This window comes from Biomphalaria glabrata, chromosome 7 (genome assembly GCF_947242115.1).
Source record: "Biomphalaria glabrata chromosome 7, xgBioGlab47.1, whole genome shotgun sequence".
Classification (NCBI taxonomy): Eukaryota; Metazoa; Mollusca; class Gastropoda; family Planorbidae; genus Biomphalaria; species Biomphalaria glabrata.
The window spans coordinates 30,427,847-30,549,742 of NC_074717.1; the positions used below are offsets into that span (position 1 = coordinate 30,427,847).

Genomic DNA, 121,896 nt, shown 5'->3' on the forward strand with positions numbered 1-121,896 from the left:
TTCGGACTCTATTTCTGTCAGAAAATCTTTGAAAGTTCTGTGATTCAACGCTCTGTGAATTGATCACAATCATCATCACATGGTCCAGATTCAAAACCTTTCCACAGAGATTTTGTTGGTGAATGATGCAGTAAAGCCGCGGGGGTTCCTTTCCATTTGACTCAACAACTTTTTAAATAACTCTTACTGTCAGCTCGCTGTGACATCCAACCATAGAAATAGAAAACATTTCGAATTCTGCTGCTCTGTCTTTTAATTGTGAATGGAGATTTACCCCCAAATCTTCCACTGGCCTTATAATTGTCATGCGAGAAAGACTGATAGCTTCTACTGCATTCTTCTTTTCAGGACACATTTCTTCCATCACTGCTAACAAGCACTTTTTTTTACACATTCGCCATCGGAAAAAGGCTTCATTGCTCTACTTAAGATGTGAGCAACTCTGTAGATGGCCCTTATCGCCGACTCATTTTCTTGTCTCTTTTTGTTAAATCATCTCGTCAATCCCCCAATCTCTAGTCGAAACTTGACAATCTTGTCTTCGCGGCTCCAACCAAGAATGCCACCATATGTGTTTAGCTTCATAATGCCTTTTAATGTTATGTTCTTTAAAAACAGCCACACTTTCTTTACAAATCAAACATTCCACAAAAAAGTAAAGATCTGTCCACTTTTCCTGAAAGTTTCTACAGAGTCCACTTTTCGTTTCTTAGGCTCTCCCATGTCATTAAATCACAAACGTTAAACAATACGGTACCAATCGCTTTGATATCAAAAGAACACGACCCAAAACGATGCATCAATGATGCTCTGTGTTGCACACACAAGGTGTCAAGGAAACGGCTAGCTCAAGACAGTAGCGGAATTTTCCAAGAATTAAAAAAAGCTGTCCAGTTTTATCGCCATTGAAAAAAATAACAACACTTGTGTTCTTACAATAAAAAAATATTTACTATGAATACCAAACATAAAGATGGAATTCATCAAAGAATGAGTGAGAATCCTAACTTAAAGAGAATATTTTTTTCAACATTCTAATTTTTTTAATTTTTTCTTTTTTACATTTTGTTCCAATGCTTTGGCGAGCCGGATAGAAGCACGTCGCGGGCCTGATCTGGCCCGGGGGCCGTAGTTTGGGCATCGCTGGTATATACTATATACTAAATCAACTATTATGTGTATAGTATAGAAAATACGAGAAACATGCATATATGTAACCCTGCCGGACCAAGTAAGTGTATAGTAGTATAGACTATTTCTCCCAGGGTACAGTTGTTATAATTTGGGTTATTCCAATGACATAAATATAAACAGTGACATGTGAAAGAGAAAAGTTGCAAAGGGCAAGAACAAGGGCGTTAACTACGATGTGATGATTGAACCAAAAAGGCAACCAACTGTTCCTGACTTCCCACGCTATAGATACAAGAGTTCCCCACTTCACTAGTGACTATTACATTTTTTTTTCTTTTTTTTTTGTACATTATTTTCTTTCTTTTCGTACAACTTTCGTATTGCCCTTAGGATATAAAAAATCAAGTTAGCGATACCTCGATTCTGCAGATAGTTGTTGTCTCCTGCTTACTGCTTTGCTCCGGACGCCATGTTCTTATCTCGAGTTCCGTCACTTCCTCTCCTGCAGTGCCTCAAAAAGTGCCGCTCTGGAGATATTGAAATGGAGCGATTAGCAGGGGCGATTACCGCCATCGATAAGACCCAAGCATACGTCATTTGATAGCTCAACATTTGGAAGAGATGGAGAAAGGAAAGAAAAAAAAATAAAAGGAGGCAGGGGGAAAGGTGGAGTACGAGTTACATCTATTATTATTGACTTACAATTACTGAGGAAAGGAATAAAACTGATGTAGATGTCGAGATGGGGTGAATGCGTCTGCGGGACGACGCTGGAGCTGGGGTATATTTTGTATTTTTTGTATGTCGTTTTCTTTACTGCCCGGGACAGGGCAGGGGCAGACAATCTCCATGCCTAAACTTCCGGTTTGGCTGAGCAGACCGATGCTATCGTGGATGGTGCGCGCGACAAGCGGCGGCCCTGCCGTCCCGGTATCGCCGTGGCAAAAGGGTGTCAGCACCGGCGCACTGGGGTGTCAGGAGGTGTACCACATGGTGGGTACGGTTACGATGGCTGGGGATTTGTTTGTGAAAAGGGAGACGTCGAAGCTGAAGATGGAAGGAAGGAAAAGAACAGTGAGAAGGAAAGAAAGAGAAAGTAAAAGAAAGAACTAATGGGCCAGATAGGGAGAATAGTATTTGAATCATGAGAGAGAGAGAGAGAGAGAGAGAGAGAGATATTATATATTATATAAAAGTAGAAAATAATATTAAAAGAGAGATAATTATACTAAGAAGAAATAAAAAGAGATAAAAAAAAAACGTGAAAGAAATGAGAGGGAGAGAGACAGAAAGAGACAAAGAGAGAGAGAGAGAGAGACAGAAAGAGACAAAGAGACAGAGAGGACAGAGAGAGAGAGAGAGAGATGGGGAAAGAGAGAGAGAGAGAGAACAGAATTCATTACTGTAGAAAAGCGATTAAAACATATTTTTTGAAAGAGTCAGAGAGAGTGATTCACTTGAACTGTGGTGAGTATAAACACATTCTTAATAGATTTCAAGAAATGTATCCCTCACAAAGCCTTATGCTTGTAGTATTTGCAAAAATACTTGTTTATCCTCGATATTCCGTCCACATAAAGAAGATATTTGAACGATAAATACTAGTTATTCTTTTTGAAAACAGACAATTGGTTCTATTGGAAACTAGTGTAAAGTTACATAGTGTGTCTTTGTTTATTAACGTGTGTTAAAGGTTATAAAAAAATATACAATGAACCTAACTTTTTGAACATTTTTTTCAATACTTCTATTCAACTCGTATCTTCATGGAAACTGGGTGGACTCTACATGTCAAAACCTGGGTGCTACCTGCCTGCACACGGGTCTCGATAGACTCTGAACTATTTTCCTAGTAAATTGACAGTTAGTGTATACAGTTGTGAAAAACATGACTAGCTTGTTGGTCACACTGGGGAAACTCTAGTTTGAACGTAATAATTGTCTAAAGTCTAAAAAGAAATAAATTTAAATTTGACCATAAAACTAGAGAATATTTATCTTGAACGGACTGTTTGTCTTCGGGCATTTCCGCAAGTACCTGCTGTTCCATTGGGTTCACCTTCTGTTGGAATCTTAAACTCTTGATACCAATATAAGATTAATAAAAACCTTTGTCTGGAGAGCTTCGAAGTTTTACTCTGACACCATGTAGAACAATTATGCTATAGAATGAAGTGGGCATGTGTCTACAAAGGAAGACTATTACAAACTCCTTATATGATGTAAACTCAAGCGGTGTTGCATTGACGCGCTAGTGTGCAAAAGTACATGAATACCAATATGTTACAACGGGAAACCAACAGTAAACAAAATAAGTAGCTGAATACTATAGATACAGGGCCGGTCCTAGACATTGCGAGGCCCTAAGCGAAACGGATTGCAAGGGGCCCAGTTTGGGTAGGGATAGGATTATAGAAGTGAAAATTAAGAGTTTTGTTAGAAAGTAAATTCGTCTTTGCATTTTATTTATATTTTACTAAATGAAAAGACAAGGTCAAGTTAACTTGACGAGCCATCTACAATAGACGGTAGTTTTCCAGCAAAAAGCCGATAAACATTCAGATCTGCCTTTAAGTGATTTACTATCGTCTAGCAAAATATCTTTTTTTTTTAATTTTTTTTTAAAGAGATCGAGATAGATTTAGATCTATATTTGTATGCCAGTAACTATTGGATTGGAACTTCCTGTTTTGGTTAAGATTCGCTCTTTAATTAAAGCTACATCTTTATTAAATGAAAGCTGACAATGCCTTTTTTTTTTCACTCGTGAGTAGCATTGGCGTTTTCCATATTGAATGACACCCCAAATGACAATTTTGTCTATTTTTTCAGAACATTTTTATGAGTTTTCTGGATATCTGAATAATTTCAGGAGACTTGCAGGAGCTCATTGAAAATCAGGAGATCGTAGAAACGCTGTTCTAAGTTCAAATGGTTTAATTTAATAATTCAAAACTAGAGTTAGCGCGGTGCCTATAAATGTGCGTTGCCCACTGCGGCTGCATTGGTTGCAGTGCCGTAAGGCCGGGCCTGTATAGATAATATAGTAACTACTTGCAAAGATCTTGCATTTTCCATTGGGCGCATGATTTCCTATTCATGATTATCTGACACATGTACAAAATAATGGATGCTTCAACGCAGTATTTTAAGCCTTATATGTTTTGCTTGTACCTGAACAGGCCGAGGCACACAGATCTAAAGCGATCCTCTATTTCCTTGTAGAAGGTCACGATAACACCTGGGAACAAAAAAGTTGTTAAATTGTTAATTCTTTCCCTTTGTTGCGGAGTAGGGTTACTTCCCTTGATTGCGTCTTGTCTAACTGTTCCACCTAGTAGCTCAGCTGGTGTGCGCCGTAAACAAAGTACATCCAAGAGCAGTTCGAAGATTCGTTGAGTACTGGGATACTTTGACTGTAAACATGTTGTAGGAGGGAGCGTTGGTATCGCCCCTACTTTGTCCATTTTACAGTCCACTCTTGTTCTTTTATAGTGACTCAATAATATTTGGTGGAGATACGTGTCATCAGTCTTACAGTAACAAACATTGTCACGACTCATGCGTTACATCAGTATTATACAAACAATCATTGTCACATGTGACATTAGTATTATACCAAAAATCATTGTCACTCGTGACATCATTATTATAAAAAAAAATTAATTGTTACGCGTGACATCAGTTTATACAAACAATCATTGTCACTCCTGACATCAGACTTACAACATCAGACATTGTAACGTGTTACATCAGATTTCCAACATCAGACATTGTCACTCCTGACATCAGATTTCCAACATCAGACATTGTCACTCCTGACATCAGACTTACAACATCAGACATTGTCACTCCTGACATCAGACTTACATCATCAGACATTGTCACGTGTTATCAATCATCAATCATAGATCATCAAACTTTGCCATTGTTGTGATCAAATGAAATATAAAGATCTAGCAGAGAGCTCTGTCTACTACCAAAGCGTATGAGTTTTAAGTATATATATCCATCGTGAGTACATTGTGCTAATATCTACTTGTTCATTAGAAGAACCTTGTCTATTGGTGAATATGTCAAAACGTTATTTCAAGTCTGATGCATCCAAATGCAAAAGAAAAGGGGAGAGAATGCAAAGTGTTTCTTTATTACATGTCGTAACTTGTCAGCATTGTTTGTTTTAACCAAACAACCGAAATTGTGTTATCTTATTATTTTTTTTTCTATTTTATTTGGGGCCACCAAATTCACTTAGCATGGGGCCTCCGATTACTTAAATCCGGCCCTGGCCCATGCCCCAAGTTTTCTTTCTATAAAACATAGCACGTAATAACCCACTCAATCATTTTTAGTCATTAATATTTTTTTAAATTTATAGTGGAATGTGTTTGTCGCACACATTTCTAAAAGATCTCAAACTAAAACACGACTGCATTAAGGGCGTGGAGGTGTAATGTGAGGGCGCCCTAAAATGGACTGAACATGAAGGAGCATTAAGAATGGACCTAACGGCCGGGTTCATATGAGTTCATCTGTAACGGAGTGTGTTGGTTAAAAGGTGTAACTAAGTGCACAAGTACTCGTCACCTACGAGCCTCTCGAATAACTCTAGGAACCTTTAGTGTTCAGTAGGACACGGCAGGCTACATTATAGATCTAATGAAGTAACAAAACAAACCACAGGCAGGACAAGGTCAAGCATTAAAACACTTATTTTAAAAAAGGATAATACCACTAATCTATATTAAAACCCCCCGCCCAAAATCTCCCCCCCCCCTTTTCTTTTTCCCATGAGAAAGAATTCATGTTCAGCGAATGTATAGATCTACTTTATACTATTCCTTGTTCAGCGAATGTATAGATCTACTTTATACTATTCCTTGTTCAGCGAATGTATAGATCTACTTTATACTATTCAAATGACAGGCCTTTAGATTGAGACTTAGAAGACGATGCATAAAATTTTCAGCAATGTTCATTTTTTGAACTCTTCTATGAATAATGCATAGACTTATATATATATATATATATTGTATCTAGACTGGACATGGAGATCTTGTAAAACTACAAAAAAAAGTCGTGCAATTCTTTTTAAAAGTTGAAACAAGGGGTTGTAGAGTAGCCTGTAAAGTAGTTTTAAGGAGTACAGTTTTTTTTTTCAACCCTAACCTATGTAACATATAATGTAATTTTTAAATCTAAATCTAGTTATTGAACATCAAAAATAATAGTACACTCGTCTCATAATTATTATTTTGCAATTTTTAGATACATAATCTAGAAAGATAGCTAATCAATCTATTTAATATAGGATGATTAAAATCAACAGACATGAATTATTTCGATCTAGAATTTTTGTAACATTATCTCAATGGAAACTAACAGGAAATGGCTTTGTTTCATATATTAACGTCAATATATAGTTATGTGATTAATAGCCAATTCCAAAGAAAATCCGAGAAATGATTTTTGTATTATTTCTAAACTTTGAAAAATAAAGATCATAACTTTTCTAAGACAGAAAAGATTAATTGGGGCGACTTCCCTTGAAAAAGAGTTACGTACATATAAGTCTATATATATAGGTATGTGAATCGATCAATTGCGGATAAGAATTTGTTTCCGGTTTCCAGTCTAGGTATAATATACAATTCTATGGAATAATGCCTACATGCGGAAATACCCGAAGGCAAATTGCCGTTCAAGATAAATATTTTCTAGTTCTCTACCCAGATTATTATTTTTTTTTTTACTTTGAACAATTATAACTGTCAATCTAGAGTTTTCCATTGTGCGGCCAACGAGTTTTTTTTTCAAGTGTTTATTTTAACAGTTGTAGTTGAAAGACGGTGAGATAACTTAGGTAAGTTAGTGTGTAGTTCATATCCCATCATATCCCATCATATCTCATCATATCCCATCATATCCCACCATATCCCATCATATCCCATCATATCCCATCATATCCCACCATATCCAATCATATCCCATCATATCCCACCATATCCCACCATATTCCATCATATCCCATCATACTCATCATATCCCATCATATCCCACCATATCCCATCATATCATATCATATCCCACCATATCCAATCATATCCCATCATATCCCATCATACCCCACCATATCCCATCATATTCCATCATATTCCATCATATCCCATCATACCCCACCATATCCCATCATATTCCATCATATTCCATCATATCCCATCATACCCCATCATACCTCACCATATCCCATCATATTCCATCATATTCCATCATATCCCATCATACCCCACCATATCCCATCATATTCCATCATATCCCATCATATCCCATCATATCTCATCATATCCCATCATATTCCATCATATTCCATCATATCCCATCATACCCCACCATATCCCATCATATTCCACCATATTCCATCATATTCCATCATATCCCATCATACCCCACCATATCCCATCATATTCCATCATATCCCATCATACCCCACCATATCCCATCATATTCCATCATATTCCATCATATCCCATCATACCCCACCATATCCCATCATATCCCACCATATCCAATCATATCCCATCATATCCCATCATACCCCACCATATCCCATCATATTCCATCATATTCCATCATACCCCACCATATCCCATCATATTCCATCATATTCCATCATATCCTATCATATCCCATCATACCCCACCATATCCCATCATACCCCACCATATTCTATCATATCCCATCATATTCCATCATATCCCATCATAGCCCATCATACCCCACCATATCCCATCATACCCCACCATATTCTATCATATCCCATCATATTCCATCATATCCCATCATAGCCCATCATACCCCACCATATCCCATCATATCCCACCATACCCCATCATATCCCATCATATCCCATCATACCCCACCATATCCCATCATATCCCATCATATCCCATCATATCCCACCATATTCCATCATACCCCACCATACCCCACCATATCCCATCATATCCCATCATATCCCATCATACCCCACCATATCCCATCATATCCCATCATATCCCATCATATCCCACCATACTCCATCATACCCCACCATATCCCATCATATCCCACCATATTCCATCATACCCCACCATATCCCATCATATCCCACCATATGCCATCATATCCCACCATACCCCATCATATCCCATCATATCCCACCATATTCCATCATACCCCACCATACCCCATCATATCCCATCATATCCCACCATACCCCATCATATCCCATCATATCCCATCATACCCCATCATATCCCATCATATCCCATCATACCCCACCATATCCCATCATATCCCATCATATCCCATCATACCCCACCATATCCCATCATATACCATCATATCCCATCATACCCCACCATATCCCATCATATCCCATCATACCCCACCATATCCCATCATATCCCACCATATCCCATCATATCCCACCATACCCAACCATATCCCATCATACCCCAATAGACTAAGACAACGATTCTATCCAATGGATTATTTCCCACCAAAAACACCTTGGGAGTGAGGGTGAAGACTTGATGTTCTAACTCCACCAGCCATTTCTTTTTTCCTCGACGTGCTTTATGTAAACATTCCGCGGTAAAACATGTCCGCACTTCTTGGTTTATCAGCTGACCACCAACCCATAACTCTACCTCCAGCTTACTGCTATCAGCCACTGTCTCTGGAAGCGGTGTCGACGTCAGCGAGCAGCCCAATCCAGTCTTAAGTCACTACTCACTTGCAAAAGTTTCCCGTAGACGAAGCGAGGAATCTTTCTCCCCTTCATAAGATCTTTTTTTTACCTTCACTCTTCACTACTGACCATCCCAGCAGTTCGATAACGTCCACGCACCCCACCCCCCACCACCACCCAGAAACTCGTCGTATCATCTTATTTTGTCAGCGACATCAAAATATAACCATTTAGCCACTGGTTAGCTGGTTATCTAACTCTGTTCTTCTGCGTGCTGCTTTTTTAAAAAAGACATCTGTAGGTACAAGCTACGCTTGTAAAACACTATGTGTGGTCTATGTGTGGTCTATGTGTGGTCTATGTGTGGTCTATGTATGTCTGTGTGGGTCTGTGTGTTGAATGGACAGAAAAGTTGGTGAGGAATTAAAGTTAGTGTTGAAATATTTTTATCTTGGACACAGTTGAAAGCGATGAAGATTTTGTTTTATTTCAGTTTTTTATCAAAAGTTACACTTTAAAAACAGACACACAGACTTGGGTCATTATTTATTGAATCTTTAGATAGTAATAAATGTTCATTTTATAGAGATCTAAAAAGAAACATTGATTCGTTAAAATATAGGACAACATCCGCCCCCTCACTGCCGTCTAGTACTTACTTTTCTATGAAGACCTAAACCAAAGATTTGAAGACATGCTTCACTTGGATATTCCCGACTGGGTGTTGAACTCTGTTGCACGTGGACAAACTCAGGTTGCACTAAATACTAACGCAGGAGCAGCTTATTGAAATATCAACACACGAAGAACTAAAACCAATGTTTGAAAAAGGATACCACAAATTATGATGACAAAACATTTTCTAAATTTATATCCTGCTTTATGGGTCATTGTACAGAAGTTGTTGACTGCTTTGGTATAACGTGGATTCGTTGAACCTCATCACAAATATAAAAAAAAAAGACTAAAATTTGTGCTCGTTGAGCCTGACATAAATATACTTATAAAATCTCATCTACCTCACTCAAGTCACTGATTTGTTTTTTTAATTTTATTTTAAACCAAAGTTATTATCTTAATACAGCATACAGCACAAAAAATGTGGTTTGATTTACATTTGTTACCGATATAGTATTTATTTGTGTAGCCTTTTACTTTAGGGGTCCGTGGGCAAGTTTTGACTATCTAAAGGGTCCTTGGGTCAAAAACATTCGAGAACCTCTGCCGTAGTTAACTTAAAGTTGCTAGTGACATGATTTAAATAAAGATGGAGATACCATAGTTAACAAAAAGACCATAACATAAAGACCTACAGATCGAAATACTGTAGCTGACATAAAGATTGAAGTATATAGTTTATATAAAAGATCCAGACCCATGTTCCTTGGTGACTGTTTTACATTTTGTACGCTTTGACATATTGGCTTTTTTTTTTAATTACAATAATGTAAACATTGTTGATTGTGCTCAATTAAACTTCCATGTTGCCAACTAAATAAAAACAAAATAAGCTCCTTAAGAATGAGAAAAGTTGACGCTGCAGCGCTAAAAAGTGCACCAACAAAAAAATAAAAAGAAATTGGAAGTGAACTCAAACCAATCGTGTCATAGCTGAGACTTAAGTAGCAACCAAGCCAATTTTGTTTTGCTTTTTTGTTTTTATTTGCCGATTTCCTGCACTCTGGAGAGTAACGGGGGCGGGGGCGGAAAGGAGTCAATAGTCGAGGTTGTAAGTTGTAAGTTTATAATAATAAAGTTTGTCTTCGAGTCCGAAGTTTTGTAACTTCATAATGCCTACAAAATGCCCTGATGCAAAAATATGTAACCTATCGTTCGAGAGTGCAGCAATCAATATATAAATAAAATAGTAATACGTTGGTCAAGCACTTTTCCCCCCTCAAGCCTTTGGATAGAATGAAACATGAATGAATATTGAATCACTCTGAGTGATTGCCCCCCATGAGTAGGCTGCAGAAGAGACTTTTACAACATAAAATACTTTACTCTTCCTGTTTGAGGGTTTTCATGTTTCGGTCTTCATCAAAGTCACTCTGTGAGCTGGTCTGGGGTTACGTCTTCATCAAAGTCACTATGTGAGCTGGTCTGGGGTTACGTCTTCATCAAAGTCACTCTGTGAGCTGGTCTGGGGTTACCTCTTCACGCAAGGTTGGCAGTTCCAGAAAGTTGTAATTTTTTATTTGTGAGCTACGGAATAAAAAAAAACAGTAAAAGTGACATGACGGAGATCTTACAGATTGTTGTGAATGAGATCTTACAGATTGTTGTGACAGAGATCTTACAGATTGTTGTGACAGAGATCTTACAGATTGTTATGACAGAGATCTTACAGATTGTTGTGACAGAGATCTTACAGATTGTTGTGACAGAGATCTTACAGATTGTTGTGACAGAGATCTTACAGATTGTTGTGACAGAGATCTTACAGATTGTTGTGAATGAGATCTTACAGATTGTTGTGACAGAGATCTTACAGATTGTTGTGACAGAGATCTTACAGATTGTTGTGAATGAGATATTACAGATTGTTGTGACAGAGATTTACAGATAGTTGTGACAGAGATCTTACAGATTGTTGTGAATGAGATCTTACAGATTGTTGTGACAGAGATCTTACAGATTGTTGTGACAGAGATCTTACAGATTGTTGTGATAGAGATCTTACAGATTGTTGTGAATGAGATCTTACAGATTGTTGTGATAGAGATCTTACAGATTGTTGTGACAGAGATCTTACAGATTGTTGTGACAGAGATCTTACAGATTGTTGTAAAGGAGATCTTACTGATTGTTGTGACAGAGATCTTACAGATTGTTATGACAGAGATCTTACAGATTGTTGTGACAGAGATCTTACAGATTGTTGTGAATGAGATCTTACAGATTGTTATGACAGAGATCTTACTGATTGTTGTCAATGAGATCTTACAGATTGTTGTGACAGAGATCTTACAGATTGTTGTGACAGAGATCTTACAGATTGTTGTGACAGAGATCTTACAGATTGTTGTGAATGAGATCTTACAGATTGTTGTGACAGAGATCTTACAGATTGTTTTGACAGAGATCTTACAGATTGTTGTGAATGAGATATTACAGATTGTTGTGACAGAGATCTTACAGATTGTTGTGACAGAGATCTTACAGATTGTTGTGAATGAGATCTTACAGATTGTTGTGACAGAGATCTTACAGATTGTTGTGACAGAGATCTTACAGATTGTTGTGATAGAGATCTTACAGATTGTTGTGAATGAGATCTTACAGATTGTTGTGATAGAGATCTTACAGATTGTTGTGACAGAGATCTTACAGATTGTTGTGACAGAGATCTTACAGATTGTTGTAAAGGAGATCTTACTGATTGTTGTGACAGAGATCTTACAGATTGTTATGACAGAGATCTTACAGATTGTTGTGACAGAGATCTTACAGATTGTTGTGAATGAGATCTTACAGATTGTTATGACAGAGATCTTACAGATTGTTGTCAATGAGATCTTACAGATTGTTGTGAATGAGATCTTACAGATTGTTATGACGGAGATCTTACAGATTGTTGTGATAGAGATCTTACAGATTGTTGTGAATGAGATCTTACAGATTGTTATGACAGAGATCTTACAGATTGTTGTGAAGGAGATCTTACAGATTGTTATGACGGAGATCTTACAGGTTGTTGTGATAGAGATCTTACAGATTGTTGTGAATGAGATCTTACAGATTGTTATGACGGAGATCTTACAGATTGTTGTGAATGAGTTCTTACAGATTGTTATGACGGAGATCTTACAGATTGTTGTTATAGAGATCTTACAGATTGTTGTGAATGAGATCTTACAGATTGTTGTGAAGGAGATCTTACAGATTGTTGTGATGGAGATCTTACAGATTGTTTTGACAGAGATCTTACAGATTGTTGTGATAGAGATCTTACAGATTGTTGTGAATGAGATCTTACAGATTGTTGTGAAGGAGATCTTACAGATTGTTGTGACAGAGATCTTACAGATTGTTGTGAAGGAGATCTTACAGATTGTTGTGACAGAGATCTTACAGATTGTTGTGACAGAGATCTTACAGATTGTTGTGACAGAGATCTTACAGATTGTTGTGATAGAGATCTTACAGATTGTTGTGATGGAGATCTTACAGATTGTTGTGACAGAGATCTTACAGATTGTTGTGATAGAGATCTTACAGATTGTTGTGAATGAGATCTTACAGATTGTTGTGAAGGAGATCTTACAGATTGTTGTGACAGAGATCTTACAGATTGTTATGACGGAGATCTTACAGATTGTTGTGACAGAGATCTTACAGATTGTTGTGAATGAGATCTTACAGATTGTTGTGACAGAGATCTTACATATTGTTGTGACAGAGATCTTACAGATTGTTGTGATAGAGATCTTACAGATTGTTGTGAATGAGATCTTACAGATTGTTGTGATAGAGATCTTACAGATTGTTGTGACAGAGATCTTACAGATTGTTGTGAATGAGATCTTACAGATTGTTGTGATAGAGATCTTACAGATTGTTGTGAATGAGATCTTACAGATTGTTGTGACAGAGATCTTACAGATTGTTGTGATAGAGATCTTACAGATTGTTGTGACAGAGATCTTACAGATTGTTGTGACAGAGATCTTACAGATTGTTGTGAATGAGATCTTACAGATTGTTGTGACAGAGATCTTACAGATTGTTGTGAAGGAGATCTTACAGATTGTTGTGAAGGAGATCTTACAGATTGTTGTGACAGAGATCTTACAGATTGTTGTGAAGGAGATCTTACAGATTGTTGTGACAGAGATCTTACAGATTGTTGTGACAGAGATCTTACAGATTGTTGTGACAGAGATCTTACAGATTGTTGTGATAGATATCTTACAGATTGTTGTGAAGGAGATCTTACAGATTGTTGTGACAGAGATCTTACAGATTGTTGTGAATGAGATCTTACAGATTGTTGTGATAGAGATCTTACAGATTGTTATGACGGAGATCTTACAGATTGTTGTGATAGAGATCTTACAGATTGTTGTGAATGAGATCTTACAGATTGTTGTGAAGGAGATCTTACAGAGTATTATGACGGAGATCTTTCAGATTGTTGTGACAGAGATCTTACAGATTGTTGTGAATGAGATCTTACAGATTGTTATGACGGAGATCTTACAGATTGTTATGACGGAGATCTTACAGATTGTTATGACGGAGATCATTCAGATTTTTGTTACTTGCTACGTACGTCCTGAACGTAATTTTTGTTTCAGATCCTAAATACAATGAACATTTTTCTTACATCTAGCTACAAAAATGATGTTCAAAGATGTGGAATATTGAGGAAGTTCTAAAATTTCAGGAGATCCAGAGTATAATTTAACATTTATGAGTATCCTTTTCTTAGCTCAGGAGTAGCATCAGCACTGAAAGCCTTGAAAGCAGCTGGAATTTAAAACATTCCTTGTGAACTTCTGCAGGCTGGATGTGAAACTGAGGTAAACGCAGTTTTTAAGATTTACAAGATATGGCAGCAGCCAGGAGAATGGCCGAAACCCTGGAGCCAATCAGTCATCGTCAAAGCTACCGCATCATCAGCCTAATAAGCCATCACAGCCAAGTCCTATTACAAATTTTATTAATAGGCTAAAACCAAATAGCAGACAAAATTATAACAGAATAACAATCTGGTTTTAGTCAGGGTCATTGCTCAACTGAAGAAATCCAAAAACTTCAGGATGCTCTGAAAAAATACTTTTAACACCAACAAAATCTTTTTCATATCTTTATTGATTTCAAAAAAGTTTTCGACAGCGTATGACATGGTCGACAATGGAAAAGCGTACATTATGAGCTAGAGCCAACAGGGCTTTAAAGGGAAATCAGAAAAGCTGACAAGTGTCAGTAGTTTTAAATACCTCGGAGCTATCATCTCAGGTGAAAGAACCAAACCTAAACTACTGACCAAAATTGCAAAGTCCACAGAAGCACTTGTAAACTCAAAAACAATATGGATGAAACGACAAAGGCACAGCCTTTGACACTAAAATCAGACTCATGCGCTCCCTGTTTATGACCACATTTTTATATGCTTGCGAATTTTGGACGCTGATTGCTGAACTTGAGATCTGGATCCTAGCAATGAGATACTACAGAAAGAATCAATGTATCACATAGAAAGACAGAATCACGAAGGAAGAGATCAGAGACAGAAATAGTGCAGTGCTTCTACCCCAGGAAATAGTGCAGTGCTTCTACCCCAGGATATAGTGCAGTGCTTCTACCCCAGGATATAGTGCAGTGCTTCTACCCCAGGATATAGTGCAGTGCTTCTACCCCAGGATATAGTGCAGTGCTTCTACCCCAGGATATAGTGCAGTGCTTCTACCCCAGGATATAGTGCAGTGCTTCTACCCCAGGATATAGTGCAGTGCTTCTACCCCAGGATATAGTGCAGTGCTTCTACCCCAGGATATAGTGCAGTGCTTCTACCCCAGGATATAGTGCAGTGCTTCTACCCCAGGATATAGTGCAGTGCTTCTACCCCAGGATATAGTGCAGTGCTTCTACCCCAGGATATAGTGCAGTGCTTCTACCCCAGGAAATAGTGCAGTGCTTCTACCCCAGGATATAGTGCAGTGCTTCTACCCCAGGATATAGTGCAGTGCTTCTACCCCAGGATATAGTGCAGTGCTTCTACCCCAGGATATAGTGCAGTGCTTCTACCCCAGGATATAGTGCAGTGCTTCTACCCCAGGAAATAGTGCAGTGCTTCTACCCCAGGATATAGTGCAGTGCTTCTACCCCAGGATATAGTGCAGTGCTTCTACCCCAGGATATAGTGCAGTGCTTCTACCCCAGGAAATAGTGCAGTGCTTCTACCCCAGGATATAGTGCAGTGCTTCTACCCCAAGATAACCCGCTATCTGTTGTCAAAATCGCAAGCTAAAACCATTTGACCTTAGCACAAGACTTGCTTTCAGGGAACAATACCAGGATAAGAGTGGGTGGGCGGAGACAGCGATGTGAAGAAAACAAGATAGTATGACCAGGCCAGTGGTTTAAAGAGTTTTTGTTTTCTTTTCAATTTTTTGTAATGTGTATTTGTGACTTTGTTTTTTAGTAGAAGATGACATTGCCAAAAGCACATAAGACAAAACCTTTTATGACAATTCACAACAATTAAGTTTTAACATTGTTCAGAATTGTTCAGACTCATAATTTGTCTCTTGTTCTCTGTTGTAGACACAGATAAGTACACAGGTTTTATACATGCCAAAGAACGAAGTCCTTGACATTGGGATTCTGTCTAACTCCAGAAACCTCTCGGTGTCAACTGGTGGAGATTGGTTTCATTGGAGAAAAAGTTATCACCAGACCAGACATACTAGAAATCATAATCAACTTATATCTAGTGCACTAAATTCCTCATGAGCTAACTGCAATGCTGTTTAGCCTCAATCTTGGTTTGATGACATGTTAACATCCGGAAACCAGTCCTGATCGGTTAGCTTGTGGAGGTTTCTCTTCTAATGAATTAGAAAAAGCGGTCACAGTAATAAAGTTCCTTTGGACCTTTCAACCTGTATACAATGGCGCAGGACACACGACTTGTATACAACATGATAATGACTGAGTGATGTACAGGAACATTTTTGAGTTAATTAGCCCAATTCTAGGTACACATTGTTGAACATAAAAACATTTATAATAGGAACTCATGCATGTCAGCTGGTACACGCGCCAACAAAAGCATTTAGTTATTGTTTCTCGGAATTTAGACGCTTTTGTAATTAGTAAGACATGTCTGTCGCGGTCAAGTGAGCTGTGTAATTATGGAAAAGTTTTAAAAACCTAATAAAATGTTCATCTTTGTTATAAAACAGGGTCAGCTTAATGTTCATATTAATTTATATCAAACAAAATTTATGCTTTAATATTAAAATTTGTTGCATAGTAAGTCGTAGGTCAAAGGGTAAATAACCTTTTTTTAAACGTCTGCAATAAAATTCCGCGCGTGTAAAGAAATACTTTATTTTTCAGAAAGTCAAGGGAAACAATCCCGATGATATTTAAGACGGCGATGCATGTGTTATCTCCCGTTCGTCTTCCTGTCGTGCCCTTCTATGGGTGGAGTCGGTATGCTGATGAAAGTGGTGGGTTTTATTATGCGTATATGTGTGTGCATATATAATATATGTGAGTGATTGTCTCTGTGTGATTGTGTAAATGACTATATTGTATGATTGTAAGGGTGTGAGAGTTGTTTTTTTTTCAGTATACCCAAACAAAGTATAGTGAGAGTGACTTTAATTTACCCCGATGGATATGTACCATGCATAACGTTTTAAAGAGAAGCATCTGGTTAAAGTATTGGAAATCTCGATGGGATAACTGTAACCAGACAGCCATTTCATGTATTCGATCTACAAACAAATGGAAAGTATTGATTGGCTTGATGCCATTAAAAACAGTGGTTCTCAAACATTCTTGACTCTGGACCCCTTGATATGGTCAACATGGTTTCAATAGTTAAAATTAACTTAAAATCAGACACCTCCGAGGCCCCTAACTCACATGGGAAGATTCTTGTTGCCTGTTCAAGGGCAGTAATGCTGCGAAACCGCCCCACACTATCATTCAATGTTTCAGTGTTAAGGGGACCAGGGGAGGACTGACCATATGGACACAAGGAACAATGCCCGGTAGGGTCGTCATAATAGAACAGATTTAAATGATAAGAATGCTTGTTAAATATTTCATAGTATTCTCTTATATAATGGCCAATTGTGCTACATAATTGATCAACGCTCTGCCCTTTATATGTCAAGACATGACAATGTAATAGTAGTAATAGTCTGCCACATTTTCCGAAAATAACGAACTAATCTACTCTCAACTTCCTTGCTCCTGGTGAGCTTCAGTCCCTAATACACAAAGTGGGATAAGCAAACAACATCAAATCTAAGGATTAATAAATCTAATGCGGCATATTGGCGCAAGTGTTAGTGAGTCTAAGTCACGCGCATGCGCGTTGGGGGGAAATAACTCTTTTTTAAAAAAAAGTTTGTTAGTGTCTGAGTTGTCCTACTTAGCAGTAAATGAACAATGATTGAATGATGAGTGTACAGATACAAACACCAAAGAACCCAAGTGCTCAATTAGTCTCCAATGTTTTTTTTTGGCGTGGGGGGGGGGGGTCAAACTTTAGGTTCAGTCTCTAAACATAACATCTAAGATTTGTTTTTGTTTTCGCTTCTCGAGGGAGACTTGAGACTTTAAAGACTAGTAAATTTTGATTTGCATCTCTTTTATTCCTTTATAGAGATTCTCATCGCTGGGACTGTGTTTAGATTTCTGGGAAATTTGGCAAATTGGAAGAACAACAAAAAAAGAAAGGGTGTCAGGAGGAGAAAAGGGGTGGGGGGGGAGATATCAAATCGAAATCTTGGGATCTCTAAACCACAGAAGCTGATTCCCTTATTTGTCTTCTATTGTCAACATCTAGCACATGTATAACAGGGGGGCCCCCAGACTCCCTGCTACGTCTGTCTATACGTGAATGAGACGGGCTGGAGGAGAGGGCTGGGTGAGGTGCAAGTCCCAAGGATGTTTCAAAAGATCACAAAGTTGATGCCAGTGGATGAGTAATTGCATTGTGAAAGTAGTGTGAGGCTTGCAGCGTGGGGGAAATTAAGAACGCATTCATAAAGGGGGGGGGGGAGCGTCGCTCGCTACTCAGGAGATGGATCACCTTCTCAAAGACATGCAGTTGAAGTGTGGATGAAAATTGTCCAGTCACCAAATCTGACCAAGAGTCAAAAGTTAATGGTCAATGCTCTTAAGATGTACAAGATCTAAGACTTCAATACTCACATTGACCATCCAGGGGATAGCGGAATGAAGTCAAAGCCCAAAGTTCTAAGTGCAGAGTTTATTTGATGTAAAAATGGAATTTTATGGATACAGAATATATTAAGGCAAATTTTCCTAATATTTTAATTTCTATTGACACGCAGGCTATCAGGAAGTATTCACACAGTGGAGACCGGTTAAAAGGACCTCATCTAGACGCTATCATTGTCATCTTACTACAACAATGACACGAGCAAGAATGTTTCGGTATTTTCAGATTTCACCTGAATATGTGGTTGATTCGATTAACCAGATTCTTTTCATAAAAACTACTTCATTTGTTAGAAGATTGAAACGTCTTTAGATTAGTCTGACCATTAAACTCTTGTTTTATGTTAGTTATAGTCTCACTGCCCCTCCTACCCTATGTGTGTCAACAGTCCCCTATAACGGAATATTGTTAAGACAAAACAACACAGAACCACATTCAGGTAGATTATGGTAAGACGGAATTGGTTCAGAAAACATTAGCGTCACTCAATAAGACATCGTCAGTTACTTTATACTTTTTAAATTAATTTTTCTTTGTGGAGAAAATATTTATTCACTATAAAAATAGAACAAAAAATGAAAAATAATAATTAAGGACAATAAACGAGTGTTACATTGTCAAGTCTGGGTTTTAAAAAAATCCATAAACTAAATATATTGTATGTGTGTGTGTTTGAAAACTTTATATTCAGTATTCAAAGTGGCTTGCTACGGTCGTTCTTGTCTTGCTATTTCCTAGATTCTATTCCTTTTGTCCTAACAACAAAGTGACAAAATTTGTGTTTAAACTTTTACTTCCAATCGGCCCCTTAAGGGGTCAACACAGGTACGTAAAAGGAAGGCTGGTTTCAATATTTTCAACATGAATGTCAGAAGCCATCTACAGCCATCAACAGCAACAACAACAACAACCCTATCTCTGCTATTACAAAAGGATGTTTACAAGCCGACTGACGACATGATACCACTGGGTACATATAAATATAACTATTATTATTATTGCTATTATTATCGTTATTATTATTACATTGTTAATATTCAAATGTATGATTGCATTCAATGAACTGTTACTTCTGGCGATGTGTTCGGTGTAAGCCTGAACTAACTGATGTTATTAAATTATTATCTAATTAATGGTTTTGTAATCTCTCATTCCTCTAGAAAGAAGATTTTCTCATTGGTTAAGTGCTATCCAGAGTGCTGTATTTCTGTGATACATCACGGTGTTTGTTTGACTCGAAATGTTACATATCAAATGCCTTTTTTAAAATATGTTCCACTTAAATACATGCTAGAAGCATTCGTTCTCTTTCAAAACAAAAGGAAACCTTCAACTTCAACTGTTAATTCCTTGTATAACTGAAAAGACAAAATTTGTTTATTTTCGGTCATGATGGCATGAATCGTTTGTATCATCTTATGTTGTTTTCTATTAATAGTCAATAGTTGTAAAAATGGTGTATTGTATGAAAAGACTGCTTGTATATTTATTTTAAAAAGTAAAGGTTATGCTTTCAGAAAAGCAAAAAGTTGCCGATACAGCAAAACTTTGCAAGATCTAAAATATCATATCGTATTTTCAATATTTTTTTCTTTTTTTTTTTCTATCTAAAATCTGAACGGAACGGGCAGACAGACGACACAAAACTATTAGCGGCTATTCCCCTTTTTAAAAGGTTTGAAATAGCTCGGTTCTTATCTGTAATGAGGTATATTATGCATATATAAGTGTACATATACATATGTATGTGCGCCTTTATTATTATATACATATACATATATATATATATATATATATACATATATATATATACATGTGTACAATGTATACACATACGTATATATATATAAACTTGTATATATATAATATTATATACAACATAGTATCGGCATAGAGTATATGTATCATTTGTCAAAGAATATTGCATAAAGTGATAATTTGTATAGATTAACATTGAAAAAACAATTCAAACATGGCTTTAGGAAATAACTTGCCAACATCGGCTCAAACATGAGGAGGAGACATGTTGATTACATCATTTAGTACCTGGGACGACGCGTAGATTGTTTCCCCTTTTTAGTTTGGCGTCACTATGAAGTGGATAACTAGATGGGATGGTGTGTGGCACAAAAGGGAAAGGGGCGCTTGTGGGTGAGGGCTGCATGAGAGTCCTGACATAGTGATGGCAGCAAAAGACCTTCATCCTTTGATGCTGGAGATTTTCTGATGGCAATGAATTGGCTGCCAAAAGACAGATGCAAAGTGATGGTAGAAGGGAAAGTTGATGTGTGTGTTTCTGAGGAGAAGTACGTGTATGGGGTGGGATCGGGGATTTAAAAAAAAAAAAGGGGGGGGGGTGGCTGTGGAGTGAGGGCGCTGGTTCGTCTCTAGCAGCTCCCGCGACACCCACCCGATGAAGAAGAAAGATAAGTTACGGCAGACTTGCAAGGGAATTAACTGTGTTTACACAAAGGGTCGCGAGGTTACCGGTCCTGCGTTGTAAGACAAGGGATTGGGGAAGATGGGGTGGGGTCTGTTAAAAACAAAAATTAGGGCGGGTGCCTGGAGCAATGTAGAGAAAAGGGGCGCCTTTCCCTCGTATCAATGACATAGACTACCTCTGGCGTTTTGAATGTCTTGTAAATAATTAGGAGAAAGTCATTAAAATGTTCTGGAGAGATTAGATGGATGTTTTAATTGGCCTTTTTTTTTCTAGAGTCTACTGTATGAAAAATAAAAAGAGAATCAACAATCTAATAAGAAATGAAATAATCTTATAAGAGAAGCCAACTATTAATTAACACAATTTTAACAAAATATTTTTATATAGCGCCTCTTTCATGTTCAGTGCCCCAAGGTCCAATCTCTTTTTATGGACCTGTGAGAGGAAAGGGAACTCGTGAGAAAGTGTCCGTGCGGTCTTTAGGCGCTCAGCTAACATAATTCAGCTTTAGAAGGGAGTCGAACTCTAGCCTCATAGATAGGTGGCAAAGCGGTTTATGCCACTCACCCCCCACATCACTCAACCACACATTCCCCGTCACTTAACCACATAACCCACATCACTCAACCACACACCCCATTATCCTATCGAGCTGAAAATTCGCTCATAAACACTTTCTGCATGAAAACACAATTTAATACATTTTCAGAAAGATCCCATCATTAATCATTGCATTGAAAAATAACATGCTACTATAGCATAAGGGATTCATGGTGTAAATAAGAACAATTGCATTTTGATGTTTTTTATTACTTGTATAAGTAGCCTCCCTTTTGCATAGGTGAAACAAGGTATTAAAAAAACAACAATGAATGTTTAGTTTACTATATTATTTGTACAAAAGTAGGAATAGATTTTTACAAATTGGTTATAGCTTGTTTTTCATTTTCATGTCTACTTTCACCTTTTTTACAAGTTACTTTATGCCATAGACTTATATATAATATCTAGACTGGAAATACACTCCTGTTTACAGGCTCTAAAGGGAGTCGCCCCAATTACATTTTTTCTGTCTTAGAAAAGTAATGATCTTTAGTTTTCAAAGTTTAGAAATAATGCAAAATCATTTATCGGATATTCATGCAAATATATGAAACAAAGCCATTTTCTGTTTGTTTCCATTGAGATAATGTTTAAAAAATCCTAGATGGAAATAACTCATTTTAATTTAAATCATCTTATGTACATTTAAATAGATTGATTACCTAGATCTTTCTAGATTATGTATCTAAAAATTACAAAATAATTATTATGAGACGAGAGTACTCTTATTTTTGATGTTCAATTACTAGATCTAGATCTAAAAATTAAATTATATGTTACATAGGTTAGGGTTGAAAAAGAAACAAAACACTTGACTTCTTTGAACTACTTTACAAAACAAACGCCTTGATACAACTTTCTAAAAAAATGTTCACGACATTTTGTGTAGTGTTAAAACATCTCTACCTCCAGTCTAACTGTGATATATATAAGTCTATGCTTTAGGCATTTTGTTTTGATGAAACTTTTGTGTAATAAGGTTTGTGTAACAAGGTTTGTGTAACAAGGTTTGTGTAACATCCTTTCTTTCCTAAAGTTGAAGTCTGGCTTTTTTTTTTACGTTTGTTACGTATTTGAAACGCTTAGCTCACATACAAAATACATTGCAGTTAATTATTAACTGCGTTATTAACATAGAAGAATTCATTATTTGTATGACCGAAACAAAAAGGTTGATCATTCTTTGCACAAAATTCATCGAAGTTTTATTAATATAATTTATCAATTTTGCAGATCGTTGCCTTGCCAATACATAAATAAATATATAAGGATAACAATACAAATCTATGGTCATACATTAAATCTAAGAAAAAGGAAATAACAGAAATAGCACCATTAAAAGGAGAATATAACTTAAACACATTGTGATAATGAAACTAAAGCTAAAATTCTAAAAAAATACTTTGCTTAAGCATTCTCTGCTCCTTAACCGTGGCCGAAGAAACAGATGACCTTAACTTCTTCTTCCCCTTACATCGCAAGGTTTGAAAGGAGAACTTTACTTTTTTTTTCTTTATAAGCATTCTCAACCCCAAGAGACAAAGCCATATTTCTTAATTTAAAGCAAGACGAGAAAATAGTAGATATAGATAATTTTAGATATACAAGATAAAGGGATTTTAAAAAAAATCCATTATCTAACACAAGCAAATGAAGTATCTGTAGCTGACGATATTTTAGCTTACTCAAAGAACTTAGCAACGAGCCAGCACTAATGCACTCCCTTGTTTAAAAAGGGAGATAAATCTTATGCAGGAAACAAAAGACCAGTATCACTCACCAGCAACACATGTAAAATCTTAGAACACATCTTGCAACATTATCAACTCTTTAGACTTTAGATAAGCATAATATCCTTACTCCATACCTACATGGCTTTATGTATAACAGCTGATTTCCAAAGGGCTTAAACAAATAGATGCCATTTTATTAGACTTTTCTAAGGCATTTGACAAAGTTTATAACATACCTTGCTTAAAAAATTCAATATGTTGGTATTGCTGGCTCATTAAACCAATGTCTTGAGGATTTCCAGACAGGGAGAGAAGAAATAGTAATAATAAATGGATCCAAAACAAAACCAGTAATAATAAACTTATTTGTACCTCGAAATAACCATCGACTGTGCACACATCTTCTAGGACTCATGAAGAGTTTGCCAGCTAATAGAAAAAATAGGAAGAAAAGAACAATGACGATAATAAAAGGAACAAATATTTGAGGGCGGCCCCAAGATGTTACCTTACACTGACACATTTTGTATTCCGTAAGGAATGTGTATGTAAGCTCATACGTGTAAAAAAAGTCTTTTAACGTAGCACCTTATATGAGATACAGGCGATTATAACCAAATGAATAGCACTTTTAGCTATTCAGATATAATAGTGACAGACGGACGGACAGTCTAAAGCAGGGGTTCTCAACCTGTGGTCGCGACCTCTTTGGGGGTCAAATGACGATTTGCCAGTGTTCGCCTGTTTGTGTTCATGGTAGTCATTTGTTTGTGTCTGTCATTGTGTCATTTGTTTGTGTCTGTCATTGTGTCATTTGTTTGTGTCTGTCATTGTGTTATTTGTTTGTGCCTGTCATAGTGTCATTTGCTTATTATGTAATTGTGTCATTTGTTTCTGTATGTAATTGTGTCATTTGTTTCTGTATGTAATTGTGCCATTTATTTCTGTATGTCATTGTGTCATTTGTTTCTGTATGTAATTGTGTCATTTGTTTCTGTATGTAATTGTGTCATTTGTTTCTGTATGTAATTGTGTCATTTATTTCTGTATGTCATTGTGTCATTTGTTTCTGTATGTAATTGTGTCATTTGTTTCTGTATGTAATTGTGCCATTTGTTTCTGTATGTAATTGTGCCATTTGTTTCTGAATGTAATTGTGCCATTTGTTTCTGTATGTCATTGTGTCATTTGTTTCTGTATGTAATTGTGCCATTTGTTTCTGTATGTAATTGTGTCATTTGTTTCTGAATGTAATTGTACCATTTGTTTCTGTATGTAATTGTGCCATTTGTTTCTGTATGTAATTGTGCCATTTGTTTCTGTATGTAATTGTGCCATTTGTTTCTGTATGTAATTGTGCCATTTGTTTCTGTCTGTCATTGTGCCATTTGTTTCTGTCTGTCATTGTGTCATTTGTTTCTGTCTGTCATTGTGCCATTTGTTTCTGTATGTAATTGTGCCATTTGTTTCTGTATGTCATTGTGCCATTTGTTTCTGTCTGTCATTGTGTCATTTGTTTCTGTCTGTCATTGTGCCATTTGTTTCTGTCTGTCATTGTGTCATTTGTTTCTGTATGTAATTGTGCCATTTGTTTCTGTCTGTCATTGTGTCATTTGTTTCTGTCTGTCATTGTGCCATTTGTTTCTGTATGTAATTGTGCAATCTGTTTCTGTCTGTCATTGTGCCATTTGTTTCTGTCTGTCATTGTGTTATTTGTTTCTGTCTGTCATTGTGTCATTTGTTTGTGTAAAATGGGCCCAAAGGTGTGAAAGCGGTTGTCTGTGTGTGTGTCACTTTATGTGTGTAATTGGGCGTGTGGGTCAGCGTCGAAATATAATAAAGTTTGAATTGAGAACCACAGAAAAGTCAAAGAGTGTACGAAAGACTAACGTTTTGTTGTTGACCGGGTGGGGGGGGGGTCCAGAAGGGAGAGGGCGGAGTAGTAAAAGTGATTCTATAATTAACGAGCCCAAAATATGAGTTCGCGTATATGTCGGGATCGCATTATGAAGCAGGTCTTTCCAAATCAAGTCAAAATTTGTTTTAAAAAAATGTGGGTTCCGGAGAGCGAACAAGAGAGAGAAGGAGAGAGACAGAGAGAGAAAGAGACAGAGAGACAGAGAAAGAAAGAGAGATATGGCCGTGAAATTTCATTGTAACACATACACTAATTCAATGGCTACACAAGTAGGTTAAGTTGATCCTTAAAATGTGGCCCAATGATTCAAATGAAATACAAGAAAAGAAGGGGATTCCGGCCCTTGTAAAGCCTAGGAACAAGGGGCGTAGCCGGTGGGTACTGCTAGTATTTAATGAACAAAAAACCAGGTTAACAATCTGATTTTGTTCTAGCAGGGAGTCCCAAACTACGGTCATACCACCCCTCGAAACATCTCCCATAATGAAGCAACTCTTGGTGGTTTCCAATAGACTCTATAATGTTACAGGGGATGTAACCCGTGACACTTAAGAAGAAAATCTATTTGTCTCCCATGCCGGTAAAGGTCGTGCATCGCTGTTCTAACACATTTACAGAAAAAAATAATTTGCGTGTCCACCACCTCTCTCAACAATAGCTCTATATATTGGGAGTTGCAGTAGCGTCGCTAAGGAGATGCGAAGGGTGCGGACTGCACATGGTGACACGCATTATGAGGTGACACCTAAGTGATAACAACCAGGAAATGTTTAAAAAAAAATTAATTGGTAAACTCATCACAGTTGTATGTCAATCAATGCATTTAGCTCTTGGAGTTATGTGTTAATAAAAAAGAATGACGCAAAAGCAGATTTTATTGAAACATTTTATGTAGGGATTGAGAGATTTTAGATAATCGCACCGGATTACACTAACCCTTGTAACGCCTATGTGGTATTATAACAAAAACAAATTTTAGTATTGTGCTTACAAAATACTTATATTGTGTTGTCCTACCAATACCAATTTAATTTATAGACATTTAATTCGCAATAGATCAGAGTAACACATCAGACTTTGCCGTTTGGCGCAATGGGCGGCAAGCTGTCTCCACAAAAATCTGTCACTGTCAATGTCTGAGACCTCTTCCCACCTGGTGTCCACTGCTCGGAGGTCCTCCTTAAAAGTGTGGCGCTAAGAAATACGAGGACGTCCCTGTTTGCGCTTTCCTCGTAATGGCCTCCATGTCTTCGCAACTCTTGGTGTGCTAATTCAGTTTGACGTAGAACATGTCCCACAAACCTCATGCGACGCTCTGTCACAAACTTACTAAGTGTTCGACTCCCAGTTCGGCATAGGATTTCCTTGATAGAGACCCGAGCTCTATAACTGACTCCTAAACTCCGACTTAGACATTTTTGTTGAGCCACATTTAGTCCTTTATCAATTTTGACAGACGACTTCCATGTCTCACATGCATATGTTGCTGTTGGGATGACGATTGTTTTAAGTTTGTGGATTTTTGTCTGAGACATATTGCTATAACATTTTTGGGTAAAAAGACATCATACTAAATAAAGACATAATTAGCAGTTCCTACATACAAATAGTCAAAAAATTCTGCCCAATCTCCATGGGTCTTAGTTACTCCATGGACTGGATATAGACTTGATAAGTCCCTAAGCTAATTGAGATATTGGGTCCCTTAAATCGACCCCCCCCCCAACTGGATACACTCATGTTGATTACAACATCAGGCAATTTGTTCTTTGCTCTTTGTTCAAAATGATTGAAAATAATAATTATAATAATAATAAATAATTTTGTGGGGACTCTAAGCTATGGCTGATGTTGCCTATATGTAAATCCATCACTGCCAACTTGAACGATTCGAAAATAGGAACCGCAAATCTTTTGTTTTCTATCTTTTTCAATTGATTTAATATTGTAAGTTTATTATCCAAATCAATCTCAGAAAAGTGACCTAGATCAACATTGTGGATTAACATTTTGCAATATCCAAAATACATCATGGCGTTGGTTGACTGGCATGCAGGCACACACACACGCGCACACGCACACGCACACGCACACACACTCGCACACACAAACTACTAGAAGACTGGAATTCAAGCCAATGATTCAACTGATAGACGCTATTAAAACCTTGTTCTCTCCTGATCAGTACATGTCCCTGTGTACCTCGTCTTTGTGGGCAGTTTGTGTTTACTTTTAGCCTAATGGTTTACGTTAAGGTTAGAGACAACGGAGGGGGGGGGGAAGCAGGCTTAAAGGAGGGAGGTGAGGGGGGGGGAGATTCTCAAAATCTGATGGAATCAAACCCAGTTCCCTTATTCTGTGCTTTTAACTGCCTTTTTTTTTTTTTTCTGACGTAGTTTGAAAGCACTCTTCTTGACTTCCAATCGCTTGGAAAAGAAATAGAAAAAGAAGTGAGTAATGCAGCGATTAAAACTCTCTAGGAGCCTGTAGGGTGCTTGGACTGCTGGGAACAGGGCGGACATAAAAGAGTTGGTGGGGGGGAATGTTCCACTGGAGATGACGAGATGGAAAACGGAGTGTCCTGGCACACACACACACACACACACACAAACACATACACACACACACACATACAAATGTAAAAAAGAAAAACGGGGAGATGGGATATACATGGAGGAATAAAATGAAGCCTGTTGCCACCTGAGCCCGAGATAACCAACCCTGGGGTTGACACGAAACATATGGCCAACCCAGGCCCTGCTCAGCCAGTCTACGTCTCCTACCTTTCATTCTTTTATTTCGGCTTCTTTTTAAGTCTCCTCCTCTCCACCCCCCCTTCTTTTTTTTTCAATACTCTTCTTTTGCGAACTCTTTTGAGCCCAACTCTATGGTCTGTGATGGACTGGGGGACTTTGGAATCAGCAAGTTCTGAAGGTAACTCTGTGGTGCCACGAAGAAATTAGCGGTGTTACCAAAAAGATTCAGATCCTACAACTATTTAATGAGAGGCGGGGCTTTTTTTGGGAAACGCCCATCACTTGTTATTCTGTTCGGTCCACCAATGACCAAAGCTTGCCTAATTAAAAATGTATGAAGTGAACATTCAATCTTACTGCTTGTTAATGTACAACTTAGAACTGTATCGCTTGGACAAAAAAAACTGGGAAGAATGTATATTTATTTTAAATGACATTTTATAAGAAAAGAGACTTAATGTATAATATTGACAGGGAAGAATGGATGTAGTCGTTCTGCATGCATACATAGGTCAGAGCCGGTGGCGTAGAATCGGAGTCGCCAAGTCGAAGCCATAGAAACCGTATCGTTGGTTGGAGTCGCCAAATTGGAATCGTAGAATTGGAGTCGCGAAGTCGAAGCTAAAGAAATTGTGTCGCTGGTCGGAGTTCTTGAATCAGAATCCCCAAGTCAGAGTTGTAGATTTGATATGGCCAAGTTGGAGTTGTAGAATTGAAGTCGCCAAGTCAGAGTTTTAGAATTGAAGTCGCTAAGTTTGAGTTGCACATTTGAAGTCGCCAAGTCAGAGTTGTAGAATTGAAGTCGCCAAGTTGAAGTTGTAGATTTGAAATCGCCAAGTCAGAGTTGTAGATTTGAAGTAGCCAAGTCAGAGTTGTAGAATTGAAGTCGCCAAGATGGAGTTGTAGATTTGAAATCGCCAAGTCAGAGTTGTAGAATTGAAGTCGCCAAGTCAGAGTTGTAAACTTGAAGTCGCCAAGTCAGAGTTGTAGAACTGAAGTCGCCAAGTCAGAGTTGTAAACTTGAAGTCGCCAAGTCAGAGTTGTAAACTTGAAGTCGCCAAGTCAGAGTTGTAAACTTGAAGTCGCCATGTCAGAGTTGTAAAATTGATGTCGCCAAGTCGGAGTTGTAGAATTGAAGTTGCCAAGTCAGAGTTGTAGAATTGAAGTCGTCAAGTTGGAGTCGTAGAATCGGAGTTAATAAATCAAGGATGGATTAGAGTTTATTCTATGATCCTAAGCAAGCTGGTTTTTTGTGTAAAAACAACACCAAATGATTTTTGTTAATTTGGAGATTCAAAACGTCCATGGGTTGAATATTCCTTTAAAAAAAAAAGCAAAGACGCTAGCTCCTATATAGAACGTAATACAGCGGTTATTATTGCCCTCAATAAATGTTAGATTCTAAAAAAATGGAATCTTTTTTTTTAACCCCTACCTGCCCCCCTCCCCCCCTCCCCCCCGCTCGAGAAATAATCCTGGTTAAGCGATCGTAAAGATATACTAACTAGACTTTAGATCTAGATTTAGAAGACGAATCTCAAAATGTTCCGGAACTGACCTGAACATTAATTTATTCAACTCCTGAATGAATGCTACCTACATGCGGAAATACCCGAAGACGTCACAGTTCATTCAAAAAAAAAATATTTTCTCGTTCTCTAACAAAATAAAAAAATAAATTACTTTGAAAAATGACAACGGTCAAACTAGAGTATTCCCCGTGTGGCCAACCAGCTAGTAATTCATTTCTCAACGATATACATCAATTGTCAAATATCTAGGATAATCGTTAGAACCGTTTTCAAAATCCATCCAGTTCCCAGGTTCTACAAAAGTTACGAGTGAAAAGAGGCATTTAAAAAAAAAGTGTTTCTGCAATTGTAATAATCAACTTTATTTTACTGAGAACATTACTCCTTATTATAGTGATAGTGTGGACGTTTAATTTAAAACTCATCCCATTTTTACAAAGCAATATTTATTCACTCCGTCTGTCTGTCTGGTGGATTCTTTTATACTTTTTTTTAAATCTCATTTCCCATTTTCGGATCAAATAGTAATTTCACACAATTATTCATTGTCGATGACAGCAAACGAAAAAAAAAATAATCAATTAATCAATCAACAGTTAGTGGTAAATAATTAATTTCTGTATTATGTATAAAAAGGACACAAACCTTGCAATATTGAGAGATACGACACCGATCCAAAGATGGTCTCCCTTCGCTTTGTCTCGTCTATTTTGCTTATTTGATTAAATTGTTTTTCTTTTTCACCTACACGCACCCCTTACACCAGCCTAGCGACGTCACAGTGTGAGCATTGGCCTCCAGGAGCTGGGTATTTTACCTTCAAGGCAATGCTATGGTGTAAATGAGGGGTGAAAATCCTTTGTCGGCGTGTATCTCGAGTGATAACATTGTAAAAAAGGAATTGTCTAGACCAGTGTTCACCATCATCATCATCAAACTTCATTAGAGTGAGGGCTTGAGAGGCTCAAATCCTCTCTTACAAAAGCCCTGGACAGAAACCCTGCTGTCTTGCGTAGTGCATAAATGTCACCATACAGGTCGAGAATTTTGGGTTTCCCAGACCTGTCGAGATGAAGATCAGCAAGTCTGGGGCAGTCAAAAAGAATACGGTTTCCTCTTGTTCCCCGCAGCGGGGGCACCGTGAATCGAAATTTGGCCATAGCTGTGAGAAATATGAGCCAACTTGTCTCAGCACTCAAACCACTTTTCCATTTCTGGTTTTTGAATTAGACCAGTGTTTGGAAGAATCAATTAGCAGGCCACCACTTCAATTAATCTCTCTAAAAAATAAGCAAAGTGTTCCTCCAAATACTCCGAGTGTGCGAAGTGTTCCGTAAAACAAAAAGTTTGGGAAACACTGGTCTAGACTCTAGTCCGATGGAATATATCCTATGCGGCTACATTATGTGCTGTGGACAGAGGTATTTAGGTGCCGAGCAGAACCACAGCACGGGATACACAATTTTAAATAACATAATAGAAATATAACTATCTTGTAGAAAATCGATTAAAGAGTTCTATTTAGGTCAGTTGAAGGGTCCATGATCTTTACTATGTTCTAGAGATACCAGATATAGCTATGCCACTGTTAACATGTATTATGTTAATATTCTTTTCGATTACTTTTGTCTCTTCTACCATTGCCTATTTTACCATTGCCTATTTTACCATTGCCTATTTTACCATTGCCTATTTTACCATTGCCTATTTTACCTTTCGCCTCAAGTCCCTGTCTATTCCCCACAATCTTGCCGGTGTACAACTTCTTGTTCTATAATTACTTCCCGATATTTACCAGGTGGTCTCCCTCTACAGTTCAAACTGAAGTGTCTACGCAACATAAAACTTGCGATAATCCAATGTAATAAACGAACATGCGTAATGACAACAGTAATAATCATACAAATAATTATTTTATTATATTTATTTTGATTATCAATTTTAATAATAACAATACTAACAATAATAATAATATGATAAATTTAAAAAAAAGAATTACTTCGAATAATAAGAATAACATTTTTCGTTTAGGCCTAAATGAACCCTTTCCAACTTTCATAGTTAATTACATTTTCCAAATTGTCTACAGAAAACAATTTATTGTAACAGTTTCTCCCTCTAATAGAAATTTAATAATACTAGATAAATAAGAAATAAATCAAAGTCTGAGTAGACCATAGATGGAATTTCTTTTTCTGCCATTTTAAAATTGGATTCTCGTGTCTCTCTTTTACTTTCTTTTTCTTCTTCATGATTTCTCTTTTGTGTCACATCTCTTTTTTTTCCTCTTAAATCTCTCTCTCTTTCTCCCACTAAGTTCTGCATTTTTTGCTCTCTACTTCTTTACTCTCTCTCCATCTCTCTCTCTCTCTCTCTTTGTCCTCTAGTCTTTTCCCAGCTCTGTAACTTAAGTTTTTCTAAGGCGCTTTTTATTTTGCGCTAATAGAATCCAGAATGTCTCACGAGAGCTAACTGCTCCTTGCTTTAGGGACCCAACACACCACACAAGGTAACAATAGCTGACTGCTGGCTCTGGCTGCGGTAATTAACAGAAAGCAAATGTCACGGCCCGACGGGGCAGCACGTGAAAAAATTTCCAGGCATGTTTCATAATATTATTGTTGGTTGGGCCAAAACTTGGAAACGGAAGCGGGTAGAGATTTTGTGCCTGGGAGAACGGGTGCAAGGAGGGGGGAGGACCGGGTAGCTGGGCGAGATGCGGCTGCAGCTGGGCCGATTGGTAGGAGTGAAAGATATTAAGAAATGTCCCCTGAGAAGGCGTGTATGTGTGAGCCTATGTGTACCTTGAGTCCTTGCGGGGCGGAGTGCGCATGCGCAATGATATTCAAACGAGCTTGTGTTTCTAACTGGAATGGTAGAGATTAAGTATCGCTACAGGGTGGTAGATGGAAGGGGAGGGGTGGGGGAGAGGAAATATTATAGAACGTCAAAACCATTAGAGCAGGTCTTTAGAAAGATGTTACGGGAATGACATAGAAAGAGCTAGAGTCATTGTGGCGAAAAAAGGGAAAAAAAGAGCGAGAGAGGGGGGGGGGAGTAAGAAAGAGGAAAAGAGTGAGAGAGAGAAAGGGAAGTGAGTAAGACATAGAGAGGTTAAACTGAGAGAGTGGACATTATGAGAGCAGGAGAGGAAGATGGAGAGAGTGAGAGAGAGGGGAGAGAGAAAGCAGGAGAAGAAGGTGGAGAGAGTGAGAGAGAGGTGAGAGAGAGCAGGAGAGGAAGATGGAGAGAGTGAGAGAGTGACATTGTGAGAGCAGGAGAGGAAGATGGAGAGAGTGAGGGAGAGGGGAGAGAGAGAGCAGGAGAGGAAGATGGAGAGAGTGAGAGAGTGACATTGTGAGAGCAGGAGAGGAAGATGGAGAGAGTGAGGGAGAGGGGAGAGAGAGTGCAGGAGAGGAAGATGGAGAGAGTGAGAGAGTGACATTGTGAGAGCAGGAGAGGAAGATGGAGAGAGTGATAGATTCAGGGGATAGAAATAGAGAGAATGGGATAGAGAGATATGGAGACAGTGTAGATAAGGAAATCGTCCTCTTCCTGTTGTTATCAAAGTGGAACCATTTAGAATGAAGTTCTTGATGTCCGGTAGATGAAGGTATTAATGCTGACTCATTGTTAATGGTAAGTAATGTTGATATTGGAAAAACACGATATAAACATTTTTCATTTATTAAATGAGCTATACATTCATTCATATACACACACACACACACACACACACACACACACACACATACATAAATACATACATATATACATACACACATACATACATACATACATACATACATACATACATACATACATACATACATACATACATACATACATACATACATACATACATACATACATACATACACACATACATACATACATACATACATACATACATACATTTAATAATTTTTAAAAGAAGAAATGTATCTGTAGATTTAGGAGGGAGCAAAATTATGACGTCATTTATGGTCCTGTGACAATTTGCCTATTGATCTAAATCATTCACCAAACTGTAGACGCACTTGGGTCGCCTACGAGTTTTGCGTTACACATAAACTCTATTCGGTAACAACGTTTTTCAATAGAATACAGACTTACATCTATAAGTTATTGAGCGGCGCAAACATTTTTTTTCTCATCTTTTGTAAAAACTTTTGTTTCAAAGTCAAAGACATTCCAAGGTCAAAGTAATTTACAAAAGACAAACAAATAATCTAGATCAGTGATAAACAGACATTTTGAGGAAAGGGGAAAAAAAAAATTAAAAAAATAATAATTTGGCGGGCCACTATCTAAAAAAAAATAAAAAAATTTAGTCATTGGTCTTTTTATTCCCAGTTAACGAAGGTGTCACTTGACCAACCGTCTTTACTTTTCCAGCTTATGTCAAGTAACCATTAGAGTTAGGGGCGTCCAAAAAAACTAATACAAACATTTAGTTAACAATACTCACGGAGCTTCAATATTAGGACCACACCTTTGAGTGAAAGATAGACATTAAAAGCATTATTACTGGAATCTTGAATTCTTACTTTGTGAAGGACATTTGATAGTTTCATTCTTATTACAAAACATGTCGTGGGCCGGATCAAACCATCCCGTGGGCCGGAGTTGGCCCATAAATGATCTAAATTCTTCACCCTAGCTCAAAATTATTTTTTTTTCATGTAAGATGTACAATATGTAGGTGGCAACTTTTTGTAGTCATGTAAAATCTGAACTTTTTCCTTAACCTAGGTCCACTTAAGCCATTACGTGAGTATAAGAGTCATTATAGGGCACAATAATTTGGACATTGACCTAAGTACTGAAATAAAAACAAGACTTAACTGCTTTACAATATAGAGACTTGAATGTATTGAAAACTCTACATTAGCGCTAGAGTCATCGGGTCACACTTCATTAGTCTAAAAGACGGTCAAGTCATACTAGCACTAGATCAACGGTCACTAGAGACATCGATGTAATCACTCACTGACATGACACTTGGCATGTGGCTAGAACTCAGAGGGTCTCACATTTCTGTCAAGGATCCCTTGAAAACATCCTTCATTTGAACCAAGGAGATCATTTGTCTGTCTGTCTTGTTTTTCATTTCAGTTGTTGATTAAAATACATACATCGCAATAAAGAGAGAGAGAGAGAGAGAACTTGATACATAATCACTGAAATGCTTACCATTGTCATTGATCACTGTCAGTTTAATATTGTCATTTCACGCTGTCATTGTGACACTGTCATATAAATGTTACACGTCTTAAGAATTAAATTTAAACCGAAAGTTTAGGCCTGGACTAAAATGCTTTGTAAAAGTAAGGGCACGTGCCACCCTAGCACCAAGGCAAGATATAGTGTTTGTATGTTCCACTAACAATGGTCATCATGTTCTATTGTATGTTGTTTGTTTTTCTAACGATGGTCATCTTGTTCCATTGCATCATTGCATGTTGTACGTTTCTCAATAGACGGCCAACTTCTTAGGATTAATGTATTATGTTGTTTTTAACCCTCTCGTTACAACATGTATGTGTTTAAATTTCTAATTTTAAAGTTAAATACTCGCTTGTTTTTTAAATACTTTGAACAGAATTTTAATTTCTAATAAGAAAAGCAGTCACGTGATAGTCACTTCACCTCACTGACACAAGAATTAGAAATATATGTCGTTTAGTTGTTGTTTTCTTTTCTGCTTCTTTTAGTTTTTAGCTTGGATAATTAGCATCCTTTTTTTTAGGATAGTTTAGAAGTTTTATTTTCAAGAGTGGATCAATTGTTTGACTTTATAGAGGAAATAGCCAAACCATATCCATTGGACTCTCTCAAGGGTCGTATCTCTAGTACTCCAGGGTCCTGAAAAGTGAGTGCAGTCGTTTGAACAGTAGTGTCTTGACTGAGCTGGCCTGTGGTGCAATGATCACTGTGGCTTTCCACCACCTGAAATAATGGAGAAATTCTCGGCATAAATTTTGGCACTGACAATAATTGGGGCGTCAAAGCGAGACAAATAGTTGAAATAATAGCTGGCCACTGGTCAGAGAGACTCATTAAGCTGGATCTAATCAAACCAGTGACGTCTGAGGCAATTAATTGAAATTCCTGGGAGATTTGTGCAAATTTTTTTTTGGGGGGGGGGGGGGGAGGGGGAACTTACAAGAAAAGTGTCTAATAGTCCTGGATAGGGGGTGGGGTGATTTACATGAAAAAGTTAAAGGGAAATCCCCCCCCCCCTTCAAACACATCTTCCTTTTGTCCCTACAATCGGTCCATTTGACTTCCTTGTTTTCTTTACGCTCAATAACTGTTGTGTCAAGAAGACCTCGTAGGGCGCGGCCACCTCCGTCTTTTTGACAGGTCCGGCGCCCCGGGGGGCTGCTGGGCGAAGAATTGAGATATTAGCGAGCCAGCATGTCAGTGTTTAGCTGGCCAGTACTCACGCACGTGCGAGCATTTTCCCTGAGCAAAGGGTTCTCGTGTTTTCCTTTCATGCCCCATGCCGTTCAGTGGCAGTCAGGCATGCAGACCTCCCAGATCACTACCGGCACTGCATGACAGGTATCTAACGGTGCTGATCACTGGAGGATCATCATGGCTGCCGGAAGATGAAAAGCTCAACGTAAAAAACTATAGCCGGAAATGTAGCGAAAGAAACAAAAAAAAAACTTTACAGAGGAAATGAAACAGTGCCATATGTAGGACTTTTTTTTCCGCCTAAAAGTTGTATAAAGTGGGTAGATTGCCTGTTTAAAAAAAACGTTAAGTCTGTAAATAAGATTGTAAAATATGTACCAACCAAAAGCTCAATGTAAATTTTTGTTTTTTTGTTTATTACTTTACTTATCTTATAATTAAAAATACAGTCGCTACTTTCAAATACACATATTCCTAAGTCAATCTAGTTATGAATGTTAACCAATGACTTAAATCTGCCAAGTCATTTGTTTTCCTGGCAACCCATTCCATGTTTAAATAGCACTAATAGCACAAATTTGTCCTAGCATATGAAACGAGGAATGTGCCTTTATTGGAGATGTATATACTACAGATTATCCTCAGTAGATTATTGACATTTCGACTTCTAAATGACTTGTACAGTGCTGAAAAGTGAAGACCAGTTATTATAAGGATTGAACAGTGTATAGCTTACACGTGCGTTCTTATTCTATACACCAGGTGACAGTGAATTGAAATAGTTTAAAATCTCAAATTGTAATCGCAGCGACGAAAAGGAAACTTAAATATACCCTCGGCGAACAACAGATTTGTGCTCTTAACTTCAAAAATGTGGTAGTAGTGATATGAAAAGGTATGTGTTGATAAAAAAAATGTATGTTGATTGGAATAGATGTATGTTAATAAGAAAAGATATGTGTTGATTAGAAAAGATATGTATCGATATAAAACTGTGTGTTGATATTAAAAGATGTGTGTTAATTGCAAAAATTCTGTTTTCGAATGGTTGTGAAAACAGACGATTAAATATAAAACATATTTGGGTATTAAAGGGAAACTCCGATGGTTTTGACAATTTTTGATATAATATGTGTTTTGATCTACAGATAATAAATATATGATTCTTTTTTTTTATTTGCAATAATAACTTAGTAATTGGTGTTTTTCTGACGTAATTTTCTTGCGCTTCCAAAACAGTCAGACATTCACATGGTTTCTATGTGACGTCACGCTAGCCTACTAATTGAATATATTAACTTATTGTATAACGGGAGACCATACAGCAAAGTTTACATTCTCGTAAAAGAAATATATCTTCGTTTATGCAGTTAGATCTAGGATCTTGTAAGCAAAGAAAAAATGCGTATTAAAAGTAGATTTACATGCTTGACTAACCACGGCAGTGTGTATTTTCTCGCCAGACCACTCAACACACAACAAACACTATCGCTTGGTTGTCTTGTCATGACCGACTACACGTAGTCTGGACTAGCCTTACACTGACCAGTTTGTTCGAACCAGTCAGACACACTATCTATTTACTTCTTGGGACAGGGAAAGGCTTAGATGAAAATGTTACTTTTTTTCTCGAGTTAGTTATCCTAATACTTTTAGATCTATCTATACATGTATATATAACTGTACCATAGCTCTGGAATAGGCCGTCATTAAGCCCAAGAGCCTGTAAGAATGAAGCGATACGATTGGTTAAATCTAGTTTCCTTTTCAGTATTGTTGATGGAAGTGATGTATGCCTAACCTAAAAACAAAATCTCAAAGCACCCCTTTTTTTTTGGAGATGTCAAGATTTTACTGACTAATTTATTAAATATAAATGTTTCTAAGCATTTAAATAAAAAATGGTAAAATGTTTACTATTACAACTTTTTTACGCAGAATTTAAATATGTCAATAACTCAAAATTTGAAAAACCATCGGAGTTTCCCTTTAAGAATTAGCAGGTATTTGTGGTGTCAATCGAATATTGTTTTGTTGTACTTCTAAGTATACCATCCTGACAGGGGCGGACTGGGTGTTAAAATCGGCCCGGGCATTTCTATACAATCCGGCCGACAAAGTTTAATACATGATGTACATCCATTTCTAGTTCTACCTGTCCTCAGAATCATTCTGTTGTTTAAGCTTGATAATGTATCGATAACTGATAATTGTATGCATACAATGAACTCTGTATCTTATTAAAAATAGAATAGGCGTTATGCAGGGCCGGACTTACAGTGGGCCCCGCACTTACATAGGCCCCGCTATAATTATAGGTGTGAATTATTAAATTAAACCATTATGACTGATATATAAAAAAAGGGTTTCCGCGGCCTCCTGATTTTCCAGGGCATCCCGGAAATCTCATGTAATTGCAAAATATATGAATAAATGTCTTGGAAATCTCCTGAAATAATTAAAATCTCCTGAAAAATAGACAAAATTGTCATTTCGCATAGGGCCCTGCAATTGTTAGGGCCGGCCCTGGCGTTATGTTTCTTTTAATCACTAAAATTGAGACTAAAAGGATGAAGCTTACTAGTAGCACTGACTACGGATGTAGACTATTACATTATTTCGAAAAATGTGTTAGATTAAATTAGCATTACACTGTATTGTCTGTAAAAGATTTTTGTTTTTACACGACGCTCAGAGGGCCCCTTTTATAATAGGATATTATAAAACCTTGAACAATTTAATACGTGCCATAGTGGCATTCATAAGTTTCTTTAGGTGGCCCTATCGGCCCATTTGGGTACCAGCCCACCGGGTATTTGCCCGAATGCCCATGTAGCCAGTCCGCCCCTGCATCCTGATGAGTTGATGAAGTTGGCTTTATTGAAATAGTCAATGTTAGGACATTTATGGTTCCTTCAAGGTTTGTAGATGGATTTAAGGTTACTATTACAGTACTATATGAGTGCAATGAATGAAGAACTCTCATGAGATCTAGCCGTTTGATAACTCTTTCAACTCAGAGGCCATATAGGTATGGCTACTTACCAGCTCAAATAAACAAAATGTCCGCTTGACCGGAAGTGTCAGTTTTCACCTTTCTTTTTTGTTAAGCCATTCCCTCCGTTTCTTTTCTTTTTTTTTTTTTTTGTAAAGGGGGAGAACTATTTGGAAGATGGCCACACACTGTAGAGAGTAGTCTGCAAACGCTCGACAGTTTGTGCAGCTTCCGGTACCAGTCGACCCCTGGTAAGTAACTGGACCTGACAAGAGTAACAGATTGTTTATCGTCTGGTGGTCAGCTGTTTGTTTAAGAGCCGGCCCAACATACGTCATAGCTCTTGAGGTTCGGGCTGAGGCTACTTGAATTCTTCAGGGTGCCGATGTCAAACTTACACTGACCAGGCGATAATTAGGTCCACTGGACGTGCAAGCGTTTTAAGGTTTGCTGGGGATCTATCTATCTATCTATCTATCTATCTATCTATCTATCTATCTATCTATCTATCTATCTATCTATCTATCTATCTATCTATCTATCTATCTATCTGTCTGTCTGTCTTTCTAAATAATATCTGTCTGTTGGACTTTCTATATCGTAAATACAATTAATCAAAAGAAAAAGAAAAGAAAGGTCTTGTTAAAAGTATAGAATTGTATTATTCAAACAAAATATTAACCCTGTAAAATGATTGCTATCCCATTACGTAAATAAAGTTATTGCAATTATTGTTTTTATTTTACTTTTTAAATAACAATCTCTCTTATAATAGTATCGACTTGAGCGTGTTGGTGTCTGTATATGTTAATAAGTATTTGTTATGCATGTATGCTACTCTGTATATGTTAATAAGTATTTGTTATGTATGTATGCTACTCTGTATATGTTAATAAGTATTTGTTATGCATGTATGCTACTCTGTATATGTTAATAAGTATTTGTTATGCATGTATGCTACTCTGTATATGTTAATAAGTATTTGTTATGCATGTATGCTACTCTGTATATGTTAATAAGTATTTGTTATGCATGTATGCTACTCTGTATACGTTAATAAGTATTTGTTATGCATGTATGCTACTCTGTATACGTTAGTAAGTATTTGTTATGCATGTATGCTACTCTGTATATGTTAGTAAGTATTTGTTATGCATGTATGCTACTCTGTATATGTTAATAAGTATTTGTTATGCATGTATGCTACTCTGTATATGTTAGTAAGTATTTGTTATGCATGTATGCTACTCTGTATATGTTAGTAAGTATTTGTTATGCATGTATGCTACTCTGTATATGTTAATAAGTATTTGTTATGCATGTATGCTACTCTGTATATGTTAATAAGTATTTGTTATGCATGTATGCTACTCTGTATATGTTAATAAGTATTTGTTATGCATGTATGCTACTCTGTATATGTTAATAAGTATTTGTTATGCATGTATGCTACTCTGTATATGTTAATAAGTATTTGTTATGCATGTATGCTACTCTGTATATGTTAATAAGTATTTGTTATGCATGTATGCTACTCTGTATATGTTAGTAAGTATTTGTTATGCATGTATGCTACTCTGTATATGTTAGTAAGTATTTGTTATGCATGTATGCTACTCTGTATATGTTAATAAGTATTTGTTATGCATGTATGCTACTCTGTATATGTTAATAAGTATTTGTTATGCATGTATGCTACTCTGTATATGTTAAAACGTATTTGTTATGCATGTATGCTACTCTGTATATGTTAATAAGTATTTGTTGTGCATGTATGCTACTCTGTATATGTTAATAAGTATTTGTTATGCATGTATGCTACTCTGTATATGTTAATAAGTATTTGTTATGCATGTATGCTACTCTGTATATGTTAATAAGTATTTGTTATGCATGTATGCTACTCTGTATATGTTAATAAGTATTTGTTATGCATGTATGCTACTCTGTATATGTTAATAAGTATTTGTTATGCATGTATGCTACTCTGTATATGTTAATAAGTATTTGTTATGCATGTATGCTACTCTGTATATGTTAATAAGTATTTGTTATGCATGTATGCTACTCTGTGTATGGGCATCCTATAACGTATCTCTAATTATTTGCCCCAATCTTTCTCAGTAAATTTAATATAAAACAAAAAATTAAACACACACATACACAAACACACTTTTTTTTCATCATTACACTATAAACATAAGAAGCAAAGCCAAGTGTTATATTGTCAATAAAAATATGTCCATTTTAAAGCTGTATAAGGCACATGATAATGTATACAATCTAATATGTATATAATAAAGTCACATCAAAAATACACAAAGATTATCAAGTTTATATTCAACACAGCGTGGTATTGTACAGAACCTTGCATAGATAATGTCGTTTTTCATAATGAACATTGTGGATACATCCAATCTTAGTACACAGACGTAGCATTAAGTCAGCTAACAAGCAGTCCTTCAGTACACAGACGTAGCATTAGGTCAGCTAACAAGCAGTCCTTCAGTGAAAGCAGTTTATTCGCAAAACAATACATTTGTAGGACATTTCAAGTCATACTATGTGTCCCTACCAATAATTAATTATGATACTAGTTAGTGAAACAACAAAATATATAAACTATGACCTCGTCTGTCACTCTCAATGTATTGAAGAAATGAAGTTCTTTTGTAGCTTTCACCCAAGAACAAAGCTGGCTATTAAAACATTGGAAATAACGCGATGTTTGTATTACTTAAAGTTTTGGGCCGAGTGGAGGGGGGGTGGGGTCCACACTTTTGATGTGACATTGAGAGAGCTGAAGGGGCAATGAATGACTAGCGTGTGTGGGGGGGGGAGAGCAGGGGGAGGGGAAAAAGAAAGCATGGTAAAAATGGTAGGACTATAACAAACTCTTCAAAAGTCAAAAGTGTTATGATCCAATATTTTATGATCAAATTTGGGATCTAGTGCTGCTATTTCATACGATGAGAACATAGGATCTATTGATAACTACTTTACATCAAAACTCACAGTGCTAATAAAAGGGAGATGAATAGTCTAAACAAGTTAAACATTATTTTAAAGGAATTAAAACTAGTAAAAACAAGCAAGAAAAAAATATACTTTTTTTAAAACAAAGGAGGAAAAAAAACGCTAATTACTGCCATATATCTGAAAAGGGTTTAGCTCCTTTTCTGCTATACAACAGGAAATGGGAGAAAAAAAATGTTCAAACTTTTTAATATAACTTTGTTAAAAAAAATGTCTAATATATATTCTACCCAGAGTGGCATTAATGATTCTAAAATATAGGATTATTTTCCTCGGAACACTGGCTTGAATAGGTCTTCCACGAACTACTGGCATAATTAACTAGTAAGACACCACATGAGTTAATCTCTCAAAAGAATAAGCAAAGTGTTCCGCTAAATACTCAAAATGCGCGAAGTGTTCCGTAAAGGAAAAAGTTTGGGAAACACTGTAAGACAAATTGTATGTACAGAACACATAAGAAAGAAGCCAGGCACATGATACATTGAACATACTGGATTTGTAAGGCAGCCTTTATTGGCAATAAATATGAACAGTTCAAAATCAATAACACATTTCAATTTTAACCTGTAGGTGTGACCAACAAGTTATGACAGATAATTTTTGAGTATAATAATACTGTTTTTTAAATTCTGTATTATCGTATATTCATGTAAATACAGAAAACAAAACAGGAACTTAAAGAGGCACACATGTTAATGACTAGAGATTTTGTTCTGGTGAGGTAAACATGTCCTTCATCACTTGATGCACAAAAAGTGAATATCGAGACAGCTGCTTAATACGTCACACTTGGGCAGTATGGTGAGTTTAGGTACAAACGAACAAGATTTTAAGTGTCTTTATTTTTTTTACTCCGTGCGAAGTTCCAAACTCAATAAACTCTTTGAAAAGACCTATGTTCCAAGTCTTAAGGCAGTTTCAATAAGCCTTTCATGTAATAGAAAGATTTTGCCTTATTGAATAGCAGCCACCTTTTTAATAGCACAGAACCAATGTTTTATTTATTATTTCATTTTATTTCCATTCTACTCTTTCGAAGACAGTGTATCTTTGTTTCGTATGGACAAATATTATTTTTCCTTAATGGGCAGTTGAGCATCTTTCTGGACATGAGGCAAGCTTAAAGCCACCGCAGCCCTAAACGACTCCTGTACGGCCAATTAAGGGAAGTCAAGCGCTCACAAGGTTGACTAAAGGCTTCAGGGACACCCTCAAAACTTCTCTGAAAGCCTTCAGCATTGACCCTGCCACCTGTGAGACAGAAGAACATGATAGAGCATCATGGTGTCGCGTTGTGAAAACTGGCGCACAAATTGCAGAGGGCAAGAGAACAGCTCTGGCAGAAGAAAAACGTCAGAGAAGAAAAGCAAGACCAAAGACACTAGCTCCAACTGCAATAACCTGCCCAGTGTATATATATAAACGAGGCTTAGGGAAGTTAACAATGAAACTTTCGTTGAGTTCATTAACTAGAAGGCACTTTTGTGTTTACTTTATTACCTTGTGGTTTAGTTGGGACTTCAAGTTTTTCTTCCATTCTTCGCCTATCTTATATTTATGTACAAAGTAGTATCTAAACAACAAAGTCTACTTGCTGTATACATCGTCTTGGATTATTGAAAGTCGCAATCAGTCACTACGACTAATGTCGTAATTGCGTCCTATAAAATGACAGTTCAACACTAGAGTACGGGAAAGTATTACTGGTTTTTTTTTCTCGGAAGAACACAGTAAATTACATGCCCTTTTTGTCCCCTCCACTAATCACGTCTGCCAATGACTGCAGGTCCGCGTGCCGCTGTGCTGGCGTGGTTCGCGAAATCTCAACACTTGTCGTAGTAGGATCCTGCCTGCATGGACGAAGACATTGACGGTCCCGAACCGTAGAAATAAGCAGCTGACGACTTCCGGTCACATGGTGTGTGCCTGGTGAACTGTTGGCCTTGAATCCCGAGTCCTGCGAAAGAAAAGACAACAGAAAATTATTGAGCTATGAAGTTACTTTAGATCAATTGTGCGAAAACTTTTTAAATTTCCGACACATATGTTTCAGACCGAATCAGACCAAAATATTGTTGAGCACAAAGGAACTCGGCGGCTTTATTCTGCACTGCGGCATGAGCTTGGGATGTGATGATGTTTTCGTGCCTAGATTGTGACGATTTTATAGTAATGAGTGTGTGTATAGAACGAATCAAACAGAATCGCTTGCATGAGAAATATAAAATGACTAAAATTAAACTGAAGCGGTTTCTAGACTTCTTTTTACTTTCATTTAATTGGCTCCTTCAAAACATTAATTCAATAATTCACACTACATCACTACTTGACATATATTCTTTAACTTAATAACACTTCCATCTACTGATGCAACTGAACAACTGAACTGTTCTTCTATCTTCTAAACTTCAACTTGACTTTCACTAATAATTGACTTCAAAGATATAAAGTACTCAAACACTTTTAACGACTTACTGACCCGCAACAACTGTAGGACCTCAACTTATGCACTTTCCCTAATTTATACTTTTTAAAATCTCTTTTCTAGGATCCCAGTAACTTCTATTCTAAATATTTCTATCAGTTGACCTTCTAGAAACTGATGCTCGCGATATTTTTTTCTGACCTCTTTCTCTGATTGGTTAATTATAATTAACACGTGCTTACCCCTGTGACATTTTTTTTTACCTGACATTTCTAGAAAGAAGTAGAATGAGGTCATAGCATCCATTCGTGACATGGGATACCTCCTTGTCACCGGCGGACATGGCTTGCAAGCCGTAGTCTGGGTATCACTCCCTTAGGTTTTAGGTTTTTAGTTAGGTCTTGCATCCAATACTATATCTAGATCCCCCTAGGGGCAGGCCTTTTGAATGCTACAATGACGTGCAATCTGTGGGCGTCTGTCTTTTGATGTCGGCATGTATTGGACGATCTATTCGATATGAAGATTATTGCGCCCTAGATCAAAACTTCTGCATGACTTCAAGGGGTGACGCTGAGCGGGATTCGAACACAGGACCATACCAAAATTTCTGCAGAGATTATTAACTCTATTATAAGTTAATAAATTAAAATCCGCAATTAATTCACTTCGTGGCCTACTAGCTAGTTATTCCAGTTGTTCGGCGAACACAGTTTCAAAAAACCCTGATATAGAGCCGGTTTTGAAAGGACTATCGCTTTCTGGAGAATGCTATCATGTTCGGGAATATCCGAAGGCAAGGCTTTATAGATTCAAGAGTTGAATACATTTAAGTTCAGGACAATTTTGCGTATCGTTTTCTAAGTCTAGATTTAAAGGCCTGTCATTGGAATTATTCAATAGAAAAACATGGTGTATTCAGCCGTGGTGTACCGATTAAATTTAAATTTGCTAAAAGTTTATTAAAAGAGTGTCTAAACTTTGCTTATATTTTTACGTAAATCTAATATGTCTTACATCTAGATTCTAGATACTTTATATACTTTTTAATGTTTTTCTTGTTAATTTATTTCATCGAGTGACTACGTATGTGGAGGCTACAACATGTTAGAATTCTGTGAGCTAAGGTCTCCAGAATGTCAGGGCGAGCTTTAAGTAATAGTCTGCCCATCAGCCAATTTCTTAGAATAACAGAAAGTTCTGGAATGAGCCTCGGCGTTAGCAGCCGTTACGAATAAATGAGAGAAATATGGAAGTCTCTTATAGTTGAGTTCCAATCATTCTCCCACACGGGGAACACGCCGCTGCCAATATGGCCACCACAAGAGGGGTTAAACGGATAGAGCAAAAAAGGAAGAAAAAAAAAGGAGGGCGAGGGGGGGGGGAGAAATAGAGGAATAAATGAAATGAATGTCATCAGGAAATTTTCTTGGCATTTCCCTCTGCCAATAGCGCAGTCATTTCGTCACATCCGCCTTCTCTTGCCCACCCCCTCTCCCGTCATCCACCATCATACACCTCCCTTCCAAAAACTCCCCCACCTCTGTCGTCTCCCCCCCCCCTCCAACTGTTTCCTATCTCGGTACCTGGGCCCCACGAAAATGAACCAACTCTGGAATATTAAGAGACCAACTTTTCACACGTGACCGGCACACACCGACAGGTTGAACAAAAGGCACGGGGTCCGGCCGGGCTTCTTAAAGACAGGGCGACATTAGATGCCGGCGAGGAGGGAAAATAGCAGCGGTTCGTGGCTTGGGCCCCAAATGAGTCCCACCTGATTTCAGGAGACCTCCGCAACGTTGCATGTGTTGAGCAAGGTGATGATCAATTGGTTTGAACACATGGGGAGGGAAAGGTTGTGAAGGAAGATGTGAAAGCTAAATTTAGTCTAACTACTAGCAGTATAGACCGTCGAAATAAGACTAAGATTTTCGCATTTGCAATTGTTACACACAAAAAAAAAAAAAAAAGATTGTATGAGTTTAGAAAATGATTTAACTTTTGGATGTTTCAAGCAGTGGCACAAAGCTTTAATAACACAAGCAATCCTTGGGTACAAAACCTCAAATTTATTTCATAAACAATTTTGTCCTATATCATACAGAATAACTTTTTCATACTCTAAAATCACAATCAGCTTGTACATAGGCTACTTTGACACTAGTGAATTCCTTAGCAGAACTCCTTTGATGGTCTGAGATGCCGAAATGCTGTTAACTGGATATGTCGATTCCAATTTAGATTGAATAGCATCAAGCGTTAGATGTTGGATTGAGATGATAGATACAAATGTTGGATTACATCTTAGAATTAAAATGTTGGATAGTAGATGTTGGAATATTAATTTTTATTAGGAGGATAAATGTATTAAAATGTCAGATTAATATGTTAGATGTTGCAGTACGACGCTAGATTAAGATGTTGGATGTCAGATGTTGGATTAAGTTATTAGTCAAATGTGTAAGATGCTACATAATGGATTAAGATATAAGATTAAGATGTTAGATGGTATAGTTAAATTAAGAGGCTAGATTAAGAGATTAGACGTTGAATTCAAATACTAGATTAATGTTAGATGTTATATTAAGAGAATAGATTCACACATTTTATGTTTAATGTTAGATGTTATATTAAGAGAATAGATTCACACATTTTATGTTTAATGTTAGATGTTATATTAAGAGAATAGATTCACACATTTTATGTTTAATGTTAGATGTTATATTAAGAGAATAGATTCACACATTTTATGTTTAATGTTAGATGTTATATTAAGAGAATAGATTCACACATTTTATGTTTAATGTTAGATGTTATATTAAGAGAATAGATTCACACATTTTATGTTTAATGTTAGATGTTATATTAAGAGAATAGATTCACACATTTTATGTTTAATGTTAGATGTTATATTAAGAGAATAGATTCACACATTTTATGTTTAATGTTAGATGTTATATTAAGAGAATAGATTCACACATTTTATGTTTAATGTTAGATGTTATATTAAGAGAATAGATTCACACATTTTATGTTTAATGTTAGATGTTATATTAAGAGAATAGATTCACACATTTTATGTTTAATGTTAGATGTTATATTAAGAGAATAGATTCACACATTTTATGTTTAATGTTAGATGTTATATTAAGAGAATAGATTCACACATTTTATGTTTAATGTTAGATGTTATATTAAGAGAATAGATTCACACATTTTATGTTTAATGTTAGATGTTATATTAAGAGAATAGATTCACACATTTTATGTTTAATGTTAGATGTTATATTAAGAGAATAGATTCACACATTTTATGTTTAATGTTAGATGTTATATTAAGAGAATAGATTCACACATTTTATGTTTAATGTTAGATGTTATATTAAGAGAATAGATTCACACATTTTATGTTTAATGTTAGATGTTATATTAAGAGAATAGATTCACACATTTTATGTTTAATGTTAGATGTTATATTAAGAGAATAGATTCACACATTTTATGTTTAATGTTAGATGTTATATTAAGAGAATAGATTCACACATTTTATGTTTAATGTTAGATGTTATATTAAGAGAATAGATTCACACATTTTATGTTTAATGTTAGATGTTATATTAAGAGAATAGATTCACACATTTTATGTTTAATGTTAGATGTTATATTAAGAGAATAGATTCACACATTTTATGTTTAATGTTAGATGTTATATTAAGAGAATAGATTCACACATTTTATGTTTAATGTTAGATGTTATATTAAGAGAATAGATTCACACATTTTATGTTTAATGTTAGATGTTATATTAAGAGAATAGATTCACACATTTTATGTTTAATGTTAGATGTTATATTAAGAGAATAGATTCACACATTTTATGTTTAATGTTAGATGTTATATTAAGAGAATAGATTCACACATTTTATGTTTAATGTTAGATGTTATATTAAGAGAATAGATTCACACATTTTATGTTTAATGTTAGATGTTATATTAAGAGAATAGATTCACACATTTTATGTTTAATGTTAGATGTTATATTAAGAGAATAGATTCACACATTTTATGTTTAATGTTAGATGTTATATTAAGAGAATAGATTCACACATTTTATGTTTAATGTTAGATGTTATATTAAGAGAATAGATTCACACATTTTATGTTTAATGTTAGATGTTATATTAAGAGAATAGATTCACACATTTTATGTTTAATGTTAGATGTTATATTAAGAGAATAGATTCACACATTTTATGTTTAATGTTAGATGTTATATTAAGAGAATAGATTCACACATTTTATGTTTAATGTTAGATGTTATATTAAGAGAATAGATTCACACATTTTATGTTTAATGTTAGATGTTATATTAAGAGAATAGATTCACACATTTTATGTTTAATGTTAGATGTTATATTAAGAGAATAGATTCACACATTTTATGTTTAATGTTAGATGTTATATTAAGAGAATAGATTCACACATTTTATGTTTAATGTTAGATGTTATATTAAGAGAATAGATTCACACATTTTATGTTTAATGTTAGATGTTATATTAAGAGAATAGATTCACACATTTTATGTTTAATGTTAGATGTTATATTAAGAGAATAGATTCACACATTTTATGTTTAATGTTAGATGTTATATTAAGAGAATAGATTCACACATTTTATGTTTAATGTTAGATGTTATATTAAGAGAATAGATTCACACATTTTATGTTTAATGTTAGATGTTATATTAAGAGAATAGATTCACACATTTTATGTTTAATGTTAGATGTTATATTAAGAGAATAGATTCACACATTTTATGTTTAATGTTAGATGTTATATTAAGAGAATAGATTCACACATTTTATGTTTAATGTTAGATGTTATATTAAGAGAATAGATTCACACATTTTATGTTTAATGTTAGATGTTATATTAAGAGAATAGATTCACACATTTTATGTTTAATGTTAGATGTTATATTAAGAGAATAGATTCACACATTTTATGTTTAATGTTAGATGTTATATTAAGAGAATAGATTCACACATTTTATGTTTAATGTTAGATGTTATATTAAGAGAATAGATTCACACATTTTATGTTTAATGTTAGATGTTATATTAAGAGAATAGATTCACACATTTTATGTTTAATGTTAGATGTTATATTAAGAGAATAGATTCACACATTTTATGTTTAATGTTAGATGTTATATTAAGAGAATAGATTCACACATTTTATGTTTAATGTTAGATGTTATATTAAGAGAATAGATTCACACATTTTATGTTTAATGTTAGATGTTATATTAAGAGAATAGATTCACACATTTTATGTTTAATGTTAGATGTTATATTAAGAGAATAGATTCACACATTTTATGTTTAATGTTAGATGTTATATTAAGAGAATAGATTCACACATTTTATGTTTAATGTTAGATGTTATATTAAGAGAATAAGATTCACACATTTTATGTTTAATGTTAGATGTTATATTAAGAGAATAGATTCACACATTTTATGTTTAATGTTAGATGTTATATTAAGAGAATAGATTCACACATTTTATGTTTAATGTTAGATGTTATATTAAGAGAATAGATTCACACATTTTATGTTTAATGTTAGATGTTATATTAAGAGAATAGATTCACACATTTTATGTTTAATGTTAGATGTTATATTAAGAGAATAGATTCACACATTTTATGTTTAATGTTAGATGTTATATTAAGAGAATAGATTCACACATTTTATGTTTAATGTTAGATGTTATATTAAGAGAATAGATTCACACATTTTATGTTTAATGTTAGATGTTATATTAAGAGAATAGATTCACACATTTTATGTTTAATGGTTAGATGGTTATATTAAGAGAATAGATTCACACATTTTATGTTTAATGTTAGATGTTATATTAAGAGAATAGATTCACACATTTTATGTTTAATGTTAGATGTTATATTAAGAGAATAGATTCACACATTTTATGTTTAATGTTAGATGTTATATTAAGAGAATAGATTCACACATTTATGTTTAATGTTAGATGTTATATTAAGAGAATAGATTCACACATTTTATGTTTAATGTTAGATGTTATATTAAGAGAATAGATTCACACATTTATGTTTAATGTTAGATGTTATATTAAGAGAATAGATTCACACATTTTATGTTTAATGTTAGATGTTATATTAAGAGAATAGATTCACACATTTTATGTTTAATGTTAGATGTTATATTAAGAGAATAGATTCACACATTTTATGTTTAATGTTAGATGTTATATTAAGAGAATAGATTCACACATTTTATGTTTAATGTTAGATGTTATATTAAGAGAATAGATTCACACATTTTATGTTTAATGTTAGATGTTATATTAAGAGAATAGATTCACAACATTTTATGTTTAATGTTAGATGTTATATTAAGAGAATAGATTCACACATTTTATGTTTAATGTTAGATGTTATATTAAGAGAATAGATTCACACATTTTATGTTTAATGTTAGATGTTATATTAAGAGAATAGATTCACACATTTTATGTTTAATGTTAGATGTTATATTAAGAGAATAGATTCACACATTTTATGTTTAATGTTAGATGTTATATTAAGAGAATAGATTCACACATTTTATGTTTAATGTTAGATGTTATATTAAGAGAATAGATTCACACATTTTATGTTTAATGTTAGATGTTATATTAAGAGAATAGATTCACACATTTTATGTTTAATGTTAGATGTTATATTAAGAGAATAGATTCACACATTTTATGTTTAATGTTAGATGTTATATTAAGAGAATAGATTCACACATTTTATGTTTAATGTTAGATGTTATATTAAGAGAATAGATTCACACATTTTATGTTTAATGTTAGATGTTATATTAAGAGAATAGATTCACACATTTTATGTTTAATGTTAGATGTTATATTAAGAGAATAGATTCACACATTTTATGTTTAATGTTAGATGTTATATTAAGAGAATAGATTCACACATTTTATGTTTAATGTTAGATGTTATATTAAGAGAATAGATTCACACATTTTATGTTTAATGTTAGATGTTATATTAAGAGAATAGATTCACACATTTTATGTTTAATGTTAGATGTTATATTAAGAGAATAGATTCACACATTTTATGTTTAATGTTAGATGTTATATTAAGAGAATAGATTCACACATTTTATGTTTAATGTTAGATGTTATATTAAGAGAATAGATTCACACATTTTATGTTTAATGTTAGATGTTATATTAAGAGAATAGATTCACACATTTTATGTTTAATGTTAGATGTTATATTAAGAGAATAGATTCACACATTTTATGTTTAATGTTAGATGTTATATTAAGAGAATAGATTCACACATTTTATGTTTAATGTTAGATGTTATATTAAGAGAATAGATTCACACATTTTATGTTTAATGTTAGATGTTATATTAAGAGAATAGATTCACACATTTTATGTTTAATGTTAGATGTTATATTAAGAGAATAGATTCACACATTTTATGTTTAATGTTAGATGTTATATTAAGAGAATAGATTCACACATTTTATGTTTAATGTTAGATGTTATATTAAGAGAATAGATTCACACATTTTATGTTTAATGTTAGATGTTATATTAAGAGAATAGATTCACACATTTTATGTTTAATGTTAGATGTTATATTAAGAGAATAGATTCACACATTTTATGTTTAATGTTAGATGTTATATTAAGAGAATAGATTCACACATTTTATGTTTAATGTTAGATGTTATATTAAGAGAATAGATTCACACATTTTATGTTTAATGTTAGATGTTATATTAAGAGAATAGATTCACACATTTTATGTTTAATGTTAGATGTTATATTAAGAGAATAGATTCACACATTTTATGTTTAATGTTAGATGTTATATTAAGAGAATAGATTCACACATTTTATGTTTAATGTTAGATGTTATATTAAGAGAATAGATTCACACATTTTATGTTTAATGTTAGATGTTATATTAAGAGAATAGATTCACACATTTTATGTTTAATGTTAGATGTTATATTAAGAGAATAGATTCACACATTTTATGTTTAATGTTAGATGTTATATTAAGAGAATAGATTCACACATTTTATGTTTAATGTTAGATGTTATATTAAGAGAATAGATTCACACATTTTATGTTTAATGTTAGATGTTATATTAAGAGAATAGATTCACACATTTTATGTTTAATGTTAGATGTTATATTAAGAGAATAGATTCACACATTTTATGTTTAATGTTAGATGTTATATTAAGAGAATAGATTCACACATTTTATGTTTAATGTTAGATGTTATATTAAGAGAATAGATTCACACATTTTATGTTTAATGTTAGATGTTATATTAAGAGAATAGATTCACACATTTTATGTTTAATGTTAGATGTTATATTAAGAGAATAGATTCACACATTTTATGTTTAATGTTAGATGTTATATTAAGAGAATAGATTCACACATTTTATGTTTAATGTTAGATGTTATATTAAGAGAATAGATTCACACATTTTATGTTTAATGTTAGATGTTATTTGTTGTATAAAATGCCTATAAATATTAAATTAAAAATTTGTAACATTTTCTTGTGTTATTCCCCCCGCCCTCTCGCCAATTCTCTTATTTCCTATCTCTTTCTTTCTTTCTCTCTCTCTCTTCTATCACTCTCTCTCTTCTCACACACTCTCTCTCTCTTTGCCTCCTGATAGGTCATCGTCTTTTCAAGTGCGCTCAAAAAGAGCCCTCCCGTGAAAGAAATGGCCCCTGGAAGAGGGAGTACTCATCAGCCACTAGAGGGCACTTTGTGATAGACTTCCCTACGCCCTTTGTTTCCCTTCGCTCTCACTTCAACCCGCAGCGTGTGTGGCGCTGAACTCAACCGCTCGGGCGAGGGGAAAAGACGAGGAGGAGAAAGGGGGCGCCGGCACCCTCTCCTCAACGACACAGAAGACCTTCGGGGGCCAACCTCGTCATCTTTCTCAATAGCAACGATTCAGCAGCTGGGGGAAAGAATGAATAATAGTGGGCAGGGGAGAAGGGAGACAACACTATTGGGAGGGTTGAATAAGGAAATACTAGATTATCTTCTCTTGGCCTGGAGTCAGACCACCGCAGTGGCGTAACAGAACTAAAGGAAAATGTACAAACGGCTTTCCTCAAGTATTGGAGGATGCTGGAACAGAGGCGTAGTGGAAGAAGTACGGTCAGAAGGTATATTGGTTGCAGGTGCTTTAAATACACACACACACACAAAGTTCGATACACAGAATCCAAAAACGATGAATTAAAACAGGAACATTTCAATGGCAGTATTCGTTGATTTAAAAAATACTAAGTCTATAAACTAAGTTATTAAATTAAATCAAGGGCTCAAGTCATCGTACCTGCTGTGAAGAGTTTCTTCCTAAGGGCAGATAATTTTAAAATCAACAGCATGAGAATAGAGTAAAACAAGAAAATTCCCCTTTTAGACCTTGCCATCTCTAGGGCCAATGATGTCAAGGCTATCTGTTTCTGTGGCCCAATGCTAACGGGGGTGTCTTGTGGCATCCACAATGACCAACCGCTTTTACTTTTCCCCAACTAATGTCAGGTACCCATTAGAGCTGGGAAGACTCAGTGGCGCCCTGAAGATACCGAAAGTAAAAATCCCAGTCTTCACCAGGATTCGAACCCGGTAGCCAGAGCATGCGCTCTACCACTCAGCCACTGCGCCTCCATGTGTCTTAGTAAGGTCCGCCAATGACTAATGTCAGGTGCTCATTAGAGCTGGGTGGGCTCAGGGGCGCCCTGAAAATCCCGAAAATCCAAATCTATCTTCAGCGGGATTCAAACCGAAAAACTATTGGTTCTGAAGCCAAACGCTTTATCACTCAGCCCCCCCCCCCCCCCCCGAAAGATAATGTAAATTAATTTGACCATAAAGAAAAAGTTGGTTATGCCGTTGGTAAATGTGGTAGACGTTCATAAATATGTGACAATCTTTGGTACGTAGTCACTGACCCGTGATGCGAGTTGTTACTTTTGTCACCCTCTCGTTACGTCCTTGATAACTAGAGAAGGGATTTCATTTCTTCTCTTAATACGATCTCATTGTCTGGCATCAAGTGGACGGAATTTGTAATTAAACATTCCTTAAAGATTTGATGTGCTCTTCTTGAACTTTATAAAGGTGAGTTCCACACGTCGCCATTTTTTGTTTTGAGGGAGATTGAAGTGCAGTCTATCGTCTGTTCACCAACAAATAGTTCAGCTTAATCTTCAGCCACAGCTTCATCTGGAAGTGTTAGTGTAGAGAGTTACATTCTTAGACGAGGCTTGGGTAAAGCTGAGTTGAAGCTGACAGTTTTGAATGGTCGAAAGATAACAAAAGAGACTCTCTCTCTCTCTCTCTCTTTCTCTCTCTCTCATATGTATATATATACGCTTTTGTGTGTATTTGAGCATACAAAGACGAGCGTTACAATACACACAGGCATATATCAATTCCTATATCTGACTACCGAAGAAAGCAAAGACAGTTTTAACTAGACTTAGTAATTCTGAAATGGTAATACTGCATCAATGACCATACGCCGGATGTCTTAAGGGGAAAAATTCTAAATTTGTTTGACCGGAAGTGATAAGGAGTGTCGTGACGAAACTGGGCGAGCTGTGATCATGCATTCATGTTATTAAGATTGGTTTAGAAATGACAGTATGCTGTGTACATTGGAAACGTCTTACAGCAGTTCTAAATGACAGTATGCTGTGTACATTGGAAACGTCTTACAGCAGTTCTAAATGACAGTATGCTGTGTACATTGGAAACGTCTTACAGCAGTTCTAAATGACAGTATGCTGTGTACATTGGAAACGTCTTACAGCAGTTCTGTTTTCTTTCCACTTTTTGGATGAATTATTTGACAACGAATTTACTTTTCAATGAAGAGATTTTCAAATTGGTCCTTCACTATCTCGTCCTAACTTAAAAAACCCAAGACAATGACCCGCTATATGAAAGTTAAGCCCATAAATATGCAGACCAATATACAGACCAATATGCAGACCAATATACAGACAAAATATAGCTCATAGGAGGCAGATTTTTAATAATAGTACTTCATCCCGATTCGAGAAATCAACATGGCGGCTTTGAACAGTGCCTGAGAATCTAAGTGGGTCTCTAGTACCAACAAAACTACGTGTTGAGCTAGAGAGAGAGAGTAGCAATAGAGAAGTGAGAAGGCGGGCACTTGAAGATAAATGAATCTATAATCTGTCACTTGGTTCTGTTGCTTAGCCACCTCTTCTCACGTGTCTTGTCCATCGCTTGGGGGGATAGATGTGCCTCCAGAAGCCACCCAGACACAAGAGAAATCCCTCTCTCATTTACCACCTTCGCTCTCCTCTGAAGCCCTCCGACCCCCAAGATCACCCTCTCCTAACTGTATGTCCTCTTCAACACACCCATAAGTTGGTGGGACATGTGTGGGAGGGAAGAAATCATACACCTATGTCCACGTGGAGTCACTTCCCTTGTGGCGTGCTGAACAGCAAACATATGGAGCTAATAGAAAGAAGAATAGAAGAGAGAGGCAGAGAGAGGCAGAGAGAAGCAGAGAAATGGAGCGAGAGAGAATGGGAAACACACTGAGAGAAACAGAGAGAGAGAAATATAGTGAGGGAAAGTGAGTTAAAGGAGAAATAGAAAATTGGGGAGAAAGGGAGAAACAGGCGGAGAGAGAAAGAGAAAAAGAGAGAGAGAAAGACAGAGAAACATGCGAATCATTTTGGCACTGGATTTTAAACTTTAAAAACCTAATTTTTTTGTTTTATTAACAAAAAAAAAAACCCACTAAAAATAAGAAGGCACTACCCGCGTGTCGCTGGATTAGAAATAGTGCATTATTTCATGTGTCCTAATTACACAATCCTGAAGATATTGATCTTTGTAGTCGGAATGACAGTAAGGAGTTATCTGTTCCTTCCTATCATCAAAATGTTTTATTTAGTTATTTGTTTTCCTTATAAACTACTAGCCTGACATTACCCGCGGCCTGCGGGTCTAAGTTTGTGTTTACTAATCTAGTGGATTGGATTGAGATGTATGTTAAACTTAGCTAATGATCCTTTCAAGTTTTTTCTCTTTCGCTACGAAAATAAAATTAGTTTTGCGAAAATGGGTTTACCCGTGGCCGATACATTCATATCTATTTAAAAACGAAAAGAGCGATAGCTTTGTTAAATGAATGGGATTATAAAGTAAACAATTAAACGAAATAATGTTTAGTACGTGATTCATGAATGAATATAGATCCAGGCCTATCTCAACTCGGCTTCACAGCTTTCGTAAACGAATGAGTCGAATGTATTAAAAATGCTTTTGAAAACCAAATTTGAATGTTAATTTGATCAAAATATGAAATGAATGGAGTATAATTAGTATGTTCATGTGTTAAAGTATAAAACTATCTGTGCGAAGAGAAGTTTTATCATCTTAGAGTTGAATTAGAGTTTTAGATCTAGGGATGGAAAGATGTGTGACCTTACGCCTACGGTATTGTCTAATGTAAGAATGTTCGTCAGGAAATCTGTAGTCACAGATATAAGGAACTAATTTATGTTAAAAAATGGTTTTGAAGCACAAATTGGAAGGTTAATTTTATTCTATAATGAAATCAATGGACCTTCCTTTGTATTTTCATTTGTCAAAGTAAAAAACTATCTGCACAAAGTGTATTTCTTAAAATTAGATCTAGATCTAAATCCTTTCGATCTTTTCTAATGTCAACATTGTAAACATGGCCTAGATCCATAAATACTATAGCTTTAATAGAGTCGGACAACTTTATTTTTTTTGGGGTCTTAAGTTTGTTTTAGGGCTACAGTACATACACTACGGTCTAAGTTAGTACCCAAGGAACATTCCTACCAAGTTTTATCAAGATTGGTCAAGCGGTTTTGATTTCTATTAGTCAAATACATAGTTTTTACATATACATACATACATACGCCTTACTTTATACTTTATAGTATAGATAATACAAAAAATGTCTGCCTGGTCGTGCGGTTTGCGCGCTGGACTGTCGTTCGGATTTATCGACGGTCGAGGGTTCAAACCCTGCCCGCTCCCATCCCCCGTCGTCCTGCGGGAGGTTTGGACTAGGAAGTAAACTATCTTCAACTCTGAAGGAACATCCGAAACATGTAAAACAAACATTTTACAAACAAATGAACCAATTTTAAAATCTGTTTCTTCCATCAGTCATTCGTTTTGTTTTGTATATTAAAGAATCGGTCGAACTAAATCAATCCTACAGATGTCAGGGTATCTGTGCTAGCTAGTAGCTTAGGATTATTTATAAGATTTATAATCTTAAACGTATGTTGTTATGTTTAGGACACAATGTTTGACGTGACAGTTCTAACGAAGTGACATTTGAAGATTGTTAGGGAAAAAAAAAAGGATTAAACAAATTAGAGACAGACAGACAGACAGACAGATAGATTTAGCGCTAACGATGAGACGACATTTTGGCCTTAGAAAGAAATTGTATTTTTATTCTAAATTGTCCCAAGAACAGAGTTGACTACTCTTGAAGTTCACTTCTTAAAAAGTTGACTCGTGATCAAAGATAGCGCGCAACATCTCTTTTGTTTCCTCCAAAGAATAATTCGACATATTGATACATGATAGTTCTAAGATAAGATGATACAATGTTCGGATACATCCATTCAAACTTTCCCACTCCCCGTTCTTTTTTAAAGACACTGCTAGGTTGTGTGGTATGCGCTCTAGACTGTCATCTTGCTGGTCCGGGTTCAAGCCCTGCCTGTAACCATCCCCAGCCGTCCCGCAGGACGTTTTGGGATAGAATGTAATGGGCTACAATTAAGAAAGACCACCCGAAACATGTCAAACAAACCGAGATGTTTTATATTGATAGATGGGCTTTTGAAATCATGGTTCTGACTCATTAAAATACAAAAAAAAAAGGTTAACCTATTGTTGTTTTTTAACACACTCTGTACAGGGGTATACAAAGGTCTTATAATCTTACCTAATGCCTTATAGACAAATACACACACTTACATATAAAACATATATACAATCTGACACACTCACATGTACAATGTTCAGGTTTCCTGTCAACTCAAGAATCTTGCACTTACAAAAAACATTTGGAAAAACAAAAAAACGTTTTTCCGACATATACTAAGAAAATATTTCCTGATCGAGATGTGGAAGAAAAAAAAAACAACCCAAAAACAACCCAACAACTGTAACAGTATTTCAACCCGTTCAGTGTCAGTTGAAGTCTACTCACTAACTAGGCATGTCTAAATGACTGCTCACGATCTAAGTGGTTCCATTTACCTCACGCCACAAGCCCCGCGCACACACGCAAGCTCCTACTATCACCTTTCACCTTTTTTTTTTCTTTTCTCAGTTTTTTTTCCTAATTTAAGTTTTGTTTTTAAAATGGCTGTTATATTATTCTTTCTGAAAAAGTGCCATAAATTTTGGGGAAAAAATGTTTCTCTTGCAAAGTTTCCTATTTTAAAATAGAGCTAGTTAGCTTGGTGGAACCTGGGTTTGTTAGATTTATTTATGTAGACAGCGCGGAGCATGTTCTGTGTTTTGAAAATGTTGGGGGACCGCAGAACAAAGCTGTTTGCTGAACATTCTAAACGTCACGTGACACAAAAAGTTGCCACCACAAAAAAAAACATGAACTAAAAAACGAAACAAAAATGGAAACAGAACGCCATTGTGTTGGAGCGTAGAGTCGTAGAGTGTAAAACATGGACAGACGTAGGCGTAGAGTTTAAATCATAGAGAGTCGTAGAAATTAAAGCTAAAAGCATAGACTAATGCATGGTGGCTGAGTAGTAAAGAGCTTGACGTCCCGGTTTGAATCTTGGTGAAGACTGATTTTTTTTTTAAACATCATAAAGGCGGTTGGTCATTGTTATAGACACCTCCGTCGGCCATACAAACAGATTTACTTTTACATCTGCCCTATAGGATAGAGATCGTTTTGACCTAAGGAATACATATATCTGTTAAAAAAACATACATACATACAAAGTAAGATTCCCCTTTCTGACCTTGAGATAGAGTAGATGATGTTAAGGTCATCTGTTAACGAGCAGGGTGTCATGTGGCCAGCACAACGACGAACCGCTTTTACTTTCCTCAACTAAAGTCAGGTACCCATTAGAATTGGGTGGACTCAGGGGCTCCCTAAAAATCCCAAAACTCAAAATCCCTGTCATCACCGAGACACGAAACCAGAACCTCGGTTCAGAAGCCAAGCGCTAAACCACATAGCCTTCGCGCCCCCTACCTACCTACATACATACGTACAATACAATACAATACAATACAATACATACATACATACATACATACATATATACATACATACATACATACATACATACATACATACATACATACATACATACATACATACATACATACATACATACATACATACTGTCATACATACATATTACAACCAGCTTCACACACTAGTAGAGATAGTGTTGCTATTCAATAATGTCATGAGTTTGAGTGTCCCCCCCCCCCATGCACCTATCTAAACAGATCTAATAATAGAGATTTACGACAATCCTTTATCTATTTTTTCCTTCTGTTTCTGTCTCCTAAGAAACTGTAATCCTATAAGAAGAGACTAGAAAAAAAACATTGAGGGGGAAGACGCTATTGCTGACACACACTAGGTGTCCGACTCTGACAGGTCCGTCAATCGGCTACCCCTATCGGCCCACATTTAGGTGAGACAACACGCCTATGTTTGTCTTGCGCGCTATGTGGAGATTGGGAGGGCGCCCTCCCTCCAAGAGGGTGCTCCCTTTTCCCTTCGCCCAACATATTTACCTTCCTCGAGAACGGTGTTTGTCTAATCCGCATCCACGGGCAGATATTTCATCCACCCACACCCGCGCCTCACCCACGACACCACCGCCCCAACCATGTAGGCACCCCGCTGAGATTGTGCTTGGGTTGCAATACGACTGCATTCAATGAATTTCTTTTATTTCATTTGACTACATCTACCTTTCTTTTATATTATTTTCTTCTTCTCCCTATTTCTAAGCAAGAGAAGTACGAGACGTTGATTAACGCGGTATACATGCAGTGGGAAAGATCTGACATTGTCTTCCTACAGAGTACAGAACCAGGAAGAAGTCAGTAGAAGATTGACAAGTTGACGAAACATCTGGAAAACAGCAACAGAAAAGGACGGGCTACGGAACGGAACAAGGGAAAAAAAGACAACCCATCTTCCCTTTCGAAAATGAGCATTTAAGGGATTGGTCCCAGAAATGACCATTAAGTGATTGGTCCCAGAAATGATCATTTAAGTGATTGGTCCCAGAAATGATCATTTAAGTGATTGGTCCCAGAAATGATCATTTAAGTGATTGGTCCCAGAAATGATCATTTAAGTGATTGGTCCCAGAAATGATCATTTAAGTGATTGGTCCCAGAAATGACCATTTAAGTGATTGGTTCAAGTGTTTTGAGTCCGAGAAATGCATTTCAAATTGTATTATATTTTTTTTTTACATGTCTAAATTGACGAGTCGTATAATTTTTTGAATTGCTTTTCTACAGCGCATCTTTCATCCAATCATCTTTCAGTGTGCTCTAGTCTATTCACTGGGGTGGGCATGCATGGAGAAGGAGTTTCAAGAAGAAGGTTTCAGGAAGAAGGTTTTAAGAAGAAGGTTTCAGGGAGAAGGTTTCAAGAAGAAGGTTTCAGGGAGAAGGTTTCAAGAAGAAGGTTTCAGGGAGAAGGTTTTAAGAAGAAGGTTTCAGGGAGAAGGTTTTAAGAAGAAGGTTTCAGGGAGAAGGTTTCTGACCTGCCCTATGGTGCTCAGCTAACACAACTAAGCTCGAGTCGGGATTCGAACTCTATTTTCTTGCTGTGTAATCAAGCTTTGCCAATCAGCCACACATAAAAATTTTTTTAAAGTCTGTTATAATCTTTAATAAATATCATTGTTGGCCCTTTAGCATATCTCAAATAAGTTAACTCCTTAGCGTATCTCGAAAAATTTAACTCATTAGCGTATCTCAAATAAGTTAACTCTTTAGCGTATCTCAAATAAGTTACCTCTTTAGCGTATCTCAAATAAGTTACCTCTTTAGCGTATCTCAAATAAGCTACCTCTTTAGCGTATCTCAAATAAGTTACCTCTTTAGCGTATCTCAAATAAGTTACCTCTTTAGCGTATCTCAAATAAGTTACCTCTTTAGCGTATCTCACATAAGTTACCTCTTTAGCGTATCTCAAATAAGTTAACTATTTAACATGCGAATGTATCAAGCATATCTGCCATTTTGTTTTCTTCTTCTGTTTCAATTCCAAGCATCAGCAGAAGATGTGAGGTCTATGTGAAGGTGGTTAGATCGAATCACTGCTTGCAACAACAGCAACAACAACGTGGGGAGCGCCCTGTCCATTTCGCCTCCACCCAAGCTCCACACATACACCAGCTCACATACAAGCATACTCACACTGCAATTCTCTCTCTCTCTCTCTCTCTCTCTCTCTCTCTCTCTCTCTGCCCGTAGAAACGTTATCAGCATCTTTCATTGCTGAAACAAAATGCTCCTTTCATTGTGGAGCGATACGGAACTCTCTTGTGAGTCTGTTTCCCCGCGTTCTTCTTCAACCCGCGAGACTGGGTTAGGGTTAAAAATTCTCTGATTAAGCGAGAATGTAAAAAGGGTTAACTCCCCTGCACGTGCGGTTAAGTGTCCCTGTGTTTTAGTGTTAATAGATCGTCTTTAATCGTTTTACGTAACGTATACCCCCCACCCTACCCCCACCCCATTTTCACTCACACACCCTTTTTTGACTCATTTCTTTTTCTAAGTTTTTTTTTTCTAGGTTTAAATGGCGGTGTAGGAATCCATGCCACACGCATGAGGGGAAAGAACTGCAGGGCATTGTACTGTTTTGTTTTCATGTCGGATTCATTATCTGCCCCCTGGGTCATGTGACTCCGATCAATTAGTGACACAAGAAATCACTGGGCAAGGTGTGAAAGGTTTTCATTATCTACAAGGATTCAATGATGTTACAATGATGTTTCATTGCTATCTGCCTTCTCTCTTTCTCTCTCTTTCTTCATCTCTCTCTCTTTCTTCATCTCTATTTCTCGTCTCTCTCTCTCTCTCTCTTTACTTTTTCTCTTCACTCTTTTTTCATCTCTCTTTTCTGTGCTCTTTAATGTGCTTTCCCTCTACACTTTTTTCCTATCTCTTTCATTTCTCTCTTCCTCACTCTCACTTTTTCCTCTTTTTCTTTATAACACCTTTCTCTCTTTTATCTCCATTCTTTTTTCTCTATTTTTTTTTACTCTACTCCTTTCTTTTCTCTCTTTTCTGTTCAAGTTGTAGTTCTATGACCCAGTGACGCCACTGTTATGACCTTGTCTAAAGTTGTAGTTCTATGACCCAGTGACGCCACTGCTATGACCTTGTCTAAAGTTGTAGTTCTATGACCCAGTGACGCCACTGTTATGACCTTGTCTAAAGTTGTAGTTCTATGACCCAGTGACGCCACTGCTATGACCTTGTCTAAAGTTGTAGTTCTATGACCCAGTGACGCCGCTGCTATGACCTTGTCTTGGTTTCACTCATTTGTCCTCAAAGCCCTGGATGAGTAAGTAGAAGTTACAGGTGTCCCGTGGACAAGAAATTGTTACTCCTCTCTCTCCATGGGCATGCCAGGACATCGTTATAATCTTTACCAGTTTGTAGAGTCTGTGTGACCTTTATTTATTGTTGGGGATTTGGTATTGAATGACTCTTCGCGTCAGAGTAATTTTAGATCTAGTGTGAGGCGTGTCCATTCGAAATGATCACATAGCACTATTCCGAGTTAAGACATTAACATTTAATTGAACAAACTTCATTTGGCACTTTGGATTATTTCTGACAATATAATGACACAAAATATTGAAAATGATTAACTAAATCTACACTGAGGATATTAAATAAATTTCATATTGAAACATCCTCATCCTAGAGTTCTTTCTTACGTTAGGGTTAGGGTTAGGTCCCTTTCTTTTATCTAAATTTTTCTTCTCGAAGGTCTAGAAAGAACGACAATCGAAAGGAGCAAATAAAAATCTTTTTTTAGTGTCCCTGGAATTTTAGAACAAAATTTTGTGATTACTATTTAGTAATTTCTTGAGTAATGTAATCAAAGAACAACATGTAGTGTTATATATTTTGGCGTATTTTTTTATATTTTGTATATCTTTTAGAGATTTTTTCTGTACCCTGTCTATTCTGTTGGAGATACAACTTGGGGAATCGTTCTCCAAGGATTTGGGTTCAAATCTTCTAGTCAAATAATGTTCTCGTAAACTGTTTCCATTCTTAATGATTTCCTTGACATGAGAGTTCCTCGATCAGTGGCAGATGACATGTCCAGCTGTTCCAGCCCGTTTCACTTTGATTAGCATTGAAATTAGCCGTACATAAAGTTCCCACTAGAGTGACTAGACCGAAAGTCAGTTGTAGGTCCTTCCCACTAGAGTGACTAGACCCAAAGTCAGTTGTAGGTCCTTCCCACTAGAGGGACTAGAACCAAAGTCAGTTGTAGGTCCTTCCCACTAGAGAGACTAGACCCAAAGTCAGTTGTAGGTCCTTCCCACTAGAGTGACTAGAACCAAAGTCAGTTGTAAGTCCTTCCCACTAGAGTGACTAGACCCAAAGTCAGTTGTAAGTCCTTCCCACTAGAATGAATAGAACCAAAGTCAGTTGTAGGTCCTTCCCACTAGAGTGACTAGAACCAAAGTCAGTTGTAAGTCCTTCCCACTAGAGTGACTAGACCCAAAGTCAGTTGTAAGTCCTTCCCACTAGAGTGACTAGAACCAAAGTCAGTTGTAAGTCCTTCCCACTAGAGTGACTAGAACCAAAGTCAGTTGTAGGTCCTTCCCACTAGAGTGACTAGAACCAAAGTCAGTTGTAGGTCCTTGTAAGGGAACTCGGGTGAGTTCTTTACTACACTTACATAGGGCTCGATAATCTAGGTTATGATTCTCAATTACACTTGTCAATACTTGCTTAACTCAAATACGAACACTTAGTATACATCAACTCTAACTCCTTATATTCATGAATATCGATAATACTTTAATACTTCATAAAGCACACAATTATATCACTCTTATGAAATACACAAAACACCAGCACCCTACTCAGACCAGGTCAGCTCTCCAACTGCTAGACTGACCGCTAGAAACCTAATTGTCCCCCCTTGAAAATCCCGTGATAAAAACAATTCACACACCAACTAATAAAATAAACAAACACACACACAATCTCACATCTTACACGCCCACGCTCTTGACAGTCCTTCCCACTAGAGTGACTAGAACCAAAGTCAGTTGTAAGTCCTTCCCACTAGAGTGACTAGAACCAAAGTCAGTTGTAAGTCCTTCCCACTAGAATGACTAGACCCAAAGTCAGTTGTAAGTCCTTCCCACTAGAGTGACTAGACCCAAAGTCAGTTGTAAGTCCTTCCCACTAGAGTGACTAGAACCAAAGTCAGTTGTAAGTCCTTCCCACTAGAGTGACTAGAACCAAAGTCAGTTGTAGGTCCTTCCCACTAGAGTGACTAGAACCAAAGTCAGTTGTAAGTCCTTCCCACTAGAGTGACTAGAACCAAAGTCAGTTGTAAGTCCTTCCCACTAGAATGACTAGACCCAAAGTCAGTTGTAAGTCCTTCTCACTAGAATGACTAGAACCAAAGTCAGTTGTAAGTCCTTTCCACTAGAATGACTAGAACCAAAGTCAGTTGTAAGTCCTTCCCACTAGAGTGACTAGACCCAAAGTCAGTTGTAAGTCCTTCCCACTAGAGTGACTAGAACCAAAGTCAAATCGTTTACATCTCTTTCGAGGTAGTTCGTACGCCCCCTTTCTCCCCAATCTGACTTACATACCATTACCTTGTTGGCTTCCTCACATCCACCTCCCACCTCTCTCGTTCTTTCTTTCTTCTTCTCATTGTCTCTCTTTTCTCTCTATTTCTTTCTCTCTCTCTCTCTCTGTTTATCTTTCTCTTTTTCTCTCTGTCTCAGTTTCTGTCTTATTATCCCATGTATATATATATATATATATATATATATATATATATATATGTATGTATATATGTATGTGTGTGTGTGTGTGTGTGTGTGCGTGGTTTAAAACAAATAATTTGGCAACACAAAATGTACTGAAAAAAGAATTGAATGAGAAATTATTATTTTTAGGTTAGAATGTGAGCGAAATGTTCAAGTTAAACTACACCACCAAAACTTTCTGTTTTGACACTTTCTGTGTGTGTGTCTAGCTTCGGACAACTCTATCACATAATTTGGAGTTGAGCTGTTCTAGTTAACATCATCGACTTCATTCCTATCCAGCAACAGCCTCCCCACTTGCTGCTCACCACCGGAGGGAGCGAGCTCCGTGCCACGGACCTTTGTGTTCTCTGACAACAAAACCCCCCACCGTCTCAACTTTCACCCCCACAAGGGAGGAAATGGGCGCCCGGGGAGAAGACTAATATTTGCTCACCGAGACTTTTGATGAGTACATTCTTGTGGTGTGGGTTGACACGCCCCTGACTTTGTTTCCACCTTTCTCCCTCCGCCCAGCAGCTCTTCTTACTGATACTACCTCCCCACTCCACCCCATCTATTAGGCAGTACACGGCACAATACCCGCCAGTGTGTGGGTGGACTTGTCCAGCTTTCAATAAAGAGGTCTACATCTTGTCCGAGATAAGTAGCCTCGTCCAAGGGAGGGCTAGTATACTAGGGGATTGAGGAAAACGATTGCTACATAAACAAGACCTTCATAATACAAATGTATCGGCACACGTTTGAAAAGCGATGTTAATTGTAATCGAATCAATCGGTAGGAGTTAACAAAAAATGTATAATCAGTAATCGAAATCTGCGGCACTATCTATATTATGATAAATGGCTGTAGACAACAGAGAAATAGCTACTGATCCCAAGAAAAAGGTACGGACCAAAGAGAAATAGCTACTGATCCCAAGAAAAAGGTACGGACCAAAGAGAAATAGCTACTGATCCCAAGAAAAAGGTACGGACCAAAGAGAAATAGCTACTGATCCCAAAGAAAATGCTACAGACCACAGAGAAATATCTATGAGCCCTAGACGAATATCTACGGCCACAGAGAAATAGCTCCAGACCACAGAAACATAGAGCTGTGGACCATAAAGATACACTTTCCTATTTGCTTGAAACGGGTAGCAGAAGCAAAACGGAACAAAACAAATTGGAAGGTTGCCTGGTCGAGTGCTATGTGCTCCGACAGTAGTCATGATAGACCTTGCAAGACGTCTGGGATTGGACGTAAGACGTTAATTTTTTTATTTTCAATGAACGTCCAAAACCAATTGAAATGAAGCAAGGAGTACAGGTAGTAGGAGATGTGGAGGTGACCAGGGATTGAGAGACAGAGCCATTGTGAGACAGACAGAGACAGAGAGTGAGACAGAGAGAGAGACACACAGAGAGTCAGACAGAGAGACACACAGAGAGAGACACAGAGAGAGAGACACAGAGAGAGAGACAGAGACAGACAGAGAGTGAGACAGAGAGACACAAAGAGAGAGAGAGAGAGAGACAGACAGAGAGTGAGACAGAGAGAGACTCACAGAGAGAGACACAGAGAGAGAGACAGAGAAAACTTAAGAGAGACAAAGATAGACGGAGAGAGACAGAGAGAGAGAGTAAGCTAAAGGAGAATGGAAGGATGACTGAGATAGATTAGATTGAGAGAGAGTGGGGGGTAATTACGAGTGAGAGAGAGAGAGAGAAAGATGGTAATTGAGAGAAAGAGAGAGAGAGAGATCACATAACTCCAGGACACAAACCTGCCGTCATGACATGCGGATGACAGACGTGACTCACGTGGAAAAATGAGTAGGTATGTGTTCACGTTTTCCTGTGTGATGAACTCAAACTGCTCACTGTAGACATTTTGTTTTGAAACCAATGATTGACTTCAGGACCAGGTCAGAAGAAACCAAAACGACCTGAGAAAAGTTGCTCCCACCTGTTGCACTTAATTTTACCTTCTCTCTCTCTCTCTCTCTCTCTCACACACACACACACACACACACACCCCAAACTTTGTGTATTCTCATTGATCGCCTCTATTCTTATCAATATCATATCATTTATTATAATTTAATTACGTTTTTTGAAACTTTGCCTATTGAAGCTGAACAAGAAAGAAATGGGAGATAATTAAAAGAACGTCAAATCAAGGTGACGTCATGCTATTTTCTTTCTTTCTACGGTTTCATTCCTAAAGTGTCCATTCCGCATGCTCTGATTCATTCCTAAAGTGTCCATTCCGCATGCTCTGATTCATTTCTAAAGTGTCCATTCCGCATGCTCTGATTCATTTCTGCAAATGTGCTCCTCTTGTTAATATCATTTAATAATTACACACAGAATGTCCTAAATATTTCTAGAGTTGTCTTCTCTCACTATGCATGTTAAGGGTGAGTTCATTGGTCTCATTCAATGTCTGGACACATGCAAGTGGAAATAATTGAAGGGAGATAACAAAAGACTTTGTATATATTGGTAGTGTTGATCTCCGTAAGATAAGAGTCCTGCATGTCTAGCTCCATAGGTTGAACAGCCTCAGCCTCAACATTGAGTCTCTTATCAGCGATCAATTCATTACATTTAATAAACTATAGAATACAATCAAATACAAGTTTGGATAGAGCGTTCCAATGACTTCAGCTCGACGTAATTTCAACTTAGTTTGACACTCGCCCTGTGCTAACTGTACATCTAACATGCTATCAGTAGGCTAGAGCGTTCCAATGACTTCAGCTCGACTTAATTTCATCGTAGTTTGACACTCGCCCTGTGCTAACTGTACATCTAACATGCTATCAGTAGGCTAGAGCGTTCCAATGACTTGATCTCGACGTAATTTCAACTTAGTTTGACACTCGCCCTGTGCTAACTGTACATCTAACATGCTATCAGTAGGCTAGAGCGTTCCAATGACTTGATCTCGACGTAATTTCAACTTAGTTTGACACTCGCCCTGTGCTAACTGTACATCTAACATGCTATCAGTAGGCTAGAGCGTTCCAATGACTTCAGCTCGACTTTAAATCATGTTATTTTTGACACTCAAACTGTGTTATCAGTACATCTAAGGTGCTATCAGAACAGCTAAGGTGCTATCAGTACATCTAAAGTGCTATCAGTACAACTAATGTGCTATCAGTACATCTAAGGTCCTATTAGAACAGCTAAGGTGCTATCAACAAATCTAAGATGCTATCAGTAGAACTAAGGTGCTATCATTACATCTAAGGTGCTATCAGAAAATCTAAGGTGTTATCAGTACATCTAAGATGCTATCAGTACAACTAAGGTGCTATCAGTACATCCAAGGTGCTATCACTACATCTAAAGTGCTATCAGTACATCCAAGGTGCTATCACTACATCTAAAGTGCTTTCAGAACATCCAAGGGGCTATCACTACATTTAAAGTGCTATCAGTACATCCAAGGTGCTACCACTACATCTAAAGTGCTATCAGTACATCCAAGGTGCTACCACTACATCTAAAGTGCTATCAGTACATCCAAGGTGCTACCAGTACATCCAAGGTGCTATCAGTACTTCAGACGTTCGTTTAATGTATAAATAAGACAAATGTATAAACTCTCTAATATTCTCTCACAAACTGTACACCCCATCACCAGTTCTGCTAGCAGATGGAACCCAATGAGTTGATAGTTGTGCACTAGGCTTTAAACACAAATGTTCAAAGGTCGAGTACAAGTATTAACTAATGATTTATTTAAGCCATTAAAGTTTTAAGACTTCACTAATTGCTTTATTTGTGTTGTGTATAACTGAATTATTTTTTTTTAAACCATTTATTTTACTTAAAAAGAAGAGAATTTTGAAAAATGAGTTTTTTCCCCCCACTTCTGACACCCTAGTCTGATGTGTAGGTAGAACATTAATCAAGTCCAAAGAACTTTTCTTTGAGAGCCACATATCAGCACTAAACTGGGTCTCCCAGTGGCTTTGAACAAAACGTCTCTTCTCTTTCAACGAGGGGTCCGCCCTGACATTTTAACCCCCTCTCCACCACTCATGCGCCTCACTCTTACTTTTTTTTCTGTATTCATTTAACTTCTTCTTTTCCTCTCTCTCTCTCTCTCTCTCTCTCTCTCTCACTTTCTTGCTCCCTCGCTCCGCAGCCTATCTCCCACCCCAGGATCTCCATCCCCCCCAAACGCTCGTGACATTTTGCTAAAAGATTCCAGCTCGTCTCAAGACGTCGGTGCCGACAAAAGTCTGTATGGTTACAGTGGAAAGAATAGCTTCCTAGTTCCTGGGCCTGACGTCTTGTGTGGGCCTATAGGACTGTATACCGCTGTGGAGAACTCGACATTACGTGCGGCCTGTGAGAGGAAGAGACACATTCTCTGGACTTTTGAGACAAAACTACGAGGCGGAAATAGAAAAGTTAGAACTCATTTCACTCAAAAATGTCTGCGTGCTTGTGTTTTATGTCTGTTTATAAGTCTGTTCTTGTGTGGGAGTATATTCGGAAGTTGTTTTTTTTTTTTCTATTTTTAAGAAGATGAATAGTAACTATGTTGTTGTTAATGTCGTTGACGTTGTTGCTGGTGTTGCTGTTTTTTTAATTGCTTTTATGTAGCGCATCTATCACGCTTATTTCATGCACAGAGCGCAATGATCCAATCTCTTGGACCAGTAAGGAAATATCAGGTAGAAGGTTTTCCGTGCTACCTTTAGGCGCTCAACAAACACAGCTGGATTCGAACTCAGGCTCACTTTAGCTTAGCCAATACGCTATTATCCTACCACTTATCTGGACTAGTAGGACAATTGGGAAAACGAGTGAGGGAAGAAAGCAAGGGAGATCTGGGGGGCATTTTACCGTCATTGTTTTTAAAAAATAAACAAAAAAGGGGGGGGGGGACGACTTGATTTCAAACTCACGGCTCAAGCCACCTCAAGCCGACATTCTAATCACTTTGCTAGTGAGGTTGTTATGAAAGCAGAAGATTGTATAATTATCTTTTGTTTGTTTCAAGCTTACTTTACTTTAATGAATGTTCAACAAATACATTATACACCAATCACCACAAGACCACAAAAGATAAATAAATATAGGAATAGATATCCTTACAACAAAAATTCCTCGTGGTAGAGAAAAAGGATTTGTGAAGGAATAGAAAGCCTCACTGAGAACAACAATGGATTCCAAAATGGCTTGAAGTTGAGAGTGAATCATTATCAGCGCACCAACAACCCATCCCCATAAAAGGAATATGCAAGAGGAAGATAAAAGATTTGGAATTTAATGATTTAATCAAGATCTCTTTTCACTTGAAAGATTATTAAATGTGCGTTATAAAGTTTGCTTCTATTAAAACAACTCCACGTTGCGCTCAGTTCTATTAATAATAAAAATATATATTCATCTCTTTAATTGGCTAAGTCATGTCACGTGCCCGTGACGTAGCTTCATCTCTTGTCTCAGTCTCCTGGTACACTGCCGTTCTACAAAATGGTGCCTCCTAGAAACAGGATTCGAAAGCCATTCTACAGCGAGTCTGCCAAGCCCACACTCGGAAATGCCTCCCAGGGAAACGTTCAACTGGAAGCTATCGTCTTCTTTCCTGAACCATAAATCACCGGGCCGAGCCCACCCCTGCCACTCCCAAATACACCCTCCTGACGTTTTTTTTTCTTCCCTCCGACCAATTTGCCAAGCCTTCTTATCGCCCTTTGCCAAGCAGCGGGCGAACCGTCAGAGAATCATTTACCGTAGACATCTACAGTGAAATACGGGAGAGTTGAGATTTTTTAAAGGTATACATTATTCTCAGTCACGTGACTTTAACATCGTTTCTGTGTGTGTGTGTGTGTGTGAGTACTTTTAAAGCAGAGTTTGTTCTTTCATTCTTGTTACATCTTGACGATAAGACTAAAATCTCTCGTGCAACAAATAAGTTCTATGTATGAACGTTTGTTTCAATATGTTTACAAATAAGAAACTATTTTGTTTTCCCTAATTCAAACATGAAGTAAAGGCACCCTACTACACGTTGTCCTTGATGACTTCATTTTCAAAAAAAGTTTCAAAGTTTTTTGTGTTCAATCTTTTTTTCAAAAAATAAAATGTATTGATCAAAAGACTATTGAAAGCAGTCTATTCAGTGTATGCTGCTAATGTTTAACCTTACAAAAAGGATTCACTAATGAAATCTTTTTTTAAAAAGCTAACATCAATTCACTTTGTCTGTCTGGTAAAAAGTGGTGTGTAACGTGTTTCTACCACACCCATTCTTGGATATGTCTAATTGTAAGCCTGATCAAGTCAGATGGTTTTAGCCAGCCAATCAAATCTGTGACTCCCTTATATATTTGACATCCTTTATTAAATTGTATCTTTTTAAAACACTTATTATTATTTTCATCTGTCCAATGTCAATCTAACTTGTAATAATTATTTATTTTTTTTAGCTAGCAGCAGGACTCGAAACCAAGCACAGCGACAGACAGGTGACAAGTGATTAGAACAAATTCCTTATAATAATAATAATAATATAACGGCAATGTCTTTGATTCCAAAGATTAAGGATAAGTGTAATGTATCACGTAACTACGAAAACCTGGCATATTTGCATATTTCGTCACATTGGATGCAGACATAGCCGTTGTCCGCAAGGGGACATAATGTCTACTTCATACACAATATACATTGTTTTATTTAAATGCTGGAATAAAATGAAACAAGAAAAGCATTTTACAAAATACTTTTACAAAAACAAAATTAAAAAAAAACTTGTTTTTAATTGAAATTGTATTAATTAGTTTTGGATCAGTCATGCAATTATTCTTAGAAATATCTGTACCCATTGTTTTTGTTGAGCTTGTTTAGCTTTCTCAACGCGCTATGATCCTATCCCTGTCTGGACCAGTTGTGACAGGAGAAAGGAAGAATTAGGTATCTTGGTGAACGGTTACAGGATCGTTCTTTCCTTTTTTCAAAGGCATACAAAATGTTCACTCAGGGCTCAAGTGTACTTAAGGGGACCAATTCAACTTTCCCTTGTTTAAGATACCAAACAAAATAATTTATTACCAATAGTTAATTAACTAATTGCTTTTGTCAGGTAAAGAAAATTATTGTTGTGCAAAATTTCAGCTGAATCCGTGATTGGGTGTGGGAGAAATAACGTGCACACATTTTTGTTTACTATAAAGACAAACAGACGACAGAGTGAGTTGTTGATATAAGCTTTGTAAAAAAGAAATACATTGGATTATTAAATGATATGTAGCGCTGAGTTCGGGATTAAAGATTTTGAAATGCTCCATATTTGATTAATTGTATACAATTTATTTTCACTTTATTATTCTTTTAAACTTGTATATGTATTTAAAAAAAAACAGAAATACAATTAACTCATTGTGTATCTACCAACTGACAATCAATTAGGTGTCATTTAGTTACCCAATCTCGTAGTAAACTTATCATTGACATGTCCTTCAACTTTTGTTTACACTAGTGCTCTTCCTCTGACTCTTTGTCTCTTTGACCCTGTCTCTCTTTCACTTTCTGTTTCTCTCTTGGTCTCTGTCTCTCTTTCTCTGCCAAAAGTTGTTTTTTTCTACCTTTCAAATTCATTGTCTACCTCTGCGTTCTGTCTCTCTGTCTCTCCCTTTGTCACTGTCACGAGTCGAGTCTGTGACCTATTTCGACCAGTTTCTAGAAGCAAGTTCAAACCAGTGCAAGTGTCCAGCGTAAACAAGTTAATTTTAGATATCCAATCAAAGAAAGAGGTTAAGGGAAAAAATAGCACACGTCAGCTTCTAGAAGGTCAAAGTTACTAAAATAATTATCTGAGAAAGTTCCATGATTCTGGAACGTACGATCAAAGAAAGTATAAATAAGGGAAAAGTCAGTTAGACGGGGTCCTCGCTCGGTCCTCGCATAGTAGTAGTTCTTGTAGAGCGATGGTCCTCGCTCAGTCCTCGATTAGTAATAAGTTTTGTGATTATAGCGGGTCCATTAAGTAACGTTTTAGTAGTTGAAGTTGAAGTTATACTAAGTGAAGTTTTATGTATCTTTAAGTTTTATTTATGAAGTGTCAAGTTGTTATTGAATTAAGAAGTTAATTTGATGTGAAAGTTGAAGAAGTTATTAAAGAAGTTTGAAGAAAATACAGAGAGATGTTTCTTTCTTCATTTCATTGGATTGTCAAGTTTAATCATATAATCCCCGGCAAGTGTGATCGTCATTTCATATGAATTCATCAACTTATTAATACAATCCTTCGGCCAGTTCGTCACAGTCACCCTGTCTCTGTCTCTCCCATTGTCACCCTGTCTCTGTCTCTCTGTCACTCCCTTTGTCACCCTGTCTCTGTCTCTCTCTCTCTGTCTCTCTCTCTGTCTCTCTCTTTGTCTCCCTTTGTCACCCTGTCTCTGTCTCTCTGTCTCTCTCTCTCTGTCTCTCTCTATGTCTCCGTTTGTCACCATGTCTCTGTCTCTGTCTCTCTCTCTCTCTCTGTCTCTCTCTCTGTCTCCCTTTGTCACCCTGTCTCTGTCTCTCTGTCTCTCTCTCCTTCTCTCTCTCTCTCTCTCTCTGTCTCTCTCTATGTCTCCCTTTGTCACCCTGTCTCTGTCTCTGTCTCTCTCTGTCTCTCTCTATGTCTCCCTTTGTCACCCTGTCTCTGTCTCTCTCTCTCTGTCTCTCTCTCTGTCTCCCTTTGTCACCCTGTCTCTGTCTCTCTGTCTCTCTCTCTCTCTGTCTCTCTCTATGTCTCCCTTTGTCACCCTGTCTCTGTCTCTGTCTCTCTCTATGTCTCCCTTTGTCACCCTGTCTCTGTCTCTGTCTCTGTCTCTCTCTATGTCTCCCTTTGTCACCCTGTCTCTGTCTCTCTGTCTCTGTCTCTCTCTATATCTCCCTTTGTCACCCTGTCTCTGTCTCTCTGTCTCTCTCTCTCTGTCTCTCTCTATGTCTCCCTTTGTCACCCTGTCTCTGTCTCTCTCTCTCTCTGTCTCTCTCTATGTCTCCCTTTGTCACCCTGTCTCTGTCTCTCTGTCTCTGTCTCTCTCTGTCTCTCTCTATGTCTTCCTTTGTCACCCTGTCTCTCTCTCTCTCTCTGTCTCTCTCTATGTCTCCCTTTGTCACCCTGTCTCTCTCTCTCTCTGTCTCTCTCTATGTCTCCCTTTGTCACCCTGTCTCTGTCTCTGTCTCTCTCTCTGTCTCTCTCTATGTCTCCCTTTGTCACCCTGTCTCTGTCTCTCTGTCTCTGTCTCTCTCTGTCTCTCTCTATGTCTTCCTTTGTCACCCTGTCTCTCTCTCTCTCTCTCTGTCTCTCTCTATGTCTTCCTTTGTCACCCTGTCTCTCTCTCTCTCTCTGTCTCTCTCTATGTCTCCCTTTGTCACCCTGTCTCTCTCTCTCTCTGTCTCTCTCTATGTCTCCCTTTGTCACCCTGTCTCTCTCTCTCTCTCTCTGTCTCTCTCTATGTCTTCCTTTGTCACCCTGTCTCTCTCTCTCTCTCTGTCTCTCTCTATGTCTCCCTTTGTCACCCTGTCTCTCTCTCTCTCTCTGTCTCTCTCTATGTCTCACTTTGACACCCTGTCTCTCTCTCTCTCTCTCTGTCTCTCTCTATGTCTCCCTTTGTCACCCTGTCTCTGTCTCATTGTCAATGTTTCATTCTTTAAGTATTTCCATTTTATTCTCCAGGCAAAAGACATTTGTTCCTCACTTCTCATTCTAAAATGTTTCACTTACACTAGACTTACAGTTTCTAGAACATTCCATTTTTTTCTCTTTATGGAAGCCTCTGTTTCAGCCCTCAATCTGTGATTGTCAAAAATGTCTGGAGATGATGACCTTTGAACTATCGAGTCTTGCGACACATGAATAAAAAAAGGAAAGATTACAGAGAAAGTTTGGAGAATGCTAGGCGCTACCTGTATGAAAGGAACGGAGCGTGTTGATAGTACCGCCAGGCATCTTCTGCTGCTACGTCTGCCCACAGCGGACACAAAAAGGTCCCGAGCGAGAACGAGGCAAGGAGTGAAACATGTACAAGATAGGTAGGTAAAATCAACAGGGCCTAAAGTTTTTGTGAGTCTTGGGGTTTCTGCCTTAAAAAAAAAATTCCCAGAGAAGAGTGAGCTAGGGAAAGGCCACAGATGGGCCGAATTTGAGGCTGTAGCCATCTAAAGGTTTTGCAACATTTTTAACGTGTCCAACATAGTCTCGTGGCTTTTCGCTTCCACGTCATTTGCATTTCTCGTTCGACGCAGATGCATTCTGGGATAGCCGGGCTCTATTCATCTGTTTGTATATTTGTGCGTAACTTTTTCACCCCTTCGTCTCTTTTTTTTTTTTTTTATTCTCTTGTCTTTTTATTTCTTCTGAGAATTCCCCTTACTGTCATTCCATTCCAAGTATGCGCTCCTTCGTTTCTCACCTGTCATAAATTATGTCATCACAGGTACGATGTCTTTGATGTCAGATGACATGCTACAACAGATGTCAAACAGGTTTGAGTATGTTGGTAACACATGTAAGAAAATAATATGGCATAAAGACAAAGCAAGTTCCTTGTTATCAAGAGATTATACATATCCCGGGAGATATATATGTATATATATATATCATGGGCGTAGCCAGGGGGGGGTTCTTGGGGTTCAAACCCCCCCCCCCGAAATGAAATCCCCCCCCCGGGGGGGGGAACGGAATTAAGTGACTGATTTTTGCTTTCATTTTGTTTATTTTAGGTGAGATTTTAATACTAAATCATCACTTACCACAGCACAGCCGAGGCAGTTTTGAGTTAAAAACCCTCTACCAGGGGGTTTTGAGTTTAAATCCCCCTACCAGGGGGTTTTGAGATTTAAAAAAACCCTTTCAGGGGGTTTTGAGATACAAATCCCTCTACCAGGGGGCTTTGAGTTTAAACCCCCCTACAGGGGGTTTTGAATTTTAAACCCCCTACCAGTGGTTTTTGCAGTTAAATTCCCCTCTTCTATAAAACAAAAAAAAATGCAAACAACAATCCCCAAATTCCAACAGCACAGTTGAGGAAGATTTTGATTTTAAAACCCCTTCCAAAATTTACGATAAACCCCATCTTCAATATAAAAAAAGCAAATTACACACTCAAAATTCTATGAGCGTAGCCAGAGGGGTTTTGAGTTTAAACCCCCCCCCCCTCCAGTTGGGGTTTGAAGCTAAAAAGTACCTCTTCAATATAAAAAAAAAGCAAATTACACACTATAAAATCTATGAGCGTAGCCAAAGGGGTTTTGAGTTAAAATTCCCCTCCTCCAGAGGTGAAAACCTCTCTCTTCAATATTATTTTAAAGCAAACTACAGTCACCAAATTCTATGATCGTAGCTAAATGGGGTTTTGAATTAAAAACAAAACAAAAAAACTCCAGAGATTTCTTAGTTTAAAACCCCTCAACAGATGATTTGACGAAAAAACTTTCCTTTTCTATATAAAATCTAAAGCGAAATACAGGCATGTAATTCCAAGAGCGTAGTCAAGAAAGGTTACAAATTTCTACCAGTGGCTTGGGCTCCATTATTAAAGTGTGAATAGTCTTCTGTTGAAAATCATTAAATGTGTCTCAACAAAGATGACTAAGACAGATTTTAGGAGTCAGTCATAGAGATCGGGTCTAAATCAAAGAAATCATATGCCGAACTGAGAGTCGAATCCTTAGTAAGGTTGTGACAGAGCGTCGCATGAGGTTTTGCGGGACATGTTCTCACAAAAAATGAATTACGCAAAATAAGAGTTGCGGAAACAGCTTGCCGGAAAATGCGCCGAACGGCGCGAGAGGGTCTAAGTCAGTATGAATAGCACATTAGGTTTTTGAAATAAAACTTTTTAATAGCAACATAATGCACTGTAGATACCTCAGAATATGCATTTTGTTGGATTTTAATACCAGAAATAGTGCTCGGCGGCGGGGCTTCGCCCCGCGCTGGGGGAGCGCTGCGAACTCCCCCAGACCCCCTTGCTAGCAAGGGCGGGGAGTCTACAATAAACAATGAACGTCTTCCGAAAGGGTCAGAATGTAATAAAGATTAATTATGTACACACACACACATATATATTTTTTTCCGCGGAGGGGGGGGGTGTCAGGGGGGGATTTCCCCCCCCCCCAAACCCTCCCCGAAAAAAAATCCTAGCTACGCCCATGATATATATATATATATATATATATATATATATATATATATATATATATATATATATATATATATGGAAAATGTAATTCATAATAAAGGTCATCTTTTTAGTCTGTCTCTAGTCATTTGTTGCTTTATTGTCAAATTTCGTATATCAAATTAAACACATACTTAAGCCACTGAATTTTAACTTTGAAAATATTTAAAAAGAAACAATTTTTGAATTCCTTTCCTTTATACAATTCTAAGTACTGCTATTGACTTGATTGTAATTTATTTGATGACAATTATTTGATTGTAATTTATTTGATGACAATTATTTGATTGTAATTTATTTGATGACAATTATTTGATTGTAATTTATTTGATGACAATTATTTGATTGTAATTTATTTGATGACAATTATTTGATTGTATCTACGATTTGGTTGTGATTTACTTGATTGTGACTACTTTGTGATTTCACTTTCTTTCCATCTCTTTCTCCCTCTCGCTCTCTCTCTCTCTCCCACTTCCCTTTATCTCCATCAATCTCTCCCCCTCCCTATTACTCTCCCTCTCTCTTCTCTCTATCTCTATCTGTTTCTCTGCCTCTCTCCCTCTCTTTCCATCTCTCTCTCACTCTCCGTCTCCCTCCCTCTCTGTCTCTCCCCCACCTCTCTCTCTCTCTCTCTCTGCCTAAATATTTAGCCATCGTTTATCTCAAAGTTTCATTCTCTCTCTATCTCTGTATTCCGTCTATTTCTCTTTTTCTAAATCTCTCTCTTGTTTTTTCTCTCTTTTTCTAGATCTCTCTCTTGTTCTTTCTTTATTTCTGTATTCAGTCTAGTTCTCTCATAAAATGTCTTTCTCTCTGTCTTATGTCTATTTTTTTCGATGTCTCTCTCTCTCTCACATTTTTCTATTTTTCTTTCTCCCTCTCTCTGTCTCTTTTTGTCTTTAGTCTAGTTATCTCTTTCGAGGCCTCTCGCTCTCTCTCTCTCTCTATATATATATATATATATCATACATACTTTTGGATTTCTTTCATTCTATTTTTTTGTATTGTTGTTCCCTCTCTCTCTCTCTTGTCTTGTTCCTGTGCTCGGTCCGTCAGTCCTGTAGAACACATCTCCTTGTGTTTAGAAGCAAGATAGCCGTGACACGTGCTGGGAACAACTTTACGTTTCACGCGATGGTCAACCGCGATAGGCCAGAGTCGCGAGAATACACACCCCCCGCATTTAGCCTTTTCAAAATAAGAAAAGTCAACAAAATAGAATACGCACACGCACGCTCGTGCTTGCTATCACACACACACACACAACAACCAGAACGTGAGCAGTGGGCGAGAGAAACCTTGTGTACTCAGCCTCTTCCTCAAACTACCCCTCCCGCCCCCCCAAAAAAAGTCTCCTCCTATTGTTTCTTGTAGATTCCTCCCTCTACCTCTCTAGTCGTCTTCCTCTCTCTCCTCCCTATATCAACAACGTGTTTGGAGTATCTAACTCCAAGGGGGGAGTTGAGGGAGCAGCGGTTGTTTAGACACACGATCTAGGTGCCTGCTATAACATGATGAAGCTCTCGGGTAGGACTCGACAGATTGCCTTCAGTACAAACCTCAAAGTTTATGTACAGCACCGGCACCTCCCAAGCAGTTTCTCTAGGATAAAATAGTTGTTTTAATCTCCCTTCCAACGTCGCCTTAAATCTGTCCTCCCTACACAACTGAAACTACTTTACTAGCCTAGTTACTTGTTAGTGTACTACAAGCGTACTAGCTTCCAGAACATTTGAAAGAAAACAGAAAGCATCAACAAGTCTTCCATCAAGTTTATCCACAAGCATTCGTGTCACAAGTTGAGAAGCGCTGGTCCAGTGCCAAAACGTCACAGCACCACAAGTTGAGAAGCGCTGGTCTAGTGGCAAAACGTCACAGCACCACAAGTTGAGAAGCGCTGGTTTAGTGCCAAACGTCACAGTACCAATAAAAAAAAAAGAGTCCCACAGGTTGAGAAGCGCTGGTTTATGGACAAAAAAAAACAAAAAAACATATGACAGTAAACAGATTCTTTGACCACGGTATGTTCAAGTCTCAAACTTCAGACGAGTCCTAAAAGTGAAACTGCACCCAGACTGTATCCGTCCATGTCCGTGTCTCTCTCTCGGCTTTTATCTAATCGGATGTACGTCATCAGACCTCGACATACAGCGCCAGGCATTTCTAACTCTTCAAAGTTTTTTTACGAAGAAACTTGAAAAAAAAAAGTGTCTTCCTGGACTGAATGTTTGGATGGTGCAATAGTTAGTACATGATATTCATTAGACACGATTGTTTCTTGAATGTATTTCTACTTTGTTTTTAGCAACGGAAGAAACAATTGTAACAGCTTTTGATATTCATTCTTTATGTATTTGTCATTGTAAGCGTATGTAGGCGTGTTTGTAGACAAAAAATAGTAAAGACTTAGATTCTAAAACATTACATTAATCTTCTTTCTTTCTGTCCTTGATGTCTGTCCTTCAAAAGGTCTGCAAAACCGGTGTCTGCTGTTTCACCAACTAGTTTTGTTATATTTCTAAACACTTGCAAGTCTGTTTAATAAGTAGTCCAATGGTTAGGCATGTAAGTTCCTATTGTGATAGGCTCTATTTCTAAGTTTAGGTTTATGTACTCCAAGCGTCCATTGACATCAGGCTCAGTATGTTGTGTAATTAAACATTTGATTTAAATGTTATGAACTAAATGCTGGATTTACGTATGCGGAGCGCCGGGGCAGGATTTTTGTGGAGGTCCCGACAATTTTTCGGAAGTTTTAATAAAGTTCCACTTCTATCCCAAATCATGCTATAGTTTAGAAGAAAGAAAGAATTCTTGTACATTTAATCTCATATCCCTTGTAAAGTAATATTTAGTATGCATATTTTATTCTCAAAAAGTTTATATTAAGTTTGTGGAAGATAAGGCTTTTGGTAGACTTATAGTTGTCAACCCGGAGATGTATTGACTTATTCCAAGCATGCTACAAGCGTACACTTTTAAATCACGACATTTTTGACAGCCTTAAAAATGCGAAAAAAAAAATGAATTAAAAAAAAAATGATTTAAAGTTTCTGACCCGTTGAAGTTCGGATTTTTTTTTTTCTCTTTTGTTGAGGCCCCTTTCCTGTGGAGATTCCGGGGTAGTAGCCCCGCTTGTCCTCCCTTAACTCCGGCCCTGTATACACTTACTTTGAAGCGGTCACATTACAGCTATTATATCAAACTTCCTCTCGCAATTTAAGAAATTAATTTTTTATTTTCTTACAAAGTTTGACTATAATTTTCCTCTTTATGCTATCAAACAAAGACTCATAAAGTAAAAAGTAAAGCACCTTGTTCAGACCTTGGATTTATGGGGAGGATGATATAAAGGTCATTTGTTTCTATTTGACTACCAACCTATTAGTGCGGGTTGGACAATGTGGCGTCCTAAAATTCCTGAAATCCAAAATATCACTTTTATCATGATTCGAGCCCGAGACCCCACTGTTCGAAAGCCAAGGGCTTTACCACTCAGCCACCAGGACCCCTCAAGACCTCAAGACTCTCATATTTTTTTCTAATAAGGAATAGAAGAACATCGTTAAGAAACGCCAAAATTTTGCAAAAGAATTTGATGGATTCCGCTAACATGTTTTTGCCATATTGTCAAAGTTTGTATTTTTCATACTACAAAGATATATCAGTGAAATAATGCAATGATATTTGACATCCTGAAATTGTAAAAAAAAATTGGATAAAATCCCAGGCGTAAATGCCGCGTAAATGAGCCGAATCCTGGACTTTGTGCGTCGAGCTAATTGTCGTTTAGAATTGAGAATTTAATAGAATTATGAATTCTAGATCTAGGCCTGTGTACATCCTAGCTTTCAACTGCTCGTCTACGACTAGTTTGTACGGATGTACTAAAAGATTGTGAGTCAAATACACTATTTAAAGACAATGCTATATTGATCTGTTTCATGTAGTGTTAAGCTTTTAACAAACTCTAAAAGAGAGATTTAACAGTTTTTTAAATGTTCCATTAGTCCTAAACTAGTCATGAACTAACGTAGGGAGACCGTCTCCCTATCTCATTGTCACTGCAGACACTGGGCGCTATTAGCTAGCCCTCACTGCAGTCACTGGGCGCTATTAGCTAGCCCTCACTGCAGTCACTGGGCGCTATTAGCTAGCCCTCACTGCAGTCACTGGGCGCTATTAGCTAGCCATCACTGCAGACACTGGGCGCTATTAGCTAGCCATCACTGCAGACACTGGGCGCTATTAGCTAGCCCTCACTGCAGACACTGGGCGCTATTAGCTAGCCCTCACTGCAGACACTGGGCGCTATTAGCTAGCCCTCACTGCAGACACTGGGCGCTATTAGCTAGCCCTCACTGCAGACACTGGGCGCTATTAGCTAGCCCTCACTGCAGACACTGGGCGCTATTAGCTAGCCCTCACTGCAGACACTGGGCGCTATTAGCTAGCCCTCACTGCAGACACTGGGCGCTATTAGCTAGCCCTCACTGCAGACACTGGGCGCTATTAGCTAGCCATCACTGCAGACACTGGGCGCTATTAGCTAAGCCGTGCCTGTTCAACACCTGCAAGCGATCGCGAGGTGAGTTCTCCAGAGGTGCTCACCACATGGGGGCCCAGCACGTGCTCATTTGAGATCCTCGTGTCTTCTCGGTGATTCTCGTGGGACATTGGATTTTTTGACACTTTCCTCGACAGCCCTCCCCTCCCCCTTCGCCCCACGGTGCTGCCACATTTCACCCTGTTCACTTTTTTTGTTTTTACGGTTAGTTTCCCACGTTAGCTGGAGTTACCACCCTTGATTGATCGTATGAGCTGCCTTCTTCCCTATCTGAAAGTTCCAAATGACTTATCAAGTCTTAAGTTAACATATGTCAATGCAAGCTAGGTATGAGAAGGACCCTTATTTCATTTTAATTAATAGTGTTTTAAATCAACATCATTTTAAAGGCATTCAGCGTTCAACTTAGCGTTTCTCAACCCGGGGTACGCGTAACACTACAGGGTACTTAATGGACTGAACAAAAAAAGTTACGAGGTTGAAATTTGTATACATTGGACACAAGAGATACTAGACAAGAAGTTTTGCTAGTGGATATTGTTGATTGGTGATATAATAGATTGATCATATAATGTTTGTTTGGGTTCTGTGCAACTAGATTTATAGGGTTTCTGTACAACTAGATCTATAGGATTTCTGTGCAACTAGATCTATAGGATTTATGTACAAGTAGATCTATAAGATTTCTGTACAAGTAGATCTATAAGATTTCTGTACAAGTAGATCTATAAGATTTCTGTACAAGTAGATCTATAAGATTTCTGTACAAGTAGATCTATAAGATTTCTGTACAAGTAGATCTATAAGATTTCTGTACAAGTAGATCTATAAGATTTCTGTACAAGTAGATCTATAAGATTTCTGTACAAGTAGATCTATAAGATTTCTGTACAACTTGATGTATAAGATTTCTGTGCAATTAGATCTATAGGATTTATGTACACCTAGATGTATAGTATTTATGTACAAGTAGATGTATAGGATTTATGTACAAGTAGATGTATAGGATTTATGTACAAGTAGATGTATAGGATTTATGTACAAGTAGATGTATAGGATTTATGTACAAGTAGATGTATAGGATTTATGTACAAGTAGATGTATAGGATTTATGTACAAGTAGATGTATAAGATTTATGTACAAGTAGATCTATAGGATTTATGTACAAGTAGATGTATAGGATTTATGTACAAGTAGATGTATAGGATTTATGTACAAGTAGATGTATAGGATTTATGTACAAGTAGATGTATAGGATTTATGTACAAGTAGATGTATAGGATTTATGTACAAGTAGATGTATAGGATTTATGTACAAGTAGATGTATAGGATTTATGTACAACTAGATGTATAGGATTTATGTACAAGTAGATGTATAGGATTTATGTACAAGTAGATGTATAGGATTTATGTACAAGTAGATCTATAGGATTTATGTACAAGTAGATCTATAGGATTTATGTACAAGTAGATGTATAGGATTTATGTACAAGTAGATGTATAGGATTTATGTACAAGTAGATCTATAGGATTTATGTACAACTAGATCTATAGGATTTATGTACAAGTAGATGTATAGGATTTATGTACAACTAGATGTATAGGATTTATGTACAAGTAGATGTATAGGATTTATGTACAAGTAGATGTATAGGATTTATGTACAACTAGATGTATAGGATTTATGTACAAGTAGATGTATAGGATTTATGTACAAGTAGATGTATAGGATTTATGTACAACTAGACGTATAGGATTTATGTACAAGTAGATGTATAGGATTTATGTACAAGTAGATGTATAGGATTTATGTACAACTAGACGTATAGGATTTATGTACAAGTAGATCTATAGGATTTATGTACAAGTAGATGTATAGGATTTATGTACAAGTAGATGTATAGGATTTATGTATAACTAGACGTATAGGATTTATGTACAAGTAGATGTATAGGATTTATGTACAAGTAGATTTATAGGATTTATGTACAAGTAGATGTATAGGATTTATGTACAACTAGACGTATAGGATTTATGTACAACTAGACGTATAGGATTTATGTACAACTAGACGTATAGGATTTATGTACAAGTAGATGTATAGGATTTATGTACAACTAGATCTATAGGATTTATGTACAAGTAGATGTATAGGATTTATGTACAAGTAGATGTATAGGATTTATGTACAACTAGATCTATAGGATTTATGTACAAGTAGATGTATAGGATTTATGTACAAGTAGATCTATAGGATTTATGTACAACTAGATCTATAGGATTTATGTACAAGTAGATGTATAGGATTTATGTACAAGTAGATGTATAGGATTTATGTACAAGTAGATGTATAGGATTTATGTACAAGTAGATGTATAGGATTTATGTACAAGTAGATGTATAGGATTTATGTACAAGTAGATCTATAGGATTTATGTACAAGTAGATCTATAGGATTTATGTACAAGTAGATGTATAGGATTTATGTACAAGTAGATGTATAGGATTTATGTACAAGTAGATCTATAGGATTTATGTACAACTAGATCTATAGGATTTATGTACAAGTAGATGTATAGGATTTATGTACAAGTAGATGTATAGGATTTATGTACAAGTAGATGTATAGGATTTATGTACAAGTAGATGTATAGGATTTATGTACAACTAGATCTATAGGATTTATGTACAACTAGATGTATAGGATTTATGTACAAGTAGATGTATAGGATTTATGTACAAGTAGATCTATAGGATTTATGTACAACTAGACGTATAGGATTTATGTACAAGTAGATCTATAGGATTTATGTACAAGTAGATCTATAGGATTTATGTACAAGTAGATCTATAGGATTTATGTACAACTAGATGTATAGGATTTATGTACAAGTAGATGTATAGGATTTATGTACAAGTAGATCTATAGGATTTATGTACAACTAGATCTATAGGATTTATGTACAAGTAGATGTATAGGATTTATGTACAAGTAGATCTATAGGATTTATGTACAACTAGATCTATAGGATTTATGTACAAGTAGATGTATAGGATTTATGTACAAGTAGATCTATAGGATTTATGTACAACTAGATCTATAGGATTTATGTACAAGTAGATCTATAGGATTTATGTACAAGTAGATGTATAGGATTTATGTACAACTAGACGTATAGGATTTATGTACAAGTAGATCTATAGGATTTATGTACAAGTAGATCTATAGGATTTATGTACAAGTAGATCTATAGGATTTATGTACAACTAGATCTATAGGATTTATGTACAAGTAGATGTATAGGATTTATGTACAAGTAGATGTATAGGATTTATGTACAAGTAGATCTATAGGATTTATGTACAACTAGATCTATAGGATTTATGTACAAGTAGATGTATAGGATTTATGTACAAGTAGATGTATAGGATTTATGTACAAGTAGATGTATAGGATTTATGTACAAGTAGATGTATAGGATTTATGTACAACTAGATCTATAGGATTTATGTACAACTAGATCTATAGGATTTATGTACAAGTAGATGTATAGGATTTATGTACAAGTAGATCTATAGGATTTATGTACAACTAGACGTATAGGATTTATGTACAAGTAGATCTATAGGATTTATGTACAACTAGACGTATAGGATTTATGTACAAGTAGATCTATAGGATTTATGTACAACTAGACGTATAGGATTTATGTACAAGTAGATCTATAGGATTTATGTACAACTAGATCTATAGGATTTATGTACAACTAGACGTATAGGATTTATGTACAAGTAGATCTATAGGATTTATGTACAACTAGATGTATAGGATTTATGTACAAGTAGATGTATAGGATTTATGTACAAGTAGATCTATAGGATTTATGTACAAGTAGATGTATAGGATTTATGTACAAGTAGATGTATAGGATTTATGTACAAGTAGATCTATAGGATTTATGTACAACTAGATCTATAGGATTTATGTACAACTAGATCTATAGGATTTATGTACAACTAGATCTATAGGATTTATGTACAAGTAGATGTATAGGATTTATGTACAAGTAGATGTATATGGTTGCCGAGGCTAGAGTCTGAAGTTGAGATTGAAAGAAGAATTAAAAATACACTAGAAGTGTACAGGTCATAGAGGTCATAGAGTACTGGGTAAAAGAAGCCATGAAAAGAAAATAACAAATTGTCAAGTTGACACTTCAGTAGGGAAAAAGAATCATCCTTTCCAACAACTCGTGACATAAGAAATACGTATTTTCGTTTGACTTCATTCTGACTGACTGTAAATTACAACATTAGATGGTCCAATCGTAAGTCAGAAGAAGTCCAAAATAAATTCTATTTTGTAATTAAAGACATATAGAGAGAGAGGATGAATTGCAAGTGAGATGGGCCAGGGATAAAAACATTTAGAGACAAGATCAACTTTACCAAAGACTAATAAAGAAAAGAGTACATCTCTCTCTCACTCTCTCTCTCTTTCTTTCCATCTCTCTCTTTCTCTCTCTCTCTCTCTCTCTCTCAAACATCTTTGTATTTCAAAGTTTGTCTCTAATAGAGCATACATTTTAAAAGCCTAGCCATGACCGCGCCTTCAAATGAACGCTGTGTTTAGATAAATGTTTGCTTTCCCATGCAAGGCACAGAACTCTTCCCCTAACTTCCTTTCACGCTAATCTCTGCCCCTTTCCTTTTTTAAGTCCAACTCCACCCAGCAATGACGTCAAATTTCTGACATCACAGCGTGAGATTGAAGTCGCTTCATCAATTTCTTACATTCTGGAACAACCAACTTTCCCTTCCACAGTCACCCCATCTCATTAAAGAGCAAGTATTTTTTTTTCTTAAATCTGTTTGAGAACTAAGAATGGCGAGGTGAGGGAGTAATCGAAGGTGGTAATTTGGTAGAGGGGTAACGGAGTAATTCTATGTATAAGGATATGGTCAAAGAAATATAATTAAATCCAGTCTCTTTAATTTAAAAGCAAAATAAACTTTTTATCTTTTACTTTCTAATCATCTCTTGAGGTTCAAGTACCCACCTATTTTGATGGTTTTAAATCATGAAACTGTCAATGCGCTAACTTGATAATTTTTACTTCGTTTGACATACATGCAATAGTGTCACATAACTTCAGCCTAATGTCTTCCCAGAATGCAAATATAACCCAAAATAATTATGTTCGCATATTAGTCTAAGTTCTAGCTAGCAGCCATTGTTGGTTCAATAGTTGCTGCTCTTTTATAAATGTTGTTTTCAATGATTTTATATCAATGGTATTTCCGCTGCTCAATCGTTAGTTTCGCTGATCTTATTTCAATAGTTAGTTTCACTGATCTTATTTCAATAGTATTTTCACTGATCTTATTTCAATAGTTAGTTTCACTGATCTTATTTCAATAGTATTTTCACTGATCTTATTTCAATAGTATTTTCACTGATCTTATTTCAATAGTATTTTCACTGATCTTATTTCAATAGTTATTTTCGCTGATCTTATTTCAATAGTTATTTTCACTGATCTTATTTCAATAGTTATTTTCGCTGATCTTATTTCAATAGTATTTTCACTGATCTTATTTCAATAGTATTTTCACTGATCTTATTTCAATAGTTATTTTCGCTGATCTTATTTCAATAGTATTTTCACTGATCTTATTTCAATAGTATTTTCACTGATCTTATTTCAATAGTATTTTCACTGATCTTATTTCAATAGTATTTTCACTGATCTTATTTCAATAGTATTTTCACTGATCTTATTTCAATAGTATTTTCACTGATCTTATTTCAATAGTTATTTTCGCTGATCTTATTTCAATAGTTTTTTCCGCTGATTAATTGTATTTTCGCTGATTAATTGTATTTCCGCTGATTAATGGTATTTCCTCTGATTAATGGTATTTCCGCCGATTAATGGTATTTCCTCTGATTAATGGTATTTCCTCTGATTAATGGTATTTCCGCTGATTAATGGTATTTCCGCTGATTAATGGTATTTCCGCTGCTCAATCGTTAGTTTCGCTGATCTTATTTCAATAGTATTTTCACTGATCTTATTTCAATAGTATTTTCACTGATCTTATTTCAATAGTTATTTTCGCTGATCTTATTTCAATAGTTATTTTCACTGATCTTATTTCAATAGTTATTTTCGCTGATCTTATTTCAATAGTATTTTCACTGATCTTATTTCAATAGTATTTTCACTGATCTTATTTCAATAGTTATTTTCGCTGATCTTATTTCAATAGTATTTTCACTGATCTTATTTCAATAGTATTTTCACTGATCTTATTTCAATAGTATTTTCACTGATCTTATTTCAATAGTATTTTCACTGATCTTATTTCAATAGTATTTTCACTGATCTTATTTCAATAGTATTTTCACTGATCTTATTTCAATAGTTATTTTCGCTGATCTTATTTCAATAGTTTTTTCCGCTGATTAATTGTATTTTCGCTGATTAATTGTATTTCCGCTGATTAATGGTATTTCCTCTGATTAATGGTATTTCCGCCGATTAATGGTATTTCCTCTGATTAATGGTATTTCCTCTGATTAATGGTATTTCCGCTGATTAATGGTATTTCCGCTGATTAATGGTATTTCCGCTGATCAATGGTATTTTCGCTGATTAATGATATTTTCTCCACTGCTCTTACCTCCTAGCGACGTCATGCGCTCACGCTGTACGTACCTTCTCACCATCCAGCATGTACAGCTCACGTTTAAATTACTCATGACGCGTCAGTACTCATGTAAGTGTCACACCAGATTAAGAAATCGTTCCTCCTTGTCCCTCCTCCCAACACCTCCTTAATCCCACCTCCCTCTCCCTCACTCTCTCGCTCGCCCTCTGAGACAACCTCCGGTGTTGCACTAAAGAAACCCGATTCCCAACTCCATTTTATATTTCAAATATATATATATATATATATATGTTGGAGGTTGGGGGGGGGGGGGGAAATCAACAGATTTTGACAAGAACTCCAACTGTGCCATTGGGTAGGTTGAAGATACTGCACACAATTTTCAGTTTGTTTCTTGAGTTCTGAATATTCAGTGGATTTTATGAAAAGCTAGGACTCGAACACTTTCTGTTGCTCTCAGACAACGGAGAAAATCTTGAAGTATTTAATTTTTAGTTCATTCTTAAAAACAAAACTGTATAGAAAGTTTAAAAAAATTGAACGCAACAAAATTCGAAATTTTTATTGATAAAAGAAGAAAAAAAAAGTAAAACTCTCCTTTCAGTCCGTGCAATCTATAGGGCAGATGATGTTAAAGTCATCTGTTTCTTTTGGGCTAGGGTTAACAAGGGCGTCATGTAGCCAGCACAACGACCAACCGCCTTTATTTTCCTCAACTTAAGTCGGGTACCCATTAGAGTTGGGAGGACTCAGGGTCGCCCTAAAAAATCCCGAAATTCAAAGCCCAGTTTAAACCAAGACTCGTACCCATGACCAAAGGGTTAGGAAGCCAAGCGCTTAATCACTCAGCCACCGTAACATTTATTTCTACCTTAACCTTCTTAATAAGGTTACCAATAATTATTATGGAAAGATATATTAAGTTACACAAGCCATATATATTTCCTATATAGCGAGGTGAGCAAAAGGTATTATATACATGAAGAAATTTTACAAAAATTGGAATCGCTTAAAAAAAAATAAAAATAAACAAGGATACAAAGACAGTTTGTGTAAAACACAAACTCAAAATCGGCCCCCGAAGTTGTCCACCTATGACTCTTCATTAGGACTTGATCACGGGACTTCCAGTTCCAAGTGCTTTACCCCTCAGCCACATCATCTCCATATATTCATTTAGCGTACACTTATATTTTTTAAAATAATAATTATTAACCTTATCCATGCATTCAAAATTAATATCATGTTACAATGTAATAAAGAGAAACTAAAAAAGATTTATTCTTCTAACAAAATTAGATAAATTGGCAACACGAAAAAAACATTCTTGACCTATTTTAAGCTACAATTGTGTACAGATGACAAGACTTTCCCCTCGCAAATAAAAATTAATATCTCCATTGTCATTTGTCATACAAACTAGACATTCATCTAGCTAGATCTAGACCTAGTTTTAGATCTAAATCTAGATTCAAGATCGAAGTCTAAGCCTAGATCTAGAAATAGATCTCTGTCTCTAAGTCTAGATCTAGAGTTAGATCTAAGTCTATATCTAAGTCTAGATCTAGATCTAGAATCTTTATATAGAATCTACTATATCTAGACTAGAACTCGTATTATAAATATAGATCTGGCCTCTATATATTGTAATTTAGATTGTTGTCAAGTGTAGAGCCTAATGAGGATGTGTGAAAACTGCGCGGTATAAAGTAATTTTTTATTTTTTTTTTGTTAAACTAGCAATGGAAACGAAGTTCGTATTAAACTTCTTTTTAAAAACAACATTTTCATCAGTATTCTATTCCATGAGTTAGTTAATAAATGGAAAATCTTTTTTTTTTGATACTTTTTCAATCGCGACCTTAGATTAGCTTAAATGCATTTTTTTTTGTACCAATGCGTGAATCTATGAATGAAGTTTGATTTATTAATGAAGAAGCTTGTGCACTTTTTAATTAGACTTACTTCCCCTAAAATTATTATTGAAAAGTGGTGTAATTTTTTGAAAAATCTGTTGGCATATATAATTTTAAAAATGAGATGGTTCACTTTCGGAAAAGAAAAAAGTAGCCTTTGCATCAGAACTTTAAGTGATCTAAAATATCATGATGTCCGAATTTCATTTTCTCTTCTACTTTCTGAGATCTAAACGGGACGGACGGACAGACGGACGGACAGACAGGCCACACAAAACTAATAGCGAATAATTGAAAAGAGTATCACTAAGTTATATCAGAGATTTACAATGTTCATGCTATGAATTTGTTTATTAGTACGTTTCCTTAAAACATTAATGAGAAAATGAATAAAATAAATACATTTGAATCTCGTTACCATGGGAAGATAACTCAACCAGACTTGTTCTTTCCCCCTTTTTTTTTAACTTGGCCACACATTAAAAAAACACTTTTAAAAATACTTCTTTTAATTGCTGAGGTCCCTAATTTATCAGTGTCCCGTTTTAGCTTCTCTGGATGACAAGTGGTGTGATAAGGTCAAAAGATAAGTGGATGATAACTTTCTCTGAACGTGTGCTTAGCCGCAGACGACCACTTGCCAGATTTCTTACAATTAATTTTCTACGTTCTCTTTTTTCGGCATTTCTTTCTTTTTAGGACTTGAAATTAAAACGTTTTAGCCTGAACTGACTTTTTAAAAAGTTTTCCATATTAAACCCGTAAACAAACAAGCAAAAAAGTATAATTACCATGAGTAATTAAAAATATTTTCAACTAAATTCAAATCCATACAAAGACGTTTTCATTTTTTTAAACAAAGGTTGGTATGTTTTATACATTTAGTGCACATTGTCGTTAGCTTCCTAAATATAAAGACAGTTAATAAGAAATAAGAAAAGCTACCACAGCATTGGCAAAACTCTCCAAGCGCGTCTGGGAAAATGGTAAATTGACCACAGCGACCAAAATCCTAGTCTACAACGCCTGTGTTGTGAGCACTCTCCTTTATGGCAGTGAAAGCTGGTCAACATACATGTACCAAGAGCACAGATTGAATAGTTTCCACTTGCGCTGCCTGAGACGCATAATGGGCTTCTCTTGGAGGGACCATGTCTCCAATCAGGAAGTTTTAAGATTGGCCAATATGAACAGCATGTATGCTCTCCTGACACAAAGATTACGCTGGCTCGGACATGTCACCCGCATGCCAGATGGTAGAATCCCGAAAAATATCTTATATGCTAAGCTTGTGGAAGGAGTCAGACCCAAGGGCCGCCCAAGACTAACATATAGAGATGTCTGCAAGCGAGACATGAGAGCCACAGGCATCAGCGAAAGTATGTGGGAAAACATAGCCAAAGACCGGAGTGCATGGAGACAGACTGTGCGTGCTGGGACAACCCTTGCTGAGAACAAAAGAATTGAAGCGGCTTTAATCAAGAGGGATAAAAAGAAAGCTGCCCTGTCTGCTAGCCCTAAATCAGAGGCATACACATGTACGAATTGTGGCAAAGTCTGCCGTTCTAGAATTGGCTTGATTAGCCACACCAGATTCTGCCCCGTCTCAAGATTAAGCCAAAACCAGTGACTCATTTAGGCGCATCCATTGCCTTTCGAGACAAAAGGAGCCATATTATTATAAATAAGAAATGTATAATCTGGCCGACAAGATAATTTTCATTGGCTCATTTTTAATATTAATTGGTAATGAAAGAACAAAACAACACCACCATATCAAACGTTTAAGATTCTTTCAATTTACTCAACACCCAAAAGAAAGCTAAAGTTTTAAGAATATGAATAGAATATGATTCCCATATTTAAAAGATGAAATAAAAATAAAACGGTTCTGTAAACTTTTGCAGTTTGTTTTTACTTGTATATTATTTCCGGAGAAATAATACAAACAATATGGCCGACATCTTATCATCGCTTCCAATTGTTATGTCTAGATTTTATTTAAAAATCCTCTAGGAAACTGACCAGAGAGTAGTCTGACACTTTCAATGACAAGTCAAAAACTACAAAGATCAAAAGATATTTTTTTTGCCTTCGAGTCTGAAGATTAATGAGGAAAGCATAATTTCCTGTGGCTACGCAGCCCAAGCCGTGACCTGAATTTTTTGCCACATCTCAAAATTTAAATCTAGGCATTTACTTCTACTAGAAACTTGTATTTTTAGAGAGTTCGTAATTGTTGTTATAAAATTATTTTTCGAAATGGCCTAAATTGTGCATAAGTAAAAATATCGAAAATAACCAAATATAAATGATTTTAAAATAAAATAAAAAGCACTAGATTTTCATTTATTGATATGGATATGTTTTTTTTTTTTACAGATTTACTAATTAATGTCATCGTCCATATAAAAAATTTAGTTTAGCTAAAAAAGCTGGTTGGAGAGTAACTTGCATATCATGTGAGTATAAACATGATTTGTAGGACTTACCTGTAACTGATAGATCCATACTCTCGCTACCAACTGCATGAGTGCTGCCGTACGGACTCTGCTCACTGGACGGCGGGGACATCGATTGAAGGGAGCCCGTGCTGCCAGCTGGCGAAAGGGGCTGCTGCTTCACGCCACTTGGATAGCCAACCCTTGTCGATTGTCCACCCCACTGGTATAGTCCAGACACCATGTTTCCCGCAGAGCCAGCCATCGAAGTGCCATAGTCACGCCCGTATAGGGCTTGTTGCTCGCGGTGGTACATGGGCTCTCGTAAAGAGTCCTGAACGGTTTCTCTGCCGTAGGCGGAGACGCTTTCACGTAGGTTGGTTGGGTCTTTGGCGTACACACTTGTTTGGTAGGACGACAGGGCGTCCCTTGACATTGGCGTATCTCTAGATGAATAAGCTGACGGACTGCTGCCAGCGTACTTGCTTGCCATGGAAGCCACGGATTCACGGGCGGAGTTGATATCTGAAGGTGCTGAAAGTAATCCTTCTCGAGATGCAGCGACGTGTCCGGTCGAGCCTGTTGACGAAGTCGCCGTTGAAGTAGAAGGATATCTAACTGAGTTGTCCGCGGTGAGAGTGTCTCTAATGTGCATTGGATGACCGTCCCGGGACATTGAGTCTCTCATGGCGGGTCCCATGGCGTCGCGGTCGTAAGAAGGCGATGTCATCGCAGGCGGCGTCGATGGTGGAGGTGGGTAGCCGCCGGATGCACCGCCAGAGCCTAGACTGCCAATGTTGTAATCAGTGCTGCCCATGGCCGAGCCCATGGAAGGTCCCATTCCTGATAAACCGTGATGGAAGCCAGGAAGGCTAGATGATGACATGTTGTGAATGTTTGACATCCCTTGGAAGTTTGACATGCTCGGTAGGCCGGCGGCCATGTTGGACATTGACGCCATGCTGGGCAAGCTGGAAGACTGAAAGCCGGGCATCGTGCACGCGCCCTGTGCGTACCTGTTGTAAGAGCCATAGTTCGGACCCATGGTCATTTGCTGCATTGAATTGCTTGCCATCATCCCTTGGGAGTAAGGGTCGTAAGGCGGCATTTGACCATTCGGCATACCGCAAGACATGTTCATCGACGCCATGCCAGCATTGTGAGGGCCCATGAAATCATAAGGTCCCATCATGGGGCCGCCTCCACCCATTCCGTTTAACATGCCAAACGGCTTCAGAGCCTGGCACTTTCTCCTAAATCCTCTAGGCCTACGTCTAAAAGAGCCTTCCTCGAACATAAACTCCGCAGCCGGGTCTATCGTCCAGAAATGCCCTTTTCCAGGCCTTCCGATGCCTTTAGGTAGCTTGATGAAGCACTCGTTCAGGGAGAGGTTATGCCGAACAGAGTTTTTCCATCCTTGGTAGCTTCCCCTGAAAAAAGGGAACCTCTGTTGAAGAAACTGGTATATCTCGCTAAGGGTGCACCTTTTAGTGGGAGAGGATTGTATAGCCATGACAATTAGTGCGATGTAAGAGTAAGGAGGTTTTTCTGACCTCCTGACCCCCACTCCTGATTTCTTACCTCCTTTTCCCTCCTCATCTCCAGGACTTTCAGGAGGGTTAGTAGTGGTACTTGGGGACTCATCCTCACTTTCTGGGTCATCGTTTCCTCCGCCGGACATTCCGTTACTGGGGCCGTTTTCTGAGCCGTTGGCAGTGACTCCAACTGACCCTTTCGCCTCCATTTTAGCTGCTGCTATGTTTTTCATCTCGCACAGATCGTGTCCGTTGGTGACCGGAAGGATGGAGTTGTGGTCGTAGTGCTTCAACGACTGTTCGTATGGCTTAAGCATGTGCTCATACGCTTTCGGGTGAGGGTCGTACGACTTAAGATGCGTCTCGTACGGCTTGGCGTGCTGGTCGTACGGCTTAGGATGCATGTCGTACTGCTTCAACGACTGGTCGTAAGGTTTCATGTGCGTCTCGTAGGCTTTGAGATGCGATTCGTACGGCTTGATGTGACTATCATACGATTTCAAAGGGTCGTAACCTTTCATTCCTTGGTCGTAAGACTTGAGCGACTGGTCATACGACTTTAGAGTCTGGTCATACGTTTTCATGGACTGGTCGTAGTTCTTCATCGCCGTGTCGTAGGGCTTGTGGTCGAGTAGGCACTCCATGGCTTGGGATAGTTTAGAGTTGGGAAAGATGATCGATTCAAGTGGTCAGCTAGAGCTACCTATGCTCCCTCATGGTCACTGCAAAAGTAAACAAACACTTTCATAATAATTTATTTAAAACATGAATTGATTCGTAGCAATCTATTTAAAACATGAATATGTTCAAGAATAATTTACGAAACAATCTTCGCTTCATAAATAAATGTCCATAGTTCAATTGTTTGTATATCTTTTCTATAGGTCTTTATCCACAGCTCTTTGCGGTACGCGCAATGTCCATTTAACATGTGTTTTTGTCCACAGATCTTACAGAACATTTCTCTGTCCACTTGTTGGTCAGCAGGTTTGCTCATGGTATTGGTTGCAAGACTTTCGTCCACTTGTCTTTGTCACATGTCTTTAGTCACGTTTTGTCAGAGTGACACTTACAACAGATTTTAGAACCGATTATAAACTGATGTCTGAAACTAGACACTCACACAAAAAAACAACAAAAAAAACCCCGTTACTACAGAGTTATGGATCTTCACTTCCCCTTTCCCTTACCAATTAGTCTCCCCTTTGAAACATTTGATTATTACTTTTTAAAGAGGATACTTTTTCTTTATTCCATTCCCATAAGCTCCCGTCAGTGTCTAGAGTTTCTCAGCTCCGCCTAACTCTGTATCTCTACAGTAATAAAAGTCTGCTTTAGATATTTTTTTTTCTTCTTCTCACGTAAAATGTTACAATTAGAGTAAGCTCATTTTTTTGTAGTCTTTATGTTTGTGAAAGTAAGTTGAAAGCTTACCGCTCCCTCCCTCTCTCTCAGGTCTAGATAACTTCCCCCATCATTTGAGCCCCCCCCCCTCCTCCCTCTTTAACGCCAATCGTCCTAACTGTATCTGCTGAGCTTATTATCAACGTTAAGCAGCCTAGAGTTAAGTGCATGACATCACTGAGCTCATGAAACGAAGGAGATAACCGCGCAAGTTTTTAGTGACTTCTTGTATTTTTTTACAACTAGGTGGCTGCCCTTTCCAATTATTTCCGTACATTCTCATTTAAATTTCCGCCTCTTTATAAATGAGTCATTCTCATGGATGCAGCCCCAAAGAAGTGAAATGAATTATGAGGATTTATCATATCAAGCTTCGTTTGACGCAGCAATGCTCATCCCATGGCGCATGGGCCATTTCCGGCAAACAAAGAGGCGCTCTCTTTCAAACTACAAACCACTGTGTGAAGTGAGGCCGTATAGGTTCGGTTCCCGGGGACTCGTACAACCTTTCACAGTAAAGCTGCTCCCCCCCCCCCCCCCCCCGTAACACAAGAGACAGAAACTGGTTCCTGGTTCAGGAATTTGAAAGCATCAGTCACATGAAAGTTTTAGGACATTGAAAGCATCAATCACAAGATAGTTCAGAACTTTGAAAGCATCAATCACAAGATAGTTCAGAACTTTGAAAGCATCAATCACAAGATAGTTCAGAACTTTGAAAGCATCAATCACAAGATAGTTCAGAACTTTGAAAGCATCAATCACAAGATAGTTCAGAACTTTGAAAGCATCAATCACAAGATAGTTCAGAACTTTGAAAGCATCAATCACAAGATAGTTCAGAACTTTGAAAGCATCAATCACAAGATAGTTCAGAACTTTGAAAGCATCAATCACAAGATAGTTCAGAACTTTGAAAGCATCAATCACAAGATAGTTCAGAACTTTGAAAGCATCAATCACAAGATAGTTCAGAACTTTGAAAGCATCAATCACAAGATAGTTCAGAACTTTGAAAGCATCAATCACAAGATAGTTCAGAACTTTGAAAGCATCAATCACAAGATAGTTCAGAACTTTGAAAGCATCAATCACAAGATAGTTCAGAACTTTGAAAGCATCAATCACAAGATAGTTCAGAACTTTGAAAGCATCAATCACAAGATAGTTCAGAACTTTGAAAGCATCAATCATAAGATAGTTCAGAACTTTGAAAGCATCAATCACAAGATAGTTCAGAACTTTGAAAGCATCAATCACAAGATAGTTCAGAACTTTGAAAGCATCAATCACAAGATAGTTCAGAACTTTGAAAGCATCAATCACAAGATAGTTCAGAACTTTGAAAGCATTAATCACAAGATAGTTCAGAACTTTGAAAGCATTAATCACATAATTGTTCAGCACACTGAAAGCATCAGTCAAATGATAGTTGAGGACATTGAAATCATCAGTCAAATGATAGTTGAGGACATTAAAGCACCAATTAAATGATAGTTGAGGACATTGAAAGCATCAATCACGTGATAGTTCAGGATATCAATGTAAAAGATACTAACTTCATCCTAGATTCTCATTCTATAAATCTCAATATTTTTCTTATTAATATACTTTAACTTAAAATGCAATATCCTAAATATCTGTATTAAAAGTTTTCCAGGGGATGTTTTAAGTTTAATTTAAAAACATTCCGTTTGAAAAAAATAAATTTAAAACAATTATGTCAGGATAAAAAAAAAGGCTTGACTATGTAAGAATGTTAATATATAGAACTTTTGTATTTGACTCTAGGTTTCTTAGTTTGAGCTGTTTTACTTGTACAAGTTTAGAAGTCTGAAGGTGAGAACTTGGTGTACAGTTAGGTAATGTTTGTTTTTGTTTGTGTAGCCATGGGGCGTGGGCCAGTGGTTGAAGCAAGCACCAATCAGGCGGAGTGAAACCGCGATTTGACAATTGTTTGTTTCCATCGCTATTCAAACTCAATTCCAGTTCACGTGACTAAGCAGTTTATGTCAGTCCCACACGTAAACAATATGCAGTACAAAATTGTATGACAATTATTTCTATTACTTATTTGTACGTTTAATAACCTTTAGCCCTAAAGCTTTCTCTCTCTCTCTCTGTCTCTCTCTCTCTCTCTTTATCTCTCTCACTCTCTCTTTCTCTTTCTTTCTCTCTCTCTTTCTCTCTCTGTCTCTTTCTTTCTCTCTCTCTCTCTTTCTCTCTATCTCTCTCTTTTTTTTATTTTTCTCTTTCTCTCTCTCTTCCCCCCTCTCTCTCTCTATTTCTTTCTCTCTCTCTCTCTCTCTCTCTCTCTTTCTCTCTCTCTGTTTCTCTCTCTCTCTCTCTTTCTCTCTCTCTATATATATATATATTTCTGCAATTTAACAAATATTCACAGTCTTCTGAAAGCTGGACAATTAGCCATTATACTGAAGGATTAGACTGACGTTTCTAGAAGCAACTTTTTCAGTTGTAAATGCCATTTTGACACCCGTGTACTTTTTTTTTATGGGGAAGGGAGTCGTTGTGGGGGGGGGGGAGAGGTTTAAACACATTTAGTTGGGGAGGGCGCGAATAAATTGATCGTTACGGTAAGGAGCAGATTCCGATTCCGGTTGTATGGCGCACAAAGTTTCGTACTGCCCTGACCTTCTCGTGGTGTTTCCCCGAGTTCAGCCCAGAACATTGCATTTATGACATTAAAACTAATAGTGGAAGGAACAAGAAAAAAAAAAAACCTCCAAGGCAACGCACCTAAGTTCTAATGGCAATGTCTTTAGGGGAAATGGCAGCACACACACAAAGTCAGGGAAGAAAAGAGCTAGGACTAGGACAATGAAGGGGCGGAAGACGGGTGGAGGAGAAAGGTGAAATTGTTTTAGTAGTAGGCTACAAGTACATTTGTGTTGGGGGATTCTTGGTTTGGGGCTGAAAACAATGCTAAGGGATTACATTGCCATACAATATTGCACACGGCAGTTTTAGTTTACACATACACACACACACACTGGGTTGGCCTTGACTGGGCTGTGTGTACACGATTTGTACTTAATGGAAAAGTTGGTCAGGAAGGTTTGTACTGTCTCAGAAGTCCAAGGTTTGATTCCCGGCGTTATCTTAGCATTGTTTCAAAGTATATTTGGCGTCAGGACCGGCCTTCAGTTGTTGGATGCCCTTGGCGAAGTGAATTAAGTTGTTTCTAAATAAAATTTCATACATCTATATCTAAATTAACAAATAAGATAAATTCCTGTACGCTCTTTACGTAGCGTTCCGTGTGGAATGTTGAATCATAGTAGAGACTTAACCTTTGAGTCCCATAGAGTCCTGCTATCTTTGAGATTTGATCCAAGATTCACATTTTTTTTTCTCCTGTGCAAAGCCCCTACCAATCAGAGGCTTTAGGCGGCTGCCTGGTTTGCCTATTGGTGACGTATACGTGTCAGGGTAGGGTCGGCTTTATGTAATTGGAAGCCCTAGGCGAAGTGAATTTGGTGGCCCCAAAATGAAAATGAAAAATAAACAATGAAAAAAATTAAAAATCACGCAATGTATTAAAAACATATATTTATCTCTAGCGAAATCAATGAATATGTTTTCGGCACGTTCTTTATTGCTAATTGAAGATGACCATAAGCCTAGATCTTTCCAATCGAAGCCGATATCCTGACTTAATCTTCCATGACCGTGTTCATGACTCTTCCTGCTAATTAGCCGATCTGTTGACCACTTCTTTTAAAGTCATTCTGATTTTCATTAGCCTTTTGATGCACCAGACTTGATGGAACGTCAAGGCTTTTTCACCAAAAGGTCTTCTAACATATAGGTAATCTAACAAGTAAATCTAAACTTTTGCTAATAATAAACCTTGAGTTCTGGTAAAAAATTAGAGCTAATCTAGCAGACATAGAGGAATAGAGCTTTGCTATGTTTGAGATTCGATCTCTTTTACGCTGTTATTTTCTCTAAAATATTTTGTGAGTCCTATGTGAGGCCCCCACCAACCGGAAACCCTAGGAGGCAGCCTAGTTTGCTTGTTCCTAAGGCCGGCCCTGGTAAGGGCCTTAAACTATGTGTGTCTGGTAGCGTGTAGCTTATCATTAGAATAATTTGGATTCATTGCTAGTAGAACAAATGGTAAGTTTACAAGTGTATACACACACACATACACTAAAATAATTATAAGCAGGGCTTTTTTGTGACGGTACGGCACCTTTATGAAAAAAATTATTACTTTTCTTGTATTTTAACGTATATTATTAATTTTTAGTAGCTAAAAGTAAGGCAATCAACTACCGAGTACCGGCACCTAATCACTTAGTACCGGTACCTATTTTTTTACAAAAAAAGACCAACAAAAGGCTCTGAATATAAGCATCTGTGTATGATACAAATGAATCAGAGCGTCTTTGGAATTATTTTTTTTGGTGTGTTTTCTGTTTTCAATGTTGTTGTTGGCGTTGCTTGCTGGGGAAGATCTTCTTCTGGGTTCTCATTATTATGTTTGGAGGGCTCATAGACTAATGCAATATCTGAGAAGAACTGGGCACTGGTTTTCAGATCAGGCAGCTCCTCATGTAGAATGTCTTCTATTGGTGTCTTAGGGCTCAGTGTCCTACTCGGGCCTGTCGAGGACATGGTCAGCATTCAATGGTGACACCCAGAAAGACGAATTAGGCAAATTTCACGAGTTCCAATTTTCAGTTTCCGGTTCTGAGATGACAACTTTTACGCTGGGAGTGGTTCTCTTGTAAGAGCATCGTTTTTCTTGAAGTCACGGAGAGAGCTTGTTAACTTCCGGTTTAATGTCATCACTTTTATTTTCTTCTTCCGGATGTATTGGAGATAAAGCGAGGGTGTCTTAGGAGCAGCACAACGACCAGTCACTTTGGAAACAAATGTTTTCTGCAATCAAGATGTGCATGACATATGAGGAACTGAATGGATTTTTTAGTACTTTAGTGACCAAACTCTTGAGTACATATATTGAAATTATTAATTTCGTATTCTGCTGTAAAAAAATCTGGATTATGACCAAGGGAAAATCTGTTTGATTCAGAAGACTCGAAAGCATCATGGCATCATGTTTTTTTTTATTTTTATTTTTATTGTCAGGCAATATTGTTTTATTTTATTTTATTTTGACATCAATATATAATAAAGCTTCTTACCAATTCTAAAACATAAAATTGTAACATTTATAAATAATAAATGTAACAATATATAATGGGCTTGTATATATTTGTAGCGCTATTAATTTTGCTTTTTGTTTGCGACTTTGTGTTGCAATTTAAAAAAACAACTAAGTTCCAAGGATTCCTATGATGATAAAGCTCAAATTAAATAGCGCAAATTCTGAGGTTTCCTTAAAAAAAAAAAAAAAAAAAGTAATCCATCGTATAAATTTAGAATTGACAAAGTGGAAGTTTTTCATTGACAGTCTTTGATAATTTACAACAAGCTCTCTAAACATGTGATTCGAAACCCTCTGTAGCAGATACTGTAAAAAAAGAACTCAATATGGATGACTGCGTTTTGTTATCTTGCCTCTTTTGTGCATTATCGTAAAGAGAAACAATATTGTTAATGAAATATAACTAAATTTTACATTTGAAAGAATTGGTCATGATCACCACACAAACACTCCAGTTAATCAACATTCTTTTTACTACATATTGAACTATTTTTAAATATTTGTTTTCACAAATGTATGTGTTGAATAACAATAGTTTAATTAAGTGGAGCGAAGCGAGAAATGTAAAAATAAAATATGAAAGCAAAAAATAAGCTATTACGATAGATATTGTCTTTTCTGGATTCATTTGATAGTGTTGGCATATTTTTTGTTTACCTTTTCCTTTATGAAAGAGCATTGCAATGGTGTAAGCGCTCAGTGATTTTGTTCAAAACAAGTTATAGTTTATTGACAACTTAATGAAATTGTTTATAAAAAATTTATATATTCAAGAAAAAAAATTAGTCCGCATAAAATCTATGTTCTGCTAGTTGTTACAAATATCTCACAATATTGGACTAAATATTTTTGAGACTAGTGCCCAATATGTACAGTGTCGAAGCTAGGGATTTGCCATCATTTTGGGAGCCAGGGGCTTGATCGCCTTAGGGGACCCTGCTATTTGACATTCGACATCATGACATGAGATAAATGCGTAATATTTAATATTTAACGTAAAAAAAATTTCGAACACTCGTTTGGCCCCCTCACCTCTCAAGTGGGGGCCCGTAAGGATTTTCAAATCCCCCCCCACCATTGCTACGCCATTGAATATGTACAATATTTAGAGTAAAGTGAAAAACAAAGCAACAGAGGAAAAAATTATGTTTATTATTGACCATCGGCTCACCTAAAAAAAGGTGGCATGCTAAACATTGTTTAAAATGCAGAAGGCTATGGTATTACACAATGCAATAGAGCTCTAGACTAGAATTTACGAGAAACATATCTTTGTTTCCTAGACAAATGTGAAAGGTTTGGAATCGAAGGGGAAAATCGATCGAGCATAGATGTTTGTTTTACATGTTCCGGGTGTTTCTTCAGATTAAAAAATTATCACATCCTAGTCTCAACGTCACACAACACAACGGGGGGTGGGGGGGGGTAGCGGTTGGTTTCAAACCCGGGACCATTGGAATGGCAGCCCAGAACGCAAACCACAGGACCAAACCAGATGTCAAGCATTGTCAGAAAATGCTTATCTATATCCCCATAACGTCATTGAACTTCTTTCTAATATAAAAAAAGCTTTGCTTTTGAGTCTGCCTTAAATGCCCCTGATTTCATTCTTTGAACTTAGACCTTCATAAGTAATGGAACCTAGCTAGTCGCTACCACAGAAGATACATTCTGCAAGTTATGGAACATCAGTTTGATTCCATTTATTATGCTAAAAGAGAGATTAAGCGCAACCAATATTTCTTCTATGAAAATCTCTGCCCTTCTCATAAAAAAAAAATAATCAAATCCAAATCTAGAATAGATTATAGCTTTTATTATTATAGCTTTTATATAGCGCAACTTTCATGCTTATAGCATGCTCATTTGTGGACCAGTTTGGGGGGTGGGGGGAGGGGGTATCTAGGAGTTGGTTTTCCGTGCTGCCTTTAGGCGCTCAGTAAACACAACTCTGCCCGAGTAGGGTGTCGAACCTCGAGCCCCCTTCTAGGTAGCCAAGACAAGCCAAGTTCAAGCGCACTTAGCCTCTCGACCACGCTTCTGTAAGCAGCTTCATTAACAGTTGATTGTTTTTTAATGTGCATATTTCAGATTCCATAATTGATACGAAATTGCTTCTGTTGGGTAGATTTAATTTTAGATCTAGATCTAGTTACAGATATCTAGAGCCTTTAGTTTTTGAGGTACCTCTTCTACTAGAGTGGAATCTAAGCCTACAGCCTACATTGATTGCTACATCTAGCTAGTAGTCTAAATCTAAGTCTATTACACACCTGGTCCTGGTCATATCTAGAGCTAGAATATAGACTAGAATTATATTTAGGTCTAGAATCTAGATTTATATCTAAATCTAGATCTATATTTAGATTACACAATAAGATCTAGATCTAGATCTCAATTCTAAATCTAGATTTACGTACATTGTAGTATAGGCAGTGGCGTAGCTAGGGTATTTGATGCCCTAGGCGGCAGTTCCTCATGATGCTCGCAAAAAAGTTTTAAAACAGCGAAAAGTTTCTAATTTGGAAATAAAGTTTATTTATTATTTATTACTTAAGAAACGAAAGATATATATTTTGCAAAGATATAATACGGAAAATAAATAAGGGAAGACAAAGGCTTAGCCCTCGGCACCAAAATCAGACTGATGCACTCTCTTGTCATATGCCACATTTGTATATGCTTGTGAGTCTTGGACGCTGACTGCAGAGCTAGAGAGGAGGAATGGAACTGAAATGCTCCCAGGTATCACATTCAAAGAAGGCATCACAAACCAAGAGATTAGAGACAGGGTTACTGCAGAGATTGGACCCCATGATGATTAGAGACAGGGTTACTGCAGCGATCGGACCCCATGATGATTAGAGACAGGGTTACTGCAGAGATTGGACCCCATGATGATTAGAGACAGGGTTACTGCAGCGATCGGACCCCATGATGATTAGAGACAGGGTTACTGCAGAGATTGGACCCCATGATGATTAGAGACAGGGTTACTGCAGAGATTGGACCCCATGATGATTAGAGACAGGGTTACTGCAGCGATCGGACCCCATGATGATTAGAGACAGGGTTACTGCAGAGATTGGACCCCATGATGATTAGAGACAGGGTTACTGCAGAGATTGGACCCCATGATGACCTGCTAACTATCGTAAAAAAAAAAACGCAAGCTAAATTCTATGGCCATATTGCAAGATCTTCGGGACTCGCAAAGACCTTTCTTCAGGGAACAGTACCAGGAAAAAGAAGAAGAGGCAAACAGAGAAAGCGATGGGAAGACAACATAATTGAATGGACGGGCCTGCCTTTGTAAGAGGCTCTATGGCAAAAGACAAAGAGGAATGGAGAAGGACGGTCGACGAGTCTTGTGTGGTGTCCCAACGGTCCAACAGACTAAGGGATAGGTAAAGGTAAAACGCAAAGGTAATTTCGTAAAGAATCGATTTTACATAAAAGATATAACAAGTGAATCTCACTTGCTTTCTCGCCGGCAAACTATCGATAATTTTATCGAAATTAGTTTTTTTCACTAAGTCTTGTTCAATAGACGAAATTGCAAAATTAGTGAGTCGTAAATTCGTCACCGTTGACTGTAAGTATTTCTTCATCAACGTAAGTTTCGAAAAACTTCGCTTGCATGTAGCCACACTTACCACAATAGTACAAAAAATATATGAGAATCATGATGGCAATATTCGGGGACTGACATATTTTTTTTTTTTTATAAAACTCTAAAGCCCAAAAGATTTTTGTTTTGAAAGTTCGGAGACTTCTGGAGAAACTGCGATAATCACCTGAAGCCCCCGGACAAAATTCGTTTTTTCCTATGTCGCTGGGAGAACCATAGAGATGGATTTCCATCTGAGGATTCAATAAAGGCGACTACAATATTTATCATGTAGTTGTTCTTATTAGTGCATGAACAATACGATCCAAGGAAGGTATTTCCATCAGAAGCTCTTTCTTGTGTGTTGATAGAAAATCTATTTTCATATTTTTTTGTTTGACCATTTTTTCTTGTGGCCAATACGTCTTTGAGGCTCTGCCAGACAGTATACTATTAAGTTTTGATCTAGATTTTAGAATATTTTAGATGTTTGGTGGATTGTGGAAAATAATCGAGAAATATTTTCTTGTATACTTTCTGTGTAATTTTTGTTTTGTTTTCGTGAGCATTTATATAAACAATAATTTGTTTTTATTTTGTTGAGCCATGTACGTACTCGGTCTCTAAGGAATGAAGCGTACTGGGATAGTAATTTCAATCCAGGATATTTCTTTGATTTTGTATTGGCTATTCTTCTTCCACAAGGGGGCTTGAGTTCGACCCCCGATACTCCCTCCTCTCACTGGTCCACAAAAAAGATTTGACCATTACTAATTAAGTGTATGACAAACACCATTATAACGTGTCCATAACCAATGTATTAAACAATGAAGTAACAACATGTAAGGATTCAAAGGAAAAAGTATAAAAGTACGTTGCCTTCAGAGATTTCTAAAAAATCTGGTAAAAGTTGATTCAAACTGGTCTATAGGTTACATTTAATTTAATAGAGAATATAGGGCATATAAATGACCAAAAGAAATGAATGTGTTTATTTTTATTTATGTAATTACAATGTGTAATTTTGCTGAGAAAATTTCTCCTCGGTTTGATGCCCCCCACCACTTGATGCCCCGTGCGGTCCGCACCACACGCACATTGCTAGATACGCCACTGATTATAGGTGCCTGACATATCTCTGGTTCTAGATCCAGTCTAGATGAATTAGAACTAATCAATCAATTAATTCCCAATTAGTTTGAAGACTTCATATAAGCTGACACATTGAAAGAAACTCAACTTTATTTAGATCAGTAAGATCTAGATCTAGAAAACATTGAAATCTTATATATTAAATCTTCGCGCGTCAGCGCGCGCAAAAAAAAAAAAGCGATACTAGATCTATCTCGTCGTAGATCAAATAGGAATAGTCCATTTCCAGGCATTGACGCACTGATCTATATATATGATTACTACTTGTTTTTTGTTGTTGTTTTTTTAAATTATTTTTTTTTTCTGCTTTAGAGGGGGAAATAGGTATTTTCAGATGATAAACCGTACTCGCGTGTTTTCTGTTTCTATTTGTGTACTTTAAAAAGGGGGGACTGATATTTCTGTCTATTTTTTTCTTTAATATTTATGTAAACGGCTTTGTTTTATTGTATAATAGCATTATAAAAAGTATTTTAATTACTGAATTCAATGTTTTTTGTTATTAAACTAGTATCAATTCACATTAAATGTTCATTTTTGTTGGGGTTTTTTAAAGAGAAAAAATGCATTTGGCAGGTATATAATTCAAACCTTTTTAAGAACAAGATTTGAAGAGCAGAGTGTAAACAAAACTCTAATCTATTGGTACAGTACCACTTCAAAACAAAGTTACGTTGTGGCTTTTTTCTGATATTTTATCCTCGGATTTCAAAACAAATTTCTAGTAATGAAATTTAATTTTTCGAGTTAAAAAAGATGTTATATAAAATGTACCTATTTCTATAACTATTAATTTCCGTTTCTATAGAGGAAAACAAGAACTAGCTATTTTTGGTGTTTCTGTTGTGTAAAACATAAAACAAAGTATTTTTAAAAATGTATGCAATTTTTTTTTTCGCACTTTTTTATCACTGGATCATCAAAGTTCTTATATTTTTTATATTTCTTTATATTTTTCTCTGGTTGTATGGGTAATTTTTAGTATTTTGTTGGCAATGGTAATATTTTAATATCTCGACCTTGACATTGTATTTGTTTATCTATTTATTTCAAAATTAAAAATATCTCCCAATGTTCCTCCATTTTCGTTTCTCTTATATCTCCTCAACATTTCTTCATATTCTTATTCTTTTATACTGTAGTTTACTGCCCAATTAAGTTTATTTGTGTCCACTTGTATTATGTGAACCTGATCTTACAAACTGGAAACTTCAGAAGAGATGAGACTACAAAGAAAAAGCAAAGTTCCCCATGCGATCTATAGGGCAGATGATGTTAAGAGATGAGACTTTAGGGCAGATGAGGTTAAGAGATGAGACTATAGGGCAGATGAGGTTAAGAGATGAGACTATAGGGCAGATGAGGTTAAGAGATGAGACTATAGGGCAGATGAGGTCAAGAGATGAGACTATAGGGCAGATGAGGTTAAGAGATGAGACTATAGGGCAGATGAGGTTAAGAGATGAGACTATAGGGCAGACGAGGTTAAGAGATGAGACTATAGGGCAGATGAGGTTAAGAGATGAGACTATAAGGCAGATGAGGTTAAGAGATGAGACTAGAGGGCAGACGAGGTTAAGAGATGAGACTATAGGGCAGACGAGGTTAAGAGATGACTATAGGGCAGATGAGGTTAAGAGATGAGACTAGAGGGCAGATGAGGTTAAGCGATGAGACTATAGGGCAGATGAGGTTAAGAGATGAGACTATAGGGCAGATGAGGTTAAGAGATGAGACTATAGGACAGATGAGGTTAAGAGATGAGACTATAGGGCAGATGAGGTTAAAAGATGAGACTATAGGGCAGATGAGGTTAAAAGATGAGACTATAGGGCAGATGAGGTTAAGAGATGAGACTATAGGGCAGATGAGACTATAGTATAGATGATTTTCAGAGATGAGACTACTGAGTTTCCTTGATCATGGCAATTCTCTATACAACGAAACATGCTTCTTTGAACCTCTAGTTTAAAAGCTGCAATATCTTAAACTGATTCCGTTACTATTGGTTTCTTTGTAATGAACTCTCTCCTATATTTTGTGCTTATAAAACCCGTTTTAAGACTGGGAAGTTTTAAATGCATGATATGCTTAAAGCCTGATTCTGACTTCTGTCGGTGTTTGTCTCTTGTTCCATGAGCGCTCCTAGAGAACATAAACCGTCTCATAAAAGTTGAAGACATCCGCCAGCCTCCAGGTCTTCACGCCTCCGCCTCGAGGCTTGTAGTTACTGGAGTGCCTTCGTCACAGCTGGTACTCATTACTGCACACATTTTACTGCTATAATGAAACAGAGTGACGGAAAGAAGTTGAAGACTTTATTGCGCAATGAATGAGAATCCTGTAGGAAAGGAGGAGACCAAACTCTTCTACATAAGTCAGTGCGGAGTTGTATAACGAAAAGTCTGTTACACTATCTATTTATAGGCGCACTAAGTCAAAGTCTATAGTACACTGCCTAAGCATTTAATTTCAGTTAATATGTAGATGTATTATTTTATTTTCCTTATATTAAACCAACAGTGTTAAGAATTGCGGATAATTCAGAAAGTTTATTCTATAAGAAACAAGAATAGTATGTAGCATCTAGTAGATTATGAGAAATTATATGGTGGACATTCTCAAAGAAATACTTGGTCTGTAAGTCTTATAGATATAGTAGACAAAAAGCTTGAGAATGCCCCTTCAAACTGATCAGCTTACAAAATACAAACAAACAAACAAACAAAGCAAACAAACAAACAAACAAAACAATCGTTGCTTATTATTTGATAACTAGAACCACACAGTTATTCTGTTTAACTTGTTTTGATGTAAATTAATTTAGTCTGAAAAATATTACGGAAGTCAACAAATGCTACAAGACTATATATTTCTTAACGCTAATTATTCAACTCGTAACACGCCCGTTCCTATGGGACTGCAAATTATTTATTAAAAAGATATTAAATAAATAGACATTAAAACAGACATCACTTTATTGCATGAACTGGCGAAAAAATTTTGAACTTTTTTACGGAATCAAAGTGTGAAATTTTTGCTTCATTGTCCAAAGTCTATCTTGAAAACAAATATTGTAAACATTACAAAGTCTCACGGATTCAATAGCTCGCTGTGTATCATAATCATTAGAAAGAAATTTCATTACAAAGTTTTGATTTCGTGACAATACGTTGTCTTGGGGTGGACCTTGCTTTTTAATTTGGTGGACATTTGAAGTGGGAGAGGGTGGGTGTGAGGATGGTAGTTGGTTGTGATGGACACTTTGTATCTTCGGTCATTAAAACATAACATCACGGTCTCATGAACCATTACAAATCGATGTGTTTAGCATTACTATTAAAATATTCGTCGGATAATGTCCAGCAATGATCTAATTGCAGCCAATCAACACTGGCTTATAGAAACAAGAAGATTTTGTATTCTGATATAAAAATATATATATAAAAATTGAAGATGTTGAAACGAAATGGAACTGAATATTCAATATTTGGTCCGACACTAGTACATTTAAACAGACTAAATAGCATACTTCCTTCAACTGGGCACTTATAGTGTGTACATTTAAACAGACTAAATAGCATACTTCCTTCAACTTATAGTGCGTGCACAAATTTATTTGTAAGCCCCTTAACATGACTAGAATTTATTTTCAAAAATTTCGAAATGGTGAAAACTTTTGGAAAAGTTTTTAGTGAAACTCACAATCTTGAAAGTTGACAATATTTTCAAGACAGTCAAATGTCTTCTAATAATTCGTATTGAATAAGTACAGGATGTATTACTTCATTCAAAGAGCTACTCTTTTGTCTGTATATAGTTCAACTTACCCTGCCAGCCAATTGTATGTCAAATATCCGATAAAAACAGCGATATTTTTGTTTGGTCCAATTTAGAAAAGAACACAGTCTAACACCAGGAATGACCAATTATTTAAAGTCCACTGACCTCGTTTCCCAAAGTAATCCAAGTATGGTCAGATCGCAGATCAGATTGTTAGATGAGAAATCAAAAGATCACGTGGGTAATGTACGCTTTGACTACCGTCAATCTTCTTTGGTGATTTTGTTTACGCCATCATGTGTAGATATATATCCTTAAGCTGCGCCAAGAAGTATTTGACTAGCTGGTCCCGATGTCCTTCTTCTAGTCACAAATATTCCAGAGCTTCTTCAATGATAAGCTGTACCGTTGATCCGAGAATGATTCAACTGTAAATAATGTTTGTTTAGAATGCTATTGATAATTCTTCCACTAACATTCACTAATCCGTGGACAGTTTCGATGCTCAGTCGCCTGTTAATTTTGCGTTTGCTGCTAAGTCTACAATAAAAGGGGGAGGTTACTTAATCTTGTCTTTTTTTTTTGTTTTTACTTATCCCCCTTTTCTCGGATTTTATATTTGGCGTTGTTTTAATTCTTGGGTAAGCCAAATGAAGCCAGGAGCATGCCACATAGGCTCATCGGAATGGGGGGTTCACCTCGGTAGCCGATGGTACAGAGGGGAGTGTAGGTGTATGTGTGTGTATCAGGAGGGTGGAAAGAGCAGGGGTGAGTCTCGAGTAACTCTATAATGAAATGAGCGCTACATGAGACGAGTCAAGTTTGGGGTGAGTACATTTTTGGCCGCCCCTTCAAATCTTTCATCCCTTTTCTCCGCCCCTCCCATTTTTTTGTAAGCCTCGCCTACTGTCTTACTCACTCTCTCTCTCTCCTTTTTCTTTCTCATGTCCTCATACCGATATCATGAGGAGGCGACCTTTCGTTTTTTCTTTCTTTCACGAATTTCCTTTTCTAACTTTGCAAAGAGAGTTTGATTTTTTCCCTGGCATCGTAGAGGTCTTCCAAAGTGGGCGGAGATTACATGTGTCAATCACTCAGCACGGTGCCGCAGACGGGGGCCATCCGGCACTGAAGGAGCTCTTGAACGTAACGGTAAATTAAAATGAGCCAATCAGCATCTGGCAAAAGTCACGTGACTGATACAGGTTTCTTTAAAAAAAAACATTTTAAAAAAATTGAGTTTCTAGCCGTGTGGGATCTAATTGGGCTAGAATGAACTAAACCGTAGCTGTGTTTGGGTAAGAATCGGATGAATTATAAAAACCAATTTTTTCGTTGTGCGATTCACTTAAATATCCCACAAATAACAAAGTCATCTGATTGGGTGTCTTCAGTTATCTCTTAACGACTTCAGATACCCCCAAATAAGTCTTTTAAAATGTGACAAGGTGTTGGACGTCTCTTTATGACATGTGGACCCCCCCCCCATCCCAATTAATAACAAAGAAAAATGTCTGTCAAAGTCTATCTCAAGTTTGAAATTAGGATAATGGGCTACCAGGACACACTCGTGTATTTCTGATTACATTTCATGCCATTATCTGCAGGGGTTTCAAAGTTGTAGCCTTTTCATTGTCAACTTTCTTTTTTTTTTCACTCTCAATATTTATTTTGTCGATTACAAAGATTAAAGGGAAAAACATGATAAAAAATACTTTTTACAAAACAAAGACAATACCTCCTTTATACAACTAATAAAGCGATTATTTTCTCTTAATGTTAGATTTTAAACACGGTTACAAAGACAGTTTGTGTGGAAACACAAACTCAAAATCGCCCCCCGAAGTGGTCCACCCAGGCAGGTAAAAAGACAGGTTCAATGTTTTCAGAAAGAACATCAGAATGAAATTCTATCAAAGGCAAATGACAGATAACAATGGAGAAAGAAGGTTAACAGATCTTGTGTGGTGCTCCAGAGGTCCAGCAGACCAAGGGATAGATGAAAGTGAAGGTGAAGTTAGATGTGAACCTGGCCTAACTGATGTCTTATAATAATTATCTAAATGGTCTAATTGTTTTGCAAACTGTCAATCTCTTATTCAAAGCCTCAAGATATATGAAACACATTTCTATTAAAATACAAAACAGATCCTTCAGTTGAGTGTTACATGTTTATACTGTCGCGTTGAAGTTCATGCGATAATATGAAAATCACTGCTTATTAATTGTTGTTTTAAATGTATGTACCACTTTTTTTTTTAAATGCAGTAGTTAGTATGACAAAACTGACTCAACTTAGCAATACAATTATTAAAAAAAAAGAAGCAGGCCCCAGAATCAGAAATAAAAAAATTATCCAAGTGTCTACGCATGCGCACTTTTCTGGGTTTTTTTTGTGTGTTGTTTTTTTCCTTTTTACCGACAAATACGGTAATGTGACGTAGACATGTGTTGTAACTAGGATCTTCTATCTAAATAAAGTCCACCTTTCAGACCTTGCGATCTATAGGTCATCTGTTTCTTTGACCAACAGTTGACAAGCAGGGTGTCATGTGGCCAGCACAACGACAAACCGCCTTTACTTTCCCCCAACTAATGTCAGTTATCCATTAAAATTGAGCGGACTCAGGGCAGGGCCGGTCCTAGCGATTGCGGGGCCCTATGCGAAACTAATTGCGCGGGGCCTAGTCTGGGTGGGAATAAGGATAATAAGTGAAATTTAAGATTTTGTATTAGAAAATAAATTAGGCTTTTCATTTTATTCAATCTTTACTAAGTAAAAAATTGCGATCAAGTTAATTTTACTTAACCAATCTTGCAACCTATGGCATATTTATATGCCAGTGACTATAAAAGTAAATACGGTATTGGAACTTTCGGTTATGGGGAAAATTCGTCCGATTATTACATTTTATTGCATGAAAGCTGACACTATCTTTTTTTTAATCGCGCGTAGGAATGGCGTTTTCCATAATGAATGACACACACAAATGATAATTTTGTCTTTTTTTTTAATGAGTTTTCAGGAAATTTTAATAAGTGCAGAACATTTCCTGGAATTAGCTCGGGGCCTATGAAATCGCGGGGCCCTCTGCGACCGCATAGGTTGCAGTGGCCTAAGACCAGCCCTGACTCAGGATCGCCCTAAAAATTCCCAAATTTCAAAATCCCAGTATTCACCGAAATTTGAACCCAGGACCCCATGTTCGGAAGCCAGGCGCTTAACCACCCAGCCTCCGCGCAGCCATCTTGTATCTAGATTTTGCTTTTTTGAGTTGCTATTGTTTTGTTTTGTTTTGTTTTGTTTGATATATTTAGGACGTTCCTCCAGAACTGAAGATGACTAACGTCCTAGCACCAAACTCCAGCGGGGACGTCAGGACGTGACAGTGACGACAGTGCACCAAGCAACCATCCTATTGACGTCTTGCTTAACATGCCATACACAACAGTAGGTGTAAGAAAGGTGAACCTGCAACGGCGCCTGGTGATTACATATGCCCAACCTGTGACCGCAGTTGTGTATCAAGGATTGGCCTCTTTAGTCACACAAGAAGTTGCAAAGGGAGAATGTTCTAATGGAAAACGAAAAATGCCATACAATATTCCGAATGATTAGATCATGACAATGTGAATGAAATAAGAATGTATCGTTGATGCATGGATTTAGTAACCAGCAAATACTTTGTCATCTGTGGTACGCAAAGTTTCTAGGACATGTATCCCACTTGACGGTGTGCTAAACAGTGGTAGTAAGTTGTTGTTTTTAGTTCTGTGATTTTTGATGAAGACAATCTGACGATTAGTGAAACGTTTTGCTGATTAATTCAAGACAGGACGAGACCAGTTGGTATAGAAGGCCTGAGCACTGAACTGCGACGTCGCAACCTGCGCGTGGTTTAGAGTCTTAGACCAACAGATTGTTGCCACGTCAAAGGTGCGAAGTCAATCGTAAACATAACTGCATGACTGATTCAAATTAATTGATGCAAATACACTTAATATAAGCTTTGTTTTTTTGTTTGTTTTTTTTGTATTTTTGTGTGTTATCTATGTTTATAAACTTAGGCATTGAAAAGATGGAAAGAAAGGTTAAAATGTTGACATTTAAAAAGTCGAAGGTTACATATATGTACGAACTCCGGTAGACCACTGGGTCTAAAAAAAACTAGTAACATTTTACTGGTAATGGTAAGGAAGGCTGAGGGGCAAAAAACAACAACAACGCTTGGCTACCTATCAAGGGGACTTGAGTTCGAATCCTGACTCGAACAGAATCGTGTTTTCTAAGGGCCTTAAGGCAGCACGTAAATGTCGACTCGAGCTCGGTTGTGTTGGCTGACTGTCTTAAAGCAATATGAACACCGACTCCAAGATACACCCTCTCCCAAATGGTCCTCAACAACGATTGGACCACAGAGCACCGAGCAATGCTATAAACAAGGAAGCGGAGCTAAAAGTAATTTAACAAAATACTTACTTAAATATTAGAGTAGTTACTAGCAAAGAAAGATATTTTATCCTGAAATGTAGGTCAAGGCGTTCAAATGTAAGATATGATTGGGAATTAATAAAACACAAGCATCTGTATTATCTTTCCACCAAGAAAAACTGAGTTGACACAGGTCATCCAATCGTAAAGTCTGAGGTGACCTTTCACAGTGTCACGGTGTTACAATCAAGAACACTATTTCGAATTCCAAAGCAATCCAAGCATCGCCTGGTACAAAACTTGGTGTTGAGGTTTAATAATGTATAGTCGATACTAGCCTAATGATTTCACTTTGTTTCTTTGATAAATAGATAGATCTACGTATGAGGGAACTAACAAATGGATAGGTGAATGACTACACTAGATGTTAGTCCAATCATTGTTCTAATGTTTTGTTCCCCCCTCCCCTAATTGTGTGAAATGTTGAATCTATTTCAGATGTATGGAATTAATTTGAACTATATCTTGATGGAATGCAGCGCTTATCATTGATATGAGAAGATAATAAATGCATACTTTACTGTATTAATGAGAGATACATGCTTCTGATACAGGCATTTATCAAGAAAAATACTTTTTTTGTAAAACTCAAACAAAGGTTATGAAAGGGAAAGAACTCCACATTTACATCGTTATCTTTCAATAATTTAGAAGTTATTTTCCTTTCAATATCAAACACAATAAATAATTACCAATAATTAATTGACTAATTTGTTAATTTTTTAAATTGATTCATGATTTTATAGGCACGATGTATAATTCTGTAATTCTGTTTCAAATTGATATGGGAATGGGTGCCAGAGAAATGACGTGTACAATAATCTAAGGGGACAAAATCCCACGTATTTAGTCATATCTCTTAATACTGAAAGATTATTTTCCCTTTATAGTATTCCCAAATAATTAGTTACTAGCGGTATTTTTTTTTAATTGATTCTTGATTTGTTAGGTAAAATACATAATTGTGTAAAGTTTCAACTTCATTCGATCAATGGATGTTGGAAAATCACGTTTTGTAAATATTATGTATTGTGGATAAACAGAGTGAGTTTTACAAGCTATCTATACAATGGCATTCCCGTTTTTTAAAGGGTGTACTACTTTATTTATTTACTATTATTATCATTGTTGTCCTTCTTATTCTCTGACATATAAAGGTAGACAATACTCTTTCTCCTTAAACACTAAAGATAACTTTTGATTTGTGGCAAGTCTGCAGCAGTACCGCTCTCAGCTTGTAAGAGTTATCTTTCTGGGTATATTCAGAGCCCCGAAATTGTGTGTCTGGTCAGTTGTCACCATAACCTTGGCTGACTAGTACAATTATTATTATAATTATTATAATAATTGTCATTATTAATAATTATACAAATTACTGAAACATACAATTAGAACTATCAATTTTCTTTAATGACACTTATATACTGTACGTATAAATACGCAATTCCCGGAAAAAAAAAAAAAAAAAAAAAAACACAAAAGAGGCAAGATGGCCCATAAAAGAGGCAAAAAAAAAAGGCCCAAGGATTCATATGAGGATAAAGCTAAAACTGAATAGCGCAAATTCTGAGGTTTCCTTTAAAAAAAAAAAAAAAAAAAAAAAAAAAAAAGATACTAATGAAAAATAACATAAAAACAATGTATATTCACAAACAAGTCTAAAGCCACAGGATGTTACAACGAAAAATGAGGTATCCTAAAGTAATCAATAAACAAGTATCCCCAGAACAGGCTCATTGATTTCATTCTACAAATACTAACTTGCTTATATCTTGAATTTATAACACACCTCAACTCTGCATTGGTTCAACCATGGAACTATACTAATGGAACACAAGCTTCGAGTTTCTTACAAAGCCAAAGAGAGTCGAAGTGCCGTCGCGCATCTTTTTTCACGCATCGTGCCTTTTTGAGAAATCCATGTTGATGCCAAAGAAGAAATGTATCGGCGAGCCACTTGGATCGACCTGCATTGAGTGTAAAACTTCCTTACACTATATTTTATTAGATCTGTAAAAACTTTATCCATTTTCTGACTATCTGATAAAATAGATACAATTTTCCTGAATAAGAGATCGTCACCCTATAAAATGCAACTTTTTTCCCCAAAAATAGATTTTTCAGTGCTTCTGCATGTGGGTTATTTACACTAAATCTGGATGCAGACCTGTCTAAAGTTCCGCTAAATGCGTATTCGTTGCAATACGCACAATCTCAAAAAAAGTAGGAGGCCCACATTCGGTTTTGACATTCCAAGCTACGCATTTCTAGTCTTTTATTATTATTGACACAACTCTAGGCTACAAGTCTCATGAGAAACAAAGATAAAGTTTAGGGGGAAAGAGAAGGAAACTGCCTTGAGTGACACGTTGGTAGCCTACCATGCAGTCCACAACTACGAATCAGCTAGTAGGCCTATATACCTACTCGGTATAGTTAGATTCTGTTAGATCTAGACTCTAGTCTAGACACTATCCTTTATATTAGACGCTTTTACTACAAGAATAGATCTATCTACATCTTGTCAATCTATCTAGATTCTAAGTAGATCCAGAAAGCTATTGATCTAAACTCGTATGTAGATTTCTAGTTTAATTCTGTTTAGATCTAGATCTCTAGACCAGTAAATCTAAACCTAGCATGGATCTCTGTCATGGTCTAGATCTATAGTATAGGTCTACAGCCGCCTACTCCTATGATCAATATAATACTAAAACATCTAGAATTGTAGTAGAATTCTATTCCTAGATCTATCGTCTAGAATGGTTGATCACTACTTCAGTACTTGTTCTGAGTGTCTTGCATGGTTCAACTATAAGGCTGGACGTCTCCATAAGTGATTAGAACAGCAGCGTCAATCTGTAAGGTTGGATAGCTCGATAAACAATTAGAACTTAAGCCTTAATTTGTCAGTTGAGACGACAGCCAGATGACAATCCATGACACCTGGGACTGAGTTTGGACAACATTCAACTGACATATAATGCATGACGTTTAAAACAATTACGAGCTGCATAACTCCGAGTGCATCATAGAGTTTTAGGCTTCCAAAGGAACTCAAGACGTTGGATTTTTAAAAAATCACAAGTTCAAGGACGCGGGATGTGAGCACTTGCGTGAAGACTTTTGCGTGTCTGCAATAGGAAGCAATGGACAGCCAAATGATCATCAACCGTTTCGGAACTAAAGGCTGACCGCTTTAGCTAGTCAGTAGCCATAAGTCTGAGGACTTTGTGAATGTGACGAGATGTTAATTAGTTATTATTTGGCTTGTTTATTTAAGTCTAGGGGGAAATTTTATTAATTTATCCCGCTCACATATAAGATTTTATAAAGGCACACCGCAACTAACAGTAAGAACAGACCAATATTATAAGCTCATAAATAAAAATAATTTAATGAATGAAAGTTTACAAAAGAAAAATGATCAAATAAAATTATAATTAAGAAATGAAATGAAGGTGTTAATATCTAACATAACTGCTCATCATGGATTGCTAATTGGTGAGTGATTGGAAGAGAAGAATGTTCCTATGTCTGGCTACTTATTTTCTTAGCTGCTAGCCCGTGGGTCGTCTTCTGGCGGTCGTAGGACTGGCACTCAGAAGGATGATTTATCCGGCTCTGTCTTAGGACGTCGGCTCGGGATAGTCTCTATGCTGTAGGCACGCTGGCTCTAGGGTGAGGCCGCTGCCTGTTTAGCAGTAGAGAGGGTTGGTGCTGCAGACTAAGTTGTAGTAGGACGATCTCTCAGCTGTGATCTCTAGCTCGTAGAGAGCCGTGCTAACTCAACACCAGTTTATCTTCTGTAGCGAAGGTTGCTCTAATCAGTCGGCATTAGGCACTAGCTATTGGGCAGTGGACAGTTTGGGCCGGATACTGGGCAGATGATACTGGGCAGTATAAGGCACTGTCGACACTGGGCAATATGTTAAGGCCAAGGACAGTAGGCAATGCCTTCTTGCTAACAGGTATATAATGGGGTGGGGGTATCTGGTGTGGTCTGCTCCGGTTACAGCTTTGGGTGGAGATCTGGTAGTTATGGCAATCGTGTGTAGCAATCGGGGTAGCAACCAGGCTGGGGATAAGACAAGGCATTGAGCAGGGATTCCCATATGCCTTGCAATCAATCAGATGTAGGCATTGGTATCAATCCCAATAAGGCATTTAAGACAATTAAGTATAAAATCTCAAAGCATGCATATAACTCAATAACAAAAAGATACAAGTAAGATAACCACAATAAATGTGTCATCATACAATGTAGGATGATACTAGCCAAGATTCATCCATTAAATTTGATTACGACGATAAGCAATCAGTTATAGTACAATGGGGAATGAGTATATTATATACTAAAGGATAAGATGAAAATAAGATACTAGGGATCGAGATACAGTATAAGGGTTTGATATAATTAATCAAAATGAAACTCATCTAAGGAACTATAAGTTAATAAGCGTGTGAAACATAATAATATGTATGAGGGATATAATAGAAATGTGAAATCATTAATTTCACATGGGCTCTGTAAGTTTAGAGCACTGTGATCTAAGTTCTTAGACAGTACTTAGATTTGCGAAAGGTTATTGTTTACTTACATCAATCACTAAAATACAGGAATGGATGAAACATAACAAATCAAATATAATAACTATGGCTTCAAACGTAGACAACAATAGCGGCATTAATAATACTATATGAAGATATAGCATTGACATAGAATAGCACAATGTACATACATAATAAAGTCATAATGTAATGACGGGGAACGTGGTTGTGTACTAATGTGTACCCACACATTCCTATAAGATAAAATAAGTATAGTAAAATGTTTACACTCACCCGTTTGTCCCTAATGAAACATCACTAATAAACTTCCTAACAGAGGAGACTGTATGAATCCTAGCGAGCCTAACTTGGAATGCCTTGGTCTTTCTCTATATATAGATGGGACTTTTCGTTTAACGGGTGGGGTAGAAAGCTAGGTGATTTTCTCACATGTATCTATGTACTGGACATGTCAGGCGTCATGTCCGATTTATGGCCTATACCGTGAGAGTAGGGACTAAGGCGAATAAGCTTTTGTCCAGCCCGAGTGCAACGCTATCTTAGAGCGATGCGTATTCTGCGGGGGGGGGGGGGGGGGGGGGAGGGAATAGGAGTGAAAAGTTATTAAGCCGCTGCGTGTAGCGCTGGTGCAGCGAGTATTGTGTGCTGGTCACCTGTACAGCGGTCAAAATTAAAAGTTAGCCCTAGAGAGGCTAGTTAATGTTTTACATTAAGATTCGTCCCGTGAGAAACAGTGCGAGGGGAGATAAATCCTAAAAGAAATTAGTTATGGGTGGACAAGAAAATAATTTAAATTAAAAATAAAAGTTTCCCACGATTTGCTGGGAAAAACTCAAATGAACTTTTGCATGCAAGTTTCGTATCGTCACAGTGATATGCAACACACACTGATCTTTGTCTACTTGCATATAGTTCCACTTTCAGACCTTGTGGTCTATAAAGCAAATGATGTAAAGTTCAATCTGTTTCTGTGGCCTACGATTAATGAGGGTGTCAGCACAACGACCAACCGCCTTTACTTTTCCCCAACTAATGTCAGGTACCCATTAGAGCTGGGTGGACTGAGAGGCGCCTAAAGATCCCGAAATTTAAAATCCCAGTCTTCACCAGGATTCGAACCCTGGATTCCCGGTTCGGAAAGCAAGCGCTTTACTGCTCTGCCACCGCGCCTCCCTACTTGCATATGCTCCGGGTATATTGTTCTTGTTGTTGGCCTCCTTCAGTCATAGAACGACGTCTCTTAAGGACAAACGAGATGTAAGCCTGGGCAATATTTTTGGTCGGAAAGATGTCCCCCACGCAGCAGTCCCCCTCCCCCTCTCCAAGCAGACGATGTGTCCAAAGGAAAGGCAAATATCCGATCCATTCAAGCATCAGATGCTTAGCGGGTCATGCGCCCGGAGTGTCAGACATTTTGGAAATAGCAATGTTTTAAATATACATTGACTTGGAACTCCTCCTGACAGAGCGGTTTGTTCAAGCAGGTTTACACGCCTAGAGTTCGAAGAGCCTTCGGCTCAAAACTTATATATTATATAATACAGACGTTACTTCAAAAAAGAAGATGATTACGTCCTACGCGTCATGCATTTAGTCATGCATATTAACCAATGACCTAAACTCCGCCAAGTCACTGGTTTTCCTGGCTAGCTCAGGCAATCCAATCCATGCTCTAATAGCTCTAGGGAAGAAGAAGCTTTTGTACAAATTTGTCCTAGCATATGGAACGAGGAATGTGCCTTTATCTTTGTGTCTTTCTGAGTATTTTATTAAATTTTGTTTTTGTTTTGAAGATTATGGTTCAGTGTTTTATGTATAATTGCTACTTTACTTTAAAATCTTCTATCCTGAAGGCTTTCTAAATTTAGTGATTTTACTTAAGATGTTATTCTAGTCAAATGTGAATATTCGTTTGTTATGAATCTCACTGCTCTATTTTGTGTCTGTTCCAGTTTCTTAATGTTTTCTTGAGTTGAAAGGTCCCAACCCTTAACCAAGGTTAAATAACATTTTAGTTTTATGTTCTTATTTTATTTATATAAATTTCTTCTAATAAACCCTATTGCTTTGTTTTATTTTATTTTTTTATAGTTTCATCAATATGGGGATTCCAAAACAGTTTCTCATTTTCAACTCTTTTGACAATCTCACGGTTCTGCCAGGGTGTAGCGCTGTAGGCCACAAGTAATGGTCACTAGCTGCTGATTTTTCACGACGGTTGTCTCTCAAATAATTTCCCATGTTTGGGTTCAGTCGCAAGGCAGAGGAAGTTTTGGATTCAGAGTTTTCCTTCCCCTAGGTGGGTCAGCAATCAAACTATCGAGCCTCTCGAACTATCTAAATGATCACGAACAACATACAATGTCTCGATAATGTTGATCTCTTGATCATATTGTACAATGCGTGTTATGGTAATTAAAATAGAAATTGAATTTTTAAAAAATTACAAAAGTATTAC

General features: G+C 36.8%; 2 protein-coding genes across 3 annotated transcripts; one reads left to right on the plus strand and one right to left on the minus strand.

The window, feature by feature from the left end:
• Positions 1 to 2,142: 2,142 nt before the first annotated feature.
• LOC129927131 (adhesive plaque matrix protein-like) lies at positions 2,143 to 8,695 on the plus strand. The gene is made up of 2 exons (XM_056034356.1): positions 2,143 to 2,208; positions 7,007 to 8,695. The coding sequence occupies exons 1-2, from the start codon at positions 2,143 to 2,145 to the stop codon at positions 8,693 to 8,695; spliced, it is 1,755 nt and encodes a 584-aa protein (XP_055890331.1).
• A 34,177-nt stretch (positions 8,696 to 42,872) lies between these two features.
• On the minus strand, positions 42,873 to 111,173 carry LOC106053296 (forkhead box protein F2-like). Of its 2 annotated transcripts, none has more exons than XM_056036405.1 (3): positions 110,540 to 111,173; positions 93,745 to 95,950; positions 42,873 to 44,202 (listed from the first exon to the last, which is right to left on the minus strand). In XM_056036405.1, exons 2-3 carry the CDS (start codon positions 95,870 to 95,872, stop codon positions 44,069 to 44,071), a joined length of 2,262 nt encoding a protein of 753 aa, XP_055892380.1. In that variant the 5' UTR covers positions 95,873 to 95,950; positions 110,540 to 111,173; the 3' UTR covers positions 42,873 to 44,068. The 2 variants fall into 2 exon arrangements, with proteins under 2 accessions (XP_055892380.1, XP_055892379.1); XM_056036404.1 differs by having other exon boundaries at positions 110,422 to 111,173.
• Positions 111,174 to 121,896: the final 10,723 nt, after the last annotated feature.

Excerpts from the sequence above, each read along its gene's own strand:
- LOC129927131 (XM_056034356.1), top strand. The coding sequence starts at position 2,143 with ATGGCTGGGGATTTGTTTGTGAAAAGGGAGACGTCGAAGCTGAAGATG. Across the intron at positions 2,209-7,006 it reads TGGAAGGAAGGAAAAGAACA|TGTGTAGTTCATATCCCATC; the intron begins GTGAGAAGGAAA and ends TAGGTAAGTTAG.
- LOC106053296 (XM_056036405.1), bottom strand. The coding sequence starts at position 95,872 with ATGGAGTGCCTACTCGACCACAAGCCCTACGACACGGCGATGAAGAAC. Across the intron at positions 44,203-93,744 it reads TATGGATCTATCAGTTACAG|GACTCGGGATTCAAGGCCAA; the intron begins GTAAGTCCTACA and ends TTTCTTTCGCAG.